Below are 127,777 nucleotides of genomic sequence, written 5' to 3' on the forward strand. Positions count from 1 at the left end.
AACATAAATTCCAAAATGCAGAAATTGTACAGGCCATACCCTCTTTGACAGCAAGGCAGTAAAACCAGAAATTTACAGCAAATGTTAAAAACAACAACAAATATTGAACTGTCTGGAAATGAAAAAGTATAATTTCAAATAACTCTTCAGTAAAAAATAAAGTGAAATCTGAAATTATTTATAACACCATACCTAAAAATTTTAGGGATATGTATAAAAACATATTCAGAAGAAAAGTCATAAATTTACAATTACTAGTAACTGCAGCTATTACTAAGCAAGAAAAGTTAAAGTGGTATTCATTAAGAAGGTGAAAAAATAATAAAATGAAGGAAAAATTAGAGCAAAAACCAAAAAATAATAAAATGGTAAAACAATAAATTAAGGTATAAGTCTCAGAGTGGTGTCCTTGTAAAGACTGATAAAACAGACTAATTCTGGAAAAACTCATCAGAATAAAGGACAGCATGTCATCCAACATAAAGAATGGGAATAGGAAATACAACAACTTCATGCTAGAAAATCTGAAAATCTTAACAGAATCATAATTTAGGAAATTTAAATGGAAAAAACTTACAGAATAGGAAGAAAGTTTGAAGAGACCTATGAGTATGGAAAACACTGGAAAAATTGCCAAAGATTATTTCCTAAAAAGGCACTAGACTTAGACAATTTTATACATGTTATAAAAACTTCAAGGAGCAAAAAAATTCTAAATATTATTTAAATCATTCCAGGGCATAGAAAAAAGAGAATTTCCCAAGTTTTGTGTTCTTTTTTTTTTTTTTGTCTTTTTAATGTTAATATAAACCAAACACCATACCCAACTGAGACAGCAGGGAAAAAAATTATACAATTATTCATTTTAATATATAAAAATTCCAAAATAATATGAGCAAACCAAATCCAGAATATTTTTCTTATTTTAAAGCTCTTATTTTTATTACACAATATATGAACCTTGTAGAAAAATCAGAAAATACAGATAAGAACACAAAAACCTACCATAACCAACCCATCATAAATAACCACTGTTAACACTTGAGTGGGGATATACATTAAAAGGATGCTATGCCACAACTAAATTAGGGTTTTCTAAAAATGCAAGGAGGGCTTACCATGAGCAAATCTATTACAGTGATTCATCTTTTTTTTTATTTTTAATTTAAGTGAGAGGAGGGGAGATAGAGAGACAGACTCCGGCAGGTACCCCGACCTGTGACTGGGAATCGAACCTGGGATTTCCACACCCTGGGTCAGTGCTCTACTACTAAGCCAACCAGCCAGGTCCAAAATGATTTATCTTAAGTCATGATAAAAAACAACCACTCGATGATCTTGACAGATGTGAGAAAAGGTATTACTAAAATTCTAACATTATTACTGATAATTCTTTTAGCATACTAGAGAGGGGTATAACTTTAATAAACAAATTCAAATATTAAGAATTAAGATTCAAATTTATAATTTTGGAGAAATACTAGAGGTAATCTCGCTAAGTTTTAAAAAAAACTAGTTATAAATAAGACATACATATAATACCAGCACAATTATATAAATGTGCACAATTATATATATGTTATTTAACATTCTAAAAGTGCTGGTCAATGAGATAAGGAAGTGAAATAAGATTATGAAAAGTAGGGAAGTAAAATTATCATCACTACCCATAACTATTAATCTACCTATGAAAAGCAAAATAATTAACAACAATAACACAACAAAACTATTAGCATGAAAGAGAATTCAGTAATTGGCTAGTTACAAAATAAGCACATAGCAATCACCAAGTTAAATAAATTGGTGAACTATTACTACTCTGTGCCGAGTTAAGAAGAACGAGGTAGACTGACTATGAATTACACAGGATGATGCCCACGATCTATTGCCAAGTAAAACATGCACTAGCAGAAAGGCTGTATTGTGTGGTCAAAACAATAAACTGTGTTTTAGAAAAAGAAAATGTGAAGAATATATCATACATTAATTGTTGATTATCTTGGAGCAGAGGGATTTTAATCAAGAGGGACTTTCAATTTCTATATTATGTTTTTTCATAAGATTTACATTTATACAACCTTAATATTTCAAATTGAAAAGCGATAGATTTAGTTTTCATTAAAAAAAAGTAGTGGTGTACTCTTAAATGAACAATAAGCAGTTGCAGGTCTCATTATAGTAACCACAAATACAAAAATTACCGATAACCAGAAAAAATATACTGAGAAACATAATTCTTTATAAATTTACTGAAATGAAAGGTTAATTATAAAGATGTTAATTCTCTAGAGAGTAACCTATACATTTTATGCAATCCAATTTCCAAATCTAAACATGATAAAATGACCCCAACTTTCTTTCAGAAATATCAAATACAAAAACTACTAGGAAACTTCTCTCAAAATTTAGTTAATTGAGACACATAGTCTACACTTGTGATGATCAGAAAGTGGGCCCAGTGCCAGGATGCAGGCGGCAGACCACAGCAGAAGCACAGGGAAGGCTACCTAAGAATTGGCTATTCAACCTGACCAGGTAGTGGTGCAGTGGGTAGAGCAGTGATGGGCAATCTTTTGAGCTTTTGGTGTCAAAATTCGCCAAAAAACCAAGCATAACTCAGGTGATGTGTCACTTCGAGAAAAAAACCATAATTTCGCGATATTTATAGTTTAAATAACAAAAATGTATAATTGTAATATATAACTGTATTTAATAAAGCAAAAACTAATTATTTAACTTACCTGCTTAGTGACTTCTTTGTTCATCTGTCAGTCAGTTTCTTTTGTTGGTCTTGATATTATTGAACTTGTGTGGGGTGCCATGAACTAAGATACGTGAGGGGGGGGGAATTCTTTAACTAACCTGCCTATTAGTGACTTTTTTGTTGCTGAATTTCATTGGCTAAATCTTCAATTGAAGGTTGGTATTTTGTACACTTCAAGCCCAAGCAAGCACTACTAATTTCATCTGTAAATCTGTTTCTTTTGTTGGTTTTGATATTATTTAATGCTGAGAATAAGGTCTCACAAAAGTACGTAGAGGGAAAAATTGTGAGTAAAGCCATTGCTATATCTTTCAGGGTGCTAAAAGTGTCTGGTAATTGGTTCCAGGCACTCCAGATTTCCTGTTTGGAGTGGCACTCCTCTTTCTTTTTTATTTTTTTTATTTTTCTGAAGCTGGAAACGGGGAGAGACAGTCAGACAGACTCCCGCATGCGCCCAACCGGGATCCACCCGGCACGTCCACCAGGGGCGACGCTCTGCCCACCAGGGGGCGATGCTCTGCCCCTCCGGGGCGTCGCTCTGCCGCGACCAGAGCCACTCTAGCGCCTGGGGCAGAGGCCAAGGAGCCATCCCCAGCGCCTGGGCCATCTTTGCTCCAATGGAGCCTTGGCTGCGGGAGGGGAAGAGAGAGACAGAGAGGAAGGAGGGCGGGGGGTGGAGAAGCAAATGGGCGCTTCTCCCATGTGCCCTGGCCGGGAATCGAACCCGGGTCCCCCGCACGCCAGGCCGACGCTCTACCGCTGAGCCAACCGGCCAGGGCCAGGAGTGGCACTCCTCTTGATTATCCAAGCGGCACCTTTCCAGATTCTCAAGCTTTGACCTCAAGTTGACAAACACCTGAGCCCAGGTGCTGTCTTGAAATTCTACAAGTTGCATCTTATGTAAATGAAGATGGCTGCCGCTATTTCTAATGGCAGGAAATGGCACCCATAGCACAGGCCCTCGCCTCTCCCAGGCTCCCCCTCACTTATCTTAGTAATGATGGTCAATTAGAAATCCGTGACACCACAGAACAGTAGATTGGATGATGGTCGCTGTGGTTATGTGGTTGCTGGTAATGGTGATCACAGGGCCCCCAGAGATGCGACGCCAGGGCAATCCGCTGCTCCCCGCTCCGCCCGCCGGAAGTGAGGTCAAAGATCCCCTAATGGTCTAACCGGAAGTCCCAGAACTAGACGCTCTGTGCCAGAGTTCTGTTGTTTTGGCCTACAGACCTCCAGCACAGAGTGTCTACACTACAGCAAATGTTTTTTTTCTTCTTTCTTCTGTATTTTTCCGAAGCTGGAAACGGGGAAGCAGTCAGACAGACTCCCGCATGCACCCAATGGGGATCCACCCGGCACGCCCACCAGGGGGCGATGCTCTGGCCATCTGGGGCGTCGCTCTTTTGCAACCAGAGCCACTCTAGTGCCTGAGGCAGAGGCCACAGAGCCATCCTCAGCCCCCAGGTCAACTTTGCTCCAGTGGAGCCCTGGCTGCAGGAGGGGAAGAGAGAGACAGAGAGGAAGGAGAGGGGGAGGGGTGGAGAAGCAGATGGGCGCTTCTCCTGTGTGCCCTGGCCGGAATTGAACCCAGGACTTCCGCACGCCAGGCCGACGCTCCACCACTGAGCAAACCGGCCAGGGCCTACAGCAAATGTTTTATTCTCGGCTCCTGCATCTGGCCATGCAGGAGCCGAGAATGAAACGACCTTCTCAGCATGAGGACCCATACTTCTCCGGTATGCGGCCGCGTGTCATCAAAAATGGCTACGTGTGTCAGTGCTGACACGCGTGTCATAGGTTTGCCATCATAGGATAGAGTGTCAGACTGGGATGCGGAGGACCTAGGTTTGAAACCCCGAGGTCACCAGCTTGAGTGCAGACTCATCTGGTTTGAGCAAGGCTCACCAGCTTGAGCCCAAGGTCGCTGGCTTGAACAAGGGTCACCCCCCCCATCAAGGCACATATGAGAAAGCAATCAATGAACAACTAAGGTGCCGCAACAAAGACTTGATGCTTCTCATCTCTCTCCCTTCCTGTCTGCCTGTCCCTACCTGTCCCTCTCTCTGTCTGTCAAAAAAAAAAAAAAAAAGAAAAAGGCTATGCAGTAAAAATGGGACTTCATATCAGTAGAGAAAGGAGAGATTTTCCAAAAGAAATGTTACGGCAAGTTAGAAAATAAATTGCAGATGAATCACAGATTTAATTGTTTAAAAAACAATAAAAGTACAAAAGTAATTACTTGGTGAACATTTATACAATCTTGGAATCAGAATCAGAAAGATCCTCATAAGTATGGTGGCAAAGGTAAAAACTATAAAGGAAAAGACAGAGTTAACTAAAAAGTGTTTTTCAATGTCTGAATATTTTTTAAATACCATACAAACAACTAATTTTTTTTTTTTTTACAGAGACAGAGAGTGAGTCAGAGAGAGGGATAGACAGGGACAGACAGAGATGAGAAGCATCAATCATTAGTTTTTCATTGCGCGTTGCAACACCTTGGTTGTTCATTGATTGCTTTCTCGTATGTGCCTTGACCGTGGGCCTTCAGCCGACTGAGTAACCCCTTGCTGGAGCCAGCGACCTTGGGTTCACGCTGGTGGGCTTTTGCTCAAACCAGATGAGCCTGCGCTCAAACTGGTGACCTCGGTGTCTCGAACCTGGGTCTTCCGCATCCCAGTCCGAAGCTCTATCCGCTGTGCCACCGCCTGGTCAGGCCCAAACAACTAATTTTTAAAATAATATTCATGGGGGAAAAAACCTCATAGAAATAAATGGGTTAGTTAAACACATTATGAAAAAATTGGCTAGAGGAAATGAATAGGTAAACGACAGAAGAATATCATCCAATAAATATTTTTGCTAGTGAGAGTCTCATTTTAATTTTAAAAATGCATATGAAAATTAGCCCTCCAGCCCCAGAGCGACACCAGTGTTAAAGAGGGAGCAAGACATTCTCACACATTGCTGGTGGGAGCACAACTGGGTATCCTCTTTCTGGAAGGCAGCTTGAGGCAATATCTTTATATATTAAGAGTCATAAAAATGTGCACACCTTTTTATTGTTAGTCAGGATAGAGTATGTTATGTTGCAGGGACAAATTAACCCTGAAATCCCAGTGGTGTCACACTTAAGGTTATTCTTTTTAAAAATAAATGTTTTCCATTGATTTGAGAGAGGGAGAAAAAGTATGGGGGGGGGGGGAGAAAGAGAGAGAGAGAGAGAAGCATCAACTCGCTGTTCCATTCAGTTGTTCCAATTAGTTGTGCATTCATTGGTTGCTTCTCATACGTGCCCTGAACAGCGATCAAACCTGCGACCTTGGCATGCCAGGACAATGCTCTATCCACTGAACCACTCTGCCAGGGCCAACTTGTTCTTTATTCACACCACATGTCCATGCAGACAGGCAGGTGCAGGTATCCTGGAGGGTGACTGGGGCTGCTCCACACAGTCACTCAGGGACCCGGGCTGACAAAGGCTCTGTCCCTGGGACATCACCATTTGTGGAAGGAACAGGCACTGGAGGACTGACTGCACATGACATCTCACAGCCATAGCCTGAAAGTGTCACATGTCACTCTGCTCGTGTTTCGTTGGCCAGAATTAGTTAAAGGACCCCGACTAAGGGGCCTGAGAGTGGAATCTCCTGCATGCACAGGAAGGGAAGGAGTGGACACAGAGTGCTTGTACTGCTTGCCACACCTTTGAGGCAGCGAGTCCAACTGCAGAAAATCATCCTAAGTAAATATTCTGAAGAGTTCACAAATATGTCAGAATAAAGGATTTCATCATATCCTTAACTATAAGAGTAAAAAATTGGAAACAACCTAAGTGTCCAAGGTACAACCTACAAAGGTGTTGAAAATGATGAAATGACATATTACTAAAATAGGAATATATCCACAATATAGTGCTAAAAAGAAAAAAGCAAGCTGCAAAACAGTATATATGATTGTATTTCATTTAAAAAGCACTAAAACAAATATACAGGCATAGAATAAAAGTCTGAAAAGATATATACCAAAATGTTAACAGTGGTTATAATCAGATGGTGTAAAACAGGTGATTTTTTTCTTTCACTCATCTGTAGTTTCTTTAAAAAAAAAAGTATATATTATCTATGTACCAAAAAAGTATTTAAAAAAGGAAAAAAACCTGATCACCTTGGGAAAATTCACTTGTCCACTTCATCCTAATCATTAAATTCTTACATTTGATGCAAGAAATGCCTAATTGCCTGTCACATCATAAGACATTGCTACAACAATTTATACTGCTCACAAAAATTAGGGGATATTTCAAAATGACTATGAAGTGATAAAAAAAAGCATTTGATTTTTTTTATTATACAAGAACATCAGAAAAGCAAACAAGTCAAAGAAAATTGTTTGATTGTGCAAATGAGATGCAAACTCAATTATCCTGATTGAGTAGCAAGTGACACACTGGTGGGGCTGAGCAGAAGCATGTCAAACTGGACGAGAGTGCCACGCATTGACTGTCCAGTAGGGTGTACGGTCACCCAGGGACTGCCAAAACACTGACAGCGATGGGGCATGGACAGGATCAGACTGTCCAGCAGTTCTTGTGGGATCCTCTGCCACTCTTGCTCCAGGGAAACTTCCAGCCAAGAAGTGTTGTGGGAGCCACTGCACAGTTTGTGAGACGGCTTCCCAGGGCATCCCAAGCGCGTTCAATGGGATTCAGGTCTGGAGAACGTGCGCTAGATTCCTGCCTCCTGAAGCACATTGCTGGCGAGATGTACATGGTGGGGCCTTGCATTATCGTACATGAAAAGAAAGTTGTTTCCAACTGCCCCAGCATAGGGAACCACTAAAGGGTGCAGGACCTCATCTCGATATCTGACAGCAGTCAGCGACCCGTTTCTGATGACGTGGAGGTCGGTACGACCACCAATAGTGATGCCAGCCCACACCATGATTTGATTCCACCACCACCGAAGGAGTCCCTTTCTCACATGAAACGTGGATTCTCCTGTGTTCCTCGTTCATGCCAGATCAGGACACAATGATTGTCAGGCTGCAGACTGAACCGTGACTCATCAGAGAAGAGGACAGTTGACCACTCATCACGGATCCAATGACCATGCTCATCAGCCCACCTTCTACGGGTTCTACGGTGCTCAGCAGATAACGGAATGCACACCACTGGTTGCCAGGCATGTGGCCCAACACGCTGGAGCCGATTTCATATGGTCTGGGTGCATATCCGTCGTCTAGTGGCAGCAAGAAACTGTCCCCGCAGCTCTGTTGCATTGCTGCGCCTGTTTCTTCTTGTCAGTAAGGTCAAGTGGCGGTCATCTCCTGCTGTTGTGGCAGATGGGCGACCCTGCCCTCGTCTTCTTTGTACTGGCCAGCCTCCTGAAAGCGGTTCCACAGTCTGCTAATCATGCTTTGGGATGTTCCAGGTGCTGTTGCCACTGTCGTCTGTGTTTGACCAGCTTCAAGACATCCTATGACTCTCCAGGGTTCGCATTCAGGCATATTGTGTTGCAAGGGCGTTGCAAGCGCTGGGAAGTTGTAGGATGTGCACTTTCAAGATCAGGGAACGTGCAGACACTCCAGTACTTTCAGCCTTTTGTACAGTGCGTTTTCACCAATGAAATAAAAGTTGGTTTTGCATTCATTTGCATAATCGAACAACTTTCTTCGACTTATCGTTTGCTTTTCTGAAGTTCTTGTTTAACAAAAAAAATTTAAATGCTTCTTTTTTTCTTTTTTTATCACTTCACATTTATTTTGAAATATCCCCTAATTTTTGTGAGCAGTATTTAAAGTCAGGACTTTATATATATTAAACATGGTACAACAGGGTCAAAGTAGTAACACATTTCCCACAGCTGCAAATCATCAGACCTGTCAATCATCTGCCAAAATGTCCGACAGTCTGGACTCCAGCATGGTTTCTCTGGGCTCCTGCCAGGTGCACCAGGGGTCTATGTGGCCTGGAGGACCACTCTTCACAAGGCTCTGCATCATCAAAGAGAGTAGGGCACTGTACAATTCCACTCGAAACAAAAGACCTCCCACAAACTCTTCTCATCAATGGGTTTCACAACAGATAAAATCACACCAATGCTACTAAAGACTCCTCTTAGCTGTACATATTTTTAATTGAAAATATTGTTTGTTCTAATTGCTTTTGCTACCTCCTCCCCCAACACACACACACACACATACACACACACACACACACACACACACACAGCCCTAAATTCACTAGACCATTTCATCAGATTCTTAGCAAAGTCACACTCTCGCCTGGCTAGCGTTTTAAAGGGGAACTAGAAAACCCATCTTCCTGAGACAGGCATATGGAAAGGGCAGGAAGTAAAGCACATTTCTCTACAGGATTACTCCTCCATGCCGTCACCCCCGCCACCCCCGACCATATTTTTTTGGGGGAAACCATGTAGTCATCATAATCCCTTTAAACCATGCAACCATTTAAAAATATATATGAATATTGATTTGCAAGCTTCTAGTTTAAACCATCAGCACTTCAAAATCCAGTGACATTTCACATGATCAAAAGAATCATAACTTTTAGAAGGCTGGATGGCACAACCTGCTTCCGATGATTAGAAAGAGCGGCAGCTGGCTCCCTCTTCAAGGACTCTCTTAAGTCACATCACGGCTGCCTTCCTTCTGAGAGTGCACCTGGCCACACAGGAGATCGCCGTGAGGTCCCTGGCGTGCCTAGTGGTCGGCTCTAGAGGAGAGCAGATTTTCTTACAGAAAGGACTCTTTTTAAGTGGGCTGGTGGCAGGGCTCCTTGGCAGCACATTAACTATGTCCTGTTCCAGCTCGGCTTGAGGGTTCGTGTCAAATGACTACACAGCAGTCATGAGTGAGTACACCACCATCCTCAAGGCTGCGCTCGTGGCTGGCTGAGTCTGGAGAAGTCCACGAGGAGGCTGGAGGCTAACTGCCCACTGTGGACAGTTCACCTTGCTCTGCCCACTGAGCAGGCTGTTCCCCGTGCAGAGGCAGGTCCTGTCTGGGAAGGGGGCGGGCAGCGGGTGACAGTCCCCCCCAGAACTCAGTCACTGCTCTGCGGCCTCAGGGCCCCCCACATGTCTTGAACATACCGCTGCCTCCACGAAAGCCATAAACAAAGAACTCAAAACAGTCCATCACAGATCTAGCCTCTCAGAGCACAGACAACATTTTGACCAATACTCTCTTAGAAAGATCTCTGCAAAACCAGAACCCTCCAATTCTGAATCACTCACTTGTACACTGTCAGTGGCTGCAGACCTATGTTGAAAGAGTGTGACTGCAGTGTGTGCTCTTATCAGAACACAGAGAATTGTTCTTCTTGGCCCCAAGGGTGCCCAAAGGGAGAAGGGCCGCAGGGCTCGTAGAAAGGTTCTGGACCAAGGTCCAGGACACCTGGATGCAAAGCCCACGCCGCCACTCACTACCTGGTGACCTTGGGCTTGTCACTTTTCTGTCTCTGCCTCCTGTCTACAAAACAGGGATAATGATCTCTGCCTGATCCTCTCCCCTGTTGAGGTCTAAAGTGACAGCATGCAGGTGATAATGGAAGTGATGTACACACACGTTTCAGGTCTCGTGTGGACAACTGGTTCTCTTTCACTTCGAGGCCTGGCCGTCTGGCCCAACATGCCTCTTGGGTGGTTTTCCATTTACTGGACACTAGGGGGCGCTCGCCCCCACTCGCCACTCAGCTTTGCAATGCATCCAGTTGGGTCTTTACTGGAGCATGTCAGATTCCTGGCCCTACACCGTCCAGCAGTGCAACGTGGCTGCATGTTCATGAGTGAAAGGCTCCTATTCTGCCTGCCCCGGCTTAAGACAATGACAACCAAAGGACACCAGTGCTGGGCTTGCAGATGACGTCCTGGTAAGTGAGGACATGTTATACTGGCTCAGTGAAAACCAGGATAAATTCAGCGGTCATTTTCATTAGACCGAGTCCACCCTCACCAAGCCAGTGGCTGTCAGACAAGGCCAGTCTCTCAACTGACTTTCAGGTTGTCTCCGGGTCATTTTTCTTAGAAGGAAGTAAATGAAGAAACATCAAGATCTTTAGAGAAAAGCAGAGGAATGAGAAGTCCAGTGCTTTGTGAAGCTGTGCTTTCCCCAACTTACCTTCCCCGTCCGAGAGCCCGGCGCTGTCAGCTCCTGAGCTGACCGTGTAAGTGCGGGCAAGCCGCCCAGCATGGGGATCTAAGCTCACCTGCTACCTACGGGCGATCACCGAACTCCTCCTGGATCAGTGAGTGGGGATCACGGACACACGGACGCAGCAGCCACCATGGTAACTTCCACGTCTGCTGCTTTCTGCAGTCATCACTATGCACAAGTGCCTATAGCAACTCTATCTTATGAATATGCCACCTGAGCTTGCTCCTGTCAGTCGAGACGGCCCCTTCTAGATGAACAAGCCACCTGATAGGGGTGGTGGGCATCAGAAGCCCCCTGCTGTGGTTTTGGACTCCAGTGTCCACTGCTTCTGGGCAGCCGTGCGCCCAGTCTGTTGACAGGTGCACTGACCTGGCCCGAGAAGAACCTGTTATCCCATGGCTGGGCCACAGGTCCAGCTCAGGGCCAGCCCTGCTCTCTAGTCTCCTGGCTCAGCCACTAAGGAGCTGCCACTAACTGTCCTGAGAACCAGCTGGGGCTCCGGGGAAAGGGCAGGGCCAGTGGTGCCTTATTTCAAATCAGCAGGGGGGCTGACCGCGCGCTGCCTCTCTGTGCGCCCTGCTCTCAACCACCCACCCACTCAGCCTGTGGGGTCTCCCCCAAAGTGCCTTCATGTTCCTTCTCCACCCCAAATAAGACCTCCCTGCCCAGAGGGTCTCAGCTACATGGAGAGCAGCAGGACTTGTAAACGCACCTCAGGGCCCGGCTCACATCTGTGGGGGCCTACCCTTCCTCAGGTTGTTTTATCATTTATCCAAATCCAGCAGGGAGAAATTCTACCCAAGTGAGAAAATCCTTCCAGAAGGGGAAGCTCTCTTCACGGTTCTCAAAGTGGGGGAAGAGCACGAAGGCTTCTCCTCTCCTTGAGGCATTTAGACACGCCTACAACCAGGGTTCAATAAATGTTGCCAGGCTTGGGGCAGTTCCTCTCAATGAAAGACGCCAACAGCACCCACCACGCCCCCTGAGAAACTCTGAGAGGAGGGGCTTGTGGCTCCAGTCCCTCCCATAGCAGGAACTGAGAGAGACAGGCAGACCTGGGAAGCACACCTCTGTCTCCGAGGCCAAGGCTCCCCAGCTGAGCAGACCCTCCTCCATGGGCTGTTGTGATTTCTTTCTCAACTGGACAGACCCATCCTAGGATCTCACCCTAGATCCCAGCCGTGGGCGGCCACTGTACCAGGGACAACCAGAGGTCCTGGGATCCCCAGGCCACAGGCACCCACGACTGGGGAGTAAGGGCAGTCCCAGTGTCAGAGGCCCCAGGGGCAGAGCACCACAGATGGGCTCCGGGTGTCGGGGGAGGACTCAGGCCAACTTCGGCAGTCTCCCCTGCCCCTCTCCCTGCCACAGGCCACCGAGCCAAACTATGGGTTTGACCACATAAGCGCATTCATGTCTGATAATGACCCAGGGCGCCGAGACACTGGTCTGCTCCACAGAGACTGCTGGGGTGTCATTAAAACACTAAATTCTGCTTATATATTTTAATTGAACAAGTATTTATTAAGCACCTACTTTGTGCCAGGCACTGTGCTAGGCACCCTCACTGCGTGCTGTTCCCACAGCACAACAATCGGCTCAGAAATAAAAACCAAGAAACTACAAACTGGGGCAGGCCGGAAGTGCGCCTACAGGAAGCTCGTCTTCTTTCTCTGCCCAGTCTGCTGAGTGGCTGTTCCCAAGCGCCTGGATGCTTACCGAGAGGGAATTCCCTATCTCCACGCCCCACGCCCCACACGAGGGCACCTGGTGGATATTCAAATACTCCAAATGCTATTTTAAAGAAGGAGGTGTAAAGGATATTCATATTTAGATTAGAAAACTTATTTCAGTTCATATGGTTGCAACAACCCTTAAGAAAGATATAAACATCCCTGCCCTGACTGCGTAAACATTTAAGGTAGACCTAGTTCGGGATTCCTGAGTCAGAATCTTCCAGTTGCCCACAACCTCGAGAGGCTGGAGAAGCGAGAGATTTCTATTCTGGAGACGAGGGAGTGGACCGCACAGCTGGTCTGGAAACACGACCAACGCGCCTGCATTTACAGAAGCAACACCCACAGGAGGACGTCCCGTCCTGTCTGTGTCGGGCACACACCTGGGACTCCTGGGGGCCCGGTGCCACCCTAGTTGTCAGTGCCCAGCTTGGAGAGGCCTCGGCGGAAGTCGTGCAGGTCGTCGATCTTCCCGTCTAACACCTCCAGGAAGTTCTTTAACTCCACCTTCAGGTGGCGCTGTCGGTATTTACTCTCCTCAATGTCCATCTTCAGCGAACGCACTTTGTCTTCCAGGTTTTGATTGTCTTTTTCTGCTGCCTGAACCCGAAAAGAAAGGAGAAGAGTCTGGAGACCGGAGCCGTGTGCCAGGACCTGCTACAGCCACACTGTCCGTGCTCCCAGGGGGCTGCGTCCCCAGAGGTGTTTGTCCTCCAGTACACCAGGCAAGGGGCACTTCACTGGGCCCTCTTTCCTGCCTGCTCTCTGGCAGAGGTGCCAACAGACACAGTGTATGACCAACATCTGGCCTGGAAAATGATGTTCCTACAGAACACAGCACTCGGAGGCCTGCATGGGGAGCCCGGTACTTACTGACGCTTTTATAAGTGCCCGGCACAGAAAGTCTGACATCCCAGCCCCAGGCATTCTCAGCCCCAGTCCCAGAATGGTCAGAAGCAGCCCATTCAGTTCTATTCCAACAGCCCGAACCCTAACCAGTGCTAATACCGGGTCTGTGTGCCTGCAGATGGAGCTCCTGAAGTGAGGAGACCCTGGGATTTAGGGGAAGAGGTTAAAACCCTCCTTTTGTGGGTCAGAGATCTGAGGCCAGTGATGGGGGCAGTCTGCCCCAAGGTCATGTTCAAGGTCGCTGGCTGGAGGGTAGCAGGCGGAAGAGCACCCACGTTTCAGACCCTCAGCCCTTCCTTCTGCTCCCGCCTCTCGCCGCCTCTGTGCTTTTGTGGCGCCTTTTGGGGACTGGAGACAGGCAACTGCACTACAGCTGTGGCACGGGACCCCTCTGTGTACATGAAAAAGCTGAAACACAAATGCTGCCGAGTCTTCCCCAGGCCAGAGGTGGCAGCCGGCCTGCAGTCACTGCTGGGTGTGGAGGGAGAGGCCCGGGAAAGCGAGTGACATGACAAATGCCTTCTCCTCTGAGCTCCCCGCCCTTACCTCTAACTTCTCTGAGACGTATTCACACTCTGACATGAGCTGAGGTATGATTTCACTTTGTTTTCGGAGATCTTTCAACTCCTATAGGAGACAGAAATTTGAAAAAGAATATAAAAACAAGTTAGAGCAAATGTATTCTTGGAAATCCCACAACTTGTGCACATACTGGAACGGAAGCAGGTTTGGGAAGCTGTACTGTTTACAAAAATGAAAGGTGGTGACATTAGTACTAGACACATCCCACAGTCGGAGGGCTGAGCGCATCCCACGCGCCACCACATGAGCTCTGCCTGCCGCAGCAGAGAGGTATTCTTACGGTCTCTGCTCTGTCGATGGGGAAACTGAGGCCGGGAAAGTTTGAGTAACTTGCCTCTGGCCTCCAGCATCTGTGTATTTAGCTGTCGTGCACCACCCCAGAAAATAAATAGGTGCATGATGCTGGCCCTCAGTGCACTCATCTGACGGCAGAATTCAACTTTTGATGATAGATCATCTAAAAAAGTCTCCAAGTGTTTGGTATAAGGCCCAGCTGCCTCTGGGATCTGAGTGACTGACCACATAATAAACAGTGAGGAGGCTACAGGCCTGGAGTATTTGCGCCCTGATGTGACTCTTGGCTCTGTCTCTGAGCCGATGCCAAGGCAGCTGCCAGGGCCAGTCACATGCCCACAGTCACCTGCTGTGTCCTTGGGCAGAGATCACCCCACAGACCCAGAGGACACCAGGGGGCGCTGTCAGAGCTGTTCACTTACCGTCTCCTTTTCCCGGAGTTCCGATTCCAGCGCTTCGATTCTGATCTTCAGCTGGGTGTTTTTCTCCTTCTCCCTGTTGATCTCGCTGCTCTGTTCCTCCAGCTCGTCGATCTTGAGTAAACAGCACACATGAAGCAGGAATGCTAGTTTACTCTTGTCATTAATCAAAAGATCACCGCAGTTCTGTTCATGCTTTCTTTTAAAATAAACCATAAACTAACTCACTTAGGTTTCTTCGAGGCTATGATCAAACTCCAGTGCTCCCCCGAGGGGCTGCCTGCCCTTCCGGCAGGAGATGCCTTACTTCCTACCAGCAGAGCCAAGTAAGTCACAAAACCTGGCCTTAGGGTGCTCTGGACTTCTGGCTTCTCCCATGGCCCCAGGACAGAAACTTTAGGTTGCTTTAAGGATCTGTCATAAGCAGGGTCCAGATGTCCCATGAACCTGTCTGCTTTTGCCCAGAATGGTTTTCTATCATTTTCATCATGCCCTAAATTATTCTGTTTCAAGGGTTTAAGCCAGCGGGGTAGACAACAGAGCACTGTGGGACAGTGGCCACTAAATGGGACATGATGACATTTCAAACGTTTTTAAATCAACATGACCTTTCCTTACTGATGCACGCTGGAGCCTGGCCCGCAGGCCTCTTCCTAGGAGGCGGCCAGTGCCCAGAATGCACCTTTCCCGCCCCCCCAGCCTAACCCTCAGAAGGAAGGCCAGGGCCGAGACCCCTGGCACTGCCATCTGATGGTGAGTGTTTCTGGGGGTCAAAGTGTGTGCGCACAGCAGACAGTGGGAGTGGAACTGATATGTGACACCGAAGCACCACGTTGATGTGGTCCCCACAATGGCAGCAGCGGTCCTGGAGACGCACGCCCTGGGTGGCTGCTTATGAGGACACTTCCCAGAAGGGGCCCACACCAACCGTGGGAGCCAAGGAGCTGCTGGAGGTGCCTCCACCCTGGAAACCAAGTTGGCAGTGCCTCCTCTCAGGGAAGCCAGCGCTCCTCCCAGCACTTCCTCCACGCCCTGCTCTGCCTTCTGGTTCTCACACTCAGGCGCAGGCAGAGCAGGACGCTTGCTCTTCGCTTGGAAGAGAAGGACAGAGCAGTCGATCCCTCTGGCAGGCCGACTCGCCAGCCAGGGACGGGGACGTGGGAGTCGGCACTTGGCCCCGTGCCCCTCGCTGTCAGCACCAGGCACCGAAATGAACACGTGACACAAGGCAGTTTGTGTGCCATCTGTACAAGCGAGATGGTGAACAGAGTGGTGGTCTCTAGCGGCCCCCTCAGGCCGGGGCTGAGGGACAGGCTGTTGAACACTAGTGTGAATGTGACGTGTCCCCCTCTAATCCCACGCTTACCAACGACTGTTCACGGCCTGTGGGGTAAACATGCTGACCATTAAAACACAGTACAGCAACCTCGGGCCTCAACTGGGCATTCTCTGGCCACCCAAAACTGCCTCGTCAACTCAGCCCAGCTACAGAGAGTGTGCATGACTGCAGGGAAGGCTACAGGGAATTCTGTAAAAATCAGAACGCTCGTATGTCAAGGGAGGAGAGCCGCGGCCCACGACGGTCGGTGGCTGGCACCCACCCACCTGTCACTTCAAGGGCCAGGTTCCTTCTCACTTTTACATGTACATGTTCGGAATAGAGGTCTGCATGCAGCAGGGTCTCTGAGCAAACGCTCCTCTCCATTTCCTGAATCTCTTTTCTTCACTCACTTCCTGGGTCCCTTTTCTCCATCTTAGCCCACTGGAGCCCCACAAATGCCCAGGGAGGGCCACTGGCAAGAAAGGGCTAACCCACAGCTGGCACCAGAGGGGGCTGTCCACAAGGGACAGGCTGAAGCCCCCCATTTACTTCTCTCTTCCTTTGCAACAGGAATGATAAAAGTTGGTTCTATACAAGTTACAGATCAGTTGTTGAGGTGGAGGGAGGCTCGAAGGTGAAGGCAGCAGTCCTCCCCCTGCCGGTGGGAATGAAGGCACAGCGGGGTGGGGAGAGGAGCCTGGGCCGTGGGCCTCCCCTCCTGCTGGCCTTGGCCCTGCAGCTCGCCCAGCAGGCCCCGGCGCCCACCTTGCGCCGCAGCCGGTCGTTCTCGTCGCGGCAGATGGAGAACTGCCTCTTCCACTGCTCCACGCTGGTCGCAGACTCCTGCAGCGCCGTGCTCAGCCGGGCGTTGCTCTCCCTCAGGCTCTGCAGCTCGATCTCCCATTTCTTCACGTTGGCCGCGCTGCAGGGCAGAGGCGAGGTGAGGGCTGGGAAGGCAGATGCTGTCCGTTCCTCTGTCCCCCGCCTGCCTGGGGAAGGGGACCCTGCCACCCCCTCCCGCCCGTGGGCTGGCTGGACAAACAAGTGCCCAGAGGGATGGGCCTGTCTCTCCGGTGTGAACCTATCCCCTTGCAGGGCTATTTTCTTAACTAATCACTTTAGAAAAGAACAGACTTCTTAGAAAAGGAAGAGACGAAGCTTGGAACGGAGCCACAGAGTGAAGCCTCCTCCCTCTGACTCCAGCTGATCCCTGACACAGAACGTGACCCATTACTTCCTGCAATGAGCCTCATGGACAGAGGTTCTGAAAGGCCGGCTGGACCAGGGGCCCTCTGAGAACCTCATGAGAACTCCTGCATCCACCCTTCCGACAAGTTCCCAGCACCGATCTTAGAACAGGAACCAGGGACTTAACAAACAGGTGATCATGGTCCCACTGTCCCCTGTGCCACCCCAGAGCCTTTAAAGGAATCTAGATTGCTGGGACACCCCCTGCCCCGGGTGGAACTGGGGTCCTAACACAGGTCTGAGGGACACCTCCACTGCGCCACAAAAACCTGTGTTTGTCTTTGATCTTAGGTGTTCAGTGAAGATGTTTTTAAAAACAAACAAACTGGAGTCAGGTCCCCTCAGATGCTGGGAGCCTGGAACCTGGTGCCGCATGGCCTGAGGGGACGCAGAGCTTGCCCCGTGAGCCCCAGAAAGTCCTGGCTTCTACCTCAGCTGCAGGGCAGTTCTGCTTCTAAAGGCCTTTAAAAAATTATCTGTAAATTTGAAAAACTTACAGATACAGACAACAGTGTGGGGACTGCAGGAGGGTGAGGGGAGGTGTCGGAGAGCAAAGGGGTGCAGATGGGGATGGAGGGAGACTGGACTTGGGCTGAACACACAGATGATGTGTTGTAGAATTGTGCACCTGAAACCTATCTAATTTTATTAACCAGTGTCACCCCAATACACTCAATAAAAAAAATTTTTTTAAAGTAAATACAGCTGTATCTGAATAATCAGCATTATCTCTCATTTCACAGCCTCGAGGACCTGAGAATGGGATAGGAAAATACACACTCTCAGTTTCCAGCAATATAGACTGAAAAAATAGAAAGTATTATTATCTGATTAATTTTAGGACTAATGATTGAGAACTTAAGCTGATTTTTAAAATGGCTTTACCCCTATTTCTACCATTCACTTCTCCATTAAATTGAAATTTCAAAACATTTATTTTTAGGGCTGAAACATTTTCATTCAGGCAGCTCACTGTGACGCAAACAACCAAAAATAGTCCTTACAATTGCCTGATGAGTAAGAGAAGAGACTGGGCACAGTTCTGTCCTTTGAAATATCTGACAAAATCTACAATCCAAAAATAGTGACCGAATCTAAGGGTTACAGTTCTTCCTGAAATCCCAGGTCAGGTCACAGGACTGAAGCTCCAAGCACGGGCCAGGCCAGCTGAGTTGCCAAGAGTCTGTGCACGCTGTGACCAGCCTGGCAGAGAACAGCCGCAAAGCGGCTGGGCTTCCTCTGGTCCGGAGACGAGACCGGTCACTCCCAATGTCCTGAAACTGCCCAGCAGGAGAGCCTTCAGGGGAGTGCTGAGCTTGGAGAGAACAGGACCTAGATTTCAAACCCCTTACCTCTGTGTCAGAGCGATCTTCAGCTTGTTGTTCTCAGACTTGAGGTGGGTGTCCGCAGGGCTCGCGTGAGAGGCCTTCTCATCATCTGTCCCATTGACACTGGATGCCTGAGTAGAAGATGCGGTTTCACACCCAGACTCCTGGCCAAAGTGAATTACCTCACACGTTATTGTAGGTCCTTCGGGTGGCAGCAAGTCAGGCATAATGAGAAACTTTCTCAGTGTAGGAGGACAACTCATCTGACCAACTCACAGCACTGACTAACAAGTCAAAAGACTATCAAGAACAAAGGACAAGGCCCAGAAGAGTCCACGCGAGTTCAGGAAGTTGGTGCACTTCACGGACAAGAGAGCACCTGGGCCATTACTCAGAGCTGTTTCACTCACACTTTCCAGATAAACCTAATACGCTTGGATACCTGGTCTCTTTAAATAACATAGAAAGCAGGCCCATAGTTGGCTCAGTGGTAGAACATTGGCCCGGTGTGTAGAGGTCCTGGGTTTGATTCCCAGTCAGGGCACATAGGAGAAGTACCCATCTGCTACTCTACCCCTCCCCCCCTCTCACTTTTCTCTCTCTCTCTCTCTCTTCTCCTCCCCTCCTGCAGCCATGGCTTGATTAGAGCAAGTTGGCCCCAGGCACTGAGGATGGCTCCATGGCCTCCACTTCAGGTGCTAAAAAATGGCTCCGGTTTCAATGGAGCAAGAGCCCCAGATAGGCAGAGCATCACCCCCTAGTGGGCTTGCCAGGTGGATCCCGGTCGGGGCACATGGGAGAGTCTGTCTTTGCCCCCCCCCCAAAGAAAAATAAGTAAATTAAAAAAAAATAACACAGCAGCCACAAATTAGAAGAGATTTATGATAAAGAACAAGAAACAGTGAATGAGGAAAGAGAAAGACTATTACAAGCCAAGATAACTAAAAAATCCTGGGGCTATAGGGAGTAAGAGTCATACGTGCATTAAAACAACAGGACTCAGACATGGATGTCTGCGGTCTCTATTACTGTTTAGCATTGTTATGAATATTCTGAGGTGTTTTTGTAATAAGTCATCCCACATGGTGGTGAAATCTCATCTGGTCTTGGATAAGATCTCAGCAAGATCTTATTGAGCCTCCAACAAGCATAAAGGCAAAGGAAGGAACCATGAAGGGAAGGATGTATAAATTTGACTAACTTTACATTTATGCATTGCCAAAAAAATGCCATATACGAAATTAAAATACAAAAAAAAAAAACTTGGGGAAATATCTGCTGCTAAATATTTGCAGATACTAAAAGCAAAATGTTAATTCCTATACTGAAAAACTCTTAGGAGACAGTTCTCATCTTTTAGAACTACACACTGAAATATTGATGAATGAATAACAGGATGTCTGGGATTTGTTTTAAAATGTGGGGGGAGAAAGAGGAGGACATAGATGAAACAATTGGTCATAAATGCCTAGTTGTTAAAGCTGACCTATGGGTCCATGGGAGTTCACTATAGAATTCTGCCTAGCTTTGTTAATGTTAAAAAATATCCATGTTGGCTCTGGCCAGGTTGCTCAGTGGATAGAATGTTTTCCTGGCACACCCAGGTTGTGGGTTCAATCCCTAGTCAGGGCACATATTATAAGCAAACAATGAGTGTACAACTAAATGGAATGACTAAGTAAAAGAATGAGTTGATGCTTCTCTTTCTCTCTCAAATCAATGGAAAAATTGAAATAAAGTTCTTGGAAATCAACATCAAAGGTTTAACACTTTAATTTTTAAAAAGGAAAAGATTAGGCTATTGACATTTATAGAAAGAAATGCACAAATCCATTAACATTTAAAATATGAATCTCACCAGTAAAGAAATACAAAATAAAAAGCCAATAAAATACTTTTTCCTTCTGTGAAATCAACAAAACGAGGTTAGTTAGGATGTGGGAGGAAAAATTGCTCTCATTAATGCTGGTGGGAGTTAGAAATGTATATTTTTGTAGGTTGCATATGCAGTGTTCATCAAAAGCATTTAAAATGTCCCTACTTTTAACCCAATACTTTCACTTCAAGAACTGATCTGCACAAATCATCAACTGCACAAAGATGTGTAGGAATGTCCTTGTCTGGTGGTGGTGCAGTAGATAGAGCATCGGCCTGGGACACTGAGGACCCAGGTTCGAAACCCTGAGGTTGCTGGCTTGAGTGTGGGCTCATCCCGCTTGAGCGCAGGGGTGCTGGCTTGGGCGCGGGATCATAGACATGACCCCATGGTCACTGGCTTGAGCCCAAAGGTCACTGTCTTGAGCCCAAGGTCACTGGCTTAAGCAAGGAGTCACTGACTTGGCTGGAGCCCCCTGGTCAAGGCACATATGAGAAAGCAGTCAATGAACAACTGAAGTGCCACAACTATGAGTTGATGTTTTTCATCTCTCTTCCTTCCTGTCTGTCCCCGTCTGTCCCTCTCTCTCTCACTTAAAAAAAAGGGGGGAGGGTGTGTAGAAATGTTCACCACAGTGTTGCTCATATTAATGAAAAATTAGATGTTCCAAATTATAGGATGTTAGAGGAATAAGCTATGATACAAATAGTAGAATACTGTTAGGCCATTAAAATAGCTTTGAAAAGGGATATTTGCAAACATGAGGAATGACATAAAGTGAAAGAAAAATGGTTAACAAGAACAGTATAAGAATATACTGGACAATTATATTAGGAAGAGACACACCAAAATATTAACAAAATATTTTTAATTGGTGAAAAAGCAGGTAATTCTTATTCCCTTCTTTATAATACAGCATTTTTTTTTTATTTCTGCAATGAATTCATTTTGCTTTTCTAGTCAGGAAGAAAACCCCACCGTAAATGTTTTTGAATTAGGTTGTATAATATTTGGAAAATTTGGTCAAAGTATTCATTCCCTAAGAGATTCAGGAAACCAAATTATATAATTTCTAATAAAAATAAAAATGTACAATGGTTTCTGCATCTGGGGAAAACATCAGAAAAGGTAAAAAACTAAATCTTAGAGGCAAAAAAACTATATATATATAAATATATATTCTATAATATAGAATATAGAATATATGTTATACATAATATAACATAATTATATAAAATATATAATTATATAATTACCATCTCATATAAATATTACCATCTCATGGGTATATTTGATTTTTTTATGGTTTAAAATACTTTGGGAGGAAAAACAAGAGACTAAAACAAAAAACCTTATATAAAAATTTCCACTAATAAAGTTTAAAGATATTGTTATGTGGTGTTCAGAAAAAGGTAGTATATTAAAATTTTTCTTTAGACGCTGGGCCATTTCAGGTGCCCAGTTTTCAGCCTGGTAGTTAAGAATACTAAATTAACAGTATCTAGACTATATTAAAAATTATTTAGAAAGACTCAGAAAAGTTCCTGTCCGCTTGAAGTCTAACACACATTCACTTCCATAAATCTGTATGGGGCATCTTTTATACCAGGGGTCCCCAAACTTTTTGCACAGGGGGCCAGTTCACTGTCCCTCAGACCGTTGGAGGGCTGGACTATAAAAAAAACAAACTATGAACAAATCCCTATGCACACTGCACATATCTTATTGTAAAAACAAAACAAAATGGGAACAAATACAATATTTAAAATAAAGAACAAGTAAATTTAAATCAACAAACTGACCAGTATTTCAATGGGAACTATGCTCCTCTCACTGACCACCAATGAAAGAGGTGTCCCTTCCGGAAATGTGGCGGGGGCCGGATAAATGGCCTTGGGGGCTGCATGCGGCCCGCGGGCCGTAGTTTAGGGACCCCTGTTTTATACGATGAGCCCAGGACAAGGTGCTGGGACTATAACTCAAGACAGATAAAGGTTCTGCCTCATGGAACACCTGAGCCACCCAATCTCCTGTCCTAAGAATCGGTCACTGTGGCTGACAGACCCAGGGAGCCCTGCATTCTCCCCCTTCTCTCCATAGCACTGATGCTGAGCGGGCTCCTTCTCGGGTTCAGTAATGGTGGGACTCCTTGCCTTCTTTCCTGGCTCCCTGTCCATACTGGGGCTCATCTCCCTACGCTCTAGCTCTAGCCTCCTCTCCCCACTGCTTCTTGGTAAACCTGAGGCTTCAGCTACTGCTGCTGTGAGGCAGAGGGTCAAGCTTTTGGTGTCGCTCTTAACTGCTCAAGGTGCCCAGGCCTCCTGGTATATTCTTACCTGCTGTCTCTGACATCTACCCCTTCCTCTCTACCCTGTGGCTGCTCGGGTCAGGTCATTGTCCACCGCGCAGCCTCCTTGCTGAACCTCCATTGCGCCCTGACTTCCTTACCACCCGCCTGTAACCTTCATGTCGATTTCAGATCAACAGTCATAAAACACCTCCAATGTCTGCCAACTACCAATAGTAAATAATTAAATGAAAAACTCATGAATAATAAACTATCCACTAGTGAAGAATTCCAGTTCTTTCCCAGTAGCTCCAAGTGCCTCCTGTCCTTCCCACAGTACACCCCATTCCCTGCCCCACAGTCTCCTGGCCACCTTGCTGTTACATGTGCCCAGTCACACACCCAAATCTTCGCTTACGGTGTCTTTTCCTGACTCTTTACATATAACCTTGTCACTAGGTCCCGCCTTCTGCCACCACTACAGACACCAATCTAGGCATCAGGAATGCAGATATTTTCATTTCAGGTTAAAACAGGTCCCTCTTGGTCATCACCACACTGTTAAGTAAACAGACTACTTAATTCTTGGCAAAGCCACAACTCCTTTGGCTCAACCAGAGCTGGTGGAATTCCATCTCCCGTCTGACTTTGTTAAAATGGAGAGGCAGAGGCAAGGGCTCTCTGGCACCCTCAAGTTTCCTCTCTCACAGGCACAGGGACCTGCACTTGGCGATGAGCACCCTTCCTGGAGACCCCACCTTCCAGCACAGAGGGGAAACACGCTGCCCTGTCACTGCTATTGAAATGCAGTGACCAGAGAATGGCTCGTAGGGGCCAGGGACATCCATCACTCTAATGCCAACAACCATTTCTTATCAAAAATGCATCACCACATCCTGAAAAATTCAAGAGCCTCATAAATGCATTTCTAACCTCTCAATGTGAGTTGTCTACTCGTCAAAAAGCCTTCAAAAGGCCTTGCTGCTAAATTCCATCTTTTTTGTCAAAGTGACAAGGAACGGAGCCTCAATCATGAAGCACACTCAGATTTATTTTATGGACAAAGTACTCACTTGGGAATGATTACTCGAGGTCTCGATTTTCTCCTGCGACTTGTCTCTGGCCAGCCTGGCAGCTTCTTTCACCTCCTGGAATTTCTCTGCAAACTGAACACGAAGAACAGTTATTAAGGCCTGACCAAGGTGGTGACGCAGTGGATAGAGCATTGGCCTAGAACACTGAGGACCCAGGTTTGAAACCCAAGGTGCTTGAGCATGGGCTCACTGGCTTGAGCGCAGGGTTGCCGGCTTGAGTGTGGGATCATAGACATAACCTCATGGTTTCTGGCTTGAGCAAGGGGTCACTCGCTCTGCAGTAGCCCCCGATCAAGGCACATATGAGAAAGCAATCAATGAACAACTAAGGTGCTGCAACTATGAGTTGATACTTCTCATCTCTCTCCCTTCCTGTCTGACCCTGCCCCTCTCTCTATCTCTCTCTCTTACACTTAAAAAAAAAAAGAAAAAGAAAATAACAATTATTAAGATTTTTGTTACCCTTATACATGGCTAATAGAACCCACCTTTATTATTTTGCATTGTAGGCCAGAAAATTCTGTATAAATCCAGAAAAAGAATTTTACCTGAGATTATAAAGAAGTGTCTATAAGGAACACTTCTTCCAGTTGACACGACTGGCCAAGGCCCTACCCGAATCAGTTCATAAGCTACCAAAGCTAGTTTGATGATGAAGGATTGAAACAAACATCTCCGGTCAACAGTCACCAATATAAATGCAAGAAAAGAGCTTGACCTGTGGTGGTGTAGTGGGTAAAACATCGACCTGGAGGCCCTGGCTGGTTGGCTCAGTGGTAGAGTGTCGGCCTGGCGTGCAGAAGTCCCGGGTTTGATTCCCGGCCAGGGCACACAGGAGAAGCGCCCATCTGCTTCTCCACCCCTCCCCCTCTCCTTCCTCTCTGTCTCTCTCTTCCCCTCCCGCAGCGAGGCTCTATTGGAGCAAAGATGGCCCGGGCGCTGGGGATGGCTCCTTGGCCTCTGCCCCAGGTGCTAGAGTAGCTCTGGTCGCAACAGAGCGACGCCCCGGAGGGGCAGAGCATCACCCCCTGGTGGGCGTGCCGGGTGGATCCCGGTCGGGCGCATGCAGGAGTCTGTCTGACTGTCTCTCCCCGTTTCCAGCTTCAGAAAAATAAAAAACAAACAAACAAACAAACAAAAAAACATAGACCTGGAATGCTGAGGTCGCAGGTTTGAAACCCTGGGCTTGCCCCGTCAGGGCACATACAAGAAGCAAGTACTATGAGTTGATGCTTCCTGCTCCTTGTGCCCCCCCCCTTTCCTCTCTCTGTAAATTCAAAAAATAAAATCTTAAAAAAAAAAAAAGCCTGATCAGGTGGTGGCGCAGTGGATAGAGCACCAAACTGGGGATGCAGGGGACCCAGGTTTGAAACCCCATGGTCACCGGCTTGAGCGCAGGCTCATCTGGCTTGAATGCAGGCTCACCAGCTTGAGCGCAGGGTTGCTGGCTTGAGTGTGGGATCATAGACATGACCCTATAGTCACTGGCTTGAGCCCAAAGTTTGCTGGCTTGAAGCCCAAGGTTGCTGGACTGAACCCAAAGTCACTGGCTTGAGCAAGGGGTTACTCACTCTGCTGTAGCCCCCGGGTCAGGGAAAGCAGTCAATGAACAACCAAGGAGCTGCAATGAAGAAGTGATGCTTCAGCCCTGGCCGGTTGGCTCAGTGGTAGAGCGTCGGCCTGGCGTGCAGGAGTCCCAGGTTCAATTCCCGGCCAGGGCACACAGGAGAGGCACCCATCTGCTTCTCCACCCCTCCCCCTCTCCTTCCTCTCTGTTTCTCTCTTCCCCTCCTGCAGCCAAGGCTCCATTGGAGCAAAGTTGGCCCGGGCGCTGGGGATGGCGCTGTGGCCTCTGCCTCAGGCATTAGAGTGGCTCTGGTTGCAACAGAGCGATGCCCCAGAGGGGCAGAGCATCGCCCCCTGGTGGGCGTGCCGGGTGGATCCCGGTCAAGTGCATGCGGGAGTCTATCTGACTGCCTCCCCATTTCCAACTTCAGAAAAATACAAAAAAAAAAAGTGATGTTTCTCATCTCCCTCTCTTCCTGTCTGTCCCTATCTGTCTCTCTCTCTCTCTGTCACAAAAAAAGAAAAAAAGAAAAAGAAAAAAGAAGAAACAAATGCAAGAAAAGAAATTTAGTCATACCACAGAAGGAATCTGTGAAAAACTGCATACTCTTTATGGAAAGATCCAAGAACGCTTATAAGTCAATGTAATAAATGACAGAAACATCCAAAAGGTTGGGGAGAAGGAACCGTTCAAGGTTTTATAAGATATAGGATACCAAAATGCAAAATAGCAAAATGTGACATGTAGTCTATGACTGAACCCTGTTTTGAATGGACGAACTATAAGACTTTTGGAGAACAGCTGGGGAAATATGACCATGGACTGAAATTGACAACATCATGGAATTACTATTAATATTATTCAAAGTGTTAACGGTGTTATGGTTATGTTAAAAAATGCCATTTTTTAGAAATAAATTCTGAAGTATTTAGGTGTGAAATGCTTTAATGTCTGTAATTTAAAGTACTTCAAAAACAATAAAACATAAAGTAATGTGGCAAATGTTAACAACTAGGTGCTACGTATGTACATGGTGTTTATTATACCATACTCTCTAATTTTTAAAAATGCTTTAATATTTTCCTAATAAAAAATCCTTAAAATCCCAGAACAATCACATCAATCACTGGCTTACAGTCACTGACAAGGCAACTGATTTTAATTAGCAAGTACATTGTTCGCACAGAGAACATTCTGTGATGGATAGTACTGGCATTACAAAGCAAGAGAGCTAAACATGGTTGCTGAGAAACAAAGAAAGCTAGCAAGTTGCAAAGTACCAACAACCCTGTGCCTTTTGCTAAGAACGCGTTAGTTTCTGGGCACAGCTACCCTCTGAGTATGTGCATAGGCTCTGCAAACCCTTGCCAGATGGCAAGCGCTAGGGAGCCAAGCACCCTGGTTGAAGCAGAAGAGGTCAGCCGTTCTGTTCTGTCCTGCATTGCTCCTGCAGACCCATCAATAAAGCCACAACCATGTGGCTCCATGTTTACCCATCCCAGACCTGTCAGAAGGAAACCACAGTGCCTGTGGACCAGAACACATGAGGTACAACAAGGATGGCAAAATTCAGCGCCCCCTCCCCCATTTCCTTTTAGGGGACCCCTTAAGTAAATACATTATGTCATGGACTCCTTGATGGGCTCACACCTTTCCTCTCTCATGGCCCTCTGCCCCAACATGGCAGAAAGCAGGCACAAGTTAGTTCACTGAATGAGCTCTGGGTTCCAGACTTGCACACTCCTGCCCACTTGAAAAAAATCATGTCAGCCTGGCCTGTGGTGGCGCAGTGGATAAAGCGTTGACCTGGAACACTGAGGTCACCAGTTTGAAATCTTGAGCTTGCCTGGTCAAGGCACATATGGGAGTTGATGCTTTCTGCTCCTCCACCCTTCTTTCTTTCTCTCTCTCTCCTCTCTAAAATGAATAAATTTAAAAAAGATGATTTATAAAAGTTTAAAAAAAAATCATGTAAAAGACACAGGCCTAACCCAAGAACGACACAGCTCTTCTGCTCAACAATGGAGAATGCAGCTCAGGGAGGTGCTGTGGTGACTGCCTGGGAGTGTTCTGCCTGGAATCCCTGCTTCCTAAGCTTACCTGACTATCAGCCTAGGAACTAGGTAGGGCACTGCTCGGAATATGAACGTTAACCCAGAAGAGATTTTGTGCAGGCACTATAATGGCCATTCAATCTTATTAAGACATTAATAGATGCAAATTTTTTTGTGTGTGTATTTTTCTGAAGTTGGAAATGGGGAGGCAGTCAGACAGACTCCCACATGCGCCCTACCGGGATCCAACCAGCATGCCCACCAGGGGGTGATGCTCTGCCCATCTGGGGTGTTGCTCTGTTGCAACCAGAGCCATTCTAGCACCTGAGGCAGAGGCCATAGAGCCATCCTCAGCGCCTGGGCCAACTTTGCTCTGATGGAGCCTCGGCTGTGGGAGGGGAAGAGAGAGACAGAGAGGAAGGAGAGGGGGAGGGGTGGAGAAGCAGATGGGCGCTTCTCCTGTGTGCCCTGGCCGGGAATTGAACCTGGGACTCCTGCACGCCAGGCCGATACTCTACCATTGAGCCAACCAGCCAGGGCTAATAGATGCAATTTTTAGGTTTTATTTTAAATGTTTTTGTGCCCAGAATCAATTAAAAGTCGAATATGATTTGAAGAAAAGTGTAGTGCACATGATGCTCTAATAACAGACCCCCCACCCCCGGCTAACTGAATCTGGCTCATGCTGTGCTCAGGAAGGTGGGGGCTAGCTCTTCCCCACAAGTATCTCAACCCTTTACCAGGCTCCCAAAAGCCCTTTTTTTTGTAGGTCCTCTTGTCCCCCTTGTCAGGGCCCCTTTCTCTCATGCATCTTATTCAAAGTTGCTTATAAACTAGACTTAAAATGTCATCAGCCAGTGCCACGGTCATTCTCTCAACAAATACAGTCCGAGCACCACTTACTACTCTATTGAATAAATATTTCCACTGTACCCAGGCTGGGCCATGCACAGGGCTGGGTGCTGGGACACCATGCACACTGTATGAGTATCAGTTACTGCTTCTGCCTCCCAGGAGGCCAAGAGTTGAGTAGCAGGAGACAGTAGCAAACAAGTCAGTAAATAAAGTCCTGCCAGGCTTTGACAGCATAGGTCACCCGTGGACAAAGCCTGGGAGCCTCCATTTCCTCTGTCCCCCTACTCCCTCACCCTGAACATCCTCAAATGGTGGAGACCTTAGCTCAGTTCTTGGAGACTTGGGACACAAACCTTCAGTTCCAATGGACTGATGGGGACTCTCTCTGTCCCCAGTATCCATCACAAGGATTCCTCCAAGTGACCCACAGTTCTTGCCTTGGGTGAAAATACTTGCACCCTCTTCCAATAGACTTTCAGCACAGCCACATCTGCATGTTAAGGAGTATAACGGCTCATTCATTCTTTTGCTCCTCACCACCACTTTGTAGGACAGAAATTCTCACTTAGTTTATTTTTTTTCTTTTCTCTCTCCCTTTTTTTTTTACTCGGTGAAAGGCAGGGAGGAAGATAAAATACTCCCACATGGGCCCAGAATGGGATTCACCCAGCAAGATCACTACGTGGCAATGCTCTACCCGTCCGGGGTATTGTTCTGCAACAGAGCTCTTCTTAGTGCCTGAGGCAGAGGCCATGGAGCCATCCTCAGTGCTTAGGGCCAACTTGTTTCAATTGAGCCATGGCTGCAGGAGGGGAGAGAGAGAGAAGCGAGAGGGGGAGGGGTGGGGAAGCAGATGAGTGCTTATCTTGTATGCCCTGACCAGGAATTGAACCCAGAACATCCATATGCCAGGCCAACACTCTACCACTGAGCCAACCAGCCAGGGCCTCACTTATAGTTTCAAGATAAGAAAATGGACCTCAGAGAAATAAAAACTTGCTCATGGGCCTGACCAGGTGGTGGTGCACTGGATAGAGCGTCAGACTGAGATGCGGAGGACCCAGGTTCGAGACCCTGAGGTCACCAGCTTGAGCGCGAGCTCATCTGGTTTGAGCAAGGCTCACCAGCTTGAGCCCAAGGTCGCTGGCTCGAATAAGGGTCACTCAAAGGCCCACGGTCAAGGCACGTATGAGGAAGCAATCAATGAACAACTAAGGTGTTGCAACGAAAAACTGATGATTGATGCTTCTCATCTCTCTCCGTTCCTGCCTGTCCCTGTCTATCCCTCTCTCTGACTCTCTCTCTGTTTCTGTAAAAAAAACAAACAAAACAAACAAACAAAAAAAACTTGCTCATGGTCACATGGCTATTAAATGGAAATCTTGAACTTGGGCTCAGATCTAATTTCCATGTGATCATTCTATACATTCAGTAAGCTCCCTGTGCCAACAGGAATGCCAAGAGCCGTGGCCACTCAGTTGCTAAATATTTATTGATTCTATTTCATATTTGCAAAGAAAAGCCTCATTACCTTAAAATGGAAAATAGAATTGTATTCACTTCTTCTTCAAAAGAAAATTACCTATAAAAGCTTTAACTCCATAACAGGCCACAGGAACCTTTTCAGGCAAAGAAAGGCCTGAGGAGCAGTGTACAGGTATGAAGTGAGAGGCCTGGGCAACACATTCCCGTTGTACAGCTCTCCTCAGCTGCATCACATAGCTGTTCTCCTCAGTTGTCAAAGTGAGACGATGAACAACGGTCACATATACGTCAAAGCATACTTCCTACATGGCTTCAAGGTGATAGTGCTATTATAAATAATAGTCTATAACATCTCAGGAAAGGGCGAAAAGGACATGAATTCTCTGCTCATTGGGATGAGGCACAAAACGCAGTTAGAACACAGAATATCTTACTGGGTACTCACAGCAAGCCTAAGGTACTCTTACTACTGTCCACATACAAATGGGGCACAGCTGATCTGATCAGGTGGTGGTGCAGTGGATAGAGCATCAGCCTGGGATGCTGAGGACCCAGGTTCAAAGCCCCAAAGTCACTAGCTTGAGCACAGGCTTATGAGGGTGGCCAGCTTGAGCGTGGGATCACAGACATGACCCCATGGTTGCTGGCTTGAGCCCAAAAGTCGCTGGCTGAAACCCAAGGGTGCTGGCTTGAAGTTCAAGGTCACTGGCTTGAGCAAGGGGTCACTGGCTCAGCTGGAGCCCCCTGGTCAAGGGACGTATGAGAAAGCAATCAATGAACAACTAAGGTGCCACAGCTATGAGTTGATGCTTCTCATCTCTCTCACTTCCTGTCTGTCTGTCCCTGTCTGTCCCCCATACCCCTAGCTCTCTTACTAAAAAAACAAAATTAAAAACAAAAGACAAATGGGAGCAGCTGGTTTCATAACTGGCCAAGGTTACACTGGGACTGAACATCGGCTGTGTGACACCAGCGCTGGACTACAGTGTCCCATGATATACCTGCTTAGCTGCTACCTGAACTAAAATGTCCAACTCTGACCCTTACTGTTCCTTTCAAATGTAGGCTAACGAACCTCAGTTTCTTTATCTATGAAATGTGAGTGGTTATCCTACCCCCAGGGATCACCGGAGGATGAGAGATGGGGCTTTGCTAGATGTGATGGGGTTCAACAAAAGAAAGCGAGGCCCCTCTGGCCTTGATTTGACTTCTAAGCCTTACAACTATGAACTGGGGTAAAAAGAGCTCCAAAAAAGGGCCGATTCATTCATTCAAAAATATTTCCTAGTTTCTCTGTGTGTTGGGATTGTGCTGGGGACACTGAAATACTTGAGAAATATTAGGTTCCTATCCTCAAAGGATACTCAAGACTGTAGAGGATTTTGTTTTACATTTAAGTGGGTGCTAATCAAAAAGAAAATTTCATAAAATAAGCGTAAAATGTAATGAAGTAAGATAAACCCTCAAAGTTAAAATAAACAATCACTTAAAAAGATGTGGTATTAGCAGATGTATGATGGAAACAGGCACTGCCATTTATATAAAAAAATTAGCTTATGACAAAGAAAGAATCATAAATTAATGGGGAAAGTTATTCAACATATGATTGAGATGGTAAATTGGGGCAAAATGAATTTTAAATCCATGATAAATTATTGATGAGTATTTTGTTTTTAAATCAAACCTTTAAAAACCTGTATATAAACAGAATTGACATTTATCAAAATTCTGCTTGAGAGGTGAGAGGGTAATTTTCCAAACTTAGAAGAAATAAAAAAAAATCACAAAAGCGACAGATTTTGATGACACACTAATTGACAGCTTTTGAATAGAAAAGGAAAAGACTAAATCAGGAAGGAAACAGGAGCCTGGGGGAATAGCTCGGCTAGCACCAGGGGAAAGGGGCCATTACCGTCAGTACAGAGTTGGTGCAAAAATTTTTTGTGCAAATTATAAGAGGTTTATTTAGAAAGTCACAGAGGTAGTAGAAGTGAGCCAGCTGGGCTGCGTGGGCTCACGAAACAAGTAATAGAAACAAAAGAAGGGCCCTCGGAGCTTGAGAGAGAGAAAGGCAAATGTAACGTGCCCGGGGGAGCCAACGGGGGCTGGAGAGGCGCGGGTGTGCTCCCGAAAGCAGGGGTGCTGTGTCCGTGCAAACTCAAAGGAAAATATGAAAACCCCAACTGAGAAATGGCAGAATTCATGAATAAACAAGTACAATAAATAAGCAACTTACAAAAAAGACTGCTCAGCATTGAATACGCAAATCAAAATAATGAGGTTTCATTCTTTGCTCGCTAAATTAGCCAACACTAAGTACAGTTCTAATACTCGGTGCTGGCAAGATACTTCCAGTGGCACTGTGTATTGGTACAGCCCCCCTGAGAAGCAATTTGGAAAAATGTATCATAAATGAAAAAAATATTCATGCCTGCTGACCTAGCGATATCACTTCTGGGAAAATATTCTATGAAAGTAATTGGGACTATGAAAAAAAAAAAAAGCTCTTCGATATATTAAGATCTTGGATTTATCTGTAATAACAAAAAACTGGCAGCAATCCAGGTACCTCGGGAGAATGCTCCCCTCACAGGCTCCAACTGTTAGAAGAGAAGCCCTTGTCACTGAGCGAGGAGCCAGATGGCTGTCCTTTGCTAAAACATCCCTTCCCACCAAGTCTTCTGTTTATAATATCCCCTCCCCTTATTATTAAAAAGCACATATGCTTATAAATTCAGAAACTATAGTTAAGGAAAAAAGTTTTTTTAATTTTTAGACCCATCACCCAGAGATAAACACTAACCACATAAATATCTGATATTTTTCTATCTGTATCTATATAGCTGTTACACATATTTCTTTTTATTTCTTTTTTTACATATTTCTTTTTAAAGATGAAATTGTATCTCATTTTATAGCTACTTTTGAAATTGACAATACAACATTAATATTTCCATGCAATCACATGATCTCCTATTAGATCATTTGAAGTGCTATACAATATTACCTTGAAAGAGATACTGGAGTTTATTTAACTAATTTCCTACTGCTGGACATTTAGGTGGATTTGAGTATCTTGTTTGTTTTTACTGTTCTAAATGATGCTGCAAGGAAGATCCTTATAGCTAAATCTCTGTAGTCAGTTAAATTATTTCCTTAACATAGATTCCAATAAATAAACCCCATGGACCAAAGGATATTCAGACCGCAAAGGTTTCTGAAATATATGCCAAATTCCTATTCTTTACTTAGTAGGGTCATTTTCTACAATGGTAATGTAATAATTTTAATAAAAAATCATCATCATCATCATCATCACCACAGGCAATGAAAGACTATTGTTTTATTTTACTTATTGTGTTCTTTGGCCTTGGTCATGGGAGATACAGTGGCAGATACGACCTAGTTGCTTTGTCAGCGTCCATTTCTTTTTTTCCCCTTAGCTTATCTAAATCTCAAATTGTCTGGAGCAGGAATTTCCCAGGTGATAAAGAATGAGAACTGGGGCCTGACCAGGCGGTGGCGCAGTGGATAGAGCATTGGACTGGGATGTGGAGGACCCAGGTTCGAGACCCTGAGGTCGCCAGCTTAAGCACGAGCTCATCTGGTTTAAGCAAGGCTCACCAGCTTGAGCCCAAGGTCGCTGGCTCGAGCAAGGGGTCACTCGGTCTGCTGAAGGCCCACGGTCAAGGCACATATGAGAAATCAATCAATAAACAACTAAGGAACTGCAACAAAGAATTGATGTTTCTCATCTCTCTCCCTTCCTGTCTGTCTGTCCCTATCTGTCCCTCTCTCTGACTCTCTGTGTCTCCCACAAGAAAAAAAAAAAGAGAACTTGGCCCTGGCCAGTTGGCTCAGCAGTAGAGCACTGGCCCAGTGTGTGGAAGTCCAGGGTTTGATTCCTGGTCAGGGCACACAGGAGAAGCGCCCATCTGCTTCTCCATCCTTCCCCCTCTCCTTTCTCTCTGTCTCTCTTTTCCCCTCCTGCAGCCAAGGCTCCATTGGAGCAAGTTGGCCCAGGTGCTGAGGATGGCTCCATGGCCTCCGCCTCAGGCACTAGAATGGCTCCGGCCGCAACAGAGCATCGCCCCCTGGTGGATATGGGCGGGTGGATCCCAGTCAGGTGCATGCAGCAGTCTGTCTGACTGTCTCCCCACTTCTAACTTCAGAAAAATACAAAAAAAAAAAAAAAGAATGAGAACTGGTGTAAGCTGATCATGGCAACCCAATTTCCCATGCCCCTTTTTCCTGGGGGAGTGGGAAGATGGCCTAGGGACCCGAGACTGACAATGGGACTCAAGAAGTCTGCCAAGAGAGTTTACAGGGATACGGGTGTGGTACCACCCCTCTGCCTCCTGCCTCTTGCCATAAATGCAGATGTGATGGACAGAGCTTGAAAAGGCATCTTATCTCTGTGATGGAAAGGCCAATTACAGAAAAAACAAACACACAACACACAGAGCCCTCAGACCCAGGGTCATGGAGCCACTGTGCCAATGCTGGCCACCGTGTGCCTCCAGACTTCTCCTCTGTAGGAAAAGAATAACTCTGTCTGCTTAAGCACTGTGATTAGGTTCAGTTACTTGGAGCCAAAGCATTCTAACTCAAATATCAAAAGAAGAATAACTTGCATTTCAAAAAGATGGCCTTAAATTAGGAGAGAGAAATGTATGAGACAGGGCAATGCTCTTACAATGATATCAAGTTAACAAAGTGAACATGAGGGTACAAATTTGAATTACAGATGAAATAACTGAAATGGCTAAAAAGAAAATGCCTGCACCAGGGCTTGGATGGGTCAGTCGCGGAGCACCTGCGCTCCGCCCTGGATCACCCCTTCGTGGCAGAATGTGTTTCCTTCTGTCTCCCATGTATGAGATGGAGCCAAACCTGGAACACGTCCTCTCAAGGTCAGGGGCCAGGAAGAACCTAAACTTTAACAACTGGCTTAGTTTTACATTTGGTTCTCCTTCCATGAGCTCTTCCTTTTGTCGGAACACTCATGTTCCCTTTCAGCATTCTTCAGAGGGCTGAGCTGCTGTGTCCTCCCAGGTGACCTCTGGGAATACATAGCTTCTGTTATTTTTGGAAAGTCTCTCTAAAGAGCCAAGAGTGTCCCCATAATACTTGCTGGGTTGTGGTGGTAAGTGGTTCTTATAATGGAAGCAGTAAAGATCAAGGAATCTATTTTCTTTCTGGCGGGTGGAGAAAGGAGTGTATCTAAAGTTCTTAAATGAGAATATCCACACCAGTGTTCCTTTTTCTAGCCTAGTTATGGTATTTGATTACCAGGTCCCCTTTCAGGTCTGTGGGTGGCTGCTCTGTGGAGTCAGGAGTTTCCAGCCACAGCTGTCCCTTCAGCAGCACACCTTTGGAGCACTGCAGGCCCAGGCTCCTCTCTGCTAGTTAATTGCCACTTGCCAAAACTGCCAGTCTCGCTTCCTGGTAATGTATCAGCGTGTGGCTAATCGTACCCTTCAGAGGGAAGGGAAAGAAAGCTGATTTGAAACATTTTGAACAAAGGAGACATCTGAGTGCTTATCTGATAAGTCTTTGTGACAATGGCAGGCCACAGTCACAGAGCAGGGACTCCAGCGCTGCTGGAGGAGGTGGAATGACTCAGGAAGACAGGCACTCCCCCTGAATGACAGGACATTTTCTTCTTTCGGGGAGAAATTAGAAGTGGCCACTCGTGGAAGCAGGTGCAGCTGAAGGTCTCCTTAGTGCTCAGAGACACAAAAAACTGAGCTTTAACAATTTGTTCTAAATCTTGTTTTTTCTTCCTTTCAAATCTTTTCATTGAAACTTTCTCCCTTTATCCTTCCTCCTTTGATTCCTCCAACGATTAAAGAAATTGTTCCAGGCAGTTGGGAGCAATTCTCTTACACCACCTGGATGTCTGTGAACTTGGGCCCTGGGTGGGACCAGGTGTATGAGCAGAGATAGCCGGGTCGGGACCTGTGTCTGACAGGAGCCTCTCCATCCTCTCTATGCTGGCAGTCTGAGGCTTCACCCCAATCAGTTTGGACATGAGGCAGGGGTGGGGAGGGGCCACTCGGCAGGGGAGGAACTGTCCCACCCCCACCTTCCCCCCACCAGACACTAATTCAGGATGGAAAGGTAGGTGATCCTCGCAGCCCACTTCAGACAGAGATTCTAGTATTGTTCTTTCCAGATATCACCATCACAAACCTGGCCAGGTGGCTCAGTGGATGGAGTGTCATCCCAGCACACCAAGGTCGTGGGTTCGATCCCCGGTCAGGGCATGAACGAGAAGTAATCAATAAGAACACAACTAAGTGGCACAATTAAGTGGCACAATGATGGCCTGGAGACTGTTCAGACGAGCCACTGCCAGGCTCACCCCCTGAACCTGTCTGGAGAGCCCCCTTTTCTCTGACTTCCCAGTGAGCCAAAGCAGTCCTCCCAGGCTCTCCTTTGTTCCTCTATCCTTAAACCCTTCCTTGTTTCGCTGTCCTCAGCTTTAATAAAAATATTCTCAAAATCACCTGGACTGGTGTTGTGAAATCTTTCCTGCACAAAGTCAAGAACCCACACACGAACACACTACCCGCTGGCCCTAGCCAGCCCCAAAGGGCCAGGCCTCATGTCCGGGAACACATTGTATTTGCTTCCACTTTATGTAAATTCTCTCTGTTCCTCTTCATTTCAAAAAATGGCATCACTGTCCTTCCTGAGGCCTGCATTTTAAACTCTCCCTCGAATTTCTTAAGCTACTCTGACATTCTTCCAGTAAGTTTCCATATCACATAAACTAGCCAGTCTCGTTTTCAACCAATACATTCTTCTCCCTCTCTCTCTTTCTCTTTAGCGAGAAAGTGAGAGAAAGAGAGAGAGAGAGGGACAGACAGACTGAAAGGGAGAGAGATGAGAAGCCTCAATTCTTCGTTGTGGCACCTTAGTTGTTTATTGATTGCTTTCCCCTATGACCCTTGACCAGGGACTCTAACAGAGTAAGTGACCCTTTGCTTAAGCCAGCGATCTTGGACTCAAGCCAGCAACCATGGGGTCATGTCTATGATCCCACACTTAAGCTGGTGAGCCCGCGATCAAGTCTGTAACCTCAGGGTTTTGAACCTGGGTCCTCAGTATCTCAGGCTGACACTCTATACACTGTGCCACCATCTGGTGAGGCTCTCTCTCTCTCTTATTTTTTTAAGAGAGAGAGAGAGAGAGAGAGAGAGAGAGAGACCTTAGGGGTTCAAGCCAAGCCAGTGACCCCCTGCTCAAGCTAGTGACCTTTTGGCTCAGGCTGGCAACATTGGGATTGTTAAAGATCCTGCACTTAAGCCAGCCAGCCCACGCTCAAGCTGGCAACCTCAGGATTTCAAATGGTGACCTCAGCATTCCATGTAGAGGTTCTATCCACTGCACCTTCACCAGTCAGGCCTCAACGAACATATTCTTTAAAACTACAGAGGGTTCTCCCCCACCCTAAAAGGAAACCTGTTTTCCTAAAACAAACTTTCGGTTTCTCCCATCGACTGGGTGAGGCCTCTCAGGAGGCCATCAGTTTGTCCCCTCAGACCCTGCGGTCTCCAAGTCCGTGATCAGTCATGACGTGCTTGCTTCTCAACACCTCTCCCCACAGACCCCACAGTGCGTCACAGACCCCTTGGAGAAGCGAATCAAGGCTAGGAACCCTCTGCCTAAACAAAAAGAGCAACACACGTACAAAATACTTTGCGACATCTTAAATGGTGCGAGAACTCCAGGTTAAGAACTGCTGTTAGGTGTCACAGGGGCAGGGCTGACACGGGCAGAGGGCAGGGCTAACACATGGGCAGGAGCGGTTGGCAGAGCTGCCTCCTGATGCTGCAGCCTCAGGCTCTAAGGCAGCATTTGTCAGATACGCTTTCCTGCCCCAAACAACACCTCCATTTCAAGGAACCTGGTATTTCTGAAAAGTCATCCGGTCTGGCGGTCCCACAGAGCCGGAAGGGGCGGAGCGCGGGCAGGGAGGAACCACGGGCGCTGCGCAGCCCAGCCCTCCGCAGCATGCCCTGCGCTGCGAAAGGACCACGTTACCTTTGTCAGTTGCTGCTCCGACGAAAACCCCAAACCAAACACTGTGTTGGCTCTGCTGTCGGCCCACTGCCCAAACTTCTGCGATGTTTTGGTGAATGTCATATTGGGCGTGATCGTGCTGTTTATAATCACCTGCGGGAAAACAAGCCAGAGAGCAGGGATGTAAACACGGAGTTAGACACCACGGTGACTCTCCCAAAGTGTTGTCGGCAGAGCCAGGACCTTGCATGTAAAGCAGGCGCCACCACCCTCCCCGACTGTTACATGCGCCCCGATTTCCTCCTCTTCTGCCCCCTCCCATGCTGAGTCAGCTACACAGACATGATGAGGGCAATGGCAGAGACTTATACACAACCATCAGACTGAAATAAGATCTTACAAGTTATCAGTGGGAGAAAGTATCTACTAAGTATATATAATTTCCAAAACTGCTATTTATTTCCCCAAAGCTACCAGGCACCCAATTGCCCCTAATAGCCAGCCACGTCACACATTCTCTGAAGAACTTCACGCTACGCCTCTTTAAGCACCTGGTGCCCCCACCCCTACTCCGGGGTCCAGATCAAACAAGTCAAAGTCTCCACAAGCGATTGGTCTTGCTACTTCCCAACAGGAAGGAAAGGGTACACCACGACTGTAACAATTTTGGAGCGCTGATTTACAAAGAGACTAATTACACAGGTGTAAGCTGGGTGTAGGGAAACTGTGAGAAGGTGCAGAGACCTGGTGCTGGCCACCACTCACCCCTCCTTAGCCTGAAAGGATGAGGGAAGGAGAAAGTTATGAAGAGCAGACTGCCATGACGAGAGAGGTGACCTTCTGGTGTGGGACACCCAGCACGTGGTGAGCTCCCGAGGGGAGCCAGCTAAACAACAGCCTCGCCTCCCTCCCTCTGGTCTCCTGCCATCTGCCAAACCCGACAGAAGCCAGAGGCCCTGGGAACCTAGGAACGCAGTCTGCAGGTCAGCCTCTCGGGCCCAGAGCAGGAGGAAGAAGGGCAGAAAATAAACCTGGAGGGGTCAGGATATGACATCCAGCACACGGTGCATTCATTCACTCAGTACACATTTCCTGGGCGTTTGCTAAGTGCCAGGCATTCTGCCAACCAAAGACACAAAGATGAATGAGTCCAGATTCCTGCTCTTCAAGTCGCAGGTGCTCAGGAAGAGGGTAGAGACACGTAAGGAAAAAGTCACCAAAAAATTGATGTATTATACCAGATCAACAATAGGCTTACTACTCCGGCAGGAATCACTGGAAGCCTTAAGACTCTTACGAAACACTCAAGAAAAATGTCCTTGGAAATATGGGATTCTTGGATGTCTGTAACCAGCATGATTCATTGGTTGCTTTCTCATCAAGTGGTGTCTGATGATCTGAGCAGGAATGGTCGCAATCTGAGTAAATACTGTGAATTTACTAGCAGTATGTATGTATTAATACATTTATTTATTCTCAACAATAAACTGAAAACACTTTTTTTAAACTGCTAAAACAGGAAGAAACAACATTTTTGAATGGCAGAGCGTTGCTTTCCTTGGTAGGAACTTGAATCATTTTGCCCAAGAACAGACCTTCTGAACACAGATTCTCACCATAACTCATAAAGACATCAGGGCAGGAAGTTACAGTTGTCACCAGAAAAAGTGTCATGGCAATGTATATGTGCAAGAGCCTATTGGGTTTGCTAGTAGGCCGTCAGCTTAAAAATAAACCTCAGTTCAGCTAGTAAAACAATTTTTCAAAGTTAATATTAATAGCAGCAACTATTATTTATTGAGCACATATTGAGTGCTTTGCTGTCTAAACCTCACAACAGGGCTAGGAGGTATGACTGGCCCCTTTCTTTCACAGGAGAGAGGAAGCTGGTAAAAGCAGAAGGGAGGTCATCATGTATAAAATGACAACTAAGCCCCCCTCAGTCCCCTAGGTGCCATGTCCACACTCCCACCCCCACGATGTCCCTCCCACCCACACCCCTGCATGGAGCAGTCACCGCTGCAGACCCACAGCAGACAGAGGTCCCTTACGAAAGTTTCTGAACACGAACTGCTAGCCTTGCAGGAGGAACTCCTCACTGGGATTTTGCGGTGGGAGTGCCTTTGTCACCCCCTTTCCCTGCTGACATGCCTGCTCTGGGAGAGGGGGGACTGCTTTGGTCCTGGTTCAGCACGACTACCTCTTGTTCTGTCCCCAGCATGAAGGTGCACAGGCATTTACCAAGCACAACCTACAGGACCCCACAAGCTGGAGGCCAGCCCAGAAGATAAAGGAAGTGTGCCCCTTCCACTGGCGGCTCTTGCCACCCCTCAGGCGGGTGCCTGCAGGCTCTGTAATGCCCCCGCATCTCCTGACAGCTTACCAAGGGCTCTGGGACTTCCTTCTGGAACTTCCTAGATCCACGGGGAAGGAAGAAAGGGGAGGAAGGGGAAGGAATGGAGGAAAGCCATCATTTACTTCTATACGCTCCTTTACATTCCCATGACTCACCAGAAGTAGCTCGTCTGAACAGTCTCCAGGCCCTCAGTGAGCCCATCACTACAGTCAGTGAAATCCAGTGCACTGACCTTCTCCCGGGAAATCCAGAGCACCGACCTCCTCAACAGCGGCAGACTGACAGCCGGAGCAATCACACTGTCAAACATGGTCCCCCCCATGAGCCTTCTTCCTTCATTTCCCACTAACACAGGAGCTCGATCCTGGGCTACACGCGGCCCAGCCACCAAGAGTACATCCTCTTGCAGAGACAGAGCGCCTAGGGATACGCTCCTTGTGTGTAAGGTCCTCTCAAGTCCCGCGTCACGTCCGGCTGACTGCTCTTGTACCTGGAATCCACCTTAATGCTTCTGTTTCTCTCTGAGGCTCTGTCGCATCCTGACCTGCGGCCTCCTCAGCATGAAGGAAGGAAGAGGTGAAAGACAGTGCTTGTGCATGGAAAGGCCTTCTGTCTGCTCTAGGTCTGCGCTGGTGAGTGCCCCGCACAGGCGGGTGGGTGGGGGGATACCCTGGGGCGGGGGGAGGAGACAGCCCTAGGGAATGGAAGAAGGCCTCCTTCTGGGCAGGTGCATGGAGCCCGCTCTTGTGAGACTGGAGAGAACGAGGACAAGAGTTACAAACTCAACTTCACTAGGAAGATGAAAACTGCATTACCATTGTTATACACTCACCAAACTCAAAGTACAGCTGAAGATACTGAGGGTGGGACGAGGACCTGGGGCAGTGCCAGCTCCCAGCATGGCAAAACCACTGTGAGGAACACCATGGCTTTCTCGGACGATGTTAAAAATGCACCTTCCCTACCGCCCAGCAATCTCAGTCCTAATTCCCCGGAAGAAAGCTCTGTGTAGGTAAACCAGGGGAAATGGACAAGAATGGTCACAGGAGCAGTGTTTCTAAAAAAAAATAAATAAATATCCACCACCAACAGGGTGGACCAATTGTGGCACATTCATGCGGTGAAATACTACCCAGCGGTGAAAATGAAACAAGGCTGCAGGCGTCAACTTGGATGAATCACAAACGTTTAACATGCAGCAAAAAAATAAAAAGGAAGTCACCAAAGACACGCAGTATGAGTCTCCAGAATGATTCTATGTACAGAAAAGCCCCAAACATGCAAAACTAAATATTATATTATTTAGTGCAAAGAGCAGCCAACTAGGATAGCCCTGTGGTCAAGTCCACCTGCAGTCTGCTTTCACAGATAAAGCTTTATGGGCACGCAGCCACAGCCACTGGTTGCACATTGGGCTATGCCTGTTTTCCGGCTACGAGAGACAAGCAGGAGAGCTGCCACAGACCATACAGTTCCTGACGATCAGGCCATTCAGAGGAAGAGTTTGCCAGCCTCTGGTTTCGGGATGTATACACAGATGGCAAAACCAGAAAGTAAGGGAATGCTTAAATCTCAAGAGAGGACGTGGGGGGTTGGCAGGAGCATATAATTGGGATGAGGCCCTGAAGGGGACTCTGAGGCCTTGTGAAAGGATGGACTTCCTCAGCTGGGTGGGGGGCACAAGAACGCTCACTTTATTATTGGACATTAAATGGTACAGATAAACAGTTGAAAATAAAGTATACAAAACTATAATGGAGCTGTCGGGAAGCTGATGGTCACGATGAGCAGAGGCTGGGAAACAAGGAGGCTGGGCCCTGCACACCGGACACTGGGGAACTGTGCTGGGGACAGGGAAGTGGCGGGAACTGCAGGGCTGGCCTCCGGAGACAGGGGGCTCTGCTGGGTGGAGGATCTCACCCAGAGGGAGGGGACAGGAGGACATGAGATGAGACCTTGCTGTGTGCTGTGTCCTATACACACCCCTTCCTCCTTCATGAGTTATCTCTGAAACTTCTGAGTAAAAGATCCGGTTCCTGTAGATCACTGGGACCATGTTTTCAGAAAGTGCACAGAACACCTGTAACAAGGCTACCTGGAAGAAGTAAAAAGCTAAGCTCCTTCTGTCTCGAGTCCTGCGCTGGATGTCAGAGGAAGCGGTTCATCACAAAATGGGAAACAGGTCGCCAGATTCCTCTTTAATGGAAACTCTTTCCCGAATCCAGGGGGATGGAAGTTGGAAGATATTGGATGTTCTCAAACAAGAGTCTGGGACTGAGTTACAGCAATTGAAAGACATGTCGCCTGCTGCCCACACAGGTGTTAACAGGTGTTTCTTCCCTTTGTTTTCACCACAGCCAGGGCAAGAAGGAAACCAGCGTTCACTGAAAACCTACTGTGTGCCTTCCATACGCCTGCTCCCTGAACAGAAGGTGCCTGCATTTATCCAGAAAAGGAAACTGTAGGGATGGGCGAAGAAGGGAACCCTTGATGCGTTCTTAAAAACAATTTCACATTTCCAGAAGAAAATACCAAGCAAGTCACATTGCAGAGGCTGAGAGCCTCTGAACAGTTACAATTAGGCCATATTGACTGCCCAGCAGTGCTGCTAAATACTTGTAGAATGGATGACCTCTAAGGTCTCTCCCGATATAGGTTTCTGTGATCCTATAAATAACTGAGGACCAAGGGCAGCAGAGCCATCCGGACTCCCGGAAGGAACACCTGCCCCAGGCAAGTCTCATCCACAGGTGCAGACACCTGCTCCCAAGGGTGGCAGTGATTGACTCGGGCTGCAGGAGTGCCGGCAGCACAGTGAAACCAGGTGCTGCGGTGGCTCAATTAACAAATGCTCTGGGAATGGAGTCCTGTCTCCTATAAAATGGAGTCGATGGTTCTGCCCAAAACTTGCCGTAAATCACACGGCTGGGGGTGCTGTGACGGCTTGTATCAGTGCTCCAGGAAGCTGGGTTTGCGAGTTGTCCTCAACTGGCTCCCGTCTGTCCTGGAGAGCGTGTGGCCAGGCTTGACCTCATCACCCACTCACTCCCCGCCCACCACTTCTGTGGCTCCAAAGACAAGCCGGGCCTGGCCCCCTATCCTCAGAGTGCAGTCACCGGGCAGCCGCATGCACAGAGATGGAACCACACAACCCCCCACAGGTGGGCAGCACTGGGCGAAGCATCACAGTGCTCCTGCCTGTTCATGTCTTTAGCAGCGGCTGGGACTGACACGTGAAATATTTGCTCTGAGAAGAAGAAACATTTGGGTCTTTCAGGAAGGATGAACAACAGGCTGAGCACAGATTCATCCCGTGATGAGCAGCACCAAGCGCTCTCAGAGGGAGGAGAGACCATCCGTGCATCCTTCCCCAAGTAGACTTGACGACCGATTGGACCAGCAGAGGAGCCTGCGGTACCCCGTGGGGCGGCGTGTCAGCTGCTAAAGCAGCCGGCGCATCCCTCCCTGCACCGAGCCTGTGCTCCACGGGCTGCGCGCAGTGGACTCAGCAGCTGAGTTTGCAGTAGCCTTTGCTCACAACGACCTCCAAATCCCTTGCACACCAGCAAATTGTTACTGAAGCACGTGTCCTTCACTTGGGAGGGTGGAGCAGGCTTCTCTTCTAAGGAGCACCAGGCAGAGGCCAATGGACTTGATGTGGCCAGGCCAACAGAGAGAGGCAGGACTTGGGCCGTGGACCTGCCCAAGGGCAGAGGTACAGATGATGGGTCAGGACACAGCCTCAAAGGCTAAAAGCATGTGACCACCTGTCATCTCAGTTCAATCAACATCTGGGATCAAAGGCCTACAACAGAGTGGGTTGTCCCACTGTGGCAGTGGGGTGGGGTGGCGGTGGCCAAGCGGCTGACTAGGGCCCTGTCAACGTATCAGCTCAGGAGACTGCACCCTCTTCGGGTCCCCAGGAAGGAGGAAACCCAGCTAGATTATGCAGGCAGGGTGGAGGCTGGACTGGGGGTTAGGAACTGGACAATGGGTGGGGCGGGGAGGGCATAGATGCCAGGCAGTGACAATAGCTGCTGCCATCCTGACCACCTGGGGAGGTCAGCGTCCAGGGTGGCTCTCCACTTCTCCACACCCAACCTAACCCGCGGAGCCGCTGGAGGCCCAGGGTGTGACCCGGGCTGAGGCTGTGCTTTCACGTGTTGCTGCTTGCCAGCCCAGGGAAAGGTCCTGCGGGGTTGAGGTGCACTGGGACCACTGTCCAGAGCTCTGTGCTCCAGTCCTAAGGGCAGGACCCATGCTCCCCACCCTTGGTCCCAAGTGGCTGTCACAGTAATTAAATGACTAAGGCCCATCTGTCCCCCGCTTCCCACACTCCCCGGATCTTTGCTCTCACACAGAATGAGGCCCAGTCACAGGTCTTGTGCCCTGGGGTAAGGCTGGAACTCTGGGCAGCTCCAGGAAGAGCAGGAGGCCAGGTGCCACAGGAGGGGTGGCCTGAGTCCCTCGGGCTTCATCTCTGAATTCCCGGGGTACCCCGCCACCTGGGTTTCCAATTCCCACTTTTTAGGTGGCTCCAAGTCTTGATGGATTCCCCACACGGAGCCTAAATTAGCCCTTCTCTGCAGCGAGGGGTCAGCCCACCTGCGCCCCTCTGATTTCCCGCCGACTCGTTTGGCCCAGACCCCAGCACACTGTCACAGCTTTCAGGACCCGCAGAGCCACACGAGGCAGAGGCTGACACTTTGACAAATTACTAAAGCCCAGCTTAATAGGACTGACGCACTTTCTCTAAGAAAGCTGATTTATCTGTGTTTAAGCCCCACTGATCCTCAGATAACTCAACTGACAACAGTGCAAACCCATCTCAAGGATGGCAGGTGAGCTGACAGAGTCTGCAGATAAAAGAAAGCAGGCCAGCTGGTCTCCCCGCCCCTATCGGGACATCCTGGCAGAGCCAAGGAGATTCTGGCTCAAAAGCACAGGGGGGACGTGGTAATACAATACAACGCTGGTATCACCATGTCTCCCAGAAGAAAAAAATAAAGCACCTACAGATATTCAATCCTCCACCACAAGTGCTACCCGCCATGTGCCGGGCACTTTCACACGCCCTGAGCGCTCACCAGAACCCTGCCACGTCTTCCCACCCGCAGCAGCTCCTGGGTCTCTCTGGACATGCTGGCCAGACCAGCTGTTTTACCTGACATGCTGCCTGCCCGAGGTGGAGCCAGGACGCGCCACTGCCAACCAAGGGGACGCCCGCTGCAGCCTAAAAGACCGGGGCGCGCGCGGCAGCCTGCCAGGCCGGATCACTGCCTCTCCTTGACCTCAGCTGTAAAAGGAGGACTCTGGCCTCCCTTCCTGACAACAAGGAAGGGTTGTGGCAACTGGAAGGACAAGAAAGAGGGTCATAGAGCCAGGCCGCCTTTACGGTTTCCATGATGCTGGGAGCACAGAGGAGGCGCTTAGAGAACACAGGCTTACGGCAGAATTTTGCCGTAAAACAAGGAGCCTTGTGAAGAGATCGGGGGCACCAGCAGGCTCTCGCACCTTTCCTGGGGGTGGGGGTTCCAGCGGAGGCTTCCCATGCCTTCTGGTCCATGGCTGTGGAGTGGCAGAGGGCAAGCAGGCCCCACTCCACTCCCAGCCCCCTGTGCCAGTCTCCTGCCGCCTTGGAGTACTAACCAGAGGCAGCAGGCAGGACAGCCTGCAGGAGGGAGAGGAGGAGGCCTCTCAGAAGGCTACTGCAAATCTCTGAGCAACATTGTGCCAGGATAAGAGTTACGGCCTTGAAACAAAATATTAGGCATAGGCCCTGGCCAGTTGGCTCAGTGGCAGAGCATAGGCCCAGCATGTGGAAGTCCCAGGTTCAATTCCTGGTCAGGGCACACAGGAGAAGTGCCTTTCTGCTTCTCCACCCCTCCCCCTCCCCCTCTCACTTCTCTCTCTCTCTCTATCCTCTTTCCCTCCTGAAGCCAAGGCTCGATTAGAGGGCACTGAGGATGGCTCCATGGCCTCACCTCAGGCACTAAAATAGCTCGGTTGCCGAGCAAACGGAACAGCAGCCCCAGATGGGCAGAGCATCATCCCATAGGGGGTTTGCCGGGTGGATCCTGGTTTGGGTACATGTGGGAGTCTCTGCCTGCCTGCCTGCCTCTCACTTAATAAAAAATAAATAAATAAATAAAATATTAGGCATAAATGTGAGACACAAAAGACAGACTGCTTTGACCAATCAAAAGGGAATGACTTTATACTTTGTTTTCTTTCTTCCAACCTTCCTTCCTTCCTTCCTTCCTTCCTTCCTTCCTTCCTTCCTTCCTTCCTTCCTTCCTTCCTTCCTTCCCCTTCCCTTCCCTTCCCTTCCCTTCCCTTCCCTTCCCTTCCCTTCCCCTCCCTTCCCTTCCTTTCCCTTCCTTCTCTTCTTTTTCTTCTTCTTCTTCTCCTTCTCCTTCTTACCCCAAGTGATTGAGAAATGAAAATGAAGAGGTGGTGTAGAGGGGATAGAGGGGATTCAACTTCAGATACATTTAATTTCAGGCGACAGCAGAGAATCTATGTAAAAATGTCCAGCAGGATAAAACAGATTAAAGATGGAAAAGAAATTATAAATTAGCTTAAGTCTACTTTTTTTTCTTTTTCAAATTTGGTGATACTTCTATTGATATCCCTTTTTTAAATTCTGCTTCTATGTAATAAAAATAGTAATTATTGATATATAGTAAAAATATCAAGGAAGACAGCTGAATAATAAAAGTACTAGGGAAAAATTATTTCCAGAAATATTCTAAAAAAAAAAAAAAAAGAAATATTCTAAAACCACTTATTAAAATAAACTCCCACACCTAAAAACACCAAAACCAGACAAGGTACAATATAATACCAGCGCTGGCAAGTGTGCAATCAACTGAAATTCTCACACATGCTGGGAGAAGGAATTCTGGGGAAAGCAAATTGACAATATTCATCAAGAGCCACAAAGTGTTAATATATTACTTCCAGGAATCTGCTAAGGCAATGTCTAAAAGAAAGCAATATGTACATCTGATGATCAAATGAGGGCAACTGGTTGCATGAGGGTGCTCATTATCTATAACAGTAAAAAACGGGAAGCCACTTAAATATTGAACCATAAAGGGAGAGATTAAGAACATTATAGGGCCTTGGTGGAATTATTATTACACAGGCGCTGAAATGCTAGTTATAAAGACAATGTGGTAACAGGGAAATCTTTTTTTCTTCTTTTGCCATTATTTTAAATGGAAAAAGAGAAAAGCAGGATATGTGATCATAAGACATTATCAAAATAACATTTTGTTATTAAGGTGGCAGGATTTGGGGTGCACCCATAATCCACTTAAAATCTATTGTGTTGCTTGTAAGTGACTGTGGGTATTAAAATCAGCTGGTGGCTTGGCTGTACCTTGGCTCCATCCACACTGATGATCCGATAGCTGTTCCTTGTGACATCGTAGAAGTAGGAAACAGTGACGGCCTGCTTGCTCGCAGGCACCCAGTTCTTCTTGGTGTTGGGGTCAATCTGGAAGACGTGCGCTCGCGTGGTGAATATGGGCTGTTCTCTGCAAGATGAGAAATGTGCGCGTGAATTGACGGCCTGTGACTTTGTGTATCATTAATGATTTATAAGCTATTTACTACCGCCAAAGATTTTTATAGCTCATAGGGAAAGATACATATGCAGGAGGACAATTAAAATAAGGAAAGGGGAGAGCCCTGGCCGGTTGGCTCAGTGGTAGAGCGTCGGCCTAGCGTGCGGAGGACCCGGGTTCGATTCCCGACCAGGGCACACTGGAGAAGCGCCCATTTGCTTCTCCACGCCTCCGCCGCGCTTTCCTCTCTGTCTCTCTCTTCCCCTCCCGCAGCCAAGGCTCCATTGGAGCAAAGATGGCCCGGGCGCTGGGGATGGCTCTTTGGCCTCTGCCTCAGGCGCTAGAGTGGCTCTGGTTGCAATATGGCGACGCCCAGGATGGGCAGAGCATCGCCCCCTGGTGGGCAGAGCGTCGCCCCTGGTGGGCATGCCAGGTGGATCCCGGTCGGGCGCATGCGGGAGTCTGTCTGACTGTCTTTCCCCGTTTCCAGCTTCAGAAAAATGAAAAAAAATAATAATAATAAATAAATAAATAAAATAAGGAAAGGGGAGAGAGAAGAAAGAGAGACAAGGGAGAAGCAATTACTGACAACTAACCCCCTCAGGCTGTGGGGCAGCTGGCCTAGTAAGCAATTTGCTTCAAATGCAGCTCCTTGTCCAGTGAATGTCTTTGCATCCTGTCAAGTGTCCCAGTCTTTTTCTGACATCTGTTGGCATTTTTAGGAATTTTCAACCAATTTATTTTGGGAGATTCTGCAACAATTTTAGGGTTTTGCAAACCACTTATAACTTCGTATTGTATTTTTATTAAGTACGTCTCAAATCCACAGCATTTTATGAATGATATAGTCATTCATAATTGACTGAGCCTTAAAGTTTTGTTTCCAACTTATGAACCTTTTGAGTGTTATGTAAAATTCATCAAATCTATTTCTTTTTCTAGCCTTGCCTCTGTATTGCTGCTTTTTCACTCCATACACCTGCAAATTCTTCCTATGATTATTAACCAAGTTAGTATATTATCAATTTTTCTGCTGAGTGGGTGACAGACACACAGGAATGGAGAGAGATGAGAAGCATCAATCATCAGTTTTTCATTGCAACACCTTAGTTGTTCATTGATTGCTTTCTCATATGTGCCTTGACCATGGGCCTTCAGCAGACTGAGTAACCCCTTGCTCAAGCCAGAGACCTTGGGTCCAAGCTGGTGAGCTTTGCTTAAACCAGATGAGCCCGAGTTCAAGCTGGCGACCTCGGAGTCTCGAACCTGGGTCCTCAGCATCCCAGTCCAACACTCTAACCACTGCACCACCGCCCGATCAGGCGGGAATCAAATCTTGACAGTAAGTATTAAGAGACAAGGCAGATGTAAAAAATTGTAATGGATTTCACTGCATTTTGTTTTAAGTATCAATTTCTATTTCACAAAGTAACAAAATGAACCATCCCTGGCCCAATAGCTTGGTTGGTTAGACCGTTAGAGCATAGTCCCTAAGCACAGAGAATGCTGGTTCAATCCTTGGTCAGGGCATATACTGAAACAGATTGATGTTTCTGTCTGTCTATCTCTCTCTCTATTTGTAGTTGAAGCGCCCTACCTAATAGCTGCCAGAGGTATAAGGGTGCTGAAACTCAGACCTGATCCTTCTCCCTCAGTGTGGAGGGTGTGGGGAAGGTCTGAAAGCCAGATCCTTCCAGGGAGGACCCCTGCCTAGCTTGTTCGTTCTCTGCACAAGGGAGGCAGAGGCTTCAGCATAATTGGATTCTTTGCAAACCTCTTCTGTATTGATGCCCTTTTCATTTGTTCCCTCCTCTCACATATGCCGGAGAATAGCATGTGAGCAAGTGTTTTCCTCTGTATAAAATAAATAAATTAAAAAAAAAAAACCAGACTCATTACAAAACACTTATTTTTGAAAAAGGATCGTCAAGCAAACTGATAAAATGGGGGGAAATAACATCATCAGCATATAAAAATCATCCTATCATTCATTTAAATGCTACATATTTAATAAGAACTTATTAGAGATAAAAATTAAATCAAAAGGTAACTGAGACAGTTTATTTTTTAAAATCCTTACAATGTCAAAAGAGATTACCAAAGAACAGGACATCCAAAGGAAGACCAAAAATCATAAGGGGGCCCTGGCTGGTTAGCTTAGTCGGTTAAGAGTGTTGTCCTAAAACAACAAGGTTGCGGGTTCGATCCTCAGTCAGGGCTCATACAGGGAGCAACCAAAGAATGCACGACTGAGTGGAACAACAAATAAACACTTCCCTTCCACTCTCTCCCTTCCTCTCTCTGTCTCTAAAAATCAATAAATATTAAGCCCTGGCTGGTTGGAGTGTTGTTCCAGAACTCAAAGGTTGCCAGTTCAATTCCTGTCTCTCTCTCCCCCTGCCTCCCCCTTTCAAAAAAAAGAAAAAGAAAAAGAGGAAGAAAAAAAGAAAGAAAGAAAGAAAGAAAGAAAGAAAGAAAGAAAGAAAGAAAGAAAGAAAAGGAAATAAAAAGAATCAAAAGGGACTAGTGAATATTAAGTGTTCTAGTCTCTAAATGGAGTGGTTTTAGGCAAAGCAGTCTTTGAACCCATCTTAACTAAAGGAAGCTCATTGGAAAGAAAGCTCTTTCTAAGGAGAGCAACTTTTCTCCAGAAAAGCAATGTACTAGTTCAGTATCCTGCAAGGGATTCTGAACAATACCATGAATACCGGCACCAACCATCAACTGCGGTTGCGGAGAAATGCAGAAACCTTTGCATGACTGCTCCTCTGAATAAAAACCAAGGGTATGCTGTTCGTGCCACCTCCATGCAGCTGCTTTGAGAGGCCAGCTTTCCAGAACACACAGAGACCATCACTCCTGGCCCCTGGTTCTGTCCTTCTATATCCCGGAAGCGGACAAGTGCCTCTGGGGAAGTGGATTACTAGGACGTTTCTCTTCCCTCAACAGTGACCAAGTTCACCCACCCACTCAGTCCTAAACTGACACCCTTCCAGCAGCAGAGTGACAGCTGTAGAAACAAAAGGAATGTTCTCACTGGAGTTGCCCGCATCTGCTGTCGAGAGCAGCCTGCAGGGAACGCGTGCACGTGAACATGAGCCTCCTTGTCAAGCCCACACGGGCAAGCTGACATCTGGAGGTCCAGCTGTGCTGCTGCCAGCCCAGGCACCGTATTTTGCTAATTGTCTAAGTACAGTACCACAGAGGAAAACACTTGCTCACATGCTATTCTCCGGCATATGTGAGAGGAGGGAACAAATGAAAAGGGCATCAATACAGAAGAGGTTTGCAAAGAATCCAATTATGCTGAAGCCTCTGCCTCCCTTGTGCAGAGAACGAACAAGCTAGGCAGGGGTCCTCCCTGGAAGGATCTGGCTTTCAGACCTTCCCCACACCCTCCACACTGAGGGAGAAGGATCAGGTCTGAGTTTCAGCACCCTTATACCTCTGGCAGCTATTAGGTAGGGCGCTTCAACTACAAACACCAATGCCGGCGCCCCAGCCTACCCCCTAGGAATCCAGCTCTCCAGGTGATTCTTATCCTCCAGTTTGCTGGGGAGACACATTAGACATTATCAGATAATCTAGAAAAAAATGAAAGTGACATACAGCCAGCATCTCTCCTCCAGAATGACACAGCCGACTGTGAATGATACAAAATAATTCTAGAATGTCCTCCCACAGCCCACAGGGGACAGCAGTGGGACCAAGAACGGGATCTTTGGGTGCAAAGGATGGGGGAGGGGCAGAGGGAGGCAGAAGCACTCTGGTCAGGAAAGAGGGCAGCTTGTGGTGACCAAGCAGTGACCTTCTTCAAACACTGCATGTCCCCGAAGCCCACAGGGAGACAAGGACAGATGGCAGAGCTTCCTGATCAGGGACAAGCAAATGCAGCAAGTGTCTGCTTGGCATGAGTCTGGTCAAGGTGAGAATGCAGACAAGGAGGGCCCATCTACAAATCTGCCTGCTCAGCTCTGGGGATGAACTGAGGCCACAACAACTTGTCCTCAGGACCCTAACCAGACACAGTTTCCTGGGAGAGCACAACTGGCCACATCCTCAGTGGCTGCAGCCCTGGTCACTGTGGTCAGGCCTCTTCAGGAAAAGTGGCTGCTAACTCATGGGGAGAGACACTGAGACCTGGCAGGGACCCTCAGGGCCTCCTGCCAGCCCCATTCAGAGTGGCGGTACCAAGGTCAGTGATCCTCAGTCCTGGGGACCTACACAGCCATGTGGCACTGCTTTGTGCCCAGGAAACTACCCAAAGGGCTGGGATTTCCACATGAATAAACAAGTCTGAGGCCACTGGGATGTTCTATTTTATTCTTCTGAAATTCAAAAATCTAATGGCATTTTAAAAGGCCCAAAATACACAATGATAAAAAGAAAAGCCAGTCGCTAATGTTTACTGACTCTTATCATTCTGTCAGCCTTTACACACGATCTCTCGTCGAGGGGCACAGTGATCCTACGGAATGGGGCTGCACAGTGGGGAAAACGGGGCACAGAGAGGCCAAGGCTGGCCTTGGGTTACACAGATCTGAGGTTTAAAGTTGGTGCAAGTGACACAGACCCCCTCCCTCTTAACCTTTATGCCATACCCTCTCTCTAAAATAACAGCGTCTGTACCTGGCAGCTTCTGACGTGTCACTTCTTGGTACTCAACACTAGTGCAATCCCCTCCCTCTGAGCAGGGGTGGCCTGGGACTTGCTCTGAACCAAAAGAATATGGCAAAGATGATGGGATGTCAGTTTTGCGAGCAGGTTACATAGGATTGTGATTTCTGTCTTGCTAGCGAACTCTACTGATTGAGTCACTCCTGTTGGCTTTGATGAAGCAAGTTGCCACAGTGGGAAGGCCCACCTGGCAGGAATGGAGGGTGGCCTCCAGCCAACAGCCAGAGTGGAACTGAGGCCCTTAGCCTAAAACCACTCTAGGAAGTGGAATTCTGCCAACAACCACTAGGCAGCTTGGAAATGGATCTTTCCACAGCTGAGCCTTCAGTGAGACCCCAGCCTTGGATAGCAACTTGATGACACCTTCTAAGAGACCCTGAAGCTGACGACCCAGCTAAGGTATTCCTGGACTCCTGACCTTTGGAAATGTTTTATTTGAAGCTGCTAAATCTTTGGCAGTTTATTACACAGCAATAGATGCCCAAGATATTGACCTTCAGAGAAGTTAACTACACAGCAAGCAGATTATATACATTCTCACTTAAGGCTCTGACAGGGCTGGGTGGCATTACCCACACAGAAAACTGAGGGCCACAATGATTTCGGGCAACCTTACATCTTTATGGGCAAAATCAGAGTACTCTGCCAACCTCACCACAAATTTAGAAAACCAGACCCCAACTCTGACAGAATATCTTGCCTCAACTGAGAAAGGAAAAGAGATGGAACTAGGACAGAGGAGTCAGTCCCCATAAGTGTGCAAATCAGTATAAATAGAAAATCCACAAGAAGCAGAACTTTCAACCCAGGAGGCCACCTGTCCTGCCCAGCAGGGAAAAGCCAAAGAGTGCGTGTCAGAGAGCAGAAACCACCTCATTCCCTCTCTCTAGTGTCCAAGGGTTAGGGAATCTATTTCAAATAGACTCCCATCCCCTCTGTGGCACTTTAAATAGAAAGCAGATGTTTCTGGATGGCAAAGCATTTCTTTAGGCAGACAATATAACCTACTGTTCCCAGTCTTTTTAGAGCTGAATAAACACCAATTGCTGCTCACTGAACACATTTGGAATCTGACAGTAATTGTTCCCAAGAATAATTAGACACTCTGTGCAATACATGTATGTTTGGAATATGAAAACCACTCGGCAGAGAGACCACTCTGGCTTAGAACAAGTTCTGGCTCCATGTGAAATGATTCTGCAAAGAACTGGCATGACCACTTTTAGAAAAGACAAAAATAAGAAAAAGGATGTTTTCATTTCTAACAACCCCTTACTCGCAATGCTCAGCTCCAGGCTTCTTCTGCTATGAACCAGTAAAACCTCACAATCCTCATTATTTCTACTTGTACTTGATTTGAATGGAAACACACCACTGAGACATTATGTACAGCCATTGAAATAGTGTTTCCAAATTACACAGATGTCCTAATTAGTTCGTCTGTCTTGAGTCTTAACTACCTCCAACACCAGCACCAAGAGGAGGGCTTCCCCAAGCCTCGAGGGGTACGGCGATGCCCAGCCAGCTCCCAAGGCTTCCGCGCCTCTAGCCCCAGCTGCAGAAGCGTAAGTGACCCACAGCCCCTGATCAGCCGGGCTCTGCTGCTTTCCCGCTAGCACTTCCAAACCACCTGCATTTTCATGTGACTACGCACATGCCCTTCACTGGGACCAGAACATCTTTCCCTCTTGTTTGTTCAGAATAGTTTTTATTAGTCCTTTGAGTTCCACCAGAGCATCTTGAGATGCTTATGGTCTTAGGACACAGGCCCTGAACTGAACACCTGTTGCAAGGCACAAGAAGCATGGGCTCACCTGGTTCCTCAAGCCCCCTCCCTAGATTGTCAAAAGACCCCTATGCTGGCAGCGTCAAATCCCAAAATCCTAGGACAGAGGGCTGGAGAAAAAAAACAGATACAGACAAAAGGTTCTTCTAGTACATTCTTCCATGCAAGGAATCTAACTTATGAGCATACTGTGTGTGGTTCTACATTCATACAAAATTCCTATAATAGGCCCCGGCCGGTTGGCTCAGTGGTAGAGCATCAGCCCAGAGTATGGACATCCTGGGTATGATTCCTAGTCAGGGCACACAGGATAAGTGACCATCTGCTTCACCCCCACTCCCCTCTTCCTTTCTCTTCCTGCAGCCAGGCTTGACTAGTTTGAACACATAGGCCCTGGGTGCTAAGGATAGCTCCAGAAAGCCTCTACTTCAGGCACTAAAAAAAAAAGCTCAGTTGTGAGTATGGCCCCAGATGGGCAGAGCATCGACCCCAGACAGGGGTTGCTGGGTGGTCAGGGCACATGCAGGAGTCTGTCTCTCTATCTCCCCTCCTCTCACTTAGAAAAAGAAAAAAATTTCCTATAATAAAGTCACCATTGTTTGTAGAAAATGTCACACATCTAAAACAGCTAAGAAAGTCAATTGAAAAAAAGTGAATACAGTATGAATAATAAAATTCAGTAACATTGCTAGGTATAAAATCACTAATAAAAATAAAATCAGCCTGACCAGGCAGTGGCACAGTGGATAGAACGTCGGACTGAAATGCTGAGGACCCAGGTTTGAAACCCCAAGGTCATCAGCTTGAGTGTGGGCTCATCAGGCTTGACCCCAGGCTCAAGCCTGATGAGCTGATGTCTGTCTCTGTCTTTCTCGCTAAAAAAAATAAATTAAAAAAATAAAATCAGTAGCCTTCCTATATATACAAATCACCAGATAGATAACATAATGGACTTTGTGTGTGTGTGTCTGTGTGTGTCTGTGTGTGACAGAGACAGATAAAGAGACAGAGAGAGGGACAGACAGACAGGAAGGGAGAGAGATGAGAAGCATCAATTCTTTGTTGCAGCATCTTAGTTGTTCACTGATTGCTTCTCATAGGTGCCTTGACCAGGGGGCTACAGCAGAGCAAATGACCCCTTGCTCAAGCCAGTGACCTTGGCTTCAAGCCAGCGACCTAGTGCTCAAGCTGGTGAGCCCACACTCAAGCCAGCAACCTCGGGGTTCCAAACCTGGGTCCTCTGCGTCCCAGTCAGACACTCTATCCACTGTGCTACCACCTGGTCAGGCAATATAATGGATTTTTAAAGAACCCATTTAAGCCCTGGCTGGGTGGCTCAGTAGATAAAGCGTCAACCCAGCATACCAGAGGTGGCGTGTTCAATCCCTGGTCAGGGCACATACAAGAAGCAATCAATGAGTGCACAATTAAATGGAACAACTAAGTGATATGAGTTGATGCTTCTCCCTCTCTCTTTTTACCTCACTCTTTCTCTTCCTTCCTCTCTCTCCCTCTCTCAAAATCAATGGTAAAATTTTTTTAAAAGGTCCCATTTATAGTAGTAACTAAAAAGATATAATTTCTAGGAATCTATTTAAGAATTATGCAAAACCTGTATTAAAAAAATAAACATCACTTCTAAGGCACACAAAACAAAACTTTAATAAATAAGACATATTCTGTTTTTAATGGGAAAAGTCAATAAAAAGATGTCAATTGTCCCTAAATTAATATATACATTTAACACAATACAAATATCAACAGGATTATTTTTAGAACTAGACAGGGTTATTCATGGGGAAAACTTGCTATGGGAAGATAGGCAAAAAAATTCTGAAAATTAAGAACAATGAGGGGGTTTAGCCATGTCAGATAGAGAAATATATTATTATAGGCCTAACCAGGAGGTGGCTCAGTGGATAATTATCAACCTGGGATGCTGAGGACCCAGGTTTAAAACCCCAAGGTCACCGGCTTGAGTGGAGGCTCATAGACATAACCCCATGGTCACTAACTTGAGTCCAAAGGTCACTGAGCCCTTGAGCAAGGGGTCACTGGCTCAGCTGCCCCACTCTGTCAAAGCACTTATGAGAAGCAATCAATGAACAACTAAAGTGCTGCAACTACAAGTTGATCCTTCTCATCTCACTCCCTTCCTGTCTGTCCCCGTCTTTCTCTTAAAAAAAAATAAAATAAAAATAAATATACATATATATATATTTATTTATTTTTATTTATTTATTTTTATTTATATTATAAAACAGCCCTGGCCAGTTGGCTCAGTGGTAGAGCATCGGCCCAGTGTGTGGATGTCCCAGGTTTGATTCCCAATCAGGGCACACAAGAGAAGTGCCCACCTGCTTCTCCACTCCCCCCTTTTGTTTCTCTCTCTCTCTCTTTCCCTCTACCTCCTGCAGCCATTGCTAGATTGGAGCAAGTTGGCCCCAGGCACTGAGGATGGCTCCATGGCCTCAGGGGCTAAGAAGAGCTGGCTGCTGAGCAATGAAACAACACCCCCAGATGGGCAAAGCATCGCCCTCTAGTGGGCTTGCTGGGTGGATCCTGGTCAGGTGCATGCAGGAGTCTGTCTCTGCCTCCCCTCTTCTCACTGAATTAAAAAAAAAATTTACTGAACAGAGCCCAGAAACAGAAGTTTAAGGAATTAAGTATATGGCACAGACAGCACTGTCCATCAGTGGGACACAGAGTCACCCCACAAACCCTATTACAGTCAGGGATTAGCCACGCCCTGGGGAAAAGCTGCTGGACCTGAGCCAGAAGTCCATCCCCTTGCCAGGTCTGACACCTCCTAGTGGGTCAAAGCAGACCCATTCAGAGTTATTTTCACCTGCTCCAAAACTGCCCCGATGAACAAACCAGAGAAATGAGAGGTCTCGTTTAAGTCCCATGCGTCACAAATCTTCCACTTTGCTGACTGGGGATTCTCATTTCAGGTCATATTTGCATCAAGGAATGGAATGAGGCAATGTCCCTGATGAATGGTGACGGGCTTTCTCAGTGCTTATATCCTAGAGGGCTGCACTGGTTGTCAGGAGTCTTCAGCACACATTCTCCTGCGCAGCTCCTGTGACATGGGTGTAACTAAGTTCAAGGACTGGCTCATAGGCTGAGGACTGCCCCACCGTGGCCATCAGACCCACTTCCTCCTGCTTCAGGAAAGCGTGTGGACTTTCTGAAAGGGGTGCTGGGTCCACAGCAGTGGGCGAGGATCCTGACAATCAGGATGGGGAGAGGCAGTTTCAGAAAAGCAAAGCCAGGATGCAGGCAAATATCTGCAAGGCGTGAGGTGGGCGCTTCTCTGAAGATGAAGGATAAACAGGTTGTGGGAGAACAAGGCCAAGGACAGGGTCAAGGAAGAAAATAAAACAAAACTTACCAGCAATACAGCAATGCCATCTCATGCTCAGATGGGACACACTACCCCCGCACAGAAACCCTCCCTCCTACACACACACACACACACACACACACACACACACACACACACCAGCCCAGAGCCCAGAAAACGTGCATGGTTTGGCAGGTGAGCTGGAAACGACTCCGAATGCATAAGAGGTGTACTCAGGGACCCCAGTGGGAGCCACTGTGTGGCTACAAGAGGGGCTAGCAGGAGATGAGGACCATGGAGGCCAAATTGGACAGACATGGACTCGGGACCCCAGGCTAAGGGAATCGACCTTTGTCTTGGGGGCCATCATCTCTCAACTGAGTGCCATGGAAAATTTATGTGATATCACCTTTAAGAAACTGTATTCTCGCCTGACCAGGTGGTGGCACAGCGGATAGAGCGTTGGACTGGGATGCGGAGGACCCAGGTTTAAGACCCCGAGGTCGCCAGCTTGAGCACAGGCTCATCTGGTTTGAGCAAAGCTCACCAGCTTGGACCCAAGGTCGCTGGCTTGAGCAAGGAGTTAGTTGGTCTGCTGAAGGCCCGCGCTCAAGGCACATATGAAAAATCAATCAATGTACAACTACGGTGTTGCAACAAAAAACTGATGATTGATGCTTCTCATCTCTCTCCATTCCTGTCTGTCTGTCCCTATCTATCCCTCTCTCTGACTTTCTCTCTGTCCCTGTAAAAAAACAAAAAACAAAAAAACCAAAACTGTATTCTCTACTCAAGACTGCAGGGAGATCATGTGGGAGCTGTATGATACACGAACATCTGTCATTTGATCCACATACAGGCATGTGATCTGCCCTTACAAACTAGCCATGGCATCATGGGCACCTCCTAGTCACAATGTTTCATCTATGGAACACGTCTTGTCTTAGGATTTCAACATATATTCATGATTTTATACCACATATATGGCATTCTGAACATGTATATGATAAAAATTAATTCTATCTGAATCTAAGGTGAAAAAGGGAAGCTTTAAACAAAAACAGTAGTTTTATGATTTGCATACTGTGAACTCCATCAGCCAAGGATCAGAATACATCCAAGTGATGTTTTTGAAAAACCAGGTGGCGAGCTGCACAAGTCTTAACGATTAATGATTCCTGGAACAGCCTCATTCAGGAGAGCACAGAATTTTGCCAAAGGAGCAACTTCTGTTCTCCCTCTTGCTGTAACACATCTATGTGCAGAGATTTTCATATTATACAGCAATAAACAAAATAGAGAAGGCTTTCTGCTATACCTGATATGACGGCATGACTTGGCAATATTATTCCTAATACTACGCAGATGTTTTCTACTTTTTTTTTCTTGTGACAGAGACAGAGAGAAGGACTGATAGGGACAGACAGACAGGAAGGGAGAGAGATAAGAAGCATTAATTCTTTGTTGAGACTCCTTAGCTGTTCATTGATTGCTTTCTCATATGTGTGTTGACCAGGGGCTCCAGCAGAGCGAGTGACCCCTTGCTCAAGCCAGCAACCTTGGCTTCAAGCCAGCGACCATGGGGTCATGTCTATGATCCCACACTCAAGCCAGTGACCCTGCACTCAAGCCAGTGAGCTTGTGGCTCAAGCCAGATGAGCCCACGCTCAAGCTGGTGACCTCGGGGTTTCAAACCTGGGTTCTCTATGTCCCAGTCTGACACTCTATCCACTGTGCCACTGCCTGGTCAGGCAAGCAGATATAATTTTCATAAAAAAATAATGTTCTCAATTTTAAATGTTAAGGGCTTTTGTATTTATCTATAGTAAAAATATCATTAGCTGTCTGGCCACTTATGTATTTTGTTCTTAATAAACCAGAAATAAATTTCTCTGATATGTTATTCTGTTACTATTAAAAAGTATTCATATATATATATGTGAACAATCTTGCAGCAATTAATTCGCTTGGGAGACCACATGTTCCTACCCTCTTAAAGAATACGTTATATCTTAGGATCTGTTGATCTGCCACTAGTATCTCAAAATGGGGAAATTGTACCACGGTAAATAAATTCAGGAAATGCCCATTTTTGAGCAAAGGAGCAGCATAATCAGAACTACAACCAAGAGAAAGAACTGACATTTGTCCTGAGGATGGACTGCAAGGAAAAGAAAATGGAGGCTAATATAAGTCACTACAGAGACCTCCAGGCACAGGAAGATGAGAGCCTGACCAAGGGCATGGGGACAGAAAAAAGGAAATGGTTTGCAAGGTTTCAATGTGCCATCAGGAGGACTGCTAAGAGTCCTTGGTTGTGGTATAAACACCAGAATAAAATATATAAAACTTTTCTACATCAAAATAAAAAGTATTTGCCTGACCAGGCAGTGGCGCAGTGGATAGAGCATCAGACTGGGATGCAGAGAACCCAGGTTTGAAACCCTGAGGTCGCTGGCTTGAGCACAGGCTCATCTGGTTTAAGCACAGCTCACCAGCTTGAGCCCAAGGTCGCTGGCTTGAGCAAGGGATCACTCGCTCTGCTGTAGCCCCCGCCCCCCCCTCAAGGCACATATGAGAAAGCAATCAGTGAACAACTAAGGTGCTGCAACAAAGAACTGATGCTTCTCATCTCTCTCCCTTCATGTCTGTCTGTCCCTATTTGTCCCTCGTTCTGTCTCTGTCACAAAAATAAATAAATAATATTTGTGTTCCAATTAATATCATCCAAGAAACTGAAAAAAGAACCCAGAAAATTGGAGAAAATATTTGCAAATCATACACTGGAGTAAGGAACTTGCATCCAGAACACATAAAGAACTCTTAGAACTCTATAACAAAAGGACAAATAACCCAATCAGAAAACTGAGTAATTTGAACAGACTATCTCCAAAGAAGAGATAAAATGACCAACAAGCACATGAAAAGATGCTCAACATCATGAACTATCAGGAAAATGCAAACGAAAACCACAGTGAAACACTATATATAATACCTACTAGCAGGGCTATAATAAAAAAGACAGCCAATAACAAGTGTTGTCAAGAACGTGGACAGACTGGAGCCTCATACACTGTTGGTGGGCATGCAGTGTGGAGCAGCCGCCTTGGTAAACAGTCCAGCAGGTCCTCAAACAATAGTCTGACCCCTGGTCTCCTTTGCTGTGACCTGACACCACTGTTCCTCCCCTTCCCTTTTGTCACCCACAAGTTTGTTGCAGTCTTTCAGCTGCTGGTACTTCCCTCCCATTCACTTTACTGTCAAGATTATACTTTTAGTAATCCCTCTATTGTCTTTCTTTCTTTTTTTTTTTTTTTTTTAGAGAGAGAGAGAGTGAGGCAGGGAGGGAAAGAGAGACAGGAACATCAAGCTGCTCCTGTACATGCCCTGACCGCAGAATCAAATTAAACCGGCAACCTCTGCGCTCCGGGGCGACGTTCCAACCAACCGAGTAATCCTGGCCAGGGTCTATTATCATTTTAATGGGTTTTGGGAGGAAAGGTATAAATAAGTACATGTGCTGAATCTTCTACTTTAAACTGTAAGTTAATCTCATTAATTATAACTTGCAAATGCTTAAAAGATAACATTCTATCCAAAGCCCCTTGTCCATGAGCTCCTGTTGATGGAGATAATGGGGGGGGGGGCAGGGTTCCGTCCAGCTTGTCAGCACCTCCCCACCTCCCACACACAGGCCTCCCTGGTCTGAGCACCACTGCTCATGACACAGACCTGACAGGACAAGTCAGGGAACTGGCAAACTGCATGTGGGTTTCCTCTTTCCAGGACTTTTTAAAAAGCAAATTACTACGCGGCCTTCCCTATAATGCTAGAATACATCAGTTGAGATATACTCGTCCTTCACCATATCATAGTTCACTTTTCGTGGTCTCACTGTATCGCAGATTTTAAAATTGTATATATCTAATGTTGTAATGTGGAGTTTTCGCTACATTGCAGGATTTTGTGGTATATAGGTATTTTAATATATTTATTATTTTAATTACTTTTGTGGCAAAATAAGTGTGGGAAAGGTTAATAATAGTGTGGGAAAGGTTTCTAAGAGTGTGGGGAGGGTTTATAAAGCCTTAAACATATATAAATAATAAAATAAATATAAGGTTGCTACTTCACGGATCTTTGCCTATTGCAAGGGGTTCTGGAACCGAACCCCCCGCGACAGACGAGGGACCACTGTATTAAATAAAGAGACTGTTCAGCTTTAAACCAAGAACATCTTTTGCAGGTTCTATCAGTGAAGAGAACCTTTTTACTCAAAAGCAAAGCCTGCATGATACATCCCTGCTTTATAAAGGCTTAGGCTTAAAAATAAACGTGGGCATTTGCAGGAGCACAAAAATAGTGTCACAGCTCCACGGAGCCCTAGGCAGTAGGTGTGTGCTGGCTCAGAGGGAGCGAGCAAGGCCACGTTCGAGTCAAAGTCAGCCGTGTGGACCTCAAACAAGCGCCACACAAGTGCAGGATGCCTTTTTGGGGCTTTATTCCCTTGTACTACACCCTGCTGACCTCGCCCCGTTCAAACCAACCACAGGCACCCACCCTGTCCAGCTATTCATAAACGGGCTGTGCGGGCAGTCCCCAGGTACAAAATCCTCATCCTCAGACAGCCTCGCCTCCACTTGACTCTGTCGCCTCCTCCCCACTGATCCCATACCCAACCAACAGGCTTACGACCGACTAGCCTTCTGATGAGCCGCGCCTCCTCCTGGAATGGCTCTTGCTCATCTCCACCCCTGAATCGGCTCACCCTCACTGGTCAGAATCCTATGTCCCTAAGGCAAAGTGCAAAGTGGTCACCTTTTCCGTCAGAGGCACCGGCGCTAGCACCAGACCAGGTGCTCCCTGAAGCCCAGCTGCTCTGTGGCCCTCATGTTACTCTGCCTTGTTTTGGGGTAGCTACAGGTGTGCTGTGCCACTCAGACTGGGCCATAAGCTCCCTTGTGCGGACATCAGCCCTTCACTTCTAGAGCCCCTGCAGCACCTTGACAGAGGAAGTACTTGAAATTGTGGCCAGAAGCTTTGTGGGAACCCAAGTCGCAGAGGGCCCAGAGTGGCCCGCCGCCAGCTGGTGGGGCCCTGTGTAACCCACAAGGCAAACAAGCAGGTCCTCACTGGAGAGCAGTGGGAATCCCTCTCTCCGGCAGGACTGCTGGGTAATGTATTACATGCGTGCTGAGATATATTGACCGGCTCCGCTCCAGGCTGAACCAGCCCAGCTGGAGTCCCAGCTTATGGGCTCCCCACCAGCAACCTCCCCCTCTCCCCCCAGAGTGCCGCACAAATGACCTTTCCCAGACATCCTGCCCAGAAGGAGAGCCTCACATGGCTCTCTCACAAACGGGCGAGAGAGAGGGGTGCACAGAAGGGGAGAACAACGGGGTGGGAGCACACACCCTGGAAGGGTCTTTCACACTTCTTTCCATTTGGAAGGAAAACACACAGAGTACTGGCAGGTCTTCAGGAGATAGAAATAAATGACTAGCAGAATGCCATGTTTCCCCCCCGCTCTGTGAAGTGCTCTGGCGCCCGGGTCCGCAGCAGGTTATGATGAATCAGATGTGGGCTACAGTGCTGGGTCTTCTCTAGTTTCTTCTCCCTTTTGGAAAAGGTCCTATGCTTGACTTTTAGTGGAACGAGGTAGCCAGCAGGTGTCGGACAGCTGGCCCGGGAACAGCCGGTGCTTGTTCCCAGGCACCAAGGACACATCGTCCGCTCCTCCAAAGGGCCAGATGGCTTGTGTATAGACTTCTCCCCACCTCGTGTCTCTTCTCCTGGTGCTCTGCTTCAGCCTTCCCTCTTCAGATTCCCGGGCTTCCATGCACATTTACATCTTCCGAGCAATTCATGTTCCTCTCCCAAGAGACCTGGTTTTCAAATTGGGAATGCCTTTCCATGGTTCCACAGCAGTGCTGAGAACCTCAGCACTCGGGTCTCGGGAGCACCTGGGACAAGGTGTTCTGCAGAGGGTCTAGCATGTATTAACTGTGTGCTGCCATCACGCTGGACACTGACATACATGTCTGACCTAATTGTCCCAACAACCTTGAGAAATCATAGTCTGTGTCTGTCTTCATTTTCCAGAGGAAAACAGGAAGGGGGGAAAGATGAAGTCAGTTGCCCAAGGCCACACTGAGCTATTGAGTTACCTAAGCCATCTAGTCCAACACATGCTCCAGGCTCCCTCATACTCATCCCACTGTGCCTGTCACCAGTGATGCCCCACACCTGTCCTACTGACCCGCCTTCCCAGACCACCTCGGCCGCTTTCCTCTCCCCTCGCCACCAGGTTCAGGCTGACATACTCTTCAGCTGCTCATCAGGTAGACGGTCAAACAGGTTCATTTGTATCTCTCTTACTAAGGCTCTCATCCCAGGCCTTAAGCAATGATCCAGAAATCCAAAGCCTGCTCACTAACAAGTTCCCCAAACCTTCAGGTTTCTGCTCAAGGGCTCATGGCCCTAAAGGTGCCTCTTGGGCCTATCTGAACCATATTGATCAACCACCCAACCAGTAAGGCAGGGCAGCAGGCAGCAGCTGGCTGACCCGATACTTCGACAGCCAGCCTCCCGGAGGCCATGAAGAATCTCCATCTGGCTCCAGGGTCTCAGGTCTCTTCCTACCACAGCACTCAACAAACACCTTGGGAAACCCTGACTTGTGAGCCAGTCACTTCCTGTGCAGTCCTAGAGGGTCCCTGTGCTCTCCTCACCTCCTCTGGACCACATCTACCCACGTGCCATCCTCTCAAATGGCACTTCCTCAGGGAAGCCAAGAACCTGCACCCAGTTCTAAATCCCAGAGACACCAGCTGGGTGTCCTAGAATTCAACTCAATCCTGACACTGTCTACCTGGAGAGTCAGAACCCACAGGTTAAAGGCTCAGTCCCATAAGACTGCCTCATTTCAGACAAATCGCTTGTCCAAGTTGTCACCTGTGCTTTTTGACTAACTGGTTATAGATCAGAGATTCCAGTGGCCCCCTCCTTGGGTTCTATACTTGCTAGAAACATTTCACTTACTAGGTCAATTTGTTATAAAAGGTATAACTCGGGAACAGCCAGATGGAAGAGATGCACAGGGCCAGGTCTGGGAAGGGATGTGGCGCTTCCATGGTCTCTGGCACACCAAATCTCCATGTGTTCACCAACCCTGAAGCACTCCAAACCCCCTTCTTTTGAGTTGTCATGGAGGCTTCATTACATAGGTAGCATTGATCAAATTGTTGGCCACTGGCCATTGATTCAACCTCCAGCACCTCTCCCCTCCAGGGAAGGGTGGGTGGTGGGCAGTGAGAGTTCCAACCGTCTAATCACTTGGTTGGTTCCCCTGGTAACCAGCCCTCATCCACAGGTGCTTTCCAAAAGTCACCTGATTAACATAACAAAAGACACCTTTATCTCTCTCATCCCAAGAGATTCTAAGGGTTGTAGGAGCTCAGTGCTAGGGACCTGGACATTTCTTGTTATAAATCACACAACCACGAAAGCCTCTGCATTCCAGGCCAGGTCCCCCTACTGTGGGCCCTCATAGCACCTGTCCCTCTCCTGCAGAGCACGCTTCACACCTGTGCCTGAGGTTCCTCACTGTCCCCTGCAGACAATTCTCTTTCCTCTTCTCTAAAATGCCCGCCTTTGAACCTCTTGTCATCAGACTCTGTTGCCCACTATCTCTCAATGCTGCTGTCACCACCCCCTTGTGACTCCCTATCACTTCTCCATGGCTTTGGCTTCTGGATCACCACCCTCTCCACACGAGGCCTGCCTTGATTTTCAGTCATTTCAATATACACCAATGACCCTGCCAACTGGCCTTCAGTCACCTGAACTCCTCTCCCCTTCTCCCTCAGCCTCCCCAACTCCCTGTCATCATTTGTCACTTACCCTTAACTCTAACCCATCTCTCATCTTCATTTCATGCATCCCACTCTCTGCAACTGACAAGGCCCACCCGCCCAGCCCTGGGCCTCTGCTTCCCATAGCTTTTCTGTCTCCTAACATGCGGGAAAATGTTCTTGTTTGTTATATGTTACTTATTGTGTGTCTCATTAGAATGAGATCTCCCCAACACCATGGACAGCGCCTAGCACACAGGACTTGACAAATACTTGAATGGATTGGTTTTTGGGGTTTTTTGGTAATTAATCAGTACCCATTTTCCCAGCAATACTGTAACCTCTGTACAGACAGGGGCCAGATCCATCTTAGCCACCCTGGAGGTACTCAGTAAATATTACTTAATTGGCTGAACAAAGAAGCAAAGTTAGAATACTGTTGGGCTATAAAGTCTATGTGCAAGGGTAGCCTCCACCTGGACTGCCTAGATGCAGTTCTTTTTTTTTTTTTTTTTTTTTTTACAGAGACAGAGAGTCAGAGAGAGGGATAGACAGGGACAGACAGACAGGAATGGAGAGAGATGAGAAGCATCAATCATCAGTTTTTCATTGTGCGTTGCAACACCTTAGTTGTTCACTGATTGCTCTCTCATACGTGCCTTGACCTCAGGCCTTCAGCAGACCGAGCAACCCCTCGTTGGACCCAGCGACCTTGGGTTCAAGCTGGTGGGCTTTTGCTCAAATCAGTTGAGCCCGTGCTCAAGCTGGCGACCTTGGGGTCTCGAACCTGGGTCCTCTGCATCCCAGTCCGACGCTCTATCCACTGCGCCACAGCCTGGTCAGGCCCTAGATGCAGTTCTGTTGCCACTGGCTGCCATCTGACCGCAGGTGACCTAAATAAAGCTGGTGATTCTGAAAAGCCCAAAGAGAAAATACTAGAAGCCCTTGGACACAGAGGTCTGAGCACATACAGTGGTTTCTGCCTCTGCCACGCAAATATTTGATTCCACGAATGTGGAAGAAACCGCTTTCACCTGTTCCAGTGATGACCTGAAAATGTTCCTTCCAAAAACAGATTGCCTGGAAGACTCTCAACTATGAACTTCTTCCTGCAAACATCACTTGCCCAGATCCTATCAGGTTTCAGATCACACTTTCAGTCTGACTTCCTCTTCGAGCTGCCCTCGAGACCCACTAGGTTACTTTAGCTAATAGGGGTAAGAGATTTGCTCAAGGAAATAAAAAGACATAAGTAAACTAAACAAATTTTGCAAGATGCACAGAAAGAACCAAATTTTACAATGTCAGATTCAGTCTGACCCCTCACCTAGGATGGAGGGGCTCAACCTCCCAACTTTGATGGGAATAAAGTGCTGTGGGATGGGGAACCAGTCCCGAAACCACTTCAGTAAAGCTCCTTCTTGCTCCCCTCCCCAACAGGTGGGTCCTTTCATGACAGCTAGAAGGGCTCCAGCTACAGCCAAGCAGCTACAGCACTTCACAAAAACAAACCAGCTCTCGTGCATCTTTGAGACAAACAACACAGGCAACCAACTAAAGCATGAAGCACTGACGAGTCTGGGGAAACTGGGAAGGGAGTATGGGGAGATTCTGATTCACAGCCAAAGAAAGGGGGGAGCAACGTGGGCCTGGAGAGCACGCAACCCTGCTGTGCCAACGTTAGTATCGATATAACTAATCAGATGTAGACCCAGCCTAACAGGTTTATTTATTTGAGATTTAGATTTCTATCACGTGATCTGAATAATGTCTTAACAACATGCAATTCAACAGGACTGCAGACTGAAGTGATTCTGAGAACCTCTACTGAAATCTGAGAAACAGAACCAGGGAGAAGCTGGGAGGCAGAAGGATGAGAAAGGGAAGACAAAGAAATGGCTCAGCGGGTTCTGGGTGAGAGCAATCTGTAGAAAACACAGAGCCCTGTGAACGGCCAGGCAATCGTATCAAAGCAAATCCCTCCTTTTAGCCCCTGACCCTTGAAAGGCAGGTTAACAGAACTTCCTTGAGAGTCATCTCTGCTTTGCTTTTAAACTTCAAGTTGTACTTCTGAAACAAAGGTTGTTTTGTCATGGAACTGTAAAAGTCTTGCAGACTATATGAGCCTCAGAGCCAGACAACATATGTAATCACTAGCCCAACTCTGTCCTAGCTGCGTGATCATAATCCAATAACTTAACCTCTGTGAGCTTGCTTCTTCATCCATAAGATATGAAGTTTAAATGATATAGTGCACATTGATAATCAATAAATACTTGTCCCTTCCCCTTGCAGAACTCGTTCTTCTACAGGAACCAGGTGAGACCCCACCGTGGCCGTCTGGCTTGACCCTCCGCCCTGCATGCCACGCTGCAGCCCCAGAGCAGGGCCTGTGCAGCCACAGGAGAAGCAGACTGCAAAGGAAAAACCAGCCAGATCTGAGGTGCCACCCTTGATCCTGAGGGGAGAGTCTTTTGCCAGAAGGTAAAGTAGCCTCCTCTTCTGTGCACAGATTCGCCAGAACTTTCCACCAAGTACACACAGAAACCAGCACCAACGCTCTAGTGGTAGGGAGGGTACAGGCTTGGTTCGAGGCCACAGTCATCTCGTGTGGCAGTTATGTGGCAGCAAAGGGACAAGTAAGGCCAACTAAGACTTTGTAGGGGATACAAACACGATGACACGCCCCCCCCCGGGGGGGAAACCTGCAGATCCCCTGCATCCTCTTCCGTGACACTTCCAGGGTTCTGCCAATTTCACCAAGTGCTTGAAAGGCACAAATCTGAAGCTGCATCGATTTTTCTACCTTTACAACCTCTTCAGGCACTTGTCCAAGTCCTCCCCTTGAGAGAGAGGTTCTGGGGGCTCCCGTGTGACCAGGCCTCGGTGACACTCCATTCTCAGTGAACTCCACTTAATTATTTAAGGAACGGGGCATTGTTTCCTTCACAGGCAAAGCTTTCTGAACATTTAAAATGCATGGGAGAAGCCAAGGAGGGGCTTTTTTTAGCTTTCTCCTTTGAAGCAAGTGATATAGCTTTCAATCAGGCTGTGGGATTCCAATTCCTGTTTTCCAGAATCTTCCATCCTGTGAGGTATGCCTGCTCTGAAAAATACTGAGAGAAGGAATAAAAAAAAAGCAGGAAGCTCTGACAAAGCCAAACTTGATGAAGTAGCAGTTTTGTCCCATGAGAATCACTTTTAAATTTAGTGGATCTATCCGAATCTGTTGGTGCCAAAGAAAGGTGGGAGCCTCGCCGTCAGGAGGGAACACGGGGGTGTGGGGCACACGGCCCTCCCCTCGGAGGGAGAGCTGTGCTCGCGCCAGGCCCTCCAGCTCGCCTCAGGCCTTATCTCCCCAACTCCGCACCAGGACAGGACACCCACACAGAGCATCTCGCTGGGCGACCGAGGGCATGAGACATGGGGACAGCTGAGCACACCCAAGGCAGTGCCATAAGGAGGGTCACTCCACACTCCACAGAGGGTCAGCTGAGGCCCCCGAAGTGGACGGTGCAGTCCCTGAGATGATACTGAATGTGCAGTCTCCGGAAAGGAGGGCCGGCGTCCAGAGGCCACTGCACCTCAGGACTGCGCACCTGAGCACCTACAGGGGCTCTGTCACTCCCAGCAAACTGCAGCCACAGGACGGTCTGCCTGAGGACAAGGAAAACCTGGTACACCAAAGTGGTTTACTCCTCAGAACAAGAAAGTTTGGACAAAGCTTTTGCACCAAAAGCATCACAAGCCACCTCCTCTGTCACCTGCCCTGCGCACACCCCACCTGTGAGGGCTGCTCTCGGGCTGCCTCTGACACACACACAGCCAAACTCAAGCTGCCTCACCTTCCTCCCACTGATCTGAGATCCGCCAGGTGAGCTCACACAGAACAAGCCCCCTTCCCCGAATGGCAGCTGCTCATCTACAAGGAAAAGGCTCTCCCCTCCCACTACCCTCACTTCTTTTTTCTTTTTAGACGGAGACAGAGAGAGAGAGTCAGAGAGAGGGAGAACTAGGGACAGATAGGAAGGGGGGAAGATGGGAAGCATCAATTCTCGTTGTGGTACCTTAGTTGTTCAATGACTGCTTTCTCATATGTGTCTTGACCAGGGGGCTTCAGCAGAGCAAGTAACCCCTTGCTCAAGCCAGGGACCTTGTGGTCATGTCTATGATCCCATGCTCAAGGCAGTGACTCCACACTCAAGCTGGTGAGCCCGCGCTCAAGCTAAATGAGCTCGCACTCAAGCCAGCGACCTCGGTGTTTGGAACCTGGGTCCTCCGCAGCCCAGTCCGACGCTCTATCCATTGCACCACCGCCTGGTCAGGCTGCCCTCACTTCTTAGCCAAGCTCTCCCTTCTCTGAGCTAAAATGCCCAAATCTGTTAAACAAGTGGTTCTAATCTCTTCTGGGTCAAGGATCCTTTGAAAATCTGATAAAAACTATGGACAGCCTGACCAGGTGGTGGTGCAGTGGATAGAGCGTTGGACTGGGATGCGGAAGGACCCAGGTTCGAGACCCCGAGCTCACCAGCTTGAGCGCGGGCTCATCTGGCTTGAGCAAAGAGCTCATCAGCTTGGACCCAAGGTCGCTGGCTCCAGCAGGGGGTTACTCGGTCTGCTGAAGGCCCACGGTCAAGGCACATGTGAGAAAGCAATCAATGAACAACTACGGTGTCGCAACGTGCAACAAGAAACTGATGATTGATGCCTCTCATCTCTCTCCGTTCCTGTCTGTCTGTCCCTGTCTATCTCTGCCTCTGTAAAAAAAAACAAACAAACAAAAAAAACTATGGACATCCTCCCCAGAAATGCACTGAAGTGTATACAATTCTCCATAAAGTTGCGGGGAGGGGTGTTCATAGGCCCCTGCACTGTATCTAGAGACCCCACATAAGAAACCTTTCTTTAATCATCCTCCCGAAACATGTGTCCAGACCCCTCCCTTCTGCTCCCCCTCCTCCAAATACCCCTCCACTCATCTAAGTCTGGATCAGCTCTGGTGCCAGAACCAAATACAATATTCTAGATGCATAGGGAAGCATCTCCTTTATTATATTACTACAGCTGTTTCGTGCTCTGATTAAGGTCTTCAAAGTTATAGTAAGCGTTTGGGACAACCACATCACTGGACTGATTCACACAGAGCTCCCCATCAGCTCAAAATCCCCATGTCCTCCCATGCTCAGAAAGATATGTCCCACTCCCCACCCCAAGACACGAGCACGTCCCACCCCTTGACCTCAGGGAGAGACCACACCTTCCTAGTCGCCCACCATCATGCAGGCTCTTGGGACCTTCCTGCTCTGTTCATTTACAAACCTGAGACAGTCCTTCCCTCCCCTCCACCCTGGCAAACCCTCCTTGGGCTCACTAACCTTGAAACCAGCAGGCACCTGCTGCCCAGCCCGATATTCCCTTCACCTTCACGCCTTAACTGAAATGCGGCCAGTCCCCGAGGCCAGCACCCCCGCCACCCACACAGCTGGCTTGCTCCTCTCACCTCCCACAGAAGCAGAACACGAGGGGTCAGGGTGACTGGTGCCCCTGTGCGTCCTCCCCCCACATGTGGCTCTCTTCATGCCCTTGGAGGCCAGGCCATCCCAGTCACCTGCCTCCATGTTGTCTCCTGCCATTGGTCAGGGGCTTCAGCTCCAGGCCCAGCTTCTTCCTCTGCCCACCCCTTGTCACTGTCACCATCCGTGTGGGTAACTCCCAACGCCCTGGACGTTGACCTCCTCCACAAAAATGCCTTCATCCCCGTGCCCTTACCAAGACTCATTTCTAGGAATACACCGCCTCAGAGTGTGACTTTCCAACCCCTGCTTACTGCCCACACCGCCCATCCCCCCAGCTCACTTGCCTCGTATCCCCACCTCAGAGACCTCCACCCACTGACTGACCACTCTTCACCACCCACCTCCTGATCCACTCTTCCTCGAATGGCAGACCCGCCCCATGGTCTATCACAGCCACCACTGCTACCGGTCCCACAAGAACACCTGCCGCCCAGCCTGATGCGTCCTGCCATCTGCCTCCTCAGGCCCACACCCAAGCAACTGGGCAACTCACCAAACAGGGTGGACAAGTTTCACTTTAAATCCATGTTCTCTGACCTCAAACTGTCTGCCACAGCCCACAGCATGGGTTTCTCCAGCAAGCTTGCCACACAACCCCAGACAATTTTACACCTTCTTCCTCTCCTCAGACTTCTCGCATCCTGCCCTGCACCCGTGCTCTCTGGGGACGACTTGCCTCAGACTTCATGGAGCAGACAGGAGCCACGGGCTGGAACTCACACATCTCCCACCACACCCACACCTGCCTGCCTGTCTGTATCTGCCCCCTCTGTGGCCTCTTAAACTCCTTTCCAGGACAGGGGACCTCCCTCTCACCCTCTGAGGGACAATCATTCTCCTGGTGCCCGGAGCCCCACCCGTCATCTTCCCAAGGCCTTGCTCCTCTGCCGTCCCCCTTCCCTGGGGCAGCATTCCTATAAGTGCCCACGTGTGCTGGAGTTCTATCTAAAACACATTCTCCTTCTACTTCAGCCTCCCGAGTTAGTGTCCTATTCCCCTGCTCCCTCAACAGTCAACTTCTTGGAAATGTGGTTTGCACATCCCCACAAAACCCCCTTCCCAGCCTCCTGTTCATCTTCCCACCCACCTGGCTCCTGGCTCCACCTCGTCACTGAGCTGGCTCGGGTCAGGGCCAGCAGCAGCCGCCATGCTGCCTAGTCCCAGCCACGTCCCAACAGCGCTCAACACCAATGCTCAAGCCCTCCTCCTTGAGACATTTCTCCATCAGCCAGCATGACGCCACCACCAACTTTCCTCCTCCCTGACTAGCCACGCCTCCTCCAAATTCTCCATCGGCAGGCCGCACTCGCGGGATGCCACCCCAACAGCGGGTACTCTAGGCTCCTGACTCCTCTCCTCCTCTGCCTACCCCTCCCTATCAGCAGTCTGACCTCTGCAACCCCCAGATGCATAGAATTCACTGCCTTCTCCCCAGCTCCACTCACCACCTCAAGCTTAGCACGTGGACAAGTGCACCCAACCCGGAACCTTCCCCTGCAGGCTTCCCCACGTCCAGTCAATGCTTACACTGAAAACCAGGGCTGCTTACACTGAGAACCAGGGCGTCCTCTTTATGCCCTCCCTCCTCCCCGCCCCTCCCCCTATATGTAATCCCTTTGAAAGTTCCAGCAAACCCATCTCCAACCCATCTGTGAGACCTGCCCACTTCTCTCCCTCTCCTCTTCAACCTTCTCGGCCTCCGCCAGTATCCTCTGTGCCTGAAACCCAGGGCCCTGTCACTGGTGTCCCTGTTCTACCACTTGCCTTCTCCACAGTGCCCTGGAATATCCTTCTCAACACAGAAGAAGGGTCCCGTCGCAGCCCTGTTCAGGTCCTCCCACCTGCTGAACCTCACTGCGTCTCACGTAGAAGCCGTGCAGCCTCGCTCCCCACCACTCTCTCCAGCCCCTCACGGGACTCTCGCCCCTCACCCACAGCTGTCTGGCCACACAGGTCTGATTTCAGTTTCTCAAACATTCCAGGCTCCTTCCCACTCTAGGTGGTTGCACCTGCTCCTCCCTCCGCCTAGAAGGCTCCGCCCTGTTCTTCACAGGACGCAGCAGCTTCAATGTCACCTCCTCAGAGAGGTGTCTCCACCACACATTCTACTGCCGGCCTCAGCCCCTGCTTCTTTCCCTCCCAGCCCTGAGCACAGCTTGTAGCTATTTGTGGACCCACTTACAGGTGTCCTTTAGGGGAACGGCAGCAGAGACAGGTGGTCTGTTTCCCTCACTAGAGTGCAAACTCCACAGGAAGAGGGACCATGTCGGAACTACACGCCATTGATTACATGTTGAAATGGTAATATTTTGGATATGTTAAATTAAAATTCATTTCATCTGTTTCAGTTTTTTAATGTGGACACTAGAACATGTAAAATTTCCTCAGTGCACTCATAGTTCCATTGGCCCACACTGGCCTGGTTGGCAAGGGTGGGGGAGGTGCAGATTATGATAATATGTTGAGATAACATTGAATAGTAATTAAATGTCTTATGTGATAACCAATCTAGAGGGGCCTGAGTACACAGAAGACAGGTAGCCCAGGCGAGGTAACAGCTGGCTTGAAAGGCCAAACCAGTGAGGATGAGCTCATGAATCACTGCCACTTTGATGGATGCCTGGCAATGAGCTTACATCAAATGTCCAATATGTGTACAGATCTAAAGACAAATGCTGGGGCAGAGGACATGTCCCGACATGGTCTTATAGCAAATACCCTAATCCCGCCCCAGCTTCTGTGGATCATTAGGCCTGAGTCAATGGACACCCAGTTTAGATATTCTTGTCTGCATTAGACATAATGCTCCAATCTCCTTGTTTCTCCTTTTCATACTTAAAGAATCAGCCTCATTGAAATAAAGAACGGTTTGGTTTTTCTGACCATCTCAACTTCGGGACTCACTGAGCGGGGTGAGGGGAGGGGAATGTGTAGACACAATCAGCCCATCTTATGTGGGACACAGGCTAAATCAGATGGAACTCATAGATGAGGGCATGAATAAAGCCACCCCCTCTGCCTCTGCCCTCAGGCACTGAGCTCACCATCCAGGTCACCACATTAATGGTCATTCCCTCCAATAGATCATACGCTTCCATGGAGCAAAGAAACCTACTTCTCACAGAGGTTAATAAACTTACAAATCTCATTACTCAAGGAGGTCAAGCTAGCAAGAATTTCAATGCATTTTTTAGAAAGGGTCTGGAAGAATTATTAACAGAACAATGGCTACTCAGAGAAGTGAGAGCAGAATGGTGACTGGCGGAGAGGGCGTGGGAGCTCCTCCTCCCAGGCGGCAGCCCACAGGCTGTGGCCGCAGTGCCTGGAGTCTAACCAGCATGAACCCCAGACGCAAGCCCACCATCTGGTCTGGGGCCGCTCGCCTCTATTCCTGCTCCTACTCCCAGGTCTCACTGTGGCAACTAGCACCTTTAAAACCCAAGTTCTTGAATCCAACTGGTCCCTCAACGCCACTCACAAAACTGTGTTTACCCCAGCTAACTCCTGCCCTAACCCACAACCAGCTGGACAAACCATTTCCTTGCTTTCGGATCCACGCCTGGTCTTCAGATCAACTCCTTAGCTCACACTAAGAAGGACAAGCCAATGCTGCCACAAACATGCGGGTGCATTTCTCCTTTTCGAGCCGTTCTATGGTGTCCTTGGGGTATATTCCTAAAAGTGGGATAGCTGGGTCAAAAGGCAGTTCAATTTTCAGATTTTTGAGGAATCTCCATACTGTTTTCCACAGTGGCTGCACCAGTCTGCATTCCCACCAGCAGTGCAGGAGGGTTCCCTTTTCTCTACATCCTCGCCAGCACTTATTCTGTGTTGTTTTGTTGATAAGCGCCATTCTGACTGGTGTGAGGTGATATCTCATTGTGGTTTTAATTTGCATTTCTCTAATGATTAATGATGTTGAGCATTTTTTCATATGCCTATTGGCCATCTGTATGTCCTCTTTGGAAAAGTGTCTATTCATCTCTTTTGCCCATTTTTGGATTGGGTTGTTTGTCTTCCTGGTGTTGAGTTTTACAAGTTCTTTATAAATTTTGGTTATTAACCCCTTATCAGACGTATTGTCAAATATGTTCTCCCATTGTGTAGTTTGTCTTTTTATTCTGTTCTTGCTGTCTTTAGCTGTGCAAAAGCTTTTTAGTTTGATATAGTCCCATTTGTTTATCCTGTCTTTTATTTCACTTCCCCGTGGAGATAAATCAGCAAATATATTGCTCCGAGAGATGTCCGAGAGCTTACTGCCTATGTTTTCTTCTAAGATGCTTATGGTTTCACGGCCTACATTTAAGTCTTTTATCCATTTTGAGTTTATTTTTGTGAGTGGTGTAAGCTGGTGATCTAGTTTCATTTTTTTGCGAAGATCTGGAAACAGCCCAAGTGTCCGTCAGAGGACGAGTGGATTAAAAAGCTTTGGTACATATATACTATGGAATACTACTCAGCCATAAGAAATGATGACATCAGATCATTTACAATAACATGGATGGACCTTGACAACATTATACGGAGTGAAATAAGTAAATCAGAAAAAAAAAAAACTAAGATGAATACATACATAGAAGGGACATAAAACTGAGACTCAGAGACATGAACAAGAATGTGATGGCAACAGGGGCGGGAGGTTGGGGAGGGGGGAGGGGGTGAAGAAGGAGAGAGGGGTTAGGGGAGGGGAGGGGCACAAAGAAAACCAGATAGAAGGTGACAGAAGACAATTTAACTTTGGGGGAGGGGTATACAGCACAATCAAATGTCAAAATAATCTAGAGATATTTTCTCTCAACATATGTACCCTGATTTATCAATGTCAGTGCATTAAATTTAATAAAAAAAAAAAAAAAAAAAAAAAAAAAAAGAAGGACAAGCCAGCCTCCTCATCCCCTTCCCACCTCAGCCTCAAGACGCCTGGTGCCTGCCCAGTGCCCCATCTGAGGATACCCCTCGCCCTCTTCTGGAGGCTGACTGCTCCTCCAGGCTCTGGCCCTAGTTCCCTCCTGCCCACAACCTCACTGCCTCTCAGCTTCCCCTAGATCTTCAATCTTCTCTTCTTTGACTTCAGCCTTCCAGCATGCTCAAACTTACAAAACAAAAACCAACCTTCCTTCTACACTGATACACCCTCAGGTTCACCTTCATCTTCAGCTAGACTTCTCTGTTCGCTCACCACACTCCTTAAATCACCTGCAAATGGATCTGTGCCATCGCTCTTGGCTGAAGCTGCTCTTAAACTCCATCAGCACCTTAACACTGCGCCCCATGCCCAGTGGCATATAACAGCGTGCTCCCTGCGTCCCTGTCCCATTCCAAGCTCTCTGAGGACTTTGCCTCTTTCAGCCTCTTCTTTTCTGGCTTCTGCAACATATTTCTCCCCTCACCCTCCTCTGACTCTCGTCACCTCCCAATGTCATTCACTGGCTTCTTTTCCTTCCCTTCAATCGTAGCCCTTTCCCAGAGCTCCCTCTTCATCTTTGACTCTATCCTAACTGCCGAACAAAACTCTCATTTCTCCCCCCAAACCGCATCTCCTCCTGTATTCCCAGTATCGGTCAACAGCACCACCATCAGCGCAGTCGCTCAGTGTGGAGACATCAAAAGAACAGACAACTCAGCCTCTCCCCTTCTCTCAGCTCAACCGTGGGCAGCTCTCTCATCTAAATGCCTCCCTCTACCCCCACCAAACTCCTATTCAGCCTTCAAGACTCAGTTCGAAGGTCACATCCTCTAAGGAGCCTTCTCTAACTTCCTGAAGAGTAAAACATTGTATCCTTGTTCACATCTCAGTAATGGCTTATCTCATTGCCCTAACTGCTTGCTCAGCATCCTTCTCCATCAGGAAGACAACCTCTGTCTCCTGGTGCCTGGCTCGGAGACGGTGCTCAACAGCTAGGTCATGGTGGGCCAGGAAAGTGACAGGAGCTGATGGACAGATGAAGGGTGATCAGAAAGGAGTTCAGCCCTGGATGGATAGCTCGGTTGATTAGAGAGCATCCTCCCGAAATGCAGAGGTTGACGGTTCAATCCCTGGTCAGAGCAGGTACAGAAACTGATTGATGCTCCTGTCTCTCTCTCTCTCCCTCCTTTTTATTCTCCCTAAAATCAATAAATAAAATTTGAAAAAAAGAAAAAAGAAAGGACTTCAGATCCATGTGAGTGGGCAGGACCCCAGAGATGTGAGACCCTGAAACCTACCAGTGTACCGTCCACACAGCCCCTGGTCCTGTGCCCTCATGTCCACGTTCGGCCGTGTCTGTTGGTTCCACCTCCCCCAGGACTGTAAGCATCGCAGGGCCACAGATGTTCCTCACAGGCCTACAGCAGTGCCTGGTACAAGGCAGGTGGTCACTGCTTCTTGAATAAATGAGCAAATAAATATACAAATAATCAAAAGAAGGGGTCCCTGACCAGCAATAGAAATCCTTAGTCCAAGTCCCACAAAGGGAGAAATCCTTCTCTTTTTGTCCACACTTGCACTTCCCCATGAAAGCAACTGGTTGGCAGACCGGTTTTCTCGTTGGCATATGCGGGTCAGCGCCCCTGACCTTCCTTGTCCTCTGGCCCATGAGCATCCTCCACCAATACGACCTGAGAGGCTCAGTGATATGAGACAAAGCTTCAAAGGGCAAACCTCACATTGTCTGGGTCCTGATGGCAGGGTGCCGACTCTGGCACTGCTCAGGACTGAGTGAGCAGCTGAGGACTGGGGCAGTGCCCAGGAGGATTAAAGGTGAGGGGTGGCCTGACTGGTGGTGGCGCAGTGGACAGAGTGTCAACTTGGGATGCTGAGGTCCCAGGTTTGAAACCCCAAGGTCACTGGCTTGAGCACAGGCTCACCCAGCTTGAATGTGGGCTCACCAGCTTGAGCATGGGGTCGCTGGCATGAGTGTGGGATCATAAACATGCCCGCATGGTTGCTGGCTTAAAGCCCTAGGTTGCTGGCTTGGGATCAAGGTCGCTGGTTTAAGTAAGGGGTCACTGGCTAGGATTGAGCCCCCTGGTCAAGGCATGTAAGAGAAGCAATCAATGAACAACTGTGATGAAGCTATGAGTTGATGCTTCTCATTTCTCTCCCTTCATGTCTTTCTCTCTCTCACTAAAAAGAAAAAAAGATGAGGATGGACTGTCTCTAACCACATACTCCAGAAGGGACCTCAGAGATTACCTTCTAACCTCCCACCCAGTGCAAAAATGGTGATGATGATGGTGATGATCAACTTGGCCACCACTCACTGAGTACTTACATGTCAGACATTGTGCTAAATGTTTACACACATTTTCTTATTCAATCATTGAACACATAAAGCTTAGAGAGATGGCTTGTCCAAACTCACACAGCCAGCCAGAGGACTGGGATTTGACCGGTCTGTACTTCACCATCCTCCCTAGCCCCCCAGACAGTGGCCCTCCATGACAATAAACTCACAACTTGGCAAGACAGTGGAGAAGCCAGACAGCTCTGAGCTCAACTCTGCCTTGATGCCACCTCCATTGGGGGTCTCCCTTCCCTGTCCTTTGGGGCCTCCATTCCTTTCCCTCATGAGCACCCTCTCTGTCACATCCCTTCCCTAAAACAACAGAAGCCAGAGCAACTTTCCTTTGCTCCATTTATCTGAACAACTCCAATTAAAAGCTTTTCCAATTAAAGATCCCAAAAGGGACCCAATGCCCAGGCAGCAGGGTCTGCAATATTCCTCAGTAATTGGGTCCCTGTGGACACCTCCCAACCCCATAACCCAGAGACGAAACTCCCCCAGAGATGGAGGAGGACAAAGGGCCACTAGGCCTGACCAGCCCCTTAGCGGTGACCTAAATCGAGACTTCCCCAGCTCAATGCAAAGAGAAAGGGGCCTGCCTGAGCCTCCGCCCTGGCTGGGACCCAGCCTCCATTTGGTTGGGAGGCACTTGTACACTAAAGAGTTTCTTAAAGCACGGCTCTCGGGTTAACTGTCTTGGCTGGTGGTAATGCTTTATCCTAAACTTTTCTGCACGGAGGAGGAGACACCATGGTCCCCAATTCCTCGGAGGAATAACAATAATAAGACTATCAACTAGGCCTGTGAATTAAAAAGTTTTAAATAAAATCTCTCTAGGGCCTGGCCCGGTGGCTCCGTGGATAAAGCGTCATCCCAGAGCACTGAGATCACAGGTTAGATCCCTGGTCAGGGCACGTATGGGAGGCAATCAATGAGTGCACAACTCAGTGGAATAACCCGGGGGAGCAACAAGTTGATGCTTCTCTCTCTCCTCTCCCCTTATCCCCCCACAAGACAAAGGAAAACAAAACTCTCCAGTTGCTGACATATGTCTAAATGTGTTCCCCACAAGCATATTTTTGTTCTAACCAGCTAATTTGAAATATAATTTAAATAAATTCTACCACAATGATACCATATGACTAACAGCACCTGGTGGCAGAACTACTGGAGACTGTCATACATTTAGCAGAGGCTTCCAACCTGATGCTCTTCCCACACAAAGCGTACCCCACTAGGAAACTGGATCCTGGAGCCCGCGCTCACCTCCCAGCCTATAAATATGGCTCGGGGGCAGCCTGCATGCGCGACACCTAGGCGGGCAGCACTTAGCAAGCCACACTTAGAGACCAGTGTATCAAAACCAATGCAGATTAGAAGCTTTGGGCCTGAATTCCTTCCCATGCTTCATTTTGTTCAATTTATATTCACTGGGGGGGAAAAAACTCTCAAAATCTATAAGGTCAGGACTTTGTACACCTGAGATTTTTCTTTCTTAAAAATTCTGTGAAGGGAGCAGAGGCAGAGAGACAGACTCCTGCATGCACTCCGATCGGGATCCACCCAGCAAGCCCATTAGTGGGCAATGCTCTGCCCATCTGGGGTGTTGCTCTGTTGCTCATCAACCAAGCTCTTCTTAGCACCTGAGGCAGGAGACCATGGAGCCATCCTCAGTGCCCGGGGCCAACTGACTCCAATGGAGCCATGGCTGCAGGAGGGAAAGAGAGAGAGAGAGAGAGAAGTGAGAGGGGGAGGGGTAGAGAAGCAGATGATCGCTTCTCCTGTGTGCCCTGACCTGACCGGAAATCGAACCCGAGACATCCACATGCCAGGCTGACTCTACCTCTGAGCCAACCAGCCAGAGCCACACCTGAGATTTCTAATACTCTGGAAAATGCTTTTTTTCTATTGTAAATCAGATTTTGGACTGCCGCTCACTTCACTTGTGATGAAAGTGAAGGAAGTTTCTCTTTCCACATGGGAAAGGAAATCCTATCCCAACTACATGCACCAAAAGTCTTTTTCCAAAGGTTCTGCATGCCAATGCTGGTTAAGGTGATATGTCACATGATTTATCCAGGTTTTCTGCTTTTTTAAAAAATTGCTTAACAACTGAAGCAGGAACTATAATGTCCTTCCTGTCCACATGCCCCTGCCAATCCTCTCGCCCAGGGAATTCTCTGAAGGAGGGGGCGTGGCACCCTCCGCACAAGGGCTTTTGAAGCAGCAGGGGCACTCAGGTGGGCTCCGGTGCCTTCTGCTGGCAGAGAACCTTCTCACCAGGTCTTAAAGCAGAATCTCTCTGCTCTGGTATTTCCAAACAAGCAGAAACAATCTGAGCAGCTGGGCTCGGTCCACCAACCACCCTTAGCAACAACGTGAATCCCACATGTGCTCACCAAGATTCACTAAGGAACAGTGACTCACACAAATTACAGAGCCACCGCAAATTAACCCAGGTTCACTGCGATCTTGGTCTCCTCCACTGTTTTTTTCTTTCAGTAATTCATTTAAAGCCAACAACTGCTTTATGGGATTGTCAAAAATGTCTTTTTAATTTTTTAAAATATACTCAGCCTTGTTCTAGAAAGGACTTAAGGAGATATATAAAGATGTATAAAATCCAGCAAAATGACAAATTAGAAGGAGATGTGGATTTACATGATGATGTGTATTTATAACTATTGGCATGGGAAAAATGTCCATTCAACGTATTTTAAGTTAAAACCTTATGTTATTAAACCGATGTATGATATGATGCCATTTTGTTAAAAATACATTTGCTCGCCTGACCTGTGGTGGCACAGTGGATAAAGCATCAACCTAGAATGCTGAGGTCGCTGGTTCAAAAACCCTGGGCTTGCCTGGTCAAGGCACATATGGGAGTTGATGCTTCCTGTTCCTCCCCCACTCTTCTCTCTCTCTCTCCCTCTCTTTCTCTCTCCATCTCTCCTCTCTAAAATAGATAAATATTTTAATTAAAAAATACATTTGCTCTAAGTAGACATATTTATTTCTAAACACAGGCATATATACATGGGGAAAAGTCTGCAAAGACATCTGATTGACAATGGACGCTATTCCTGCGGCACGGGATGACAAGTAATTTTCACTTTCTTGTTTGTGCTGGTATGTTTTAGTATGAACATGTAATATTTTTATAATTAGAAAAAAAAGTTTTTTTCATTTTGTTAAAACAAAAGAAAAAGTGGTAGATGAGAAAGAGCGAAGGCACACAGGGCAGTGCCGAGGACTGAGCAGGGAATACAGGGGAGGGTTAATCTGCTGAGGTGGCCAGACATCTGACTCCACGTTCCCAAGAGCCACTACCAGAAAAGAAAACTCCTAACTTACACAAAATCACTGCATGCATTAGACAAAAACAAACCATCCCTCTGGTCTGGGTCCTCCTTCAGGGGACTGTATATAAACATCAAATGTGCCCTGGGCTCCATCCTAAAACCCTCAAAGCCAGGAGTTTCTGGGCTGTTTCTAACAAGAATGATGGCTCTCCCCAAAGTACAAGTCAACTACTCATTCATTCGATGCACATGTATTTACTGTCCACCCCAACTCGAGTACTGTGTCTTTTTCCAATTCTGACATAAGAGAAATGGCTGTCTAAATAATGAGGTAACCCTAACTGCTCACAGCCTGCCTAGCACTTCCTCATACTGTGCTGATCCCCACAGAGCCCGGCGCCGCCTCTGCCACGCCGGGGATTTTAATATTCTGTTTGAACTCACACATAGAGCTGGTACTTGCGTATGTAGCTTCTCCCTCCTTATACACTCTAAACTCCACAAGGGCAGGGACGAGCCAGCAGGGCGGCCCATCCTGGATCTCCAACAAACTCACCAACTGCATCACAGACAAAGAGACTGAATGAACCTTAGAAAGTGACGTCTTTAGAACCCCACAACAGGACCAAGGAAAGACGGGTTCCCTCCATACAGCTGAGAGACTGTATCTATTTTAGTCAACACAAACCCCAAGTAAAAGGCTATAATTTGTAGAATGGCATAGTTTGGTGTGATTCAGGAGGGATGGAAAATTAAAGGAGAGGGGATGAACATCAAAAGAAAGTTAATCGGTATAGATTACTGAAAGAAGGCCCAAGGTGTTAGATAACCAAGATTGTGGCCTCCGTACATTGCAATGTAATCTTGGCTGAAGAAAATAAATGAGTGTAAACTGAAGCCAAACAGAATACAGTAGATCTTGTTTGTAAACACTGACAAAATCAGCTAAAAGTCACAACAGCAGACAAGCTGGCTTTTCTGCTAGCCTTTCGCAGGCAGGTAAAAAGACAATTTACAACCCCAGTACTTGGATGAAGGCCAATGGCCCGGAAACTAACCCTGCCACAAGAAAAAGCTAAATGGCTTGCTTTAGCATTAAAAGAAAACTGCACCCAAATGCGATTTCTTTCTCTCTTAGCCCTTGCAACTCTCAATTAAGCAAGTGATATAAAAGGTGATCCAAGAATTATCACAACTTCCTAGCCAACATCCAAGTGAGGCTGCCCAGCATATGCAAGCATTAACTCAATCAAAAAATATTTATTAGGGGCCTAATAGGTGGCAGACACTGTACTGGGTGCTGGGATACACTTGGGAAAAAGGTAAGACTTGATCCTTGCCGGATGCTGCTGGAAGAGATGACACAGAGCCTGGATGATTGCAGTGTGCGCTGGGAGCAAAGGTGTGGCCATGTAGCAAGGAATGGGGGGGGGGGGGGTTGTCGAGAAAGACTGAGCAGGAGAGCTTGTTGCAGCCATGGAGAGTCTGTCAGAGACCCAGGATTTCAACCCTGTCAAAATCTGAAGGAAGAGAAGAAAGCATTTGCAGAGCCAGGGCAAGAGCACTCCAGGCAGAAGGAACAGCAAGTTCAAAGACCACAAGGCAGGGCAGGAAACACCAAGGAGACCATGACAGCAGAGGGCGGTGAGGGCTGGGCAGAGTGGATGGCGAAAGTGGAGATGGGGGAAAAGGCCAGCCTTTTGATGACTGAAGGGTGTATAAGGAAGGGAGTGAAGTGATTTGCAATTATAAAAGCCAGTCAACTTGGGTCCCGGTATGGGAAATGGACTGGAGACACCCCAGACCAGAAGCTGGAGGGCCTGTTGGGAAGTTAGTCCAGGAAGGAGACAGTGGTGGCCAAGAATAAAGTGGGAGCTATATGATTATGGGGAGAGGTCGCATGGGAAGTAGACCCATACACCCCCCTGACAGCCTGCATGTGGGGTGTTGGGGGGGAGGAGAGGGAGAGAAGACTGCAGGAGTGGACTCTGAGCAAGTGGATGGATGGTGGGGCTACTGACTGGGATGGTGAAGATGGAGGGTAGGAGAGAACTGAAAGAAATTACCAAGAGCTCCATGCATGGTCAAGTGTCAGAAGCCCACAGGAACCATGGCACTCAGCATGTGGTTGATGTTAAAGCCATGGCTGGGGGGCAGGTCATATGACCTAGGAAGACAGTGTTGACAGCGGAAAGGAACCAGGACCAGCAACCCCATCACTCATAGGTCAGGCACAGGTGTGACAAGCAGGAACCATCAGGAAGGCAAGAGGAAAACCAGGAGGGAGGCTGCAAGAAGCTGGGAGGGGCGGCGTTCCGAGGAGGGCAAGGCCTTTGGTGGGGAATGCCATCGAGAGGTAGAGCAAGGCCAGGACAGAGTCTGGCAATCTGTAGGTCAGCAGGGACCGTGGCAGTCTCAGTGTAGAGGCAGGAGCAGAAGCCAGACTCTAGAGTTGGGGTGGTGAACAAATAGCGGGTGAAGAAAATGAATGCAGACAGTGGGTTTGGACATGTCTTTTGAGATGTTTTCAGGAGAAGAGGAGTGAGGAAGTGGAACAGAAGTGGGAGAGAGACATTAGACAAGAGAAGCTAGAGCTGCACCACCTCATACAGCAGCCACTAGCTACATATGGCTGTTTATACATAAATTAAATAAAAAATTCAGGTCCTCAGCCACTCCAGCCACATTTCCAGTGCCCAACAGCCATGTGTGGCTGACGGCAGCCATACCGGACTCTGCAGATATAGAACGTTTCCATCAGCACAAAAAGTCCTACTGGACAGCACTGAACAGAAGTATGCTGTACACTGATGGGAACGAGCCTGCAGAGGGAGGTGAAAGATGGAGAAATGTTTCCTGAGGAGGTGAGGAGGACTGGGATGAACGGTCCCCCCTGGGAAGGGCGGGGTTCTGCTAGGACTGGGGGAGGGACCAGCCATCCATTCAGCAAAGCAGGTGGGAAGGAAAACACAGGGCAGTTGCACAGGGGACTGCAGGCACATGGGGAGGTGAAGTTCTTGCTCTTGGCTCCTCTTTCGTCCTGGAAAAGGGTGCCTAGATGTGCGCAGGCGGAGGAAAGGGACGTCTGAGGAGGGAGGAAGCTATGAAAAAGCTGCCTTGGGGAGTGAGAACGCAGACCTACCAAGGAAACCATGCACAATGCGAAACGCTTCACAGAGAAGCAGGACAGAGGGACATGGGGACAACTGAATGAGGACAGGCAGCATAGGTGGGGAGAAGTAAACTCGGAGTTTTTCCTCTTTAATCCTGGTCACATCTACAAGTACAGCCCTGACAAGGCTATTAGGACTACAACAGAGTTTCCCACTGGCTGCCCTTTCCCGATTCTTCTTCCTCGTCCCACTCAACTCTCAGGAAGGATGACATTGGTTCTATTTTTGTTTAAAATGGCTCCCTCCACCCGCCACTGTCTAAACTGCTCATCCAGCCCCAGCTCCATCTCAATTTACAACCATGGCTTATGCATTCCCATAAATTATAGAAGAAGTGGATATATTAAAAACTGCAGAAGTAGGTAGGAGTTACAAACCAGCCCTTACCTATAAGAAGTGAGTAACAGACATTTATGGATGACATTAAAATTACATGAAAGAAATATTCCATGTTTAAACAAAATCCCAAGCTACTCCTCCCTGCTTCAAGACAAACAAATATTATTTTCTGACATTTTCTTTAAGCTTTTATGAGTAAACATTTTTATTGCCACAGAACTACTTGATCTCAACCAGTCAGAATTTCAATTTGTTTTTATCACACAAGGGTGTTGGGTTGGTTTTGTGTTGGCTGGGGTTGGGTGGGGGCAGGGAGTTAAAATTACAAGATCCCTTTATCTTCCATCTTGAGATCTACATTTGCCAACTTCTTCTTCCCGTACATTTTTTTTTAAAGTATGAAATCTGAGAGCCACAGAGGTTCCCACTGCTTAAAAAGCAGCCCTTTCACAGTTTACCAAGGGGTCACTGGAAATGTTACGGTAAGTCTGCTTCCCAGCTGGGGTGCCCTGGATGAATCTCCCAGTTTCTGGATGTGAAAGCTCTTGGATCTGCACCAGTGTCTTAAGCACATCTGGCCCCTCTCCGTCCCCCTGTCCTGCTCATGTTGGTCCAGAGCCCTCACACTCCCTTCCTCAAAATTCCTCTTGGCCTTCCTCTGGTTCCTTCAAGCACTTTGCCGACCCCACAGATAAAATTCACTAGGTAAAATGACTCCGGAAAGTTTCCTGGAGCAAGGCACAATAAAGCCACTGCCCCATGAAAGCTGGATCCATCCCCCAGGACAATCTTGCCCCTTTCCACTCCTCTCCCATCCCATACAGGAAGGCAAGATCCCCAGACCCACAGAGCCCAAGGCTGGGTCACGGTAAGGACTGCAGGTAGAATGCTAAGCTCAGCAGCAGGGAACAGAGAGATGCAGGAATTCTGGTTCACTTGTAACCACGCCTCCCATGTTAGGCTGTGGCTTCCCCTCTGCCCATACAAATGCTTATCAGCTGTCTAACCTCTGGGAAGTTATCAAACCACTTCAGGCTTCAGTTTCCTCATCTGTGAAATGGGTATAATAACCATTCCCTGAATATCAATGGCACATCCTTGAAGTGCACTCACATCAGGTGAGCAAATGTAAGGAATTAACTGTTAATAGCACAGTGGCTCCTTGAATCACAGAGCCTACTACTCTGAGACACGCCGGGAGAAATCAACCTTGTTTTTTAAATTATTTATATACTCAGAAGCATTAGTCAGTTCAACAGAGTATTTCAAGTTCTCTCCTGAGCACCTACTCGGTTGTTTGAAAGACTGAAGGAAGCCTCCCCTAGCTCCTCACAGACTGCCATCATCCTCAGCCATCTCAAAGCAGACTCAAAGTCCACCCTCCCTACGCTGGGGGTTATTATTATTTCCTTTCTAGGGAAACTTGGATTTCTTTTTTTTTTTTTTTTTTTTTTGTAATAAACCCAATCATGGAAAAGGACAAACTGCTTCCTACACTCGCAGACACAGGCCCTGGAGTTGACCGCGCCCGCATGGCCGAGGCAGCGAAGCCGGCCAGCCACCTGTCCCCGTGTGGTGCCCAGGCGGCTTGGAGAGAAGGGCCGCGGGCCCGGGGTGGAGGGTGCGGGGTTGGCAGCGCGCTAGCTCCAGGATCTGGGCGCAGGCGCTCCGAGCCGACGCGGGTGGTGGCCCGCAGCCCTGCGGCGCGGCGGGCTCACTCACCCCATCTCCGGCGCTCTCCCGCGGCTGCTCCGACGGGGCCTCTCGCACTCGCTGTCCGCCCGCTCGGCAGCTGTTCCCGGCGCAGCACATGCGGCGGCCCGTGTGCGCCTGGCTCAGCCCCGGCGCCGCTCCATTCCGCGGGCTGTGCTGCCACTGCCGCCGCCAGGCGCGGGCAGGCAGGCGGGGGCTGGGCCACCGGGGGCAGGGCAGCGCGTTTGGGGCGGTGCCCGCCCCGCCCCACTCCTTACGTAACCTTGTGGCCCCCGGGGCCTCGCGCCCAACCCAGGCGCTGGGGTGCCAGTGCTCGGTGGCCACCCGGCCTCCCAGGCAGACCCCTTCCCTTTGCGATCCAGCTTTGGCGCGCCCCCGCCGCGTGCCCACCAGGGGCTCCGCGCAGTGCTGCCTGCGAGCATCCCGCCTGCCTGCCTGAGAGCCACTCGCAGCTGGAGGGGGTCCTGCGGCTCCCCTAGTTTGCAGGTGAGGGCACAGAGGCCCCAAAGGGGAAGTGATTTGTCCAAGGTCACACATTCATATCAGAGCTGGGCTCTTCAGAATCTGAGATGGACATAGCCATACCCCTCGAAACCCACCTCATCTTGCTGTCCACTGCCAAGCTGCGTAGCTCAGGGGACTAGCGGAAGCCCACCTGGCAGGATCATAGCAGGTGTTCTAGGCTCTTCCCTGAGAAAAGATGGGTCAGGGGCTCCCAAATAGAGAGTAATCAATCAATAACTTTAAAGGAGGCTTGTTCAAGCTTGTCCTTACTCTTAGAGCAAGGAAACGTGGAATATAAAGCAGACCAATCTCCTAATCCCCTTCCACCTATCAGGTCCTGATTCCCTGCTACCGGCTGTTACCTGGACTAACCTAACCCTCGACCTCCCTCTGGGGCCAGCACAGGATCATCTTCTGCTGAGAGTACACATGAGCCTGGCATCTCAGGGCAGTAAAAAGTCAGGGAACAAGCTCTTTATCTGTCCTGGGACCACAGCTTTACCTGCTAGCCCCCAAAGTTTTTTGGTGGGGAGGCACCAACAGTTGTCAGTAATATTCAGAATTACAAACCTGATCATGTCACTCTTCCTAAACTCCTTCAGTGGCTTCTTTCCCACTGTCCTTGGGATGAAGACCAAGACACTCAACATGTGTCCAAGGCCTGGCCCCACTGCACCTCCACTGCCCTCTCCAGCCTTCTTCCTTCTCAATTTCCTCCTTACTTTCTGCACTCCAGCCACCTGGCCTGCCTCCTTTCAACTCCAGGAGCTTTGCATGTTTGATTTTAGAAGTCTGGGAAGAGTTTCTCCTCTCTTGTCTCTGACACCCCAACTGCCTTGCCTAGTCAATTCCTACTCATTCTTTAGATCTCAGTTAAACTGTTGCTTCTTTGTGAAACCTTTAATTAATGCCCTAGACAAGCCTGTGAATTGCTGTACTTATTGTTATATTTGTGCAATTATTAGTTTATTATGTCTCCCAGGCACATCTGCAAACTCTATGAAGCCACATCCTTTTGTTCATCATTGTATCTCTAGTGCCTAGAACTGTGTCTAAAAGTCCCCCACAAATATTTGTTGAATGAATGAATTAGCGAATAGGCTAGGCCACCGACACACAAAATTGGCCAGGGTTTGTAAGCTCAAGTTTAGAGGCAGGAACAGATAAGCACTTGATCCTAGAGAAAATTTACACACAAACTGAACTCTCAAGACCAGGGCTGGGGGAGTTTCTGGCAGTGTCAAAGAGGAATAAATGGCAGGAGCCAGTTCAGCTGATAAAGGGGTACCAGAACACAGACTCACAGTGCAGTGAGGCCAAGTAGTGTCCAAACTCAGAACGGGAGTTTCCTTTGCTCCACTGATGGAAAGGGCACACCCACGTTACCTTGGGAAGATACAGTGATGCCAAACAGTTGGGCTGGTGAATCACTGGGCTGCTTCACACAGTCAGCGGAAAGCAGAGCGGTGCTGGAGGTATGAGCCCACTGCGGTGGAATATTCCGGGATAAAGTGGCTGCCACTCTGATAAAAGCTCTCGCAACAGAACAAGGAGAGGAAAAGGTTGATCTGACAAGGTTTGGAAATGGATGCCTCTCCTGTTCCTCGTGGGGAGCGGCCTCCACCCCTCTCCTCGACCCCAGGCCCAGGCCCAGGAGCTATCCCAGACTCCCAGAGCCTTGTCTAAGCGTCAGGGTTAGTGCATACCAGTAGTAGTTCATCATCTTGGAATCTTCCTTAGAGAGCAACCACTTAATTTCCCTATCAGTGCCTCCCCTTTACTGAGGCCATCCCAGTCACCCTTTTTCTGTGGCACATCTCCCATCAAGAGTCTCCATGGCCCCAGTTGTCAAGGGAAATGATGGTGAAGTGTCTTCTTTCAAGAGGCCTGCAGTGAAGGGGAGAGAGGTTCCTTACTGGCTGGAGGCTGAGGCAAGGCCGAGGAGGGTCTTTTTTTTTTTTTTTTTTTTTTTTGTATTTTTTGTATTTTTCTGAAGTTGGAAACAGGGAGGCAGTCAGACAGATTCCCGCATGCGCCCAACCGGGATCCACCCGGCATGCCCACCAGGGGGCGATGCTCTGCCCATCTGGGGCATTGCTCTATTGCAACCAGAGCCATTCTAGCGCCTGAGGCAGAGGCTACAGAGCCATCCTCAGTGCCTGGGCCAACTTTGCTCCAATGGAGCCTCAGCTGCCGGAGGGGAAGAGAGAGAGACAGAGAGGAAGGAGAGGGGGAGGAGAAGCAGATGGGCGCTTCTCCTGTGTGCCCTGGCTGGGAATCGAACCTGGGACTCCTGCACGCCAGGCTGACGCTCTACCACTGAGCCAACTGGCCAGGGCCCTGAGAATGGTCTTTTTAGGCCAGATGCAAGTGTCCTTGCAGGCTGAGCAAGAGGAGGCAGTGAGGGGGACAGAATGAAGATGCCGGAAAGAAGGGCCGCTCCTGGCTGGGGACAGTGGAGCGAGCCTCAGAGGGGGAAGGAGGGCACAGTGAGGAAAGTGAGGAGGTTGAAGGAACTTGCCTGGTGGGCTCTTTTTTTCTAAAGGGGACAAGGCTACCTACTGAATACGCATGGCACAGAGGAGATGGGGTGGAAGCCAAATTTGAAACAGCAGCCTTGGGAAGATAAACATTGTTATCTGAATAGATCCAGAGTTGGGAAGAAGTTGGGCAGAGATGCCCCCACAAATCTGGGTGGCCAGACCTTGACCAGCACCTGCTCGGGGACTTGGGATTCCGGCTGTTTTGTGTGGGCAGCAGAGGCTTCCAGAATCCACTGGCTGAGCACAACCCATCGGTCTGAAGAACATTCTGCACTCTAACTGGGCAGATCGGATAACCACGCTGGCTCACCAGAGTGCTACATAAGACTGAAAAACAAAGGGGACGGGGCAACCCCACGTGTGCTCTTCCACAGTGCTGCCAACTAATCCTCCCCGCCATCCTGGGCACCCTCTGGGCCAGAAGGTAACTTCCACATCTCTACTCGTCTCTCAACAGCTAGCTCCTAGAGAAATGGAGGCTTTTAATCTGGAGCAAGGTAAAACACAAGACTTGACTAGAATATCTTGTAATGCTAGAAAGTAAGGCAGGCAGAGCTCAAAATATAAAAACAAAACCCCAAAATACAAAAGGATGGGAGTATGTCAAAGGGACATAGGAGCCAACTAAAAGAGCTCCCAATGGCAAAGCTGGATCATCTGGACAACACAGTAAATCACACTGTGCAGGATCATAATGCAAACTGTAAAATAAATATACATAAGTCCATACTGATATAAATTACTGAGTAACTGCAGAAGAGACAAATCTTCCCTACCGAAGAATTTCAAATAGTGTGTGTAGATTCTTCCGCATCTAGGTAAAATTTAATACCTCCATTCCCCCACCCCTTTGAATGCAGGCTGGTCTAAGTGTTTTAGTGATTTGCTTCTAAAGAACAGGACATAGGACAGGAAAATAATAACTTTACAGTGAAGAAACCTGACAAACACCCCTTGATCAAGTGATCAAGGTTAATTTCACCAGAGATAGCCATGTTGATATCACACACCCCTGATAGGATGTGATGAGATGTGCCCATCATCTGGGTAATATTTTTTCCCTAAGCCCACAACCACAGTCCACTCTTGAGAAATACACCAGAAAAATGCACACTGAGGGACATTCTACAAAATATTTGACCAGTATTTTTCCAAACTGTCAAGGTCATGACAAACAAGGAAAGACTGAGAAACTGTCACAGACCAGGAGATTAAGATGTGATGACAAAATGCTCATGGGATCATGGATTAGATCCTGGAAGAGAAAGAGGAAAAACTGGTAGAGTCCCAACAAAGTCTAGAGCTTAGTCCATAGTGATGTAACCAGTGTTGGATCCTTACATGGGCCATATGGTTATGTAAGATACTAACAATGGGGAAACCACGTGATGGGTATACGAGGACAATATATCTTTGCAACCTTTCTGTAAATCTAAAATTGACTCACCTCTCCAGTGGTGGCACAGTGGATAGAGCATCAACATAGGACACTGAGGTCCTCAGTTTGAAACCGCAAGGTTGCCAACTTGAACACGGGCTCGTCTGACTTGAGTGCAGGCTTGTCAGCTTGAGCATGGGGTCACCGGCTTGAGTGTCGGATCAGTACGGTCCCATGGTCACTAAGTTGAGCCCAAAGGTCATTGGCTTGAAGCCCAAGGTCCCTGGCTTGAGCCCAAGGTCACTGAGTCGAGCAAAGAGCAAGGGGTCACTGGCTCGGCTAGAGCCCCCCAGTCAAGGCACATATGAGAAGCAATCAATGAACAACTAAATAGTGCAACTATGAGGTGATGCTTCTCATTGCTCTCACTTCATATCTTTCTCTCTCTAGCTAAAAAAAAAAAAAAAAAAAAAAAAAAAATAGCCCTTGGTGTCTTCTCTCTACCAAATCTTCCCAAACAATCTAGTGATAGGCCAGTCAGGAAGGTAAACATGGGAAACCATGAACAAATAACTCATCAGATGATGCCAGGGGCTTGAAACTGGCTTCCTAACTCACAGCAAACCACTGAAATCTGTGCTTCTCCATTCTTTAACTGCAACTGACAGTAAGAAATATAGTTTACATTTTATCCAGTGTATATTTCAACTTTATCTAAAGTTATAGCTATATAAAATGGAAACAAAAGTTAAGTGAAAGTTTCACGAAACAATTTTTATCCTCTGACATTTTTCATTCTGTTCTATTTAAAAGCTGTTCTGCTCACAACCCACTAAATTGATTTCAAAATCTGTAATGTGCATTTTTTTTCTTTCAACAGCAAAATGAGGCTTACCATGTACACATATAATGTTACTATTAGTGTGTTCAGATTTGAGACTGTTGAGCCAGAGACTTTAAACATTTGTTTTCGTTTGACCATAAGAGTTCAGTTCTTTCAAATGCACATAAAACAAATCTCATTAAAGCCATTAATTAAATGGATAACTATCAAGTATTATACAGCTATTAGATTATATTTTTGAGGACTATATAGTAACAAAAAATATTTATTCTTTTAGCAAATATTGATCACCTAACTATGTATCTGGTACTGTGCTAGGCACTACGGATAAAGTGCTCAGCAAAAGAAATACAGTTTTGGCCCTGGCCAGTTGGCTCAGTGGTAGAGCGTCGGCCTGGTGTGCAGAAGTCCCGGGTTCAATTCCCAGCCAAGGCACACAGGAGAAGCGCCCATCTGCTTCTCCATCCCTTCCCCTCTCCTTCCTCTCTGTCTCTCTCTTCCCCTCCCGCAGCTGAGGCACCATTGGAGCAAAAGATGGCCCGGGCGCTGGGGATGGCTCCATGGCCTCTGCCTCAGGCGCTAGAATGGCTCTGGTCACAACAGAGCGACACCCCGTGGTGGGCAGAGCTTCGCCCCCTGGTGGGCGTGCCAGGTGGATCCCGGTCGGGCGCATGCGGGAGTCTGTCTGACTGCCTCCCCGTTTCCAGCTTCAGAAAAATACAAAAAAAAAAGGAAAAAAAATACAGTTTTTCCGTCATGGAACTATGTTTGAGACTGTGTGAACTATATTAATCAAATAATCACACAAATATATAGGCTATGAGCTGTGTGAATAAAAAAGAGTCCTAGTTTAGGCTGAGAGGGGTCTTTGAAGAGCCATCTAAGAGGAGGCCTGAAGAACAAAGAGACATAAGCCAGGCACAGTGTGGAGGGGAAAGGCTCTGGGCAGAGGACACTGTGCACATGCCTGGGGTGGCAGAGAACTGGGCAGTTTTTAGGAACTAGAAGAAGGTTCATGTGGTTAGAATGCTGGGAGCCTAGCAAGGTGTGTGATGCGGAGGGAGAGGGACAGAGGACCCTGAGGCCAGGGTAAGGATTTGGGATTTATCCAAATGCACTGATTGACAGGTTGGGAAGAAGCATGATCTGGCTTACATTTTTTTTAAAGATCACTGTGGCTCCTAGAAAGAGAGGAGATAAAAGGAGACAAGAGGAAAAGTATGCAGACCAGTTAAGAGGCTCTAGCTGGAACCCAGACAAAAGATAAGGGTAGGGATGGAGGGGAGTGGATTATAGATCAGAGATATATACTGGAGGCAGACTCAGCAAGCCTTGCTGATGGATTGGATGTGGATTATGATATGAAGCTATAATATGGTATAAAGAAAATGTATTATGTATGATATATTATGATACAAAGAAAATAATCTGTGTGATAGCTGCTCTGTGAATGTAATTTCATAAAATCTACTAGCATGTACAGACAAGGCCTGGAAGTATAAAAAATGAAAAGTTTGATTTGTTGGAACAGCAGAAGGAATATAGGATAAAAAAAAAATACAGGATAACAGTACAAACACTAGAGTCAGAACTGGGCTATGTCCCAGCTGTGCCACTGACTATGTCTGAGACACGGGGCAAGCTCTTTTAACCTCCGTGAACCTCCATTCTCTTATCTGTAAAACGGGGGTTCCGTGTTGGACTGTTAGGAAGCTTAGGTGAGCTAATACATGTAAAGTGCTTAGCTCTGTCCCTGGTATGTACGTTCCCAGTACTGGAAGTACTTGTACAACTATTGGCTATAATGGTGGAACTGGGGTGCAATTTCCATTCTTTATGGTGACTGAATTAATACTATTCTAATGATATGTGTGTGTGTGTGTGTGTATATATATATATAGTCAACATTTTAAAAGTTAGTAGTGTTGGTTTGAATATTCTGAAACTGTATGGAAATAGCACACACATGCTTTCTGTCAGGTAACACTTTCCGAACCTGTGTCCAAAGCTCTCCACAGCTTCAGGGCACCTGAGGGTTGAAGAAGACAATGGGGCATCTCTTTTAGATGACTCCAGATCAATAAGGAACTACCAGCCTCAGCCCCTTCTGTTTCCAACTCAGCCAGTGACCTGCCCTTAGAAAGGCAAGCTGTAAATAGTTTCCACCAGTTCCCACCATCCAGGGCTTTCCTGAATCTATCTGTCCCAGGTGCTTCCAAGGATTATGGGCCTTCATCCACTCATACAACCTTAACTGAGTCAGTCTTTGACTTCAAACAACCTAACAAGCAAAGTATAACATAACCGGGGTATGAAGGAGATTCCATGAGATACTGACTCTGGAAGGCTTCAAAAAGGGGCTATCTCAGCGGGACCATAAAGGATACGTGGGAAAGAATTCCATTCTGGCAAATAAACCAGTATTTGCTAAGGCACGGGGCATGAAAGGGCTTGGCACATACAGGGAATGACAAGGAGAGTCCATGTGGTTGGCTTAACAGAGTGTGATGAGAAGTGGCCAGGCACGAGAGGTAAGTTGAGTCCACACTGTGAAAGTACTTGGAGGGTATGCGAAGGAGTTTGGACTTGATTCTAAGGGCCACAGAAAAGAGTAAGGGAACGTTCTGAAGTAGGAAGATGGCATGATGGCATCTCCACTTGGAGAGCTGAAGAGAAGACACCATCTGAGAACCCAAGGCATTCTCAGTCATTCTCAACCTGGGTTGAAGATTAAAATCACCTCAAGAGCCTTGACAAAATGCCAATGCCAGGGCGCCACCTCCAGAGAGAATGATTGAACTGGTCTGGGTGGTGCCCAGGCGTCAGCAAACCGATTCCAACGTGCTCAAGACTGAGGAATCACTGCCGTAAGCCTCACGGCGCCCAAAGAGAAGTAGATGTGAGCCCCTGAACCCCAGAGCCCCAGAACCACTGAACCTCAGAGCCCCAGAACCGATGAACCCCAGAGCCCCAGAACCGCTGAGCCCCAGAGATCCAGAGCCCCAGGGCCCCAGGGTCCTAGAGTTTGGGAACGAGTAAAACAAAAAGGAACACACCCTATATCACCAGCTGGACTTTCTTGAGACTTTGGGCTCTAGCAGGGAACTAAGAAATCCCAGGAATTTTGGGGGCCAAGAAGGAGCAGTATCTCCTCTGAGCACAGGGTAGAAGTTCATTCTAAGGCCTGCTAGCTCTCTCTGAGATGGACTAGAGTTATACGGATTTGTGGCCCCTGACTGGCTGCTGCAGGAGAATGGATAGGTGCCTGTTTGTGCTGTATTTCTAGAGGAGCTGGGATGGGCAGGTCGGACAGGGAGAGGGAGAGTCCAGAGCCATGTCTGAGGCAGACTCATCACTGAGAGCGAGTTAAGAAGGTGGTGAAATCATGCGCAGTACTGAGGTTTCCAACCAGAGATGGTGAGCAGATGGTGATGCCTCTGAAGGATACATGGAATCCCGGAGGGAGAGGAGCAGCAGCAAATTAGAGAGGAGAGAGGCTGAGCTCAAACTGTGGGCATGCTGAGATGCCAGAATCTGAGGAGCAAACAAGAGGAGGCATCCAGCAGGAAGCTACACATTGCAGGTACAGAGCTTGGAAGGGAGACTCCGGAGCCATCAGCAAGACAGCGCCCGAACCCGGAAGAGCACTTCCTCGGGCTGAGGAAGGCAGAGATGAACTCACCAGGGCTGGAGAGGGAGCCTGGGATGAAAGAGTGGTCATCAGCACCCAGGGGGCCATCCTGTTTTAGATGTGGATCAGCCCCTCTTTGCGCTTATTTAGCTGAATCAGATATCTTCTTTCTAAAAAAAGGAAATAACTCATCACCAAAAAACTAAGAGGAAAACAAACAAACAAAAAGCACATCATACAGAATAGAAACAAGTGGGTTTTCAATTCAATTCAATGTAGCAAATATTTACTGAACGCCTACTATGTGCCAGACTAGCCCCAGATGGCTCGGCTGGCATGGGTAGCTTATTAGACACACAGCCCCACTCCCACTCTCTTCCCCAGTCCCATCTGGGGGACCACAGTGGCTCTGCTTCCCAGCGTCTTTGCCTCCAATAAAGCTGAGCAGTTGTTCCAAGTGAGGCCTCCCTGCAAATCTGGGGTCCTCCTGTGGGTAACACCTTTCCGGAAAGCCACCTGTCTCACATCAGCTGTCCACGGGGTTTCTGGCTGTCTGGTCCACAAAGCCTTTGCCTGCGCTGCTCCAGAGCCCACCTCCAGCTCTGCTCCAGCTCCCGCGCGGGCAGACGTGCATGGTCTGGCAGTGGCCCTCCTTCTCTGGCCATTTCTAACCAGCGCCAACAGCTCACTGCTCAGGAGAATCTAGGAATTTACTTCTGTAACTTCAGTTATAATACCAGAAGTTAGCAGAAAATCACCTTGAATCAAGACAATACCTCTCTGCTCGCTCAAAGCAAGAGGCCTCTCCATCACCACCCACCCAGGGAGTCTTCTCCGTCACCATTTTCTTTGTGATTCCTCATCCTCATTCCCCCAGCAGACAACTCCCCACACTCTACACACAGGCTGGTCAGTAATGTGAAGGTTGTCTCTTCAGCACACTCTTCCTCTTAGAAATTAGTTTTCTTCCCCTACCGGGTGGTGGCACAGTGGATAAAGTGTCGGACTGGGATGCGGAGGACCCAGGTTCAAGACCCCGAGGTCACCAGCTTGATTGCGGGCTCATCTGGTTTGAGCAAGGCTCACCAGCTTGAGCCCAAGGTCACTGGCTTGAGCAAGGGGTCACTTGAACTGCTGTAGCCCCCCTACCCCCCGTCAAGACACATATGAGAAAGCAATCAGTGAACAACTAAGATGCCACAACAAAGAATTGATGCTTCTCATCTCTCTCCCTTCCCGTCTGTCTGTCCTTATGTCTCTCTTTATCGCACACACACACACACACACACACACACACACACACACACACAGAAATTAGCTTTCTTTTGGGGGGTTGGAAGGACAAGAAGTATCAACTCATAGTTGCTTCACCTTAGTTATTCATTGACTGCTCGTTGTATGTGCCTTGACTGGGCAGGCCCAGTGTTTCAAACTGGCGACCTCAGTGTTCCAGGCCGACACTATCTGCTGCGCCACCACAGGCCAGACAGAAATTTGCTTTCTATTACATATGATCTATTGTTCTCTTTGTATACGGCATCTCTTTCATTTGCATATTTCTCCAAACTACCAGTTCTTTACCTCCAGCACAAAGCTGTACAGGTGTTAGGTTGACTTTACTTGAGTATCCCTTTACATTGAGGGGCTTCTTTGTATTTGCTGGTTGATCATTTTGTAAATGTCTTTCTCAGTTGGTTTTTGGGTGCACTGTCTCCTGAACAAGTTGGGTTTTTTTCCTAATTGTGGAAACATATATAACACAAAATGGATCATTTTAATCATTTTTAAGTGTACGTACAACTCAGTGGAGTCAAGCATGTTCACACTGTCGTGCAACCATCATCACTCTGCGTCTCCAGAACTATTTTGTTATCCTGAATCTAAACAAGTTATCCAATGCCCAGAAAGTAGGAACATGTTCAATTTACTTCTTATTCCTTATTTTGCAGATACAATGTGCTTGACTAATTAGAGCAGGTAAGAGGTTTAACATAAAAGACACCAAACTGGCACCAACAGCCCATGAAACTGCCTCTTCTAAAATTATTTCTTATTACAAGAGGGGGAAGGATGACCCAAGAAAAGGGAGAAAACATACACACTCATTCTAGCTGGGACCCAACAAATGGCTACGACCTGGCCTTGGCCAGAGGGGCCAGGAATCCAGAGTCCTGAAGAAGATGAGGATGAGGACAATGGGGCCCCTGTTGTCCCATCTGAGACAACATGAGACTCTTACAGAGCCCAAGTTGGGCCAAATAAACCAAACTGACAGGAAACAAAAGCACATGGAAGGAAAGGACTGCTGTGATGTTCCTGTGAACAGCTAGAGTAGGACTTCCCCAAACTTGCCTCATCACATAGATCACACAGGGCGTTTATTACACAGACCCACTCAGTCCTGCTGGGGGGCAGTATTGGAATCTGCCTGTGTAGTAAGAGCCTGGAGTGATTCTTGCCCATGAAAGACATATTTGGGAAAAATAAACTAGAGTGTTGTGTCAGTGAGTGGGGCCAGCCCAGCCACCTGGGGCTCTGCAGGTAAAGGCTCCCTGCCAGACTGCATGCTCCCAGGAGCTAGTCACCATTGGGCTACTTTCCCAAACACAAGACTCCCGTAGGCCTGCTGCCTCTGCACACGTGGCCCTCCTCCTCCAACGTCCTCCACGCAGGGCTATATACAGCCTCTTACTGCTGCCTCTACTGCCGAAGGCCTTGGATGATCCCAGATTCTGGCAGCTCTGGCCTCTGGCATGGTTCCCCACAGTTGAGGGATGACAATGAGATGTAGTCCTAATTTAGAACAAACAAATCAGGTATTCATTGGCCAGGTATTAATCAGGGAATGACTACAGATAACTGGTGACATCATATTTTCTTACCTTTGGATCCAGCTGGGTCATTGTATGGAAATAAGTCAGAAAGCTTATATCTATCAAATCTAAGGTTAGTGTTTACAGAGGGAGACACTGGATACCAACTCTACCCTGGAAGCTGAAATTTCACCTTGGGCCATTCTGTTACAAGCCAGCCAGGGGAGCCTGGGAGGCTCTTTCACGTTCAGGTTGCTCCACTCAGCACCACGGTAACACGACTGCCCTCCCACAACCACCCCACTGAACAGTGGGCCATGGCCAAACAAGCTAGACATTCAGTGTCTTGAGTTTAATAAAGGCAGTAAGGTTTTGTTTTAATTAAAATGCAATTTCTGAAACAGCTCCATATTTATCTTTACTCCAGAAAGTTACATACAGCAGTGTTTCAATGGACTGTCAATAGGTGTTACACAGCAGAGAAAGGGTCCATATTCCATAGGTTGGGAAATACTGGGCTAAACACAATTAAATAGGTTTCTTTACTATTTTATTTTATTTTTATTTTTTTTATTTATTCATTTTAAGTCTTTATTTTTTATTTATTTATTTATTTATGTATTACAGAGACAGAGAGTGAGTCAGAGCGAGGAATAGACAGGGACAGACAGACAGGAACGGAGAGAGATGAGAAGCATCAATCATTAGTTTTTCATTGAGCTTGCAACACCTTAGTTGTTCATTGATTGCTTTCTCATATGTGCCTTGACCGCGGGTCTTCAGCAGACCGAGTAACCCCTTGTTGGACCCAGCGACCTTGGATTTAAGCTGGTAGACTTTTGCTCAAACCAGATGAGCCCACGCTCAAGCTGGCGACCTTGGGGTCTCGAACCTGGGTCCTCTGCATCCCAGTCCGACGCTCTATCCACTGCGCCACCGCCTGGTCAGGCTATTTATTCATTTTAGAGAGGAGAGAGAGACAGAGAGAGAGAAGGGGGGGGAGGGGCTGGAAGCATCAACTCCCATATGTGCCTTGAACAGGCAAGCCCAGGGTTTCAAACCAGCGACCTCAGCATTTCCAGGTCGACGTTTTATCCACTGCGCCACCACAGGTCAGGCTCTTTACTATTTTTTAAAGAACCTCTAATATATCAACATATCAATGTAGATTTAAGAAAATCTAATAAGTAAATACAATTTACTCTATTTTCTAAATTAAATGAATTTATTAGCCATGAAAACTTAAGTAGTTTTCCAGAGGACAAATTTTGGGAAATGCTAAAATAAAGGGTACTATTACCCAGAGCCAATCTGACATATAAGAAATAAGCAGGTGCGGCCCTGGCCGGTTGGCTCAATGGTAGTGTATCAGCCCAGCGTGTGAAGTCCCGGATTCAAGTTCCGGTCAGGACACACAGGAGAAGTGACCGTCTGCTTCTCTACCCCTGCCCCTCCTCTCTCTCTCTCCACCCTCCACTCCTGCAACCATGGCTCAATTGATTTGAGAACACTGGCCCTGGGCACTGAGGATGGCTCCAGTGGCCTCCACCTCAGATGCTAAAGATAGCTCTGTTGCCAGCAAGGGAGCAACGCCCCAGATGGTCAGAGAGCATCGCCCCATAGGGGGCTTGCCAGGTGGATCCTGGTTGGGGAGCATGCAGGAGTCTGTCTCTCTGCTTCCTCTAATCTCACTTAAATAAATAAATAAATAAATAAATAAATAAATAAATAAATAAATAAATAAATAAGCAGTTGCTACTTTGCTTGCTCTCAAGTATCAACTCCCTACTCTCGGTAACCACAAAAATCTTCTGAGAGTTAAATGGTAGAACATAGCAAAAAGCAGGCTATCTGGAGTCTTACCTGGGCTCCCCCACTTATTAACCTTAGGCATGTTATCTAACTTCCCTGTGCCTCAAGCTCCCCACGGTAAAATGGGAAATATTGGCGCCTCTTCTCAAAGGCTATAGTGAGGATTAGATGAAGGTATGTGTAAGGCCAGGAGCCACCGCCGTGGCCATGCAGGTTCTCATTGGATTCGGGCAGACGGTAAAGGAACAGTGGAACCAGAAAATGATGGGACATTCCATTTATTAAAGTCTCATAACAGCGGACGAGCAGACAGGCAGGGAAAACCGCTTCCCTCTCTCTCAGGGCTCCCAAGCCCCGACTCGACTTGGTCTCTGGTTCCACACCCTGGACTCACCCTCCGGACTCCTCTCGGTTCTCTCTCTCTGCACTCTCATTCCAGACTCACCCGGACTCACAGGCCCCCAACCAGCCTCAGCAGGGCTTCCAAGCCCCTCAGTTCTCCCTCTCTTTCTCTCTGCCAGCTACCCAGCAAAACAAGCTGGGGGGAAAACCCCTTCCCCAGCAAACAATGGCCCTGCCCAGGCAGGAAGGCAATCCACAATTTGCAATCTGCCACCCCGAGGGCAAGCACCCCCAGCCTCCCATAGACTACACACACATGGCACTGCCCCAATACAAGCGAGCAAACTTGAAAAACAATTGTCTACCCGACAGTACACACTGAGCCACTGTGCATTGTTAAGCAAGACGGGCATTGTCCTCCAGCCCACTTCTGGGCTTGGTTTCCCATCAGATAAATTGGTGGTCACTTTAGAGGGGGACACTTGGCATTGGGAATATAAAATGGGGAAACAAAACAAGGAGTCAGAATAAACTGATGACAGACACTGTGCTAAAGCTCAGAGCATCTGGGAGGCACGACGGGGGTACAGGCCCTGGACGATGGGCCCAGGATGAAGGGGAGGGTTCACTGAAATGTAGACATAGAGGAAAATAAAATAATCAAGTCAATCTGTAACAGGTTTTATTGAAATACATATTGAGTCAATAAGTACATTATAACACCAGATTGAGCGGGAAAGAGGAGGAGAGAAAGAAGAGTCAAACCTCCCAGTTTCTTCTAAGACAGTGTTAGCTGTGACTGATGCCCTTGAGTACGCCCAGGCTCCCCGACTCCATGATACTAGTGTGGACAATGTGCAAAAGCTGAGTTTACTAAGGAGTCAGCGGGAGAAGGAAGGCCATCCAGAACTGTATTAGAGATGTGGGGAAGTTAAGAAACGAATCACCCAGAGAGTTCATGGAGACGTTCTGGCCGGTGAATTGTAGTGCCAAACTAAGACCTCTCAGGTTAGGATTTCAATCATTTCACTGGCATTTCATGACTGACATCTACTGCCACTCAGCAATGTGGGCCACAGCAGGCAAAGGATTTCCTCGGAAATAATTTAGAAAACATTTGAGCTGGAATGGAACTTTAATAGCATTTTGCCCACCTTCGGTCATCTTCAGATAAGAAACTTGAACTCCCTCAAGATCTCATCATGGCTAAGGATGAGCTTACCAGGCAAGTTATGGGAAAAGCAGTTTGGCCTCTTCAAAACCACAAAGCATTCTGACCAGGCAGTGGCGCAATAGATAGAGCATCAGACTGGGACTCAGAGGACCCAGGTTCAAAACCTGGGTCGCTGACTTGAGCGTAGGATCATTGGCTTGAGTCCAAAAGTTGCTGGCTTGAAGCCCAAGGTTGCTGGTTTGAGTCCAAGGTCACTGGCTTGAGCAAGGGGTCACTCGCTCTGCTGTAGCCCCCTGGTCAGGGCACATATAAGAAAGCAATCAATGAACAACTAAGGTGCCACAACAAAGAATGGATGCTTCTCATCTCTCTCCTTTCCCGTCTGTTTATCCCTATCTGTCCCTCTCTCTGACTCTCTCTCTGTCTCTCACATCCTTCCCAACAGAAAAACTTCCTTTCCTTCTTCTTTACCCAAATGGTAGCATTCCATACACACTGTCTTACAGTTAGCCTTTTTCATTTAACTTACCTTGGGGTTCGTTCTATAACAGAACAGAAGAGCCCTCCTTTACTGCTGCTAGTATTTTGTTATTTTAGACAGTTTTGCACATTGTGGTAAGGTCTTCAGGGTTACAGAAATGAATAAAACACAGTCCTTCACCCAGGCAGTGAGGTCTAAAAAGTACTTTCTTTGAAGTGGGGGTGGGGAGGGGACACAAACTAGAGGCTTTGGTTTCAAGTTTGATCAAAATCTCAGCTCTGGCCCTGGCCGGTTGGCTCAGCGGTAGAGCGTCGGTCTGGCGTGCGGAGGACCTGGGTTCGATTCCCGGCCAGGGCACACGGGAGAAGCACCCATTTGCTTCTCCACCCCTCCGCCGCGCTTTCCTCTCTGTCTCTCTCTTCCCCTCCCACAGCCGAGGCTCCGTTGGAGCAGGGATGGCCCGGGCGCTGGGGATGGCTCTGTGGCCTCTGCCTCAGGCGCTAGAGTGGCTCTGGTCGCAGCATGGCGACGCCCAGGATGGGCAGAGCATCGCCCCCTGGTGGGCAGAGCATCGCCCCTGGTGGGCGTGCCGGGTGGATCCCGGTCGGGTGCATGCGGGAGTCTGTCTGACTGTCTCTCCCTGTTTCCAGCTTCAGAAAAAAAAAAAAAAATTAAAAAAAAAAAAAAAAATCTCAGCTCTCTTCACATCTAAACTGAAGAGCCTGGAAATAGAAGAAAAAACAAAACAAAAAATAAACTCAAAGGTCTGAGAACTCTTTGGGGTTTAGCTAGCTGTCACTGGCAAAAGTTACAGCAAATTGTTGCTCTCTTCCCCCTTGTACAAAATGATTGATCGTGTCACTTGTTTCCGCCTTTACTTCTTTCTTGATTATTGCAGAAAGGGATTCTCACTGGGGGGAGTGTAGATAGTGCAGAGAGAAGCATAGGATAATTATCCATAGCTTTTTGAAAGCACTTTTTTTTTTTTTTGTATTTTTCTGAAGTTGGAAACGGGGAGGCAGTCAGACAGACTCCCGCATGCGCCTGACCAGGATCCACTCAGCATGCCCACCAGGGGGTAATGCTCTACCCATCTGGGGCATTGCTCTGTCAAAACCAGCGTTCTAGCGCCTGAGGCAGAGGCCATGGAGCCGTCCCCAGCGCCTGGGCCAACTTTGCTCCAATGGAGCCTTAGCTGCGGGAGGGGAAGAGAGAGACAGAGAGGAAGGAGAGGGGAAGGGGTAGAGAAGCAGATGGGCGCTTCTCCTGTGTGCCCTGGCCAGGAATCGAACCCGGGACTCCTGCACGCCACGCCAAGCCGATGCTCTACCACTGAGCCAACCGGCCAAGGCTGAAAGCACTTTTAATAGCTGCTTAAAACTGCATTGCATGGATACACCACCACTTCCTAAATTATCTTCCCATTCACATGTGCATTTTAGGAACTGAAGCTACAATAGATTTCATTTTAAGGCGACAAGGAAACATTTAAGTGCACACACTAAATGAGACAGGCAAGACGGTTGGAACCAGACTTGTATATCTGAAAATTATCCCCATCCAATTGACACTGTATTACTGAATAATCTTAGGGTACAGGGACAGAAAGGGACAAATAGTAGCTGACAGCTAAGACTTTGGCATTCCAACGGTTGCTGGATAATAAAAATAAAAATTAAAACCCTGCAAATTAAATAGAGGAACATTCATTACAATAAAGTGGAACCTCTGTATCCTCAGTAACTAGAGAAATGCCGGCCAGACATAAGCAAAAAGTGTTTACTGAATTGAACTGAACGGGCAGCGGGATGAAAAGGGAACTGGGAGGTCTGATGGAGGATGGAAGAGGATTGGTGTACACGTTACACTGACGTCTAAACCAAGTCACGGCCCAATGCCATAACTAAGGACACAGGCTCCAACGTACCGGTGGTGGCGGAAGCTACAGAGACAGAATAATTCAATGAAGAGCACAAGGAATAAGAGGTCAGGACAGAGTCCTGGAACCACAGACCTTGGTGCAAGTAGTGTTATGGCAGCCAAGAGTCTTGAGCAAGGCCTCCTGAACCCCAGACCACAAACACTTTGCCTGAGGCAGGGGTGGGGAGACACAGCTGTCAGCAGGGCTGGGGAACTTTAGGGGTATCTAGATTAGCAGGGGATTTGAAAGGACCCAAGAGAAGGGGAGGCTGTCTGGGGCCTGAGAAGAGGTCCCTATTATCAGGGACCTCATCACCAGGGAGCTGATAAATGGACAAAACTCTTCCTTCCCTAACAATATAATTTCCTCTGAAAATGGACTTAATAATGCACCTCGCACTACCATCAAGGCTAAATTGGACTCCAGTGACTCATAAGTCTTTTTATGTCTTTAGTTCCGATCCTTGTTTCCCATACAATTCGGTAAATGACAGCACTGTTGTTCTTTCTACGGAAGAAGCTATTTCCGAGACGGGCAGTGGACAGTCATAGCTGTCTCTGCTATTGTTACCTGTGGCATAGTGGGATCTTCTACAGCACACATTTCAAATATAAAGGGAAAGAGAAAACATAAAACAAAGTAGAGTGGTCTCTTGCTAAACAAATCCTCTCAGATGACCTTTCTTTTTAATGAATTCAGCTGTGTGGGGAAAGAATCAAATGACCCCTTCATAAATCTCACCATGCAGTGTTGCATGAACCTGTGGGTTAAAAACAGCATTTGACTATGCTAATCTGTGGAGTAAGACATCTCTAGCTCCTTTTTGACCAAAGATCTTATCCCTGGAAAAACTCAAATCAAGTTAACCACTATTTGGGACATAAAAACGAGACTAAGAGACATGGACGACAGGCATGGGGTGGTTAGGGAGGGGGGGGGTGGAGGGGAGGAGGGAGAGGGGGAGGGGGAGGGGGAGGGGTACAAAGTAAACTGGATAGAGGGTGACGGAGGACGATCTCTCTTTGGGTGATGGGTATGCAACAGAACTAAATGACAAGATAACCTGGAAATGTTTTCTTTGAATATATGTACCCTGATTTATTGATGTCACCCCATTAAAATAAAAAATTTATAAAAAAAAAAAAGTTAACCACCATTTATCAGACCCCAACGGTGTTCCAGGACTGCAAAAATAGAAAGCCACAGTCCATGGTCCCTGGTGGCACATGGATACCCAGACATCAGAAAATGGGCACCCTGGATCATGCATGGGAAAGGAAGCTATATTTTTCATTGTAAATTAATAACTGCATCTGGTTTACTGAGGAACCCGTATGCTCACTTGGTTACATAAGCCAATCCTTAATAACGCGCAGCTCTGATTTCTGGAAGTTTTTAGTAGAGGCATGGGCTCTGTCTGGATCATACCATGGGTGCAGGTAATTAAAATCATTTTGATAGGATATGGATTCAGAGTCCAGAGTGCTCACCATTATACCATGGAACCCGTTTTGGTAGGATAAAGGAAGCTCACGTGCTCCTTCCTCTGTCCCAACCATCTACAGGGCACTAGGGCACAGTTCTTGTTATAACATTGCTGACTCCTGTCCTTCCTCTCTCAGGAATTCTGAACCAACTCAGGGAGGAGGTGGTCAAAGGCAGGGGGCGGAGGGAGTGGGTAAGGATGGAGGCAGACAGACAGACACACACACACACACACACATACACACAGAAATGGCCAAAGGCTATTGGGGAGAGAGCCACTAAAGGTATAATTTTTCTACGTTGACAACTTTTCCACATGCAATTTTAGTAATTGTAGTACTGAGGGCCCCTGGCCTGGAGGGCTAGCCAGCCTTACCTTGACATTACTCTTTAGATGCAACAACTCTTCATGTGAAGAATTTATTTTAAAATTCAAAGAGGTTTTAAAGGATTCCTGAAAGCAGGAAGCTATGGCTCTTGCTATTAATCTCTGACTCTGCTACCGTCATCCCAGCACTGGACCAGCACCTCAACACCCTCTCTTTACTGTGGAAGGAGAGAGCTGACGTGGGGCTAGGGGAATTGGCTGTCTCTACCACAGCTATTATTACTATTATAACTGCTGCCTTTTCGAGGGGCACATCAGGAGGCAGCCCACTCAGAGTTACATGGTTGGACACTAAGATTTTAATGGTTAACTCTTTCCCTTAATGTGTTCTAGGCCAAAATCTTTTCTTCTGTGCCCTGTGGCCAGTTACCCTGGTGTTTCACTCCAATGCTTGCCATACATTCAAGCCGCTCCAGCACTGCCTTCCTTCCTTCTGTCCTTCCTCTCCCTCTCTCATATAATTTACATACCATAAAATGTACCCACTGTAACTGCACACTTCATGATTTGTAGCAAATCTATGGGGTTGTGCAACCATCACCACTCCCCGCCATCCAGACTTAGACGATTTCCGCTATCCCCACACACCCTCCACGCTCATGTGCAGTCAATCCCTCTCTCACTCCCAACTCCAGGCAATCACTGCTCTCTGTTCTGTGTCTATTAGAGCTTCTCTTTTGAACAAAAGTGTGGCTGTAACCCTCCATAAATCTAGTGCCTCTACCCGAAGGTGGGTGGTCCTCTGGGTAAGAATACAAACTGCATTCTTCAAATTGTACAATAGAATGCAACTTTGTGCTAGTGCATCTGTAGTAGTAGGTCACAGCCAGGCCTGTCCATGGAAAGCACCCAGTGGACATAAATGGAAGATTCTTAGACCTTGAGTGTAGCCATGTGCAGGGAAAGTGAGATTTCTCCAAGTTCTGGTAAACACACATGGGAATTTCAAGGCTTAGAAGGTAGATAGACCTAGGTGATGTGGCCTTCTTCTGAGTAGCAGAATGATGGCTTTATATGGAGGTATGAGTTGTTTCTGGGTGATAAGCAGTAAAGCCACAGTACTATGTGCTTTGGGCCTGGTGGCCATCTCACTTTGTGTGGCCTCTCAAGACATACTGGACTTTGGGTACCCCTCCATGAGAATACAAAAGAAGCCGGCATCAATGGGCCTCCTTGCCTGATTTTCTCCTGTTTCAGGAATAAACCAAAATAAAAGTGACTAAGAACTGAGTCTCAGCTGTCACTTGAACCCTGACAGACTCTGGGTTCTGGCTGGAGCTGTGTCCCATGTGGAAGCCAATGGATCTTGCTTCAGTGTCGCAGGAGAGCTGCATTCTAACGTCTCACCACAGAAGGCGATCTTGACTAGCCTGTTATAGGGCACCATTTCTCACAACTCCAGCACAATAATTTTGTTCTGTACATTCTTTGGTGTTCCTTCTACAGGAAGAGAGTTCAGTTCAAATCTCATGTCTCCTGCTTCCTTAGGTAACCTTGAAGAAGTTATCTGTCACCTCTAAGCTTTGTTTGTATAATAATAAAGATATAATATCCACCTAGCTGGGGTATTATGATGGTAAGAGAGAATATAGAGCAGTTCCCAGTGCCTGGCTTGTAGTAAATGCTCAGTAAATAATAGTGGTAGTATTGGTCACATTCTGACATGCTGTTTTCGCAGGACTATTGCCAAATATTTGCATCAGAACATCTTCCTATTCAAATCAGCCAAGTCAGAGTGTTACTTTGGTCTAAAACTCAGTGAGGAAGAAGAAGAACTAACATTTATTAATCCTCATAATCATAATCTAGGAGGTAAAAAATAATAATCATTATAATCCCACTGCAGAAGTCAGGAAAATGAGCTTCTGTCTTGGCTAGTCACTCAGGTTGGTCTGCATCTAAAGCCAATGCCCTTCCTACCTAAAAATGCTGAAGATTTCTGTCGAGCTAAGCACCCCCCACCCAGTGGAAGGAAGCAGACTCTGACCTGCCAAGATAAAAAACAGAGTCAACCCTCCCCAATGTCTACTTGGATATGCTGAAATCCAGAGACATGCACTTCCCCAAGTGAGCTTGTACCACATCTCATTTCAAATGTGACAGAGATGATATCACACAGGGGTCCATGAGGGCCGTTGCAAGGGAGAGCCCTGTGAGTTGGCCTAAGGGAAGTGGAACAACCGTGGAGTCTTTCTCTGAAGAGTACTCAGCAGAAAAATGGCCAGTTTCCACCCCCCACACCACAATCCAGATTCCTCATAGGATCTTATTTCTCAGTCTATAGTGTGTGTGTGTGTGTGTGTGTGTGTGTGTGTGTGTGTGTGTGTGTGTGTGTGTGTGTGTGTATGTGTGTGTGTGTGTGTGTGTGTTGGCCTGGGATACTGAGGACCCAGGTTCAAAACCTCAAGGTCGCTGGCTTGAGTGCAGGCTCACCAGCTTGAGTGAGTGGTCACCGGTTTGAGCATGGGATCATCGACATGACCCCATGGTCCCTGGCTTGAGCCCAAAGGTCACTGACTTGAAGCCCATGGTCGCTGTCTTGATCCTAAAGGTCTCTGGCTTGAGCAATGGGTCACTGGCTTGACTGGAACTCCCTGGTCAAGGCACATAGAGAAGCAATCAATGGACAACAAAGGAGCCATAACTGTGAGTTGATGCCTCTCTCTCTCTCTTCCTGTCTGTTCCTGTCTCTCTCTATCACTAAAAAATAAAATAAAATAAAATAAAATGAGTAAGGTCACAGATCCAAAGAATATCTTTAGATTAAGGTTTTCTCTAGAATTCCATTTGGACAGAAATAAAATATAAAAGAAATGACTAAGCTTTTTTAGTTGACAAAATGAGCAAATTAAAGTGAAATGCTACTGGAAAAAAAAGTAATTTTTGCTGCAGAGAAATAATGTGTTTTTAGTTCATTTCTTGCCAGTTGAGTCATCAGGAGGTTGTCAGACACCTTTCAGAGACGCTCTGAGGGCACACGTGTCACTGGGGAAAACATACGGGAGCAGCATCGGAGCAGGGGGGGCCTGCGACAACGGATGTGCTCACTGCCAATGTCCCCAGCCTTTTGCAGGAGTCACCTTCATCTGACTCACTTTCTCAAATGTTTACCTTTATATTTGCCAACTGTTTGAACTGCTTTCAATTGCTTTGATCAGCTACTGGGAGGAAATTTCTAGATTGTGTCACAATTTTTGGAACTTCAAATCACACAGTTTTGGAGTTGGAAATTTAGCAATCAGTTAAGTTGATTTCTTCATTCACAGATGAGTCTTTGCCACCTGGGCTGTGTCAGTCCCAGCCCCGGGTCTGAAGATGTAGGGACATCACATGAGCAAGGACCCCGGACTCCTGGCACTTACATTCCAGCAGGAAAGACGGACATGAAAACAGAGAGTTTCAATCAAGTGGTGCCATAGTAAAGGGTTTCCAGGAACACAGATGCGATGCATGGGAGGGGAGCTGAGTATATATGGTTGAGTATTTACTGAGTGAGAAAAGATTAGACAAATACAGAACTGGAGAGCCATGTAGGGGCCAGCTCAATACACATTTACTGAGCACCAACTATGTACCATGTTGCCAGACTCCATGCTAATTGCCAAAGATGTCAAGGGCATAGCCTTAGTCTCAAGGAGTTTATAACTTAGGTGAATGTGAACAAACTACAATAAATTGTGATGAATATGTGCCTATATATGTTAAAAATATAAAGGAAGCCCTAGCCGGTTGGCTCAGTGGTAGAGTGTCAGCCTGGCATGCAGGAGTCCCGGTTTTTTTTTGTTTGTTTGTTTTTGTTTGTTTTTTCATTTTTTTTTTTTTTCTGAAGCTGGAAACAGGGAGAGACAGTCAGACAGACTCCCGCATGCACCCGACCGGGATCCACCCGGCACGCCCACCATGGGGCAGAGCATCGCCCCCTGGTGACCAGAGCCACTCTAGCGCCTGAGGCAGAGGCCACAGAGCCATCCCCAGCGCCCGGGCCATCTTTTGCTCCAATGGAGCCTTGGCTGCGGGAAGGGAGGAGAGAGACAGAGAGGAAAGCGCGGCGGAGGGGTGGAGAAGCAAATGGGCGCTTCTCCCGTGTGCCCTGGCCGGGAATCGAACCCAGGTCCTCCGCACGCTAGGCCGATGCTCTACTGCTGAGCCAACTGGCCAGGGCGAGTCCCGGGTTTGATTCCCGGCCAGGGCACACAGGAGAAGCACCCATCTGCTTCTCCACCCCTCCTCCTCTCCTTCCTCTCTGTCTCCCCCCCACCCCCCCGCAGCCAAGGCTCCATTGGAGCAAAGGTGGCCCGGGCACTGGGGGTGGCTCTATGGCCTCTGCCTCAGGTGCTAGAATGGCTCTGGTTGCAACAGAGCAACGTCCCAGATGGGCAGAGCATTGCCCCCTGGTGGGCATGCCGGGTGGATCCCAGTTGGGCGCATGTGGGAGTCTGACTGCCTCCCCGTTTCCAACTTCAGAAAAATACAAACAAAAATAAATAAATAAATAAAAATAAAAATATAAAGGAAAACCTGACCAGGTGGTGGTGCAGTGGATAGAGCATTGAACTGGGACACAGAAGACCCACGTTCAAAACCCCAAGGTCGCCAGCTTGAGCATGGGCTCACCAGCTTGAGTGTGGGATCATCGACATGACCCTGTGGTTGCTGGCTTGAAGCCCAAGGTCACTGGCCTGAGCAAGGGGTCACTGGCTCTGCTGTAGCCCCCCGGTCAAGGCACACGTGAGAAAGCAATCAGTGAACAACTAAGATGCCACAACAAAGTTAATGCTTCTCATCTCTCTCCTTCCCATCTGTCTGTCCCTCTCACTAAAAATAAATAAATAAATAAAAATACACACACACACACACACACACACACACACACACACATATATATAAAGGAAAAAGTTATCAGCTCTAATTAAAGGTAGGGACAAAGAGGGGAATGTATATGGAAGGCCACCAAAGGTGACAAAATAGGATAAGATTTATAGAGGACCTGGCCAGCAGAAGGAACAGTGCCTATATAGCACAACATCACGCCCCAGGCAGTGAAGAAGCATATGTGAACATATGAATGAAGGAGTTAAATTCATTGATTTCTAAGTTCTCCAACATCAACCTGAAACACTTTGGCTGTGCATTCAGTTAGGGAGAGTGGCAGCAGATGAGGCTGAACAGATAGGACAGTACTCAATCTCAGCAGGCTGTGCTTCTATACTGAGGATTCTAGATTGTATCCTAGAAGCAATTAGGAACCACTGAAAGGTGGCTAGATGAACAAATGTAATCAAGTTTGCATTTTAGAAAGAACCTACTGTGAGCTGGCTGGTAGATATACAAGAACTGATTATATTATCAGTTCTTTTCTGTCCACTCTACTAGCAAGACAGAAAAGGGTCTGGAAGGGAGCAAAGCTGACAACAGGGACAAGGGAGAGCCTATCACCATGGTTTGTATGAGAAGGGATGAGTCAGAACTAAAAGTGGCGGAAAGAAAGGAGAGGCATGGACACAGAAGAAATGGTCAGGAGCCGAAGTCCATAGACTTGGGAGAGCCTGGGGTGTGTGGGGTGAAAGAGAGCAGGGGCTTCCAGGATTACTGCCAGGTTTCTGGTGTGGGCAATGAGAAGGAAGCATTCCTAGAAAATGGAGAAAGAGGTGGATGAACAGGTTCAGGAAGAAAGATGAACTCACATCACATTAGGCATGTGGCAGAGATGCCTATTGGACATCTGGAGAGAAATTTCTAGCAGGCAGGAGTATTTATGAGTTTAAAGTTCAAATATCCTGGATGCCTGGAGTTAACAGCACAGAGTTAGAAGCCATGAAAGAGACTGAGTCTGCACAGGTAACATATGGAGAGGGGAGACAGGGCCATGGGAACAACAATGTTTAGGGACAAGCAGGGGAATGAGGAGTTAGCCAAAAAGAGAGACAAGAAATAGTGATCCAGGCCCTGGCCGGTTGGCTCAGTGGTAGAGTGTCGGCCTGGCGTGCAGGAGTCCCAGGTTCGATTCCCGGCCAGAGCACACAGGAGAAGTGCCCATCTGCTTCTCCACCCCTCCCCCTCTCCTTCCTCTCTGTCTCTCTGTCTCTCTCTTCCCCTCCCATATCCGAGGCTCCATTGGAGCAAAGTTGGCCCGGGTGCTGAGGACGGCTCCATGGCCTCTGCCTCAGGCGCTAGAATGGCTCTGGACACAACAGAGAAACGCCCCAGATGGGCAGAGCATCGCCCCCTGGTGGGCATGCTGGGTGGATCCCTGTCGGGCGCATGCGGGAGTCTGTCTGACTGCCTCCCCGTTTCCAACTTCGGAAAAATACAAAAAAAAAAAAAAAAGAAATAGTGATCCAGGGAAGAAGAGGATCATGAAAAACTTGAAAACAAAGTGAGAAGGTTGAAGGGAGAAAGGAGCAAGTGTCCAATGCAACACAGGCATCAGATAAATTGAAAATTTTAGACAGTCGTTGAATTTGGCCCTAGGTCAACTCTGTCCTAGTGAACTTTGCCAGAGTGGTTTCAGCGGTCTGGGGTGGGGGGGGCAGAAACAAGACTACAGTGAATAGGAAGGGGGGAGGGGACACTGCATTACTGCAGGTGTAGAGTGCTTTTGTAAGAGACTCCCCACGTGGAGAAAGGAGATCCAAGATATTCAGAGGAGGACATGAGATTGAGGGCAGGGTATCAGTTTTGTTTTGAGACTGGGGAAACTTGAGCAAACTGACACGGTGGGTGTGAGGGTGGAAGGAGGCAGGAAAGAAGGAGAGTTAAAAACGGAGGAGAGAAGGAATAGCTATAGGAACAATGCAGAAGAGCAGCGGGTGTACAGACCAAAGACACACAGCTACAGACTGCAAGACAAAACATGAAAAGGGGCAGAAAGAGGTCAAACTGTAGGTATGGGATTGAGAAACCAAGGGAATTGATGCTGAGGCCTCAGTTTTATCTGTGAAATAGGAAACTAAGTGAAAAAAATGAAGGCCCAGAGAGGTGGCGACTTGTATAACTGTTGCTTTGCAAATTGGCTCCCGCACATTGAGGGCAAGGGGAAATGAAGAAAGAGGCAGACCACACCATACTGGGTGGCGGTTTTAATAAACGAGGTAACTTACTTATGAAGCGTGTCTTGGGCAAGACACACGTGTCTTCCTGCAAGACAGGAAGATCTCTGCACCACCCACCAGAACCTTAAAAGTTTATGCAGAGGTCTTAACTGGGTTCAGTCCAGATAGTCTCCACACCTCACTCTCTCATGGCTGCGTCCTTGAAAATGACTCTGGCTATGAGGACAGTGGTCAGAACAAATGTTCTAAGGACAGGGGAGTGGGTAAGGAGCCTTCAATTGCTTGAATCACGCTCTCGTGTCAACCATTGGTCACATTCTCTGAAGTAAATCAGGTATCTTGACTCCCTGCCTGGTGCCCTTACCATTCCCTATGTTACACTCATTTACACTGAAGATACTTGCATCATTTGACATCTATTTTAAAATGGGGCTTTTTGTACCTTACTTTTAAAAGATTAGTAGTCCTGGCTGGGTAGTTCAGTTTATTAGAGCATCATTCTGATATGCCAAAGTTGCAGATTTGATCCTCAGTCAGGGCATGTACAAGAATCAACCAATGAACATACAACTAAGCAGAACAACAAATCGATGTTTCTCCTCTAAAATCAATCAATCAATCAATAAAAAATTAAAAGATTACTAGGTTGGCTTGGCTTCACACAAATGTAGACTGGGCCACCTGTCACCAAGGACAATAAACTTGCCAAGACCCTGGATTGAGTCCCAGAAGACTTGCCCTATTAGAATGGGGAAGACAGCTGAAGCTCACCCTCAGATATGGATCCTGACTTACTCATGCCACGTTTGAGTGCTTAGAAAATGCTTTTAACACTCCAACTGTGATGATCATGTCAATGAAAAGGATTCTGGAAAGTTCCTGGAGGAGAGATGATGGGACTATAGGGGAAGGAGTGATTGAGAGTAAATTCTGGACAAGTCTCTTGGCTTCTCTGCACATTTCCAAGGTCCTTTCTGCATATAACACACATATTTGATGATGAAGTGGATAGGATCAAGATACTGAATAGAATAACAGAGCTAGCTAGTGGAGCATACAGAGTGGCCCCAAAAAGTAAAGATACTAAAGATTAGCGCCATCATTTGGCTTTGGATGGGCCCTATCAAATGAAATAGAAATAGTCAGGCATGGCATACTCAAGTTCAAATCACTTCTACTTGGAAACATAGTTCGTGCCATTATTTAGGTAACAAACATTAGGAAAAAGGAGAGACAACCACCTTCATATCATAATCACAGACTTTGGAATTGGAAAAGATTTTGGTTCCAACCCATTAAGCCCAATTCACAGCTTGTTATTCCCCAAGATTGCTCATCTTTCCGTCCTCTGTGATTTCATCAATGATGTCAACTGGCTTCTATGGTAAACAGTAATACTTGGGTAGCAAAGAAACTTGTAACTAGCATTGGCTTGCTTCTAGCACTCTCCTGAATAGAATCTCCTATACTAAGAACTCCTTATGTGGGAGGATGACACTGAGGTAGAGAACGGGATTAAAATCTTGTAATCTCTCATCAAAACAATTCCAGGTAATTAAAGCTACGGGAGTACAGATATAAATCTACTACAGTCCTCTGCTCTACCAGCTGAGCTATTAAAGGGAGCACCAGATGTGAATCAAAACCAATACCTCATATCACTTGAAATGTTTTTTTAGAGATGAAACATTTATGTAACATAGAATTTTAATTTTCATTAACATTCACATAGCATTTTTCTTCACTTGAGTCTAAAATATTTTATATATGCAATAATTAATTCTTATAATAACCTTATGAAGCAGAGAAGTAGCAAGGATTATTACTCCCATTTGGCAGAAGATAAAATTAGGGCAAGAAAACATGATGAGATTTGCCCAGATCAGAAAAAGTGACTAGAAGGCTGTTATGTTTCAATTATTTTCTTAGGAACTTACAGTGTTTATTGAGTCCCATTTATAGGCTTGGCTTTATGAAGATGGTCTGTGTGTTTGTGGGTGGGGTGGGATGAGGTGATGAGGTGGGAAGGTAGGGAGGTGAGGAGGTGGAGGGGTGGAGAGACAGGGAGGTAGGTAGATGGGGATGGAAAGGAGAAGGTACTTTGAATAACACAATAAAAAGACAGAAAAACAATTTGCAAGTCTGTATTCCAACTCAAGCTATAAGTACAAAAGTTCAATTTTGCCACTGGGCACAGATTAGGAACTACAGACTAAACTATATCTGCCTGTTTTAGAAATGAGAGAGCTATTCCCCTACTCTTTTATCAAGGGAATGGATGTTAAAAATAAAATATTCCATTTTTAAATTCCTGATGAGTGGGAAAGTGTGAGGGACTCTATCATCTAATGAAACGGACTGAGATGAAAACACTCGTGCATTCCCTGATGATGCAGCTCATCACCCTCTGTCCCCCTGCCCTGTTAATTACTCTTCATAGCTTTTGGGGTTTTTTTTGTTTTTTTTTTTCCTTTTCTGAAGCTGGAAACGGGGAGAGACAGTCAGACAGACTCCCGCATGCGCCTGACCGGGATCCACCCGGCACGCCCACCAGGGGCAACGCTCTGCCCACCAGGGGGCGATGCTCTGCCCCTCCGGGATGTCGCTCTGCCGCGACCAGAGCCACTCTAGCGCCTGGGGCAGAGGCCAAGGAGCCATCCCCAGCGCCCGGGCCATCTTTGCTCCAATGGAGCCTTGGCTGCGGGAGGGGAAGAGAGAGACAGAGAGGAAGGAGGGGGTGGGGGTGGAGAAGCAAATGGGCGCTTCTCCTATGTGCCCTGGCCGGGAATCGAACCCGGGTCCCCCGCACGCCAGGCCGACGCTCTACCGCTGAGCCAGCCGGCCAGGGTTCATAGCTTTTGTTTTTTAATGTCTTTTGGACAGAGACTTTTATTTTTGACTGATAGATTTTAGAGAGACACAGAGAGAGAAAGAGACAGGGAGAGAGACAGGGAAACATTCATTTATTGTTCCACTTAGCTGTGTGTTCAGTGGTGGCTTCCCCTATGTGCCCTGTCCAGCGATTGAACCCACAATGTTGGTGTTTCAGGATGACACTCTAAGCGACTGAGCTAACCAGCCAGGGCCTATAGCATCTGTCACAATCACTTTTTTTAAAAGTTGATTTTTAGCCTGACCAGGCGGTGGCGCAGTGGATAGAGCGTCAGACTGGGATGTGGAGGACCCAGGTTCGAGACCCCGAGGATGCCAACTTGAGCGCGGGCTCATCTGGTTTGAGCAAGGCTCATCAGCTTAAGCCCAAGGTTGCTGGCTCGAGCAAGGGGTCACTCAGTCTGCTATAGCCCCCCGGTCAAGGCACATATGAGAAAGCAATCAATGAACAACTAAGGAGCTGCAACAAGGAATTGATGTTTCTCATCTCTCTCCCTTCCTGTCTATCTGTCCCTCTCTCTGATTCTCTCTGCCACAAAAAAGAGCAAACATAAAAAGTTGATTTTAGAGAAAGAGGAAGAGAGTTAGAGAAACATCAGTTTGTTGTTCCACTTATTTATGCATTCATTGGTTGATTCTTATATGTACCGACTGGGACTCAAACTCACAATCTTGGCATATTGGGACGATGCTCTAGCCAACTGAACTATCCAGCCAGGGCATAGTCACTTCTTTTATTGTCAGTCACCCCCACTGGAATGGCAGTTCCAAGAGGACAGGATTTCCCCCCACATTCATGGATGTTTTTAGGGCTAAGAACAGTGCCTGGCATTTAATAGGTATTCAAAAAATATTTGTTAAATCACTGAAGAATACCTGAAGATTATAGTTTCAGTTCTGCCACTGATCAATTCTGTAACTGTGGGGAAGTCATTTCATCTCATGGGGCAGTAGTTTTTGCAAAAAAGCATTCAACCAGATAATCCTGTTCAATACATCAACACTGTGATTTCATGTATGCAATTAACAAGGCAAAATGCGATAAATGGTAAACTAGAGTGGAGTAGATTACTGTCATAATTCCTGTCTTCCCAGCATCTTTTGAATACACTTCCTCTGGATAAAGAATCTACTACCTTATGAGTCCTGTCTCTGTAAGGAGAAAAGTAGAAGCTTATGCAGAATTCTTTTTTCCTCCTTCTGTTCTAAGTGAGAGGAGGGGAGATAGAGAGACAGACTCCCACATGTGCCCCGACCAGGATCTACCCAGCAACTCCCATCTGGGGCCAATGTTCTGCCCATCTGGGGCCATGCTTGTAACCAAGCTATTTTTAGCACCTGAGGCAGAGGTTCCACAGAGCCATCCTCAGCATCTGGGCTGATGCACTTGAACCAATCTAGCCAGGGTTGAGGGAGGAGAAAGGGGTGGGGGTGGGGAGAAGCAGATGGTTGCTTCTTCTGTGTGCCATGATGAGGAATCAAACTGGGATATCCACACACTGGGTTGACACTCTACTACTGAGCCAACTGGCCAGAACCCCAGCATTCTTTTTAGCTAGGCCAGAGATTAGCCATATGACATGGGTTCTACCTAAGAGAATTTTTCAAAGATGAGCAACGTTAGGAGACTGGTACCTTGTGGAATATGCTTTCTAGTGGGGAGGCCTCGGGGGCAGAGCTCCTGCCTTCTGGGGGTCCACGTCAACTGTGCCATAAAAGAGCCCGGGCTGTGCAGCAGCAGCAAAGTTATTTCAAGTGGCTAAAGATTTGGGAAGTAGGAAATGGAAAGGAGAAAAACAGTGTTTCACCGAGAAAAAAGCAAGGCTTTTTGAAGTATCACAGATTTGATCAAAATCCTGCTGCCGCCTACCAGTTGAGCCCTTGAATAAATTATATGCCCCCTTGAGCCTCAGTTTAACCACCTTTAAAAATGGTCATTGTTCAGGGTCACTCATGACCTCTAAAAGCAGGGCTATCTTGATGCCAGGATTCCCCAGGGACTTCTACTGGTGTATTTTGCCTCCAAACCACTGGGTCAAAATGAGGCTTAAAATTATGGGTATAATTGGGTTAATTTATGAAGTGGCTAGAAGATAAAACATGGAGATATAACACTAATTAACAGAGACAGCAAAGTCAACTAACAATGGACCATTTTTTTTTTTTTTTTGTATCTTTCTGAAGCTGGAAACGGGGAGAGACAGTCAGACAGACTCCCGCATGCGCCCGACCGGGATCCACCTGGCACGCCCACCAGGGGCGACGCTCTGCCCACCAGGGGGCGATGCTCTGCCCCTCCGGGATGTCGCTCTGCCGCGACCAGAGCCACTCTAGCGCCTGGGGCAGAGGCCAAGGAGCCATCCCCAGCGCCCGGGCCATCTTTGCTCCAATGGAGCCCTGGCTGCGGGAGGGGAAGAGAGAGACAGAGAGGAAGGGGGGGGTGGGGGTAGAGAAGCAAATGGGCGCTTCTCCTATGTGCCCTGGCCGGGAATCGAACCCGGGTCCCCCGCATGCCAGGCCAACGCTCTACCGCTGAGCCAACCGGCCAGGGCCGACAATCTTTTCCATATGTATCAACACACCCAAGAACACTTACTGTGTAGCAGAAATCATAACACTGGGGAACACATTTTTTTTCATTTTCTGTTGCATGAGGCTTTAGAACTGTTTCTATATATTTCTGCATCGCCAATTCCAAATCTAAAATCCATTTTTTGGTGCATGTTCTAGTTTTTATGCACTTTTAATTTCTTTTTGTTACAGTTAATGGCATTCATTGGTTTTTAAATTGGAGTTAAAGGGCAACAACTATTGGATTGAACATAACCACAAAGCAATTAATGTTTTACAAACATCACTTTTACATAATTGTAGTTGTTTTTAAATGTAAAAAATTATTATCTGATAAAAACACCCTCTTATTTTAAGATTGAATCATGGCTTCTTCGAGTAGGCATAAATGTAAGAATAGTCCTGACACCTTCTGTTATATATGTGGCTGTTACACACTTCAATGTCAAAGGCGCAATATTTCATCATTTGTGACACGTGCATATATGGCCTATTTTCAAGTTCCCCTTGGTGATCAAGACAAGAATTGGGCTCCTTATACTGTGTGTCATAATTGTGAGGAAATGCTTCGTTACTGGACAAAAGGAAAACGCAAAGGAATGCCTTTTGGTATTCCATAGTTTGGCGTGAACCTAAGGACCACAGCAGTGACTGTTTTTCTGTCTGATCCATACAAAGGGCATCGGCAAGAAAAAACAGCATATGATCGTATATGCTAATATTCCTTCAGCAATACGACTCATCCCACGCTCTGAGACATTTCCGGTTCCAGTTTTTGGGGTTTTTTTTGTATTTTTCTGAAGGTGGAAACGGGGAGAGACAGTCAGACAGACTCCTGCATGCGCCCGACTGGGATCCACCTGGCACGCCCACCAGGGGCGATGCTCTGCCCACCAGGGGGCGATGCTCTGCCCCTCTGGGGCGTCGCTCTGCCACAACCAGAGCCACTCTAGCACCTGGGGCAGAGGCCAAGGAGCCATCCCCAGCGCCTGGGCCATCCTTGCTCCAATGGAGCCCCGGCTGCAGGAGGGGAAGAGAGAGACAGAGAGGAAGGAGGGGGGGTGGAGAAGCAAATGGGCGCTTCTCCCATGTGCCCTGGCCGGGAATCGAACCCGGGTCCCCCGCATGCCAGGCCGACGCTCTACCGCTGAGCCAACCGGCCAGGGTCCGGTTCCAGTTTTCAATGGTTTTATTTCTTCTAAGGACGAAGAAAGAGAACATGGTGGTCAAGTGTATTTTGATAAGATGTATGAGGAAATGGTTGTAGAATCTGAAGGGTCTTCTTCTGATGCCAAGCAGTCATTAACCCCTCAGCAGTTTAGCCAACCCGAATTGAATGACTTAGTAAGAGATTTGGGCCTATCAAAGAAAGCAGCTGAGTTATTAGCCTCCAGGCTTCAAGAAAAGAATGTACTTCACTGGTCAGCTAAAGTATCCCATTTCAGGAAGTGTGAACAAATTTTTGTGGACTTTTTTTCTGAAGACAAACACTTTGTTTACTGTCATGATATCAGTAGTCTTCTCAGCCAGCTAGGTATTACCACTTACAGTCCAACAGAAGGGCGGCTATTTCTTGCCAGCTCTAAATGGAGTCTGAAATATGTTCTCCTACACAACGCTAATGTTTATGCAGCAGTTCCAATTGGCTATTCAACTCATCTGTTAGAAGATTATAATGACATAAAAATTGTCCTCGACTTTCTGAAGGAAAGGAGCATAACTGGATCATTTGTGTGGATCTTAAAATGGTAAATTTCCTGCTAGGACAACAGAGAGGTTTCACGAAGTATCGTTGCTTTCTGTGTTTGTGGGATAGCTGAGCTCAGGAGAAACACTGGACATAGAAGGAGTGGCTGAAACGTGAAGCTCTGGAAGTAGGGATGCAAAATATTGTGAATGAACCTGTAGTTAATCAAGACAGGATCATTTTTCCCCCACTTCACATCAAACTTGGCTTAATGAATAGAAAAAGTGAATGCTTTCAACATATTATTTCTGCTTTTCCTGCCTTGTCTTTTGAGAAGATAAAAGCAGGTGTGTTCGATGAATCTCAAATTTGAACCCTCATACATGATGAAGAATTTGCCAGGAAGATGAATAAGGAGGAGAAAGCAGCATGGCAGTCATAAAGAACTTCCTTGGCAACAAAAAAGCAGAAAACTTGGACATGTTTTCTTTGAATATATGTACCCTGATTTATTGATGTCACCCCATTAAAATTAATAAAAATTTATTTATAAAAAAAAAGAAAGTAAAAAAGGTAATCGTGGGACAGACACAGAGGTTGGAGAATTACCATTGCTGGAAGGCAGCCATGAGCCTAGGAACATAACATGGGTGGCCCCTTAGGAGCAGATAGGGCAAGAAATAGATTTTCTCCTTAAAATCTCTAGAGGAAACACAATCCTGCTAACACCTTGATCTGAGCCCCATAAGACCCATTTTCACATGCTGTCCTCCAGAACTCTAAAATAATAAACTGATGTTGTTTTTAAGCTAAAAAAAAAGAAGAGCAGAAAACTATGAACTTCTAGTTCAAAGGATGCTATTGGCTTTCTGCGACACTGGATGGAACATGAGCATTAAGATTCACTTCCTGAACAGTCACCTTGATAAGTTTCCCGAAAATCTTGGAGCTGTTAGTGATGAGCAGACTACTGCTAGAGCATCAAATGAGATTGTTCTCAACAAGTACACAAACGCAAGAGCTACAAACACAAATTTTTGCCCAAATAAAATTTAAATAAGTTTTGCGCAAATTTTATGATTAAAATAAGTGTTTTGATATGTTCTATTTTGAAATTGTAGACAAGTTCTGATGCAACCATATCTTTCAGTGTATTTACTGCATTATATAAATTATATTTTCACAAAGATGATGCCCAAGAAGACATTCTACTTTATTATGTTAAACTAAATGTTGAAAATTTTTCAATAAGATGAAAACCTAAAATCTTGAATTGCAAAAAAAACTGTAGCTTACAGAGAAAAACTAATGTCAGATATGAGATCAGCACACTCGAATTGGGTAAGAACAAGTGTTTTGTGGATGCAACAAAAATTTTGTTCCCCAGTGAATTGATAATAACAACGACCTTTTGTTGTCAAGCAAAGATTAAATTATGGCCCTGATAAAATATCATATAAGAAAATATTATGGCATACTTACCTGGTAGGGGAGATACCATGATCACGAAGGTGGTTTTCCCAGGGCGAGGCTTATCCATTGTACTCCGGATGTGCTGACCTCTGCGATTTCCCCAAATGTGGGAAACTCGACTGCGTAATTTGTGGTAGTGGGGGACTGTGTTCGCGCTCTCCCCTTTAAGATAAAATTTTTTAAAAATAAAATAAAATAAAGGAAAACATTATGGGCAAAAATAGTTTCATTTGAAAGTTGGCTGGAATACCTAGAATTTTTCACAGAAACTCTCAGAGGTCTAGAAGCTGCTTTGTGCCATTTACAAATCTAAAGAAATATACACTTTTCTGTGTAAGTCCTGATTACCTAGAAGTAATGCCATAATAAAGTCACAAGGAAATCAGCAAACCGGTCTTCCATATGCTCCTTTTCCCAAATATCCTGTTTCCTGATAGCAAGTAGGGAAGTATTTCCCTGAGTTTTTCAATTGTTACATTTGCTACCCACATATTTATTCTAATCTTCTCTTCATGTATTTCCCAGTCCTGCCTCCTAAATATGGGCATTTCCTGAGTCGTAGGCTTTGGCCTTCTGCTTTTCTCTATAAATACTTTATCCTGTGGAAAGATCATATACACTGATGATTTCAACTGCTGTTTCTTCATGGATGACTCACACATTTACATATTTAGGCAAACTCTCTTTCTTCAGCTTCAGTTTTATATTTCCCCCTAACAAAATTCCTTTTATATAGTTCACTGTAATTTCAAATTCTATAAATCTTTTGGAGCTTTGAGCTCATTTTTGCTTTGAAACTAATTCACCCTGTGGGTATCTCTTTTTAGCCCAAATTCCCCAGGCTTAAGGAATTGGAGTCTTCCTTGATTCCCTTTCCTCTCGTCATGTGCTCACTTACTAACAATAGTATCTTAAATTATTCTAACCATGGTCTTTCCTCTCTCCCCCTTATCACCAACACTGAGGACACCCATCCATACTATCCTGTACACCTTAGCTAGGTTAATGTTTCTAAAACATGGCTTAGTACAGTGGTCCCCAACTTTTTTTGGGCCACGGACCGGTTTAATGTCAGAAAATATTTTCATGGACCAGCCTTTAGGGTGGGACGGATAAATGCACAAAATAAAATTATGTGACCAGCGTAAAAACTGTGGTATTTTTAAATATAATTGTCGAACTTACAATATTTATTGGGCTAAGTTAAAGGAGGAACGAGCATGTCCTCATTATTCAGGCTGTATTTAAATTTGTTATTCTGACAACGTTTCATGTCTGACATCAATATGTAATATGATAGGTTCAGGCTCGCTACCAATCATGAACCTACGACAATAAAAATAAACATGACTCCACTGTGTACTCGTATGCAACTTTATTAGAAGTATCCTCTTAACATCGCACCAACAACATAACATGAGTAACATCCTCTCTGCCTCCAAACACTTTCCAGTCGCTATGGTAATGTTTAAACATGCCTTAAAAATAAGATACAACATGGCCCTGGCCGGTTGGCTCAGTGGTAGAGCGTCGGCCTGGCGTGCAGAAGTCCCAAGTTCGATTCCCGGCCAGGGCACACAGGAGAAGCGCCCATCTGCTTCTCCACCCCTCCCCCTCTCCTTCCTGTCTGTCTCTCTCTTCCCCTCCCGCAGCCAAGGCTCCATTGGAGCAAAGATGGCCTGGGCGCTGGGGATGGCTCCTTGGCCTCTGCCCCAGGCGCTAGAGTGGCTCTGGTTGCAACAGAGCGACACCACGGAAAGGCAGAGCATTGCCCCCTGGTGGGCAGAGCATCGCCCCCTGGTGGGTGTGCCGTATGGATCCCGGTCAGGCGCATGCAGGAGTCTGTCTGACTGTCTCTCCCCGTTTCCAGCTTCAGAAAAATACAAAAAAAAAAAAAAGATACAACACAAAAACAAATATAAAGTGCATGAAAAATACAACTCACCATTGTTATGAATATTGTAAGTTACGGGTTATTTATTATAATGTTTATATAGAATGAGAGATAGTAACCTATCTCTCAACAACCATAATGCTAAATCAGTGGGAGCCCTGAGCTTTTTTCTCTGCAACGAGACGGTCCCATCTAGGGGTAATGGGAGACAATGACACCCAAAGTGTGTTGCTTATGTCCAGTCTATTCCGTAATTTTGTTTTGGTTACTGTCACTGCAGAAAATCCCACTTCACACAAATAGGATGTTGGAAACGGCAACAGGGTTTTTAGTGCTTTTGTGGCGATCTCAGGGTATTCTGCCATGACTTTAATCCAGAACACCGGCAGAGTTGCAGTCTCGAATATATTTTTAAGGCCGCTGTCATCTGCGATCTCCAGTAGTTGATCCTCTTCTTGCATTGACATGCTGGATTCACCTGGTTTGTTGACAAATGGATCACGGATCCATTCCTTGGCTATTCGTGAGTCTTTTGTGGTTGGGAAGTAGCATTCAAACTCTTTTAAAAGCAAATACAGGTGATCGCGCACCAGCTGGGACAATGAAGGCTTGGGCTCAGTCTCTTCCAAAATTCCCACAGATGTTTGAAACATGTCAAATATACTCCTGTTTACGTGTCGTCCCCACAAATCCAGTTTAGCTTTAAATACAGCTACTTTATCTACCAACTTAAAGACAGTTGTCATTTTCCCCTGAAGTGACCAATTGAGTTCATTGAGGAGGTTAAATATGTCGCACAAGTAAGCGAGTTTTGGGACCCATTCCTCGTCACTGAAATGTGCTGCTAGCGGTGACTTTTTTTCTGAGAGAAATCTCTGCAGTGGCTCTCATAATTCAAACACTCTGGCCAGGGACCTCCCTCAGGATAACCATCTTATTTCTGTGTGTAAGAGAAGGTGTCTGTGCTCCGTGTTCATTTCCTCACAAAGCTGCTCGAACAGGCCCTGGCCGGTTGGCTCAGTGGTAGAGTGTCGGCCTGGCGTGCGGGGGACCCGGGTTCGATTCCCGGCCAGGGCACATAGGAGAAGCACCCATTTGCTTCTCCACCCCCCCCCCTCCTCTCTGTCTCTCTCTTCCCCTCCTGTAGCCAAGGCTCCATTGGAGCAAAGATGGCCTGGGCGCTGGGGATGGCTCCTTGGCCTCTGCCCCAGGCGCTAAGTGGCTCTGGTAGTGGCAGAGCGACGCCCCGGAGGGGCAGAGCATCCCCCCCTGGTGGGCAGAGTGTCGCCCCTGGTGGGCGTGCCGGGTGGATCCTGGTTGGGCGCATGCGGGAGTCTGTCTGACTGTCTCTACCCGTTTCCAGCTTCAGAAAAAAAAAAAACACACACACAAAAAAGCTGCTGAACAGGCGCGAGTGAAGGCGTGTACTTTGATGTGGTTAATAACTTTAATGACATCATTCAATATGCTGTTAAGTTCGGTGGTATATTTTGGCTAGCCAGCATTTCCCTGTGAATGATACAGTGCATAGACTCGCATTCAGGTGCAACCTCCTTAATCCGAATAGTTAAACCAGACATCCTTCCGGTCATGACAACAGCTCCATCTGTGCATATGCCGACACAAAAAGACCATTTCAGTTTTCCTGATATATAGCCATCCAGCGATTTAAATAGTTCTGCGGTTGTGGTTTTGGTTGGCAATGATAGTGCACATAACATATCCTCATGCACATCCTCTTGATAAAGATAACGCACGTAAACAAGTAGCATTGCCTTGTTGTCAATATCTGTAGATTCGTCAACCTGGAGAGCGTACCACAGTGATTTATTAATCCTTTCCAACAATTGTGATTCAATGTCCTCTGCCATTTCCTCAATGTGCCGTGTGACGGTGGTAGCCGAAAGAGGGATCTGTGCTATCTTTTTAATTGCAGCCTCTCCTAGAAGTTCACGACAAATGTCTTTAGTGGCTGGAAGGATCAATTCTTCACCAATGGTGAATGGCTTCTTAGCCTTAGCATACGATTAGCCACCAGTATGATGCTCTCAGTGCACTCACATTTATTGATGTAGTGGCCACCAGTAATTGTTTCTCTCCTTTTTGTTCATGCTTTTTTCTTTCGAAATACTCAGAAGGCTTGTCTTTTTTTTTTTTCATTTTTCTGAAGCTGGAAACAGGGAGAGACAGTCAGACAGACTCCCGCATGCGCCCGACCGGGCTCCACCCAGCACGCCCACCATGGGGCGACGCTCTGCCCACCAGGGGGCGATGCTCTGCCCATCCTGGGCGTCGCCATGTTGCGACCAGAGCCACTCTAGCGCCTGAGGCAGAGGCCACAGAGCCATCCCCAGCGCCGGGGCCATCTTTGCTCCAATGGAGCCTTGGCTGCGGAAGGGGAAGAGAGAGACAGAGAGGAAAGCGCGGCGGAGGGGTGGAGAAGCAAATGGGCGCTTCTCCTGTGTGCCCTGGCCGGGAATCAAACCCGGGTCCTCCGCACGCTAGGCCGACGCTCTACCGCTGAGCCAACCGGCCAGGGCAGAAGGCTTGTCTTTTAAAGTAGGGTGCTTGGTCTCCAAGTGGCGAAGCAGTTTTGAAGGCTTCATTGCCTCATTACTTAGCCGGTCGCCACATATTATGCAGAGTGGCCTTGGTGCGCGAGAATCACCAGTTGTGATAAATCCATACTTCAAGTAGAACTCCTGGTATTGTCTGTTAAATGAAACCTTCTTTTTCTTCGAGGTCATAGGTTCTTCTTCTGTCTCCTCACTGGCCTTTTCCATTTCACAAAAAAACTTTCTATGGAATTTTGTTTTTCACTCATTTTGCTAGTTTATGGGTTTAATTTTAGCAGCAACGTATCACATGACCGAGACAAGCGTCAAGAGTGAGTCTTAGAAGGATGTAACAGAAGGAATCTGGTCATTTTTAAAAAATAAAACATCGTTCAGACTTAAATATAAATAAAATGAAAATAATGTAAGTTATTTATTCTTTCTCTGTGGACCGGTACCAAATGGCCCATGGACCAGTACCGTTCCAAGGCCCAGGGGTTGGGGACCACAGGCTTAGAACATTTGCAGTTTCAACATCCATTTCAGAAACGTGTGCTGAGTGCTTTCTGTTACAAAGTGCAATGTCACACACTGCAGGATGCAAAAATGATGCAGATGAAGGACTGTTTAGCCTGACCAGGCGGTGGCACAGTGGATAGAGCGTCGGTCTGGGATGTGGAGGACCCAGGTTTGAAACCCCAAAGTCGCCAGCTTGAGCACAAGCTCATCTGGTTTGAGCAAGGCTCACCAGCTTGAGCTCAAGGTCGCTGGCTCGAGCAAGGGGTCACTCAGTCTGCTGTAGCCCCCCTGATCAAGGCACATATGAGAAAGCAATCAATGAACAACTAAGGAGCCACAACACAAAATTGATGTTTCTCATCTCTCTCCCTTCCTGTCTGTCCCTATCTGTCCCTCTCTCTGACTCTGTCACACACACACACACATACACACACACACACACACACAGAAGGACTATTTATAGTCTAGTAGGGGGAAAGTCTTGTACATAAATGATTTTGGCTCTAAGTTAAAAGAGGTAAGAACTGAATGAATACACAAAGCGTTAACATCATGGGCAAAGGGACAATGACAGGGGAACAGCAGAAAATAAAGTTAGAGCTTTGACTCCAAGTTTGGCCTTTAATCTCCAGGCACAAGGAACAGGTGACAATCCTGGATCCTGGCTGTGCTTGATGATTTAACCCAGAGCTGCTGCAGGTAGGACAGGCGGGTAGGGCAGTGGTGCTAAGAGCGTCATTGGGAAAGGTATTGCATTTCCACTGTGCAGGGGATGGGATGCTAATAGGCTCCTGGTGAGGTGGAAGCAGGGAGTGCCACATAGG

At 47.3% G+C, this 127,777-nt stretch overlaps 1 protein-coding gene and 1 non-coding gene across 4 annotated transcripts; one reads left to right on the plus strand and one right to left on the minus strand.

Moving 5' to 3' along the window:
• Positions 1–4,042: 4,042 nt before the first annotated feature.
• On the minus strand, positions 4,043–87,160 carry HOMER2 (homer scaffold protein 2). 3 transcript variants are annotated; one of them, XM_066355185.1, is made up of 10 exons: positions 72,290–72,410; positions 47,775–47,931; positions 38,053–38,184; positions 24,019–24,111; positions 18,807–18,946; positions 16,972–17,128; positions 14,889–14,999; positions 14,137–14,217; positions 13,065–13,281; positions 4,043–8,761 (listed from the first exon to the last, which is right to left on the minus strand). In XM_066355185.1, exons 1-9 carry the CDS (start codon positions 72,349–72,351, stop codon positions 13,093–13,095), a joined length of 1,122 nt encoding a protein of 373 aa, XP_066211282.1. In that variant the 5' UTR covers positions 72,352–72,410; the 3' UTR covers positions 4,043–8,761; positions 13,065–13,092. The 3 variants fall into 3 exon arrangements, with proteins under 3 accessions (XP_066211282.1, XP_066211283.1, XP_066211284.1); XM_066355186.1 differs by lacking the exon at positions 4,043–8,761 and adding an exon at positions 8,770–9,503; XM_066355187.1 differs by lacking the exons at positions 4,043–8,761; positions 72,290–72,410 and adding an exon at positions 87,004–87,160 and having other exon boundaries at positions 9,514–13,281.
• A 34,826-nt stretch (positions 87,161–121,986) lies between these two features.
• LOC136385194 (U1 spliceosomal RNA) lies at positions 121,987–122,150 on the plus strand. Its single transcript, XR_010747793.1, has one exon. It is a non-coding gene; the product is annotated as a U1 spliceosomal RNA (small nuclear RNA).
• Positions 122,151–127,777: the final 5,627 nt, after the last annotated feature.

Source organism: Saccopteryx leptura, chromosome 13 (assembly GCF_036850995.1).
Source record: "Saccopteryx leptura isolate mSacLep1 chromosome 13, mSacLep1_pri_phased_curated, whole genome shotgun sequence".
Taxonomy (NCBI): Eukaryota; Metazoa; Chordata; class Mammalia; order Chiroptera; family Emballonuridae; genus Saccopteryx; species Saccopteryx leptura.

Excerpts from the sequence above, each read along its gene's own strand:
- HOMER2 (XM_066355185.1), bottom strand. The coding sequence starts at position 72,351 with ATGGCGGCTGCTGCTGGCCCTGACCCGAGCCAGCTCAGTGACGAGGTG. Across the intron at positions 38,185-47,774 it reads TCAGTGTGGATGGAGCCAAG|GTGATTATAAACAGCACGAT; the intron begins GTACAGCCAAGC and ends GTTTTCCCGCAG. Across the intron at positions 17,129-18,806 it reads AAGATCGCTCTGACACAGAG|CGCGGCCAACGTGAAGAAAT; the intron begins GTAAGGGGTTTG and ends TCTGCCCTGCAG.